At 38.8% G+C, this 144,179-nt stretch overlaps 4 protein-coding genes across 7 annotated transcripts; 1 reads left to right on the top strand and 3 right to left on the bottom strand.

The window, feature by feature from the left end:
* Positions 1-816: 816 nt before the first annotated feature.
* On the top strand, positions 817-33,979 carry LOC117298387. 2 transcript variants are annotated; one of them, XM_033781631.1, is made up of 22 exons: positions 817-971; positions 1,799-1,936; positions 2,928-2,995; positions 5,662-5,696; positions 6,248-6,308; positions 7,098-7,161; positions 8,393-8,473; positions 10,074-10,171; positions 12,830-12,855; positions 13,121-13,203; positions 13,787-13,901; positions 14,986-15,215; positions 16,487-22,627; positions 23,215-23,355; positions 24,205-24,345; positions 25,922-26,054; positions 27,012-27,127; positions 28,115-28,213; positions 29,156-29,288; positions 30,025-30,288; positions 31,482-31,577; positions 33,687-33,979. In XM_033781631.1, the coding sequence occupies exons 2-22, from the start codon at positions 1,826-1,828 to the stop codon at positions 33,872-33,874; spliced, it is 8,424 nt and encodes a 2,807-aa protein (XP_033637522.1). In that variant the 5' UTR covers positions 817-971; positions 1,799-1,825; the 3' UTR covers positions 33,875-33,979. The 2 variants fall into 2 exon arrangements, with proteins under 2 accessions (XP_033637522.1, XP_033637521.1); XM_033781630.1 differs by having other exon boundaries at positions 1,805-1,936.
* A 12,822-nt stretch (positions 33,980-46,801) lies between these two features.
* LOC117298932 (acetylcholinesterase-like) lies at positions 46,802-79,302 on the bottom strand. Of its 3 annotated transcripts, none has more exons than XM_033782315.1 (4): positions 78,722-79,302; positions 54,743-56,316; positions 53,416-53,606; positions 46,802-48,113 (listed from the first exon to the last, which is right to left on the bottom strand). In XM_033782315.1, exons 1-4 carry the CDS (start codon positions 78,740-78,742, stop codon positions 47,977-47,979), a joined length of 1,923 nt encoding a protein of 640 aa, XP_033638206.1. In that variant the 5' UTR covers positions 78,743-79,302; the 3' UTR covers positions 46,802-47,976. The 3 variants fall into 3 exon arrangements, with proteins under 3 accessions (XP_033638206.1, XP_033638207.1, XP_033638205.1); XM_033782316.1 differs by lacking the exon at positions 78,722-79,302 and adding an exon at positions 59,111-59,216; XM_033782314.1 differs by lacking the exon at positions 78,722-79,302 and adding an exon at positions 57,900-58,020.
* Positions 79,303-85,149: 5,847 nt separating this feature from the next.
* LOC117298833 (atrial natriuretic peptide receptor 1-like) lies at positions 85,150-93,758 on the bottom strand. Its single transcript, XM_033782175.1, has 12 exons — positions 93,589-93,758; positions 93,012-93,083; positions 92,100-92,265; positions 91,467-91,616; positions 90,980-91,154; positions 89,875-90,015; positions 89,243-89,366; positions 88,671-88,739; positions 87,560-87,734; positions 86,538-86,636; positions 86,058-86,149; positions 85,150-85,512 (listed from the first exon to the last, which is right to left on the bottom strand). Exons 1-12 carry the CDS (start codon positions 93,682-93,684, stop codon positions 85,360-85,362), a joined length of 1,512 nt encoding a protein of 503 aa, XP_033638066.1. The 5' UTR covers positions 93,685-93,758; the 3' UTR covers positions 85,150-85,359.
* Positions 93,759-98,690: 4,932 nt separating this feature from the next.
* Positions 98,691-104,990, bottom strand: LOC117298650 (atrial natriuretic peptide receptor 3-like). Its single transcript, XM_033781967.1, has 5 exons — positions 104,303-104,990; positions 102,987-103,288; positions 100,232-100,367; positions 99,535-99,762; positions 98,691-98,773 (listed from the first exon to the last, which is right to left on the bottom strand). The coding sequence occupies exons 1-5, from the start codon at positions 104,988-104,990 to the stop codon at positions 98,691-98,693; spliced, it is 1,437 nt and encodes a 478-aa protein (XP_033637858.1).
* Between the last annotated feature and the right edge of the window lie 39,189 nt (positions 104,991-144,179).

Raw genomic sequence — 144,179 nt, forward strand, 5'->3', positions numbered from 1 at the left:
GATCATTTTGGATAATAGTATTGTTTTGTAGTAAACTTACTTTCGTTACACATACACCCTGTCATTGAGGTATCGCCACACTCCAACAGGAAATTCTTTGTTCCAAGTATTTTAATTTTTGTATCAACTGCTGAAAATACATTTGCAAAGGCATGTGACATAATCTATAAATGTAAAAGTGTAGGAAAACCTAGACCATTATATCATGTTCCTGTGGCCAGCATTGTTCTCTGGACTGCAAGCCCATCCTTGTTTCTCTTGTTTTTAATTTTAACTATGCTTGTCTGGCACAGATTGAGAATGTTGAGATTGTGTATACCATATTTTCTTGTCTTGCTATCTCCGGGTGGAAAATTACTTTTAAAAATGGGTGCAATTTATTAAAAATGGGTGTCAAAGTTTCTTGAACTAAAAATAGTCTCCCAACTCTGCCAAAGAACGTATAGTGGGGATTTTATTCACAATAGAACAATACTACACCACAAGGATTGCTTTGCTCTAGAGGTACCGATCTTTCATAATATTAATAGAACAACACTTGGAGTAGGCCTATATGGGCGGGTGTGTTTACTTGTGTGCACAGATTTGTTTTCCTGTTAACTCGGGGGATTTATCGGCAAATAACTAGGCCTACAAAACTTTACGATATTTTAAATGCAAAAATTGTTCCCTTTTAAAAAGGTTTACCCCCAAAATGAACACAATAACTACTACACGCCCCCTTTTTGAGAAATGAATGGCTATTGCTAACGCTTGAGGGCGCCCTTGCTATTCTGTTGGGGATTTTTTTTCTCTCAACACGTAAACGTCCTATTTCGTTTGGTCAACAGTCAATCATAAAAATACAACAAACCACGTGCCCAAAACATAACGAAGAAATGACGTTCGGACTTCCGCACTGAAATTAAAAACCTAACGCCTCAAAACTAAATGTCGTCTTGGACTCCAAGTTGGAGTATTGCTGTTGTTTGGTGAGTGCATATTTATGTTGTTTTCTTTGTGAAACGTATTGACCATGATTGCAAGGGTTAGAAACGACATTTTTATTTTCCGTGATACAGAATTTAAGTTTAATTTTTTTAATTTAGATTAGGCGATAGGCCTAGATTCAGAGTTTAGAATAATATTAACATTGTGTTTATGACCATTGCCCACTGCTGCCAACCTATCTTCCAATGAATAAATACATCCCTTCACTCAGAGGAGTATACAGAGGAGTATTACAGTCGTACTTGGAGTCTCAAACATGTCAAACGTAATTTTTTAGAAATAGATTCTTCTTCATGGAAACATGGTTGGATTTGTACTTTGTAGTGTATTATAATTAATTATGAATGATTATGTATAGCCTAGGCTATAGGGCCAAATTTAATTACTTTTAGCTAGGTAGAAGTAGAACTATGCATAAAGTTGGTTCCGCTGTGGAGACAACAGCGTAACGAACCTCATAGTTCTGGGAGTAGGGCCTAATAAAATAATGGGAAAAGTTTCTGTACAAACCTGCCACCACTTTAGCCCTATTTTATTTGTTATGAAACAAAACGGTATTTAATTTAGGCCTACCTATAATTTACACAAATGAGATATTCCTTTTGGTAAAATGAGTGAAAAAGTGGTAGCATGACACGGAAAGGGTATAACTTACTGTACACTGGAGTGAAGGCTTGATGATGAGCGAGTGAGTGAGATTATTGCACTTATTTTGGTGTCTGGAAAATCTTACAGTCTGACTGGCCCCTAGCTGTGTTTTGCGCTACAATTTAACCTATTTCATGTGTAGTATTTGTTTTGTACCTAGCAACAGGTGAGACTCATATCTTTTGTGATGACGACTAACGGGGAGGAGGATGTCAGTGCGGCCAACAGTGACATTTCTGGTGAAGTAGAGGGCAGTGTTCCGGAGGTGTCATGTGACAGGTGCAGGGAGCTCTTCGAGGTAGGTACATGTGGAGCAGTACCTTTAGGATGATGGACAGAGTGACATTGCCCCTTAAAGGCAGTGGACACTATTGGTAATAAAATAATTATTAGCATAAAACCTTTCTTGGTTATGAGTAATAGGGAGAGGTTGGTGGTATAAAACTTTGTGAGAAACGGCTCCCTCTGATGTGCCATAGTTTTTGAGAAAGAAGTAATTTTCCACGAATTTGATTTTGAGACCTCTGATTTAGAACTTGAGGTCTCGAAATCAACCATCTAAACGCACACAACTTCGTGTGACAAGGGTGTTTTTTTCTTTCATTATTATCTCGCAACTTCGATGATCGATTGAGCTCAAATTTTCACAGGTTTGTATTTTATGCATATATGTTGAGATACACCAACTGTGAAGGCTAGTCTTTGACAATTACCAATAGTGTCCACTGCCTTTAAAACCCTCTTACCATACTGTCTTATCATCCAGTTTTGTTCTGAATGTCCAGCCTGCAATATATAATCATGTGGTTAGAATGCACAGGATCAATCCGCCTACTGGTTGACCATTCAATATCATCCACTGTGGTTATGAATGTCCAGCCTGCAATAATATACAATGTGGTAATATGCATCTACACAGTACACCCACAGTCAACCCTCCTACTGTTGTATCGCTGACCATTCAATATCATCCACTGTGGTTATAAATGTCTAACCTGCAATATGATACAATGTGGTATGCATCTACACAGTACATCCACAGTCAACCCTCCTACTGTTGTATCCCTGACCATTCAGTATCATTCACTTTGGTTTTGAATGTCCAGCCTGCAATAATGCATTGTACAGTACACAGTTGACCCTCCTACTGTCTGACCATTCAGTATCATCTACCATTGTCTAACTTTGGTTTTAGTGGGTAGACAAGTAAAGATCCAGTTCTGGGATGGATGTTGAAAAATCTTTCACAAGTGTATATTCATTTGTTTGGTGCACTGCTTTTCCCCCAGGAACTACAGAAACGGAAGAAGGAACAGACAATTTACACGGCTCTGAAAAAGAAGATTTCTCTAACAGAGTAAGTCCAATGCCAGGATTGTTAAGTTGTTTGTGGGGAATAAAAGATTTTCTCTTTTTTATTTGTTCTCTTTGTTATCAGTATTATTTTGTTGGTCCTTCAGCTTTTTCACCAGGGCCTGATTTCATCGAGCTCAAAAAGTAGCTAGAAGCACAACATTATTTTGTCGCAACTAACCTACACTGAAAGTCGCGACTACTGTTTGGTGAACCAATTGTGTTGCTGGTGACATTTCCTGACAGCATACTTTACTTACAAAACACAATCAGACATCAGTGACGCAATCCCTCAATCCTTTCAGCGTGCATTTTACTGTATTGCGCCTGCGGCAAACAGGGTGTTGTGGCCAAGTTGATAAGAGCATCGAACTCAAGCTCTGGTGTAACGTCCGTCGATGTCGGTTTTTTCCCATTATCGATATATCGAAAATTTAATATCGAGTATACTCGATATATCGAGTATTTCCCGCGCGCAAGATGGAAGCCTAAAAACAGCACTTGGTATACTCATGGAGGTAGAAATATTTATACCATAGACTGACAGTTTAATAGGGTTACGTTTCAACTTGTTTTTGTCTGATCCCCCGAACTTGTTTGTAGTCCAAACAATTTCAGATTGCGTAGTCCCGCCCCGATTATTTCTGGTTTTACAACAAAGTATGATCGCCGCTACCGCTGGCTTGGCCAATTGGTGAACGCTCACCACAATTCTCGATTCGTGATTGGCCATGATTGGCCGTCTCAAAATGACACAGAGCCTTTGTGAGTTGCGTGACTCGCCGACATTAAGGTGTCAGTTGCCGATGCATTGACGTAGAAGTGTCAATCAAGTTGTCCGACGGGCGCGCGGACTACCTTTATGGTTGAAAATGGTTGAGATAATCATCGAAAAAAAAATTACTAGAAAGTCCCGCAAAACACAGACCTACCACTCAGCGATCACAATATACAACGCACGCAGCATGCAGTCACATAGTCTCCAATAAAGGCTCGTAGTCTTTTTACTTTGCATTCTATAACCAAGGCAAGAAACATTGAATGCTAGAACGCCCTCTATTGTCGAAATAACGCAGTGCATCACGCGGTACCGCCTTGACCAAAGACTGCATGTGTCTGCGCATGCTTGGGCAAACGGGTTTTCCCCCCGAATTGCAATAACCATACACGCTGGTGTGCACGCTTAAACCGTACAACAGCATAGTCTTCGCTGGTACGCACGCAATAGCCGCCGACAGCGTGGTCTGCGAAGCATATAGTTCCTCGGAAATGTTAGCTTGTTTACCGAAAACAACACAACGTGTAGGCTTTATTTGACCAAAATGACGCCATTACGATACCTTGGATTGATAGAAAGATTATTGTAAGATTGTTTTCTTCCTTGTTTTGTTTTGTCTTGTTGATTCGGGGAAGTTTTTGCGGGGTATTTTTGCAAAGTCAATAATGCTGTGATGAAGACGCATTGATTTTGATCACATGCACGATGGGAAGTTGCATCCGTTTAAACAGCCGATAGGCTAGGGCAGCAGCGGCTGTTTCTTTTGAGGTTTTACCGTGCGCTCGCCGCGGGGTCGTGAACTTCTGCGGCGGGCCGGCGGCTGATGGCGAAAACACAAAGAACATGCAGACATACTTGCTTGTAAAACGTATTTTATTTAATAGGGCAACTCAAAATGATGAAACTACATAACGACGACGGCTTTTCTAATACTCAAACACAGATTTCTTTTAAATAATCGGACACTCTTTTGGTATTTTCGATATCATTTAGGAACATCGAAATTTTCAAAACATCGAAATTTTTCGATATATATCGAAAATCCGATATTACGATATGATTATAAAAGTGACATCGGCGATTTCGATGTCAAAAAAATATCGAGTTTTTGAGTATTTTCGATATATCGACGGACGTTACTCTGGTGCTTCCGTTCAGCAGAGTGTGGGTTCGAATCCCGGTCGTGACACTTGTGTTCCTGAGCAATACACTTAACTACAATTGGGTACCTGTGAGGGCAGAGATGGTTCTTGTGATTGGTTTAGCCGAGTAGCGCATATAATTGTCGCACAGACTGTATACCATGTATACTCCCAAGGGAGCTGAGATGGTTTAAGGAATGAATTAAGGCCCCATGACCAGGGGTAATAATTATGTAAGCGCTTTGAGACACCCTCCAGGAGTGAAAAGCGCTGTATAAAAACTGGTTCATGTTATTACTATTATTACCTGTGAGGGCAGAGATGGTTCTTGTGATTGGTTTAGCCCAGGAGCGTATAATTGTCGCACAGGCTGTATATGCAACTCCCAGGGAGCTGAGATGGTTTTAGGAATGAGTTAAGGCCCAGTGACCAGGGGTAATAATGTTGGAAGCGCTTTGAGACGCCCTCCAGGAGTGAAAAGCGCTATATAAAAATTGGTTATTATTATTATATGCCAGAATGCATCTAGTGTCGAAGTAATTATTTGAAGAGGGACTAGTCAAGTAGTAAATTTCACGAATCACCCAGGCCTAATATTGACCTTGGTAATGTTACTTCTTGTTTTGAAACCAGAACGTTTGCATAAGTGGAGTGTGTGATTAATATCTGACAAAACGACAGAACGTAAAAACAAAACATTGAACTATATTAATTTGTTTTCTTTTTCGTTATAATCTTTTGTTCTTGCAGCTCTCTCATCAAGAAGTACAACAGTAAATGTCAAGATATCCTTTTGCTTCTTAAAAACTTGCAGCAGTCTTCAGTTGTCACTGCATCACTTTGTAAAACTTCCCAAGTGGCTATACAAATGGGTCTCTCAATGTCCACGCCTCTGTGGTGTTGAGTTGTTCAGATAGTTTCTCAATAAATTTAGGGCGTTTTCTCCATTTTAAAGTTTCAAAAGCATATGTATGGATGTGATTATAGCATGTCATATCTCAGTCTCTTTTAACACCTTCATCCATGTTTGTTTCCTTAAAATGGCAAAACAGCTTATGTCTGTATTTGCTTTTCTCAAAATATAATTTCCATTCAAGGCCAACACAGCTATAATTTCTAAGCTGTTTTTCCATTCAAGGCCGACACAGCTAGAAACAACAATCTCTCTGGTTTAACTCACTGCACAGATTGAACTGTTCATTGTTTCTGTAATTTCCCCCAGTCTGTGTTTTTTTTTGCTGAACAAACTCTGTCATGTCTGTACTCTGCAGTTTCAGCAGAGAGTTTTCTGGGTTATTTTCTATTTTCAAAGCTTATTTCCTTGACTGGTAAACACAATTTGATCAACAGCAAAAGAAACTCCAAGATGTCACCATAAAATTGGCTTCCTCGAAAGGGTGAGGAAGCTTGTAAAAAGAGAAAGTACTTGTATTAGTTTCGAAACTGTTAAGTCATATTTAGAATATTACTCTGTGTAAAGTTTGAAACGAGTTCAGCTCAGCTAGCGAAACACTTTAAAGGCAGTGGACACTATTGGTAATTACTCACAATAATTATTAGCATAAAACGAGTAAAAGGGAGAGGTTGATAGTATATAACATTGTGAGAAACGCTCCCTCTGAAGTAACGTAGTTTTCGAGAAAAAAGTAATTTTCTACGAATTTGATTTTGTCACCTCAGAATTAGATTTTGAGGTCTCGAAACCAAGCATCTGAAAGCACAAAACTTCATGTGACAATGGTGTTTTTTCTTTCATTATTATCTCGCAACTTCGACGACCGATTGAGCTCAAATTTTGGCAGGTTTGTTATACGTATTTATTTGTTATGCATACACGTATGTTGAGATACACTGTTAGAAGACTGGTCTTTGACAATTACCAATAGTGTCTAGTGCCTTTAAAATTAATGACAATAAAAACATTTCAGAAGCAGGCAACGGCTTTTGATAGTATAAAGCATTTTGAGAAACATTTCTCTTTGAAGTAATGTGGTTATGAAACAAGATAGCAGTTCTTATGGCAGATTTGAATCTCAGATTGTGTATTCATATTGGGGGTTATTCTTCCTGCATGGACAGAGAAAACAAACAATGTTAGTTCAAACAAAAGCACTTCATACCTGTTTCCAGGTGTTGATAAAGCGCTTCATTAAAACGGTAATTTATTCTTATTTTGTTTTCTTTAGGGACTGCAAGGTGTTGGAAGAGCAGCTGACTGTCACACTGAAGGAGATTGTTCCCTGGAAATGTGTACGTAAATCAACTTATAACTTCTGAAATGTCAATTAGTTGGTGTTTAGTGGGTCTTATTCTTGTTATTACTTAGAATCATTTGTGCGCTGATAATGCGCATTGGGACGTCCTTATGGGCTATTGCCGTGACATTTGTGTCCTTAAACAAGACACTTAACCATTGCTTCGTCCTTCGGATGGGACATAAAGCTGTGGTCCTGTGTGCTGTGCAACGCATGTAAAAGAACCCAGTGCACTTATCGGAAAGAGAAGAGGTTCGCCCAGGTGTTCCTGGCTGTGGCTGCTGAATGCGCCATAGCACCTTGTAAACCATTATACGATGCTACATAATTGGGTCTCAGAATTCATAACTTTCAATAACCTCTCTTTCTGTATAACTATATCTAAGCACCTTGAGTACCTTGTTGGTAGATAATGTACATGCGCTATATCAGACTTTGACATTATTATGAATAGGGTAGATGGCCTTAGCTTTCGATCCAATCCGGACCTTCTTCAGAGGCATAAAACAAGTACAAACAAATACATATCCATTTATAGAAAAAGAGAGGGGGAAAGGGATTAAGGAAAGGATCCAGAAAGAAGCGGGAAAATAGCAGCCAATCAAAGTTCCTATTTCAGAAACAATATTGGTGGCTATGAACCAATAGGAGTGGAGTGGCGAGGACAAAGGATGTTTAGAATGAAAGGAAGGGTTACTGGACCATAAAAGTGGTAAAAGTATTGTTCGACAACAATGCAGGGAGACATGAAAGGGTAGGATTAGAGAGCAAGTTGCATCATGATGCAACTAACAATGGTCAATTAATAAGAATAGCAAGATCAAAGGTATGATGATTTTAAACTTTGACATTATTAATATTATTACTACTACTAATAATAATACAACGCTATACAATGAACAGAGCTCCTCATGACAATGATATTAGTCCAGTGTTAGGCTGTGTGGTTTTACAATGCCCAGTAATTTTAGAAAATGCTTGTTTCTGAGGGATACATGCGCTGTATAAGACTTTGATATTATTATTATAATTGTTACTGCAGAAATATTTCTCATACATACACGCAGTAATTTAAAAACAAAATTATTCCACTTGTTTGGCAATGATTCTAGTCCAATGTTAGGCTGTGGGAATTACCAATGCTCAGTAATTTGAGGAAAATACTTGTTACTGGAGGCAGTAATCACGCTTATTTTGATTTGGGAATTTTGTTTTCTCTTCCACAGGACAAAAACAAGTTTTTGAAGGAATATGAGGATTGCAAGAGGAGGCTGAGTGAGACAGAGGACAAGCTGAATGGAAGCGAGGTAAGAGTCGGTTAAAGTGGCATGTCGTGAAGAGTGGATAAGAACACCAGACTCAAGCTTTGGTGTTTTCTGTTCATCAGAGTGTAGGTTCGAGTCCTGGTCATGACACCTGTGTCTTTAACCAAGACATTGTATCATCATTGCTGCAGCCATCGGATGGGACATAAAGCCGTTGATCCTGTGTGTTGTGTAATGCTCGTCAAAAAACTGCACTCATAAAGAAAAAGGGTTCACCCCCAGTGTTCCTGGTTTGATAGCATTTTGCGCCACAGCATCTTGTCAACCAATTGCATTGTGCCATAAAGGATCAGGTCTCATACTTCAAATCGTAGCTCCACATACTTTGCAGGAAAAGATGTGATGTTAGGAAAAGGTGTTTCTGTTGTAATTGAATTTTTTTATGTCTTCTTGGGGGGACGGGAATAGCTGTAATTTTTTCAAGAAGTACAGATATTTTGCTTATTTTGTCTTCTCCTTCAATGAGAATACTGTTCACAAAAGTTCAAAGGGAACCCAGGATAAAGATCAGGGCCCAATTTCATAGAGCTGCTAAGCACAAAAATTTGCTTAGCACGAAATTTCTTCCTTGATAAAAACAGGATTACCAACAAAAATTCCATTTGTTGCATATTTCTTGTTACTGGTATTCAGCTGTTGTTCGCTTATCCTGAAAATCGCGTGGAAATTTGGTTGGTAATCCTGTTTTTATCATGCTAAGCAAATTGTTGTGCTTAGCAGCTCTATGAAATTGGGCCCTGGATAAGCCATTTGCAAGTTTGATTTGAATAATGACTGGTACAATGACGTGTGTGATCACAAGTAAACGAACAGTTGCTATGTCAAATGATTAGGGGCAAGCTTTTGCGTAGTTCCGTAAGAGACGGTGAACACCCATACACAATTCTGAATGGATGTGTATGGCACGATGGTACTAGAGTCTGCTCGTCTGGAGGTTGCTATACAAAAGCTTGCCCCGAATAATATTTTGAGTTTATATAGCACTTTTTCACTCCCGAATGGGTGTCTCAAAGCGTTTCAAATTATTACCCCTGGTCACTGGGCCTTAATTCACTCCTTAAACCATCTCAGCTCCCTGGGGAGTATACAGCCTCGTGCAACAAATGCGCTACTCGGCTAAATCAATCACAAGAACCATCTCTGCCCTCACAGGTCCCCATTTACCCCTGGGTGGAGAGAAGCAATAATAGTTAAGTGTCTTGCTCAGGGACACAAGTGTCATCACCGGAATTCGAACCCACACACTGCTGAACAGATTTAGCAGAGCTTGAATTCGGTGCTCTTAACCGCTCGGCCACGACACCTCATGTGACATTGTCTTTATAAGCTGAGGAATTCAAATTTAAGTGGTGACTTTGTCATTTAGCTAGTCATTGTACCAGACAGTATTCAAATCTAACTCGCAAACGTTTATTGGAGATGAGTTCTTCCCTCCTGACACCAAGCACCTGGCGTAGCATTCTGGGGTGTAGCAACCATTGAGTTTGTTTTTTTAGAGCAGATGTAGATTCTAGTGTCGGACCCCTTTTATTCAGCAATGACTCTCACCCGTATGTTTTATTTAAATTGTGTTTTTTTTCAGGCCCTTTGTGTTCAGTTTGAGAGTAGGTTAGAGGAGATGGAAATTGAGTTGGATACTGTTGTGAAGCAAAAGAAGACAGCGGAGAAATGCAAGCAAATGTAAGTTGTTTTGTTGTCATAAAACAGTATTTATATAGTGCAATATGAATAAAACATCCCTCAAAGCGCTTAGCAGCAAAATGAAAAGCATTAAAGGCAGTGGACACTATTTTCTTTAACACTTGACCAACATAGAGCCCTTCGCTTGGCAGGCATACTTGGAACCTAATGTGTGAAATCCTTTTTTATAAATAATCAACGTATTAAATTGTTAATTGATATATGTATTTGAGTTTAAGTGCTTTCAAAAATCTGGTAACCTGCGATGTCGGTTTAACCGAAGACGTGGAGGGTGCTGAAATGCTGCTAGCCGTAGCGGCTTTAGTGGTTTCTAGAGGCGGCTGTTCATCATGCTTTGCCTTCTATGCTTTAGGAATTGCTGTATAGAGAGGACCGGCATCAACTCTGAGCAGCATCATCTCCAGATTTCTTTTTTGACCCCCATTCGGAGCTAAGGCCAGCACATGGTTTCTCCATTCTGCCCGCATGTCTTGAAACGTTGCTAGACGTAGCGGCTTTAGTGCTTTCCGGAGGCGGCTGTTCATCATGCTTTGCCTTCTTAGCTTTAGGAATTGCTGTATAGAGAGGACCGGCATCAACTCTGAGCAGCATCATCTCCAGATTTCTTTTTTTACCCCCATTCGGAGCTAAGGCCAGCACATGGTTTCTCCATTCTGCCCTCATGTCTTGAAACGTTGCTAGCCGTAGCGGCTTTAGTGGTTTCTGGGAGCGGCTGTTCATCATACTTTACCTTCTTAGCTTTAGAAATTGCTGTGTCGAGGGGGCCGGCATCAACTCTAAGCAGCATCATTTCCAGATATCTTTCTTTTACCCTCATTCAGAGCTAAGGCCAGCACATGGTTTCTCCACTCTGCACTCATGTCTTGAAATCTTGCTAGCCGTAGCGGCTTAAGTGGTTTTCTGGGGGCGGCTGTTCATCATACTTTGCCTTCTTAGCTTTAGGAATTGCTGTTTCGAGAGGACCGGCATCAACTCTAAGCAGCATCATCTCCAGATTTCTTTTTTGACCCTCATATGGAGCTAAGGCCAGCACATGGTTTCTCCACTCTGCACTCATGTCTTGAAACTGCGCTGGATCATCCCATCCATCTTCTATCAAGCTTCCAAAGCATCTATTAGAAATCTTGTAGGAGGTGCAGAGGCCCCGGAAAAATCTTTGAAGACGATTCCCCGATGGCGCCGTAAGCCCCTTCATCTTCCTTTATGACTTCATGCATTTGGTCACTCATCATGGATGATTTTACTGCGTTTTAGCTAGGCTAAATATGCCGAAGGCGAGATCTGTACCAAGGACACATAAAGCTTTAAAAGCGATGCCTATACGGTTTCAAACAGGGTTGCGTTCTTCAAGAAAGCCAGGGTCCTATGGTTCTTTGTATGAAAGAGGGTACTTGAAAGCTGGGCTTTGTGGATTTTGAATGCGATCACTTGGGCATGACTAGTGTTGTTCACGCAACCGCGCCCTGGGGTTGCCACTGCAACATTACTAACAAATACATGCATGGAATATCGAGCCCTTAACCGAAAATCTAGACCACAAAACTGGAGTTTGTTCTAGGTATGCATCTGAAATAACTCGGCGAACCGGCCCGACGCAGTGAGTGATAACTGACAGACATACTGTGTATTCAGTGTGTCACACGTTTCTCAAATTCATGACTTTATTGCCAAATCTCAAAACTTAGTGCATTATAGCAGATATAAAGCACGAATACACCCTCTAAATACATAGATTGAGAGCTAAAAATACCAAAATGATATTCTTAGTAACTGTTGAATTCAGGGTAACCACACAACAATTTCCCGCGGTTCAAATTGTCTCACACTGCAACGGGTCTACAGGACGTCCAGCTGTGGACATGCCAGACTAGCTACTGATATTACGTCAGTCGCCCTCTACGCTGGCGCCGATGCAAATAGTGTATTAATAACAAAACTTGGTGATATTTAATATGTTGAATGTTCAGACAGTAGGAGGGTTGAGTTTGTTTTGATATACATGTACAATGTAGTATAATAAAGTAGGCTGGTATAGTATATCTATCATTCAAAACAACAGTCTGGCGATGAACTATGGGACCACCTCTTACTAGGACCGGGTTCGAATCCCACATGGGCACTGTGTGGATTGGGTTTTTTAGTGACTGAGTGGGTTTTCCCTGGAATAGTTCTTTGGGGGTTACCTCCAATATCTCAAACTGAAACTTCCTTCATTGTCTTCTCTCCATTGGGTTCTTGGCTAGTACAGGGATTGGGTTCACTTTTCCCAGAGTCCATGGATTCACAGCCAGAATAAATTAAAATGAAATGGAATATTCAGACATTGTGAAAAGGATCGGGTTTATTGGGAAAAGCACCTCATTGGATGTTGGAAACAATAGCTACAATTCTGCTAGTTAATGTTTTTTTTGTCTTTAAATTTTTGTGTATTTATGTATAGATTTTGCCTGTTTATTGTTAATTCCATTTTTCTTAATTCTGTAAAAACTTTGTAAATTTGAATGTTGTCAACTTTTTGGTTGTTTTTTATTCAGATTAAAATAAACCATTAATAATAATACAGTATATACTGTAACTCATAATCCTTAGTGTTATTATACAATATTTGTTTATTTTTCTCTCTCCATGTTGTTGCAGGGAAAAGAAAGCCTCTGCTTACAAAGGTAAGATTATCCTTTAACTCTTCTTTACTGTAGGCGACTTTAGTTGACTGTACCCCACCCCCTCCCCCACTGCTCCCTCCTTACCAATTGTGATATTTGTCGACCAAGCTTTCACATGAAAAAAAACCACTTAAGAGCTGAGCACAAAGGCCATTTGTACAAAGCTCTAATATTTCCATGTTCACCCATTTAAAATAAAGTAAAAAGGAGAACTTGTTACTGAGGATTTTTTAATTTTTATATTTTGTATTTGTTTTCCACTCAGAGGATTTGGCCAAATGCAGAAAGGAGTTAACAGCAACCAAGAACCGAGAATCATCTTTAGTGACAATAAATCAAAAGGCAAAGGTAAGAGGTCAAAGTTCATTGTTAGAAAGAAATATATACAAGTGGTAATCACTCATAAAATTAATGCCAATCAAAACTTACTTGGTCAGAAGTTCAGCAGCTTTCGTTAGTATAAAGCATTTTGAGAAAGCATTTGACTTTAAAGATATCAGTGTTTATGCCCTAAAATTTGAATTTTGGGAAGCGCTACTGTCAGTATCATTTCTCAGATTGTGTGGTCCTATCAGGGATTATTCTTCCTGCGTGGCCATATTTGTTCCGGATTTTTCGCAGATATCTAAAAAATGCCACCACCTTTTGAATGGTTAGGCAGTAGGAGGGTTGACTGTGTACTGTGTAGATGCATTCACTACGTAATATTTTATTGCATTCTGACAAAGTTTATCATTCAAACCTCCGTGAATGATATTGATTGGTCACTGAAAAAGGGTAAAGGACAAGAAATGTACAGACATAGCAGTGTAAAAAATTACTCATCACATGTGGTATAAAATTACAGAGAGATGAAGTTATACAAATAGATGTAAGTTACTCTGACACTTTGTCTTCCTTTCTCTAAATATGTAATTTTTCTTTTGAATAGAACAAGATATCTGAACTCGTCCAAATCCTCCGTGATGCTGGTTTCTCTATTCCGAGAATTCCTAAATCTCTGCTAGGTGGAAATGCAGACAGGCATGAAGGAACATCAAATGAAGGTAGGTCAAAAGTATTGGACTTTTGTCAATTTTGATGTTAGATTAGTCATTTAGATTTGTGGTGTGTCAGGGCTTATCAGTAAAGAGCACCGGATTCAAACTATTGTGTTTCTGAGAGTGTGGGTTCGAGTCCCAGTTGTGAACCTTTGTCCTAAAGCAAGACACCTAACCATGATGCTCCATCCTTTGGACGTGACATAAAGCTGTTGGTCCTGTGTGTCTTGTAACGCACGTAAAAGAACCCAGTGCACTATCGAAAAAGAGAAGGGGTTTGCCCCGGTTTTCCTGGTTTTCCTGAGCAGTATGTCATGTATGTGAACTTACACTATTTGGTACCAAATAAATGTACTTCTACCTCTCATTTGATACTTTAAAAAAAAAAAAAAAATTTCACGAGAGAACAAAATCGGAAGACACCGATTTTTTCCTAATTGAACTGTGAAAAGGTATTATTTGTCTATTCCAATATCAAATAATCAGTATTATGTGGAAGTGTCGTGGCCGAGCGGTTAAGAGCATCAAATTCAAACTGTGGTGGTACTACAGTAATCAGCAGAATGTGGGTCCAAATCCCTAGTCGTGACACTTCTGTCCTTGAGAAAGACACTTAACCATTGCTTCGTCCTTTGGATGGGACGTAAAAGCACTGGTCCCATGGGTTGTGTAACGCAGAACCGAGTGCACTTATCGCCCCGGTGTTCCTGGCCGAGGCTGCTATTAAATGCGCTGTAGCACCTTGTAAACCCTTACACGGTGCTACATAATTGGGTCTCAGAATCCATCACTGCGATAACCTATCTTTCTGTATAAATGTATATAAGCGCCTTGAGTACCTTGTTGGTGGATATGTGCGCTACGTAAGACTCCGATATTATTATTATTCATAATATAAATGTTGTGATTAGAATATACTACATCAGTGATGTTTATGTACGCGTCATGGGAGCTCAGGGCTGTTTACTCACCTTTGAGCTGAGAAAGTTTCAAGGAATGTTATTGGTCCAATGGCCGTTGTTGACGTTATTATCAAATGCACTATAAAAGAGCTATAATAGTTCTAATAATTTTGGTCCTCTTGTTCCAGAAACCGATTTTGAGACAGTTGATGAGGTCTTCTCCCAACCTCAAAATACCTCCTCGTCTCCGCAAAAACAAGATTCGCCACCAGAGGAGGCAGAGCATACTGAAGAGAGAAGAAGACCTCCACTACAGGAGGATGCATGCCACAAGATATTTGAGAGGTTCTCAACGAGTGAGATGGTGAACTGTATGTCTCCTCTTCCACCCTCGCCCCAGCCATCTCTACAAGATGAGGTACATTAAGTTTTAGATGCTGTAAAGTTATTTTTGTTAAGGGAGTAAAAGAGTGGTTTGAGGTCCCAAGCATTCGTTTAAAACCAGCAGGGTCTTGGTCGTGCGATAAAGGATCGAGCCAAACCTTTTCGAAAGGATCAAGCTAAACCTTTCCACGATCACGATGTAGCGAGGTTTTAAACAAATTTACAAGACCGAGTCACTACTCTTTTTATCCCATTCATAAATGCCCTTTTTGTTAAAATATAAAAATGCTGGAAAAGCTCTCAATTTTTATGTTGTCAATTTTTTAGTTCTTGTCACAATATAATGCTTTGGTTTGCGAAGCAACAAAATGCACGCGACGCTCAACCGCTTTTGTATTTATTGCATTGTGTGTAAATTAGCGTTTAAACACATTTAGCCATGTTTATATCGCACGTTTAAACAACCCCACAAGTCGTGCTCCCCCAAAAAGGAATAGCGAAGCTGTCTGGGCTATTTATGAATGATTCATTGCAAAATTAAGTACCCATTGTCCTACTCTTAAACTAACGGTGCCCAGTAAAAGACTTTTAAATGGTCTGTATATATTTGGTAATAACTCAAAAAAGTGAATGTCAATAAAAACTTTTAGAAACGTACATCAGGTTTGGATAGTGTAATGATTTTCAAGGAATTTTTCATTTCAAAGTACCGCAGTTATGGAAAAAAATATCACTTTTTATCCCCAAAACTTTGAATCTGAGAATGCTTCTCAGATTGTGTATCCCAACTACAAGGACATAATCGCTCCAGATTTTCTGGCAATATTCGGTTATTTTTATTTTATCTACAACCATATAGGGTTAAAGCAAACAGTGGAATGATGACTTGCCGAAAGGGCCTAATTTTAACGGCTCTGCTTACTGTAAGCAAAGAATCTGCGCTTACGTAAGCAAGGAATTCTGTTGTTATGTCAAGCATACTTCATGGGTTACCATGGAATGTTTGCTTGTGCACGTGCATACTCTACGTTACTAAGCATTACACAACTAGTGCAGAAATTCAGCGCTTGCACAGTAAGCGGAGAATGGAGATCAAAAGCGCATAATTCAATGGTAAGCAGAACCATTAAATTGGGACCTGGTTAAATTTAAAGTCTGATGCACTGAATTGTCCGAAGTCACTTCTAAGTTAATAAAAACTCCAGTTTATTTTTGTCTAAGGTAGATCGAAAATCTTGCGAAGATAAAAGCAGCTCAGGAGTTTTTGTTGTCTTTTAACAATCGTCTCTTAATTCTCTTTAAAAGGTACTAAGCGACTTGAGTAGTAACATGAGTGAGGATGACACAAGAGATGACGATGCCTTCTCAGATGTTGCTGATGAAATCAACAACCTGATGGAGGTGAATTGTCAACGGGAGGAAAGCCAAGAAGGAGGTGAGAAGACTCAGGATGAGGGGAGAAGTCGAGCAGTCGAAGAGCCTCAGCAAGCGACTCTTGAAAGATCCAAATTGTTATCTCAGGTTTATGATGACCTTTGTGAGGATTCTGAAGGAGAGACTACCGACAAACCGAACCCTGATGAGATAGTTCAGACAAAACCAAACACGACGCCAAAGAAAGAGTCCCTGATAGAGGCTAAGCTAGAATCAGAGGAGCTGCTTACTGATGATGAGGAGGAAGAGCTTAGGGATCGCAACTCTACCTCTAGCCAAAATGCCAAGGATTGTGACTTGGAAGGGGTTGAATGTGCAACACAAAAGAAACACAGCGAAAGAGAACTTACTGATGTTGACAAGTCTAGGAGCGATACTTCTTCAAATGTCAGTGGCAAGGCTTCTGAAAAGAGAAATCAGGACGATGAAGTTTTCACAATGGGGAGTTCATTATCCGATGAGTCTGATGATGAGGACGGTAAAGCCAGTCCAGGAAAGAAACCCTTGGAAAATCCAGAACAGGAGAGCTTATCGGCTGGTAGTTTGAAAATCTCGCCAGTGATTCAAGGAAAATTGTTATCACCAATTAAGAACGACCATGACAAACTTGGAGACGCTAGCCTTAAAGCCCAGAAAAAGCTTCTCTTGTCTCCAGATCAAAGAATGACTCGATCCCAACTCAAGATGCTTGCTTCGCTCGGTAACGTGGAACTTACTGTTTCCTCTGATTCAACACTAGTATCTGATCATACGAGAGAGAAGTCGCATCTTGACAAGATCTCATCGCCTGCTCAACGAGAGAGTAGTGTACTTCCAGACAGAACAGAATCCAAGAGTGATGAAATAAAACTTTCAGCACATGATCCAGAGAAACTTCAAACATCTTCCGAACTGTCCAAGTCACATCCACAACAACCTTGCAGAAGGCCTGTCACTAGGAGCTTATCTCATTCTGAAACTGAATCGTGCTCAGAGACAGCTCCTCCATCCCCAGCCAAATCTCGTAAAAAGAGAGCTTTGAGATTCAATTCAATTTCAGACCCTGACCTTAGCTGTCAAACTCCTTTGATGAAATCAGACGTCATAAAAGCAGAGAATGAGCTATCAACATGCCTGGATGCAAGTTCCCTGAACAGGCACTCTCCACGACAACTCCTACGTTCTGTTTCTCTCACAGATGATGCTTCTGTGAATAAAACTGTCACAAACGAAATACCTGAAGAAGACTCTCTGCTATCAAAAGTTCATCCACGTGTGTCCCAAAAAATTTCTCCAAAAACATTCCTGCGATCGTCGTCTGTTCCAGGTGACACATTATCTGGAAAACAGGCTGAGGATATGCCTAGACGAATCACAAGATCTCAGAAGCAGCACCTTGGAAGCCCTCCTAGAAAGGAAATAGTGTTAAAACGATTGACCAGATCCTCTGTCAGAAAATCAGCCTTCAAAACTAAGTCTGAAAGTCCTGAAATCTTATCAAAAAAAGACAACTTACGCTTGAGAAGAAATAGCGAAACAGTTTCTACGAAAGAATCCAAAGTGGCGAAGAGCCTTTTTGGTAAACAGGAAAATGTTACTGCAGATGATTGTACTCTTCTTAAATCCGATAACACTTTAGGAGATGTGGGCCCCAAATCAGACAACTCTTGGGGAGAGTCTGTCCAAGCTCCATCACAGAGAAGAACAAGAGCTGCTTCAGATGCTGTTAATTCAGACGATAAGAGTACAGAAATACAGGAAGAGCCTTGTGGTAGTCAACAAATTGACAGACAGGGTGAATCCTTGAAAAATGAAACTACTTTGAAAGTTGCAGAGACAGAGGTAAACCAAGTGGAGTCAGGGGCTAAACCTGAAACCATAGACGGCTTGAAATTACCAGAGGGGTCAACTTTGAAAGCAAGCCACAAAATTCAAGAACTTTGTAAAAGTGGAGATGAGTCATTGTTGGACAGCTTGTCCAAACAGATTCTGCAGGACAACTCTCACATGCATCAACCATCACAAGCTAAATCATCTCTTGAGAGAATCGACCCTCTGGAGTCTGACGTCAGAAATAAAGTTGTTCATGCTGAGGCATCCTCATATGACTCTGATTTGCCACTTGGAGATGTCTCTATTACTAAAAAATCACCCCAAGGAGAAGGGAGTTATCTTGAAGATTTAAAACCAAGAACTGATGGTGATCATAAAGGTTCTATCGAAGAGAGGAGCCCGACATGTAGTGAAGAGACCAATACTAGAAGCTTGACTCCTGAGCTAAAACCAAGTTCATCTAAGAGGACCATTTTGGATGTTGAGGAACGAATTCTCAAGAAGCCTAAACTTTCATTCCATACCACAGAAAATGACAAACAAGACTCAAAATGCTTTGGTACCATGACTTCTGAATCCACATCTGAGGTGGATGCTCTCACTGAAAATACCCTTAACGTAGAAGGTGAAGGTAATGAAGAGGAAGCTGTGCCAGATGGATCTGAACTAAACCAAAATCGTTGCCAAGTTTCTGAAGATTACCCCGAAGATGAGCAAGTGCAACAAAGCATTGGGGAAGAAGCTGAAACAGGGTTGAGTGAAGAGGCTCAAGTTACAGAGACAAACAAAAGGAGGACTTCTATTGAGCTGAGCCCAAATGCTAGCAGAGAAGAGCTTACCCTGGAAGAAGTTGATAGTGCTGATGCACGATCAGAGCACAACCTTCAGGGAGGTAATGCGGCATTGACAGAAGAAGAAAGTGAGGGAAAAGATGAGATGATGGAAGGTGTTGAGACCAATCAAATAGGTTGTCAAGGGAATTCTGACCTTGAGGCTGTCTTCACAACTGAAGAGGGTGCCACTGCATCAGTCGAACCAAGTCTTGCTGTCTCTGAACAGACATCATCATGTGGAACCAAGTCAAACTCTATTACCGGAGGTGAGGATGCTGATCTAGACGATAAACAGCAACAAACAGCTGATAAAAATGAGATAAAAGGCAGCAGGAGTGGCATTGTTGAAGGTTCAGTAAACAAGGAAGGAGAAAGTGACATCAGCTTTGATGAAGTAGAGCAAGATGTCGCCCATCAGGCTCCAGAAGACTCAAGAGATACTTCAGATAAAGCAAGCAGCATCACTTCTTTGCTGCCGAGAGCTGTTTGTCAATTAGAAAGATTCTTATTGGATTCTTCTTCCTCCACACAAGAAGGAATACCTTGTAACAGCAATGCTTCCCAGGTTGTTTGTGTAGAGGCAGAATCGTCTAGAGCTAGCACACCGACCACAGACATCCTGAGCATTAACTCTATGTCTGGTCACATTTCCCCAGTCTCTCCTCTTTCTTTCCAGGAGTCGGACAGGACAAGTCCCCTCTCACCCCTGGCGTCCGCTCCTCAAAGCCCTCTTGTCTCACCACTCAGTCCATCTCCAAATATATTTGATTCCCTTGTTGCTCTTCCAAGAATACTATCTCCCTTGCCACCCTCGCCAGGATCCCCAGAATTAGACTTAGATGAAGATACTGTTGAGCAATCGGCACCGAGAGGTGTCGTATCAGTTGATGTGGTCAATCGACCAAGGATGATTTCTCCACTCTTCCCAACTCCAGTCCCGCCGGTTGTTTCCCCACTCTTGGAGCCTCCTATTCCCCATGTCCTGTCCCCACTCAGTGATACCTCTCCTCAGAGACTTAGTGATTTTGCTCTCCGTGACCGCAGTCCAATGATCTCCCCCTTGAGGAATCCCCTCATCCCTTCACCCTGCAATTTTCATGCAGAAGCTCCTAGAGATGCCTTATCTGTGAGACCCCAGCACCTCCCAACTCCTAGGAGGCAGCCAGCGTCTCGTTGCCTTGCAGCATCTTTCACTATTGCAACCAGTCCTCCTGGCATGAGCCTAGCTCCTGAGATCATTAGTCCGAGACTCCACTCCCTGGCTTCAGAGCTGGTGTTTGAATTTGGAGAGTCTCAACCAAGTACATCCGGGTTTCAGAGGCAGCGACTCTCAAACATCGCACCAAGTGTTACATATGATGAGGCTGGAACTAATACATCGGATAAAGTCGGCAATGAAGAAAAATCAAAGGAGGATGAAGAACAGATACCAACTTCTGTGAAACGCGGTTTTAAGAAAATTCATGCAAAACCAAGTGCCAAGAATGAGGCTGCGGTAGAGAAAATGCCTGAAACATCAATAAAAGTAGATTTGAGTGGACAAAATGAACCAGAGAGCCATAATGTACCTGAGCAAAAACGAGAGAAATCTTCAGTCACTAGTTTGAAAACGTTAAAAACACCCAAAAGGACAGAGACTAATAATGATGATCCTCCCAAAACGAGAAGGCGAATTAAGCAGAATTCAGCTGATGAAGTGGTTGATGATAAGTCAGTTGGAAAGTTTAGTAGGAGGAAGAAGGCCAAACATTCATCAGAGTCTAACAACTTGGTGCAATCTCAAACTTCTGAAGACTCGGAAAATAACAAGTCCAAAAGATGTACAAGAAGTCGATCTTGTGTACCAACGGATCCCAATCTTTCGGGATCTAGTTTGTCAACTCCGTCATCTTTGCTTCAACGAAAAAGTGATGTTGAAAAGAACTCTGAGACCACTCTTAAGTCTTCCAAGAGAAGGAAGAATTCCAGAAATAGATCTGGAGAATCGCAAGTTAACGAGAGGAGCATTGATCCAGGAGTAGATGGATGCAGCGACCCTTCTTTCATGGAAACATCTAGAGACTTTGCATCTACTCAACATGGTTCTCTAAATCAACCAGTGGGACCAAGTACCATGTCAGAAAGAAGACAGGCACTTCTCATACAAGCATGTGAAATTAAAAAGGTTTCTGGCTTCAAGAAATCCGGCTCTTTGCGAAAGACGAAAGACTCAATGCATGAGCCAGAAGCTTTAGCGAGGGCAAGGGACTCTGATCATTTGACTAATGCAGATTCAGAGAAAGCAAAAGCAACACAAGAGAACCAAGGCACTGGTGAGGGAAAACCTCATTCCAGGGAGCCAAAGGCGGTTGAGAAAAATCCTTTATCCGAGAACTTTAGAATTGAAAAGAATCTTTGTGAAAACGGCTCAATTTATCGGAATCAACCTCAAGAAGACGTTGCACCAGCTCCTGGTGATAATACCAACTCGTATAAAGATTTAGCTGAAGAGCAATGCAACAGCAACAAGAGAACCAACCAAACGCCGAGACCAACTGGTGGTAGCCTACAGATACCAACAACTTTCACGACCATGTCTCGGATCGATTCCCAAGACCAGCAGGCAACTCTACCCAAGGCCATCCAGGTAAAATCCAACATCGGCAGTGTCTGGGGAAATATCGCCTCTCGTAAAGATCCTAGACATGACCTTTTCAATCGCGGTAAGAAAAATAAAGTCAGGGATCCAAAAACAGGCCATGGTGATCAAAGCCTTACACTTAGGGGTACAGTAAAGACTGACCCAGAAGGAAATCCAAACCCCAGGCTGACTGATCATCAAGAAGCCATGAGAGGCAAGTCTCAGTTTCAATTGGACAACAGTGATGCCTTCTCCTCAGATGCAGCGTCCATTTTCTCACCGAGAAATCCTCCGCCTCATCAGAGGATGGAGAAACAAACTGCCCAGAGACCCTGGTCATCAAAACCAACCAAAACCAACTTATCAGACTGCAAGATCGATAAAACCAAGACCTCAGATACAGGTACCTTCACTCAAAGTACCAATCCAACAAAGACACTTCTGCCAAGTGTAGCCGAAGACTTGAGAAGTGGATCTGATAAACAAAAGGTTGATTCTGTTGAAGACTTACACAGTGCGAGCGTGAGAGCTGCTGCATCCAAGAAGTCAGGCTCTTCTTCTTTGATCCATGGGAGGCAAACTGGGCCAGGAGGAGTCAAAGAGTGGACTGCGGGAGAATCCCCAATGCAGACCAGTCATATTCCAGATCCTGCTAGGTCCAAAGGGGACATTAAGGGCAGGAAGAGACCTGTTGTCGGAAATTCAGGACAGTACATCAAAGAGCAGCCCTCCGCTAAGATGGCAAAGGTAAGGGTAGACATTTTGTTTTTGTGCATCGAGCTGTCGACATAATCAAATTCAATTCAAATATTTGATTGAGAAATTACTTCTTTCTCAAAAACTACGCTTCTTCAGAGGGACCCGTTTCTCCCAATGTTGTTTACTATCAACACCCCTCCATCGCTCATTACAAAGTAAGTTTTACCAATTACCAACAGTGTCCAGTGCCTTTAAAAAGCTTTTGTTATGAAGTGAAGAAGGTTGAACAGATTTTTTTAAATGTAGGATGTAATGATTCAAATAAGTAGTCCTCGAAAACCTTTTTTCATAAAAGAACAACAGTTTTATAGAAACCAAATGTTTGACTCCACAAAATAGTGCACCATATGTTTCAGACTGGCTCATTCACTCACTGAGAGGCAAATTTCTGAATTGTTTAGTCACTATTCACAAATTACAGCACAGTGTAGGTCTTTTTGTGCGAGGGACAACTCTTAGAAAAGTATAAGCAGTAATACCCGACAGCAAAATTTGGAGAGATAAGAAGGCAGTGTGCCCCTCTAACACTGTAAATTGACTACTGTTTAATGAGATGCTTCCTCAACCTTTTGCAGATTATGACCCCTGGACAACCCTTGACCCTTTCAAGGTCAGGGTTCACACAGCCTGTCTCAGATGTGGAAGCTTTAATTCATCATATTAAAGAGCTGAAATCAGACTCTGACGTCACACCTGTAATTGCTGAGGTTGTAAACGTAAGTACAACATCGTTTAAAAGTAATTGAATTGTTATGCAATAGTTTATGGTTGAGAATATTCACAAATGTGCGTTTCCACACTTTGACTAGGGCTCCATTTTACAAAGCAGTAAGATTCATCTTAAGATGAGTTGACAGTAATACCATAGTGATTTCTATTGTGACACACACTTTGCTTAGCAAGTAGGATTTAAACAAATCGTAACTCTTTGTGAAATGGAGCGCTGGGCACAATTTCAAAGAGCTGCTTATTAAGCAGAAAAGAGTACTCAAAACATTTTTTGCTAAGCAAAATAAAGCAGGAAACCAGTCGCAAATTGTACATGTACAATACAATTTGCGACTGGTTTGCGACATGTGTGTGGCATGTTTGTGGCATGCTATTTTGGCTGGTAGCCTTATTATGGCAAGCATAGTTTTGTCATGCTTAGCTACTTTTTGTGCTAAATCAGCTCTGTGAAAATGGGCCCTGGAAGCCAATGCATGGAGGCCACAAGTATTATATACATTTATCCCCAATGCAAATTTAACATCTATTAAACCGTTGCAGTACCCGCTGCTGTAACATAGGATTCGAACTGCCTCTAGCTACCAGGTAATCTCAATGGCCTAGTTGGTAAGACACTGCTCTAGAATTGCAAAAGTCGTGGGTCCAAATCCCACCCGAGTAATATGGCTGTGATTTGTTTACACAGAACTTGCGAAAGTACCGAGTGTCACCCTAACACACATCATTGTATTTGGGTAAAATGCATATTGCACTTGATTCAATATTGTAGGTGACAAATCAAAGTTAATGACTAAAGAAAAACTATCACTTGTCGTTTTGTTTGTTTCTGTCTACAGTTTTTAGGCAGCAGTGCCATCAGTCTGATGCCATCCATTCGCGCCAAGTGTTGGACCAAGAACACCAGCAGCAAGGCAATGCTTCTACCCCATGAACAGGAGCTTGTTACAGGCATTATGGAGTCAGTCTTTGCAACCACGGTCAGTGTTAAGAAATAATATTTCACTGAACCTTCAGTGCCTTCAAGTGATTGTCTTAATATTAATAAATAGTTCTTATAAAGAACATTTTACAATCACTGTATCAATGAGCTTTGCATTAGTGCCTTGGGTATTAGGCCAATAACATTCATGTAATCTTTCTCAGGGTGGATTTCACAAAGAGTTAAGACTAGTCTTATTTCGAGTTAAGACCAGGGGTCGATTTCACTAACGTCTATGTTTGCGATCATCGCTAACACACTTGCGATAAGATCGCTAACCTCAAATCCATCGCAATTGCGATGTCACTAACTCTGCGTTTCACTAAAGTCATCGCAATTGCGATGACGTTAAAAGGGAAATAAAGTTTTTGTACGAGGCTAAAAGTAGTGACCTTTGACATCCCACAACAAAATCGTCGGTCGTCGCTCGAAATGAAATGGCATTGTGCAGTTTATATGTAAATCGTTGTCATGTTGGTGCACACATACGAACTATTGTGGACGATGATTAGGCATTCATTTACAAAGGGTTAAAGCATTTATAGGCCTATGGCCTCTATTATAATTTTAGATTTTACTAAACAGTTTTCGTAAATCTGTTGTAACGGTGGGATTGATGAAAATTCTGACATATCTGTCTAATAATACTAAGCTTCACACTGTCAATTTGCCAATACATTACACATTTTTTCTAAAAATGATGGTTAAAATAATCGAATCCATATAGTATCTCCTTTTTACCGATATTAAGGGGCTCTTTGTTACAGTTGCGTCGCTGATAGTTGTCATCGGCAATCTGAGTCTACCAGGTAAAAGACCGCAAGACTAAAATAATGTAGCGCCACTCATTTTACTCTAAATCACGGGCAATTTATACGTCAAAACGTACACCGCTATAACTATAAGCACATAATGGCGCAATGTATCATAAGTTTGCGATGAACTTTTATTTTGCGACCACTAACATGTCATCGCAAGATTGTCATCGCTACATAAAACTTTGCGACGAGTATATTCATCGTTAAGTTTTAGTGAAATCGTCGGCTAAAAATCCATCGCTAAGTTGCGATGGATTTTAGATTTAGCGATCGATTTCGGCGTTTGTGAAGACCAAAACGCGTTAGTGAAATCGACCCCAGTTACTTGTCTTAAGGACTACCCTTAAGTTTTAAATATCTCAGAGGTCTAGTCCTAACTTTTTGTGAAATCGACCCCTGGGCTGCTGTGGCACTCCTTGCTATTTCGTACACAATATCAACCTCTAACCTCGCAGGTACCCATTTATACCCCTGGGTGAAGAGAAGCAATTATAGTAAAGCATCTTGCTCAAGGGACACAAAGGTCATGACCAGGATTCGAACCCACACTCCGACGACTTAACTACCGAACTTGAGTTTGATGCTCTTTACCACTCAGCCATGACACCCTATGAACAATCTAATTCTTAAAAAAAAAACTTTTACTATCAAACTTGGCAAAACTGAGTGATGCATCTTTAATCTTTGCAAAGCTGTGCATTGTTTAAACCAAGAAGCTTTCATCTTGTAAATATATTGTGCCCTTTTTTTAAATAGAAATCCCACATGAGCCAGCTTATGATGTGCCTGTCCAGAAAAGTTCAACAAGCTGTTCCCACTGAGTCGAATCCTAGGGTCGTCGTTGGCGCTGCATGCTGTAGGATGATAGCCGCACTTGCCAGGCAAATAGGTAGGGTAAAAAAACTCGAGGTTTGTCAATTGTAAGAATTTTGTTTTTCCAATATAAGTAGGGGGTGTGATGTTTCCTCTCCCTTCTACTTCTGGCAGCCTGGTTGGAATCCCACATGGGCACTACATGGATTGGGTTATCAGTCCCTACCAGGGCCCAACTTCCTAAAGCCTGTAAGGCACAAAAGCTTGCTCAGAACAGAAAGGTATTGCTTAAACAGAAACAGGTTACCAGCCAAAATTACATTACATTTAGATTGGTTGGAATGGTGCCCCACTCAATTTTTCGCTTAGCAACTTGGCAAATAAATTGGTACTTTCTGCTTCAAAGCTTTTTGAAATTGGGCCCTGACTGCATGGGTTTTCCCTGGAACAATCCCAAGGGTCTTCTTCCTACGTATAAAACTGGAACTTTGTCTTTTTCTTTTCTCCTCTGTGTTCTTGGGTAGTAGTAGGGTACAGTGATTAAGTTTGCTTTTTAGGTTAATCTTGCTGTCATGCCCAATCCTCAAGACTAACATTCATTTACCCATTTGTTGACGCATGTTGGCGCTTTTAGTGACAAATTTCCTTGTGTTACAATTACAGGTTTCTCTTAATTTGAATGCCTTATTTCTTTTCTTTTTCATCAATGGCCAAACAGAGACTGGTAATTATAATTTCAACGAAGTAGAAACAGTTGTTTTTTATTTTTGGGTATCGCATGAAATTGGTTCTCGCAGGCTCTCCTGGCGCTTCGAAACAACTGCCAATTCAACACCATCTTGGCTATCTTGGGAGTTTGCAGCCCATTTTGCCAAGTATGTAAACATGGAAGACAAAGACACAATGAATGGGGAACATTTCACCCAGTAAAATATATTTACATGTAATTAGGCTCATCTCAAACTCAGCACAGAAGACCACTCTGTGCTTAACCCTTCTTTCCACTAAAACTATTTCATTCTATAATCACCAGGAGCCATCAATAGAATACGAGTCTTGTGTTTTGACCTCGTACGGGAAGAGATTCCAGATGCTGCAGAGCTTCTGTTGAATGTGGCCGTCACATGGACAACTGTCTTGAAAAGAAAGGTACGGAAACGGTTTAATTCCTGCAACTTATTCTGATACTGATTACCTAGCATCAGCAGTTGCTCTGAACATTCCTAAACCATTTCACAGTGCTCACCCGCAAGTAATGATTTTCCAGATTTTTCAAATTATTATTTTGAGTCGTTCTTTTTCATTGAAAATATCTTTGCCACAATGAAACCATCCCTTGACAAAAATATTTTAAGTTTCACCATTACACATGTTACCGTCACCGTATACCGTCACCGTATACATGTACTCTGTACATTCCTAAGTTCTCTTATCCAAAAGTGTTAACTCCACACAATTTTAAAACATAGGATTCGAACTGCCTCTAGCTGCCGGGCAACCTCGTTAGTCTAGTTGGTAAGACACTGCTCTAGAATTGCAAGGGTCGTGGGTTCGAATCCCACCCGAGTAACATGCCTGTGATATTTTTTCACAGGACTCGGGGAAAGTATTGAGTATACAGTGCTAACACACATAGGTGTATGGGTGAAAACCAAAGTTAATATTCTTTATCCCTGATGCAAATTTATTATCTCTTATTATCGTTGCGGTACCCGCTGCCAAAACATAGGATTCAAACTGCCTCTAGCTACCGGCAACCTCGTTAGTCTAGTTTGTAAGACACTGCTCTAGAATTGCAAGGGTCGTAGGTTCGAATCCCACCCGAGTAACATGCCTGTGATATTTTTTCACAGGACTCGGGAAAGTATTGAGTATACACAGTGCTAACACACATCGGTGTATGGGTAAAAACCAAAATTAATATTCTTTATTCCTGATGCAAATTTAACATCTCTTACATATTAATTATAACAAGAGCTTTTGTAGCCCAAAGTGCCCAATCCGATGGCAACATATCCCTTCAAGATTGTACAATGATATATTTTCAAAGAGTAAATGCACGTTGACAACAAGTAAATTTTCCAACTAGTAAATGTTGACAAGATTTGTTTGTGGTTTTACGTCTCCCTGTTGCAGGTCGGAGCTAGAGCTCTCCCTCTTTGTGATGCGTTGGAGATGATTGTAATGCAACGTCTTGCAAATGCTGCAGCCGCTAAGGATCAACACGCCCAACAGGTACTTCTTTGTTTGAAATTGACTTAATTTGGGGTTGAATGAAGAAAAGTTTACTGTAGCATGACTTGACTTTAGGGAATGAAACTTTTTATTTTTAAATATTAAGTAATGAAACACAAGGGAAATTGAGTGGGTAAGTTTCAACAAAGAAAGAACAAATTGACCAAGGACTCGAACCAATGTACTCCAGGTTAGCGTACCGGCGCTCTATCAACGGATCTATCCGGTCGAACCAATGTACTCCAGGTTAGCGTACCGGCGCTCTATCAACGGATCTATCCGGTCGAACCAATGTACTCCAGGTTAGCGTACCGGCGCTCTATCAATGGATCTATCCGGTCGAACCAATGTACTCCAGGTTAGCGTACCGGCGCTCTATCAACGGATCTATCCGGTCGAACCAATGTACTCCAGGTTAGCGTACCGGCGCTCTATCAACGGATCTATCCGGTCGAACCAATGTACTCCAGGTTAGCGTACCGGCGCTCTATCAACGGATCTATCCGGTCGAACCAATGTACTCCAGGTTAGCGTACCGGCGCTCTATCAACGGATCTATCCGGTCGAACCAATGTACTCCAGGTTAGCGTACCGGCGCTGTATCAACGGATCTATCCGGTCGAACCAATGTACTCCAGGTTAGCGTACCGGCGCTGTATCAACGGATCTATCCGGTCTCATTTCTTTTAGTCAATATCTTTGATTGGGGTACCAGTCAGATGTTATATAACCGTTAGCTCAAATCGTTATCAAATAACCAACCACAATGAATTAAAACTGACTACACGTAGGTAAGTTTTTGAAAAAAAAAAAAAAGTACATTTCACTTGGCATATTAATTTGAATACCAATTTATCTCCTGCAGATTGGAAATTAGTATTTCATAAATGTGATTTTTTATTGTCGTTGTTAATTGTTGTTTTCTTTATTTATTTCCTGTAGATGATGGACTGTTTCCAATCTATCTGTGGATGGAATGTCCCAATTGAGAATGCCATCGTTGAAAGCTGTTGTCAAGTTCTTGTTTCCCTTCAAGATGTTACCATAACCAAGTTCTACCTATCAGTGATTTCAGGTAAAATACACAACATGGAAGTGTCGTGGCCGAGCAGTTAAGAGCACCGAATACACAACTGTACACAGATCTAAAGTGTGTGTACATGTATGTTCGACCGTGTATGCGCTCATGCCTGTTGGACTGCAGGCTGGCATAGCTTATCTATCATGCAAAACCAAAGAGGGTTGACTGTGTATTTTATTGATGTACCCACGGCATTATATCATATTGCAGGCTGGCATAGTATGTCTGTCATTCAAAACCACAGTGGATGATATTGAATGGTCAGACAGTAGGAGGGTTGACCTTTTTCTGTGTGGATGCATTCATCATGTGATATCATATTGCAGGCTGGCATGGTTTATCTATCTTTTAAAACCACAGTGGATGATATTTACTGGTCAGACAGTAGGAGGGTCGACTGTGTACTTTGTGGATGCATTTCCGTAATACCATATTGCAGGCACGCAGCATCACATTTGTCCAAAACCTGTTTCTATGTAAGAGCTCTACCGATATTTTAGAAACGTGGATGACAAAGAAAAGGCGCATCGGCGACTTTCACAAAGTAAAAGCTATTGACTTGTCGTCACAATTACAACATTCAGTTTACAAATTTCCAGTTTTTGAAAAGCCTTTTTAAGATTAATAATAGCAACAAGCAAATAGTATCTTGCCAATACGTGAGGACTCCAGCTAGCTGTAGAAAGTTTCAACGCCTTAATTTTTTTTGAATGAATTTTTTTTCCAACAGAACCTAGGGTTGCAAGTTTAACATCCAAGTCGTACGAGCTTGTGAAGACCGTTGAAGTGTATGCTCAACACCTCGGTTGGGAATGGACCAATGACTTCCTCATCAGGGAGAAGCTTTGGCCTGTACTGAAGATCTGGAGTCAAGGCTTACTACAGGCTACCAGTCCAGCAGGAACCGGTCCAGACCGGTTGAAACCGGATGGCACTGGTATAGGTGTGGAAACACCGGCTGATGCATCGGCGTGTGCTGTCATGAAGATAATCGGTGAGTTATTTTTTCTTTTCGATGTTTTGTCTCTCCAGAGGAATGTATTTTTCATCACTTCCTGTGGACCATAACTCAGCTAAACATGAACAATCAGTGAAAAAGCTTGGCGTTATATTTTAAAGCAATATCCAGACAATAATAGGGAAGGTACATGTTTGGTAATCACTCTTAAAATTAATGACAATACCAATTATTGGTAAGAAGCGTATTGCAGCTTTTGATACTATCAAGCATTTTGAGAAACATGACACTACAAAGTAATGTGGTGATGTAAAAACATATCAGCCTGTATGGGCACGAATTTGAATATGAGGAGTGTTACCTCGGTTATGCTTCTCAGATTCTATTAAAGGGATGCTGCAGTGAATTAAAATAAAACAGTAAATTTTACTGTCATTTATTTCTGATATATGTATTGAACATCAATAAAATGTGTTTTGTTTATTCCCGACATATCTGACTTGCGTAATTAGCGAATAAGTCATGCCCCCCCCCTTTTATGGATTGTTACCGCCCCCTACCATCGACGTAACGTCGGGAATTCAAACATATCGTCGGCAAAAAAGAGTCTGGTCCCTAACTACATGCGCCAAGGTACCAGGCCACACAGTGCACACGTCTCTATATGCACACAAGCAAGGGGCCCGACGGCTCGGGTGACCGACATGACGTCACGTTTATGCAAATGAAGGCTCCCTTTTAGGGGAGGAGTGACTTCCCCTAACCTCTTGAAAACCATTTTTAAAATACTTGCGCATTTAATAAAAAATATGAAAAAATATTTCAGGTTTAAAAAGTCATGTTTAATCGTTCAAATGAATAAAAAAAAACACTGCAGCCACCCATTGAGGATTATAATTATGCGCTCAAGTTTTTTGCCAGTCTCAAAAACTTGACCACCTTTAGAAATTAATTTTTGTACATGTTTTTGTTTTGATTGTTTACATCAACATTTATGTAGGATTAAAACAATTGAACGGTGCCAAAAACCCAAAGAATACTTTGGATTGGATTTAACACAGTCATTGCAACACTCTTACAAAACGATGGTTTGAATCCCAAAAAAAAAGCATGGCAGACGGCAGCTGACTGTGGTGTTGGTGCAAGGTGTCTATTGGATTTGTACTGTTCTGTAACCTCTCTGAATGCATGACTTTTACTGAATGCATGACTTTTATTTGTACATCCAGGGAACGTTGCATCACTGGGACTGAAACGAAACAGACAGTCAGTGTATGAGATTCTTAAGATGCTAGCAGGAGTCCTCCAACAACCAACGGAATCGGGTAAGTTTCTTCGATTGTGATAGACCCTTCCCATGGTATATGTAAACTGCGCACTTACAATATCGCGCTGGTTTGTATGAGGCTTATAGCTGAGGGCACAGATGTGATTGTGCTATGGTGTTTGCCAACCGATAGGGTCTGTCTGCATGCCTTAGTGTAATAAGCATATGCATGTATTATGGTAAGGGTCTATTGGGTGATAGGAGGACTCTATGGCCGTGTAGTGGAGAGGTGGTTCAGGGGAAACTCTCCTTGTTTGGGTGGCGTGGGTGGCTAGTGCCTAAAGCGCTCGCCTCTCTCCAATGTGGCCTTGGTTTGATTACCGGCTAGGGCCATATGTGAGTAGAGTTATGGGTTGGTTCCTTTCCTAATAACAAGGGTTTTTCTTGGGCCCTCCTCATCTTAAGATGAGTTGTCAATATTACGGTAGTGATTTGTATTGTAACATCACTCTAACATTCTTTCAGCTCCGATGGCGACTTAGGTTGACTATACAATAATATTAATAGTAATAATAATAGTGATAATAATAAGCAGTTCTTGTAATAATAATAGTGATAATAATAAGCAGTTCTTGTAATAATAATAGTGATAATAATAAGCAGTTCTTGTAATAATAATAGTGATAATAATAAGCAGTTCTTGTAATAATAATAGTGATAATAATAAGCAGTTCTTGTAATAATAATAGTGATAATAATAAGCAGTTCTTGTAATAATAATAGTGATAATAATAAGCAGTTCTTGTAATAATAATAGTGATAATAATAAGCAGTTCTTGTAATAATAATAGTGATATTAATAAGCAGTTCTTGTAATAATAATAGTGATAATAATAAGCAGTTTTTGTAATAATAATAGTGATAATAATAAGCAGTTCTTGTAATAATAATAGTGATAATAATAAGCAGTTCTTGTAATAATAATAGTGATAATAATAAGCAGTTCTTGTAATAATAATAGTGATAATAATAAGCAGTTCTTGTAATAATAATAGTGATAATAATAAGCAGTTCTTGTAATAATAATAGTGATAATAATAAGCAGTTCTTGTAATAATAATAGTGATAATAATAAGCAGTTCTTGTAATAATAAGCAGTGATAATAATAAGCAGTTCTTGTATAGCGCATGTAATACAATAGAATCTCTATGTGCTTCTGTAATTAAACAGATGGGTTTTAAATCTTAATTGTTCTAGTGTGGTCCAGTCCTTGACTTTGTCGGGAAGAGAGTTCCATTGTTTGGGTGATACATATTGGTAGGATTGTTGACTGTAGAACTTCAGGTGTACTGGATAGGCTGTGAGAAGACCTTTCAAATTGGAACAAAGTTTTTTGGAGCACAAAGGCCATTGGTTAAAAAGCTGTAGTTTTGTCCATGTTTACCCTCCATTTCTATTAAAGTTTACCACCATTGGAAAGAGAAAGATTGGATCTGTCCAATGATGGTAAATAAAATAGGGTTGCTATTTTACAATCCCTTCAAATTGAAGTAGCCTACAGAGCGTCATACGGTTCTGTACCCAAAAAGTGTTTGGGTTTACAGATCACACTGAGGAAACAAAGACCAAGAACTTGAACATTTATTGTCAGATCATAATGATTTTTGGATTATGTGAAAGAAAATTCATCAAGAAAGACAATTTGTATTGCTTATTAAAGGCACTGGACACTGTTGGTAATTACTCAAAATAATTGTTTGCATAACAACTAACTTGGTGAAATGAATTTGAGACCTCATTTGAGGTTTCAAATTCAAGACATCTGAAAGCACACAACTTGTGCGACAAGGGTGTTTTTTCTTCCATTATTCTCTCGCAACTTTTTTGACCAATTGAGTCCAAAATATGCACAGGTTGGTTATTTTATACATATGTTGAGATACACCAAGTGAGAATACTGGTCTTTGACAATGAACAATAGTTCGCAGTGTCTTTAAGATGTAAAAGAGAATCTTCAGGGTAATAATAGAGTTTGTAAAATCAAACTTTGAGCACAAGCTCCTTGAGGTGTGAAAATAGGTTCTTCATTCTTGAGTGGTCAAACAATGTGGAATCGAGCTTCGGAACACTCCAAATATTTTAGTTCTTTTTTTATTTCTCTCATAGTTCCGTTGACCGTCCAGTTCTGCACGGCAGACGCAGTCCTAAGTCTCTCTCCTAGTAACCCGACATTTGCCCTCGCTGTTCTACAACTGTGGAAGAAGAAACAGCTGGCATTGCTCCCCTCCAGAATCAAAGACAAGATGGCCGTCCTAACAAAGGTCGCTTGTGCTGCTTCAGGCGTAACTAATTAGTGACTTGTGGCAGGGGTTCGACTTCACTCGTTTCAGACAGGCGCGCCGAACCAAATAGATTAGGAGCGACTCTAGGTCGACCCAAATAAGTTTTGGTTTCAGACAGGTGCATTTAACAAAACATTTTCATTGGCTCGGCTCATGACAAGATCGACGTCTAACCAAGGCGCTCCAGAGTCGTTATGAACGGCTGTAACAATCCATCTTTCGACCTATAGTGCGTCCAGTTGCTCCTAACTGTTTCAGATGTCAAACTTTTCATGTACTTAATTCAGAATTTGGTTCTGCGCGACTCTGCCTGTCTGAAACGGTGTTTAGTAAACTTGTTGTTGGTGTGGTTAGAGTTTGGAAGTCAGAGACTGATAGTGGTGTCTGAAAGTCTTTGACCCAACCTTGTTCCCAAGGGTGGTGGGCAGTATCAACCCCGCTTGGAAGGGAGCCACTGACAAAGCAACTTTTTTATTTGCATCAAGCATTTGTTTGGTGCTTAGTAAGCATGTAGCATTTCAAATTGACGTACATGTTTATCACGTTAAATGTGTGTACAACATTGGTAAGATTGAAAACAGTAACGTGCACAGATTTGCAAAAAAATCAAGTGGTATTATAAAGATTGTCATGGTGGAAAAGTTCCCTTGACAGTTTTGTTTTTCTATAAATGCTATATTTTTGGAGAAATTAGTAAAACAACTAGTTTTGATCTCCCAAATCCCAATAAATGAAAAGAGTGAAAGTTTGTTGTTACTATTTTCTTGTGACGCTATTTTCTTGCTGATTTATTGACCTGTAAGCTTGCACAGATCTTTTGTTTCATGTTGACAGTTACAATAGTTGTTTGCATGTTTTAACCACCGCCCCCCCCCCCCACATTGGTACATACTTTGAACTATGAATTAAAGCAATGACATGAAGAAAGGCGCCAACGGATTTTTAAAGAAGAATACTGAACAAATTATTGACCAAATACCTTTACCTTGTGAGACGCACTGCAGCTTTTGAAAATACAAACTATGTTGTGAAAGGGTTCCCCCTTATGTTTACCCTTAAAGGCAGTGCACTGCTGCACTGCATTCTGCAGTGGACACTATTGGTAATTACTCAATTAATTACTTGGTAGCGAGTAATGGGGAGAGAGGTTGATAGCAAATCATTGTGAGAAGCGGCTCCCTTTGAAGTAACATAGTTTTAGAGAAAGAAGTAATTTTCCACGAATTTGATTTCGAGATCTCAGAATTAGAATTTGAGGTCTCAAAAATCAAGCATCTGAAAGCACACAACTTCGTGTGACAAGGGTGTATTTTTATTTCATTCATAACTCGCAACTTCGACGACCAATTGAGCTCCAATTTTCACAGGTTTGTTATTTTATGCTGTTGAGATACACCAAGTGGGAAGACTGGTCTTTGACAATTACCAATAGTGTCCACTGTCTTTAAAGTAAGATAATTTTGTATGAAAAACACCAATGCTGTACCATCTCTTTATGATATATTTACTGAAAACTACAAGATTGGTAATGAATGTTCTATTCCACAAACCAATGTAGTTCCATCCCTTTTATGTGTCCTGTATTTAACCAGAGGGAAAAATGTTCTAGCAACATTAAAGGAACACGTTGCCTTGGATCGGTCGAGTTGGTCTTTGAAAAATCGTCTGTAACTGTTTGTTATAAAATGCATATGGTTGGAAAAATATTTTAAAAGTAGAATACAATGATCCACACAAATATGCCTCAGAATTGCGTGGTTTTCATTTTACCTCGTCGACTAACACGGTCTCGGCCATTTATGGGAGTCAAATTTTTTATTTCCATAAATGGCCGACCGTGTTAGTCTACAAAGCAAAAGGAAAACCACGCAATTTCGAGGCAAATTTGAGTGGATCATTGTGTTCTACTTTTAAAACATCCTTCCAACCATATGCATTTTATAGCAAAAGGTTACAAACGCTTTTTATATACCAACTCGTCGGATCGAAGGCAACGTGTTCCTTTAACATGGATTCACATAAGCATGTGGATAAAATATGCAATATTTAATTGACTTGCTTTTACTGGTACACTGATGTGTGAAAGCACTGTATAATTGGTGCTTTCCATGTGCCATGCAGAAACAATCCTTTGCTACTCTTGCTGATCAGTGGGATTTTAAAATTTGCATGGTGGAAGTATTACTAAGAGAGTTTTGCAGTCACACCACTTGAACATCTCTTTATTAAGACAGTGAACACTATTGGTAATTGTCAAAGACTAGTCTTCACAGTTGGTGTATCTCAACATATGCATAAAATAACAAACCTGTAAAATTTGAGCTCAATCGGTCTTCGAACTTGCGAGATATTAATGAAAGAAAAAAAAACACCCTTGTCGTACCATGGTCACACGAAGTTGTGTGCTTTCAGATGCTTGATTTCGAGACCTCAACTTCTAAAATATCAAATAAATCAAATTCGTGGAAAATTACTTCTTTCTCGAAAACTACGTCACTTCAGAGGGAGCCGTTTCTCACAATGTTTTATACCATCAACCTCTCCCCATTACTCGTAATCAAGACAGGGTTTTATGATAATCATTTTGAGTAATTACCAATAGTGTCCACTGCCTTTAAAAGCATCTGAAAGCACACAACTTCGTGTGACAAGGGTGTTTTATCTTTCATTATTATCTCGCAACTTTGTTAACCAATTGAGCTCAAATTTTCGCAGGTTTGTTATCTTATGCATATTATGTTGAGATAAACCAACTGTGAAGGCTAGTCTTTGACAATTACCAATAGTGTCCACTGGCTTTAATATGCATTGGTGTTAAAACTAAGAAAAATATATTGATATGTATTATGCAAGCTAGCAAAGCTACTTTGTTTATGACTATGAATTATTAATATAAAAAAGAAGAAATGAAACAAAAAAATCAACTGATTTTGCGTGTGTCTGTTTGTTTTCGATGTGAAGGTGGTGTGTCAGTGTTGTGTAGGTTTCTTCAAAACAAACATTCGAGTGTGCCAGACGTTACCTTTGTGTGAGTAGGGTTCAATTGGAGCGATTCAGGCGTGTGAGAGCTGGGAAGAGATGGTAACAAAGAAAGATTTAATCATCTTGCATTTGTTTGCGAGTTTGGCCCAAATTGTTTCCCTTCCAAATCACCTGATATTTGACAGAGAGCTTAAAGATGCTATGTCAGATTTTTGGCCCCAAACATTAAAACAATTTTTTTTTTGAGTGAATGGTATTTCAAAGAGTATCACCCGCTCTAACGAAAACAAGTTTAACTTTTACTTTTAATGGTCGGGAACCATGACCAAAATTTAAAACATAAGAATTGGTCACGTGATATATTGTCGGGATCCCGACAAAAACTAATTTTGAGCACTTTATTTCACTGCTACTACTGTTGAGTCAGCTATGTTTGCTACTTGTGAAGATGTCTATCGATCATAGAGCTGCTTAAGCATAACATTTTATTTTGCTTAGCTGCTTTTTGTGCTTAAGCAATTCAGGATGCTCAACTTGGTCGATTTGCACCGTCAAAACGCGAGTTCCAGAGTTGACTATTACATCCAAGATGGCCGCTCTTACCTTTTCACTGCCCGGGGAATAAACTTTTTAATTTTCGAGCCACCCCGAAAAGCCGAATAAGCGCAATTACTTTTTGCGGATACCCCACCCCGCCTAACTTTCTGCACAAATTTATTATTAAACTTTGTATTATAATTTCATTTCCCCTTGTAGTTGTTAAAAACCTGGCCAAAGTTGGATACAAATTCTGGACTAACCCCTTGTGATTTTTTCCAATTTTTGGTTCAAATTGGATACAATGTTCGACTCATGCTACCCCTTGTGATTGTTTTTAAATTCGGGGTTCAAATTGGATTTAAATGCTGGATTCACCTCTACTTGTGTTTTTTCTTAATTTTGGCAAAATTTGACAAAAATGCTTGACTTGTTTTCAAAATTGTGCAAAAATTTGTTAAAAATGCTGGACTTTCCCACTTGTGAATTGTTTTAATATTGGCAAACAAATAAGGAAAAAAGTTGGACTTGTGATTTTTCAATATATCATTTTTAAATGCTAGACTTGCTTGCCCCTTGTTTTTTTGTTCAACCATAAACCCATTGTCCCAAACACATTTAACTTACAAATTAAGGAATTTATGTCAGTCTGTTTCGAGGCAAATCGGAGAGAAAAGTTCGAGGCTGAAATAGAAATACCTACCCCTTGCAGTTTTTCCCAAATTGAGAATAAAAAATAATAAAAACACAATAATATTTTCTCAACGACCAAAATAACTTGTTTAATTACCTTTATTTATTTTATTCGTATTCATTTGATAGTTTTATATATGGACACCATAGTTAAATTTGTTTAATTTACAATATACACACGAATACATAATACATACACATGTGCATACATTTTACAAGGAATCTACACGTAGATCAATAATTTGAGATAAATGTTGTATAAAAGTTCTAAGTAAAGTTGGTTTGACATTCTATCTATTATCCCCACTTATGGGCAAAGCGCCCATATTCGTATAAAAGTGAAAAAATGTAACTCTACTAATAGACGGGAAAAATCAATGTAACGTTGTAAGTTTACTATTGCTTATAAACACTATAGGTAATTAACACACTTACGGAAACAGGGGGAATATTTTAAATTTTGTGAAAAAAAAAACACTTAGTTTTAGGGCCGGGGCAGGATAACCACAAGCCTTCTGTGTAGGCTATATCTTTATTGGTAGGTTTTTAGTTTGTTTAACACGAAAATTTAACACTTAATACACATTGGACCTGTCCTCTGGAACAAACTAAAATGATTCCATCCGAAACAATGTTTCTCTGGAAACTATCAAAACTGAAAACACTGCCTCTTATAAAAGTATATGGTGTCTAGTTTCTAACCATGTTTTCAGTTTCTAAGCATGTTTTCAGTTTCTAAGCATGTTTTCAGTTTTCGCCATGATTAACCATTGTACAACCCATCCATTTCATATGCTACTGTAACGCCATGAGTAATGTATTTCACTCAGTGTGCGTTTTTAGTTATCTTGGTTTTTATTATATAAGCGCAGTTGTCTGCACGCCTTTTCTGTGGAAATTCATACTGCCGCCATTTTAGATATGGCAAATTTGGGCTTTCCTATGTAGACCTATATCATGGTGCAGCCATCTTGAGTTTTTCCCATTGATATCAATGTAACCAAACCGAGGCTGGAAGAACAAAATAGTCTGGTTTCTATTTGCAAAATGGTAACTGGCATTCATTATTGTTGTTCAATACAAGGAACATAACCAAGATAGAGACAGCGGTCTAGATCTGGTTCATTTTGCCATACTGGCATGTCACATGGTGTTGATTACGTCATAACTCATATAGCAGGGCCAATTTCACATAGCTGCTTAAGCACAACACATTGCGTAACAATTTGCCGCTATTTAAGAAGGATGCCCGACACAGGTTTTACTTGTGACAGTAGTTTGACTGGTAACTTTATTCTGGCAAGCATATCTTGTTGTGCTTATCTTCTTTTCGTACTTAAGCAGCTCTTTGACATTGGCCCCTGGCAGGCGAAATCCCCCTGTTCGATCAATGTCTATGGTTGCATACAGTTGTATTAAGCTACTTTTATTTTTTTGTTTACAATACAAGGAATGTCTTTTTTGAATATTTACTTGTTAGCTTTGGTTCCTATCGTGTGCCTATTATTTTTTAGTGTGGTGCATCCCAGGCCGGTCGTTTTGTTTCTGCACTACAAAATTGCCACGGCCGTAGTGCTTTTCGATTATCTATTTTTTTTCTTCTAAATCAATTTAAAAAAAGAACAGGAATCCTTAAAAAAGAATCTTTGAGGATGGCAATAATATTATAAAGTGCTGAAAAATCACACAAATTGCCCCTGGCCGTGTATTGGAAGGGCGCCCTCAGTAGACCTTGTACGTTATGAATAATGCTATCTACAAAAATACCCTTTTTAAAGGTTTGAGGAAAAACAAACAAGTTGGTCTATTATGTATATATAATTATCTACGTACATATCATTATTGCTTTGAAACAGTGTTTGTGTATTTAAATTTATGATATTTACATAAATTTTAAAAATATTTTTACTTTCTACCGTAGACATTCACACACTGTGATATAAGTATCTATCCTCTGCATCATCTGTCTCAACTATGAATAAATAAGTATATTTTGCACTTATAATTGATTAGACTGTGTGCAGTGTATATTTGTTTACCATAAAGTCTTATGAATTTGTCATACTATTAAAAACTGAATCAAGATTTATTTTTAATCACAGTAACAATTCAAGTATTAAAACAATTGAAAATGTAAAATTATTTTTTTAAGTATTAGTTATAATGCATAGGGTACACAGTAAGACAGCACAAGTTTTCAACGGGGTGGGGGTATTTACAGAGGTGTGTGAAGCGCACAAATTTGCTTAGCGCGGACATATTTGCTTAGCAGCAATCGGTTCAGTGGTAAACCTATTTAACAAGAAAATTGATGCTAACCAGCTATTAAGGGATTAGGGAAACACAACATTAACGAAGATGTGTATGTACGTCGTCAGTAGGTCAACAGTATAGCAGAAAAACCTGCTTAAGCCTTAGCGTATTTCACTGGTTAGCAGAAAAATTGGGCGGCCGTATTGCGTGTTTACCGTGGATTTGCATTGTGACGTCATTTATTTTTGTGCGGTAAGCACCGGAAGGTTAGCTTCCTTGTTCGTGTGCTTACGGTTAGCAGCGTTATGAAATAGAAATTGCACAGTAAGCACAAAATCGGCCGCTAAGCAGCGCTATGAAATTGGGTCCAGTTGTAAAAATTGTGCTGATGACGATGATAATATTTAGATTCTGGTTGTGAAGAAAAAAGTGGTGATGAAGATGATTTTGATGATGGAGACAATTAAAATTAAAATGATGGTGAAGAAAATGGTGACAAAGACTAACATGATGAGAATTAATTTCGTGGTGAAGATTCTAGTGACGAAGGTGGTGGTGGTGAAGATAATGGTGATGAAGGTAATGGTGATGAATGTGGTGGTGATGACGATGATGGTGATTAGGAAGATGTGGTGATGACGATGATGGTGATGTTGATTAGGAAGATGTGGTGATGACGATTAAGTGACGAAAATGTGGTATTGATGAAGATTAAAGTGCTGACAATTAAGCTGATGTGGTGAAGATTGTGGTGATGAAATGATGTGGTGAAAAAGGTGGTGATAATTATTATAGTGACAAAGATGATGGTGGTGAAGATTAAATGAATGGGAATAGGTGTTTGTGGTGAATGTTCTAGAGACGAAGAACATGGTGATTGGGATGATGCGGTGAAGATGAGGGAGATGAAATGATGTGGTGAAGATGATGGTGGTGAAAATGATTTTGGTGAAGATGTGGTGAAAAGGATGGTGGTGAAATATATTGTGGGGATGGAGATGATGGTGATTACTTATAATGACGAAGATGATGGCGATATGAAGATGACATGTGAAGATGATACTGATTGATGTTGTGGTGACAGTGCTTCGTGAGGAGTCACCTCGTCACCACACCTGGTGATAGTGGTGGTGTTTCTGCCAATGCTGATCGTGGTGAGGGTGATTATAACAACGGTGATATTGACGGTATAAAAAAACGAACAATTTTCAGCTTCGCGTGACACCAAGCAATCAACCTCTCTTGAAATGTCTCCAGACAAAATACAAAACAAGAAACCCTTCAAGCATCTACTGAGCTTTGCTTCTCAAGGAAGAACCCTTCATCAAATAATTTGCCATCAGTAACAAAATACATCACCACGAAGATGGGAGTCTAAGATGCAAGCAAGGTGCTAGACAGTACAGAGAGGGGTAAACCCATAAGTGACTCAGTGATTTTAATGACATTACACGAGGACTTGATAAAAAAACTTCATCCAGCCTTTTATAACGCCTAAGGGGTACACCTCGGTTGCTGTCGACACTTCCTCATTTATCCTAGCATTGGCTTGGGCTCTTCATTATGGCAAGTTGATTGCCAGGTTTTACGTTCTAATCAACTCAGAGAGAGGAGTCCAGATACCTCGTTCCCAGGGAGAGGAGAGAGGCTCACGATTGACGACCCTGGACCCTGGCAGTTTGTTCTCATTTTAAAACGACGTGTGCCGTATTTTCTGATCGCAAGTAAACATTTTTGGTGTATGATTGGGCTCTTGAAAACAACCGTCAAGTAGCGAAGCTGACAACTTGTGTATACTTGATTTAAAGTACGAACCGTAGAACCCCCCCCCCCCTTTTTTTATAAAAAATTACTTTGACATTACCAAAAGGTAGTGCATCATTCGTTTTTGAAGAAAAGTACATTCATCCCAACTGCAAATCGTGAAATTAGTGACCGCAATTTCTGGAGGCGCGAAGCCGCTGTTGTACATGTTGGTCTATAGTACACTTTGGTTTGCTTATTCAAATGTGACTAATCTTCAATGACCACCATCAATTTTATACTGAATAAGCTTATAGTATAAAAGTATTAAACTGCTTATGTGACGTCACTCTATTGATGAAAGTGTAGATATTTTTTTATGAATCTACACTTAAATGTAGATTCGTACTAAACTGTAGATTCGCAACTACAATGTACTCGCCTTCGGCTCATACATTCTTTCCACGAATCTACACTTTCTCGTCCATTCTCCTATAGTTGTCCATGTCCTCCGGGAACCCGTAAATTAAAAAATAGGAGGGTCAAAACTGACGACAAAGTGCGTCAAGGAACGATCTTAACCGGATTCCAGTACAATTATCCCCAAAACGGAGATCTGACCCAGAAACAGGTATGGTACCCTTCTCAGCGTCTCTCACACCGTTCAAGCTTAACGTAAAACACACATTTCTCCATTGACTGTTTGCACTTTACGCCCTCATCGATTGTTTCAGAATTATTCAGTTTTTGGATGAGTTGTTTGTCTGCATGCTGGCGAAGAATGAGATTGGTGTACACTGTGTGCCAAGTTTGCGGGTGAACAAGTTGTGCTTACTGTAGCAGAAAACATTGCCAAGGTGTAAGTGTATTTCACAGGTTAGCAAGAAAATTAGGCGGCCTGGGCCCAATTTCATAGAGCTGCTAAGCACACAAAAATTGCTTAGCATGAAGATTCTTCCTTGATAAAAATAAGATTACCAACAAAATTTCCATTTTGTGCATATTGCTTGTTACTGGTATTCAGCTGATGTTTGCTGAATCCTGAAAATCATCTGGAAATTTGGTTGGTAATCCTGTTTTATCGAGGCAGAAATGTTATGCTAAGCAAATTTTGGTGCTTAGCAGCTCTATGAAATTGGGCCCAGCTTGTGTTCACCAAGAATGTGCATTGTGACGTCATTGATTTTCGTGCAGCAAGCACCGATAAGGTTAACTTGCCGTTTCATGTGCTTACGGTTAGCAGCGCTATGAAATGGAAATCGCACAGTAAACACAAACCAACCGCTAAGCAGCTCTATGAAATTGGTCCCTGCATTGATAGACTAAAAAGGTCACCCTTTAATAGTATCGGTTCTTCACCGGTCACATCTGTCAATAGCCACGGTAGGGCTACGCACCCTAAACGCTGATTGAAAAGGGACTTCATTCACCCAATTTGTCTGAAAGCTTTCGCTCGGGTTCAGGTGTTGCCCCGCATAGTTAGCTGCCCGTTATATAGAATGCGGATGTAAGAAAAACAGCAATAGTAACTTCGCAAATAATGCTTTTACTTTATCACAATTAAATGATTTTAATACGGTATAACCCGAGTATCATCACGTGTGCTAACATTGTCAATATAAGAGAGCTTTAGCTGAACGTTTTCACGCGAGCAAATACGTGAACGTGAACGCAAGAAAATTGTGTTGTTTCTAGGTGACGTCACTACTTTGGGCTTATTGTAAGCTCACGATGGCGTCTGTACGTACGTAACCTGACGTGAAAAATGGTGACTTCACGTATGCTTAAAACGGGAGATTTTTTTAATTAAAGAGAGTAATTCTACCAATAACCTCAATTTGTAAAACACTGGAATCTTTAACGGCACTGGAAACGTTTAACATTGTCAAAGACCAGTTTTCTCACTAAGTGTATTCCAAACATTATGCATTAAACAAGATAGTCTGTGAACATTTGGACTTAATTGGTCTTCGAAGTTGTTCAAGAATATCGAAGGAAAAAACACCCTTACTGCACAAATTTGTGTGCTTCAGATGTATAATAAAATGCTTTAGGCCTAGAGAGATATTATGTCTTTCTCAAAAAAACTGTTTTACTTTAGAGTGGGCCGCTCCTCACAAGGTGTCATACTATATAAACCGCTCTCCATTGCTCATTACCAAGTAAGTTTTGTGCTGACAAAAATTTGAGTGATTACAAATAGTGTCCAGTGCCTTAAATTAGATGAATGAGATACCACTTATACGCGTCCCGTATGGCGTGATTGAACATCCGTAGAGCTCGCTTTCGTCATACGATAGCGTCAAACAGGTACTTTAGAAAAAACAAGTGTGTAACTGACGGCCGGTGCTCGTAACTCAATTCACTGTACCCTCATTATACAGAAGAGTTATACGATGGCAGAATTCCAAAGTTCTCTTCTTTGTGCTTAGCCTGTTTGACCACATAAACCCTTTTTTTCACAGTTTTGGCAATGCACAGAATTACTTCATAATAGTGGCTTGTAGCGCGTACGTCAATCAGTGACGCTCATACAGTATTCCCTGCAAGGTATGTGGCGCAATATGCCGCCAATCAAACCAGGAACACCGGGGTGAACCCCTTGTCTTTTCGAGAAGTGCACAAGGTTCTTTTACGTTCGTTTTTCACAAAACACAAGACCAACGGCTTTTCGATCCATCCGAAGGACGAAGCACCATGGTTAATTGTCTTGCTTGAGGACAGGTGTCACAACTTGGATTCGAACCCACACTCTACTTATCAGAAACACCAGAGCTCGAGTTCGGTGCTCTTAACCGCTCGGCCACGACACTTCCACTCTATGTGACAAAGATATTATACTATGATTCTCACGTGAAACTCACACGTGTATAACGGTCATGGTATAATACTAAATTAGAAACGGTGGTACTGTCGCAAAATTCAAATCAACTGGCTGGTAACCTTTCACTGGTAAGCATATTGTTTTGTGTTTTGCTAAATTGTGTGCTCAAAATAAACTGTACAAACATTGTATGTAGTGAACCCATATGTCAGGTTACTTTGTGCAATGACAAATATTGCGTGATGGAACACACAAACTGGGAAACAGCAACATAAACAAACAAACAACAACATGCAAGCGTCGTAACATGTTAGTAAACATTTAACAGGTTCCAACGTGCACTGATTGGTTTGCGAAGAAACCAACATTTCGCACTTAAACTGGGCCCAAACTCTCTCGAATGCTCGCTGGACTCATAAACTCCGAGAGGCCTAGGGCAAAAACGATAGCTTAAAAACTTGGCAATTTTTTTTTAGAGCTGCTAAGCGGCCAATTTTGTGCTTACTGCACGATTTTCCATTATACATAGTTAACCGTAAAACACACGAAAAAGCATGATCTTCTGGTGCTTACTGCACGAAATAATGAATGACGTCACAATGCAATCCATGGTAAAAGGCGCAAGCTGGCTGGCCGCCTAATTTCCTTGCTAACATTTGAAATAAGTTGACACTTAAGTATTTGCCTTTTCTACAGTAAGCACAAAAACAGTAAGCATTCAGGACCACCCTTGGCTGCAAGAATGTTAGCTTACCCCAGAGAGGTCAGCAGCTAGTATAAAAGGTTAATACCATTTGACATTATTCACTTATTGTCACTTTGAATCGACTTGTGCGGGCATAACATGTTGCACTGCTCTACATGTAACTAATCTTATCCCTCAGATTAAATCAAATTAAAGTCCATGTTTTTTTATATATGAATTTAACAAAAGATCATGATATATATTGGAACGTTTCCTCAGAATGAATTGACTTGGTACACATTTTGATTTTCCAAGTGAGTTTTCAAATATTCTCTGATAAAATTGATTTCTTAAAATAAACAAACTCTCAACGTCGATATTTTGTATGACAAGAATATCACAACTTTGCTTTGAGTGAAGGCGGCTTGAAGAGACTCAGAAACAGAATTAAACTTTGGATCACCATCCCTTTCAATGTGGGGCCATAGATTGTTTTTCGTCAACGTTATGCTGATGTATAAGCACCATTTACAAGAATAAGGAATACAAGTCACATGCGAAAGTAAATAAGAACGACGAATTCGTCTCCGTTTACAGCGAGTACCAACTGCATCTCTAGCCGCAGCATTTGCGAATAGACGCGAACCCTCTGAAATATAATAATAATAATAACTTTCGATTTATATAGCGCCTAATAAATATGAGAAACGATTCATGCATGAATCGCTTCTCAGATTCAAATAATTTGGGGTTGAAAATTCATCCCAACCGTTACTTCGAATTGAATACTTTCTCCAAACCATCAACAGCTGCAGTGCCATTCACTAAAGCAAGTTTTTCGGGTAATTCATTTTTTTAGTATTTACCGATCTATAATGACCCTGCCCTTTAAAGGCAGTGGACACTATTGGTAATAACTCAAAAAACTATTAGCATAAAACCTTTCTTGATTACAAGTAATGGGGAGAGGTTGATGGTATAAAACATTGTGAGAAACAGCTCCCTCTGAAGTGACGTAGTTTTCGAGAAAGAAGTAATTTTCCACGAATTTGATTTTGAGACCTCAAGTTTAGAATTTGAGGTCTAGAAATCAAGCATCAGACAGCACACAACTTCGTGTGACACGGGTGTTTTTTCTTTCATCATAATCTCTCAACTTCGACGACCGATTGAGCTCAAATTTTCAAAGGTTTGTTAAACACATATATTGAGATACAAACTGTGAAGACTAGTCTTTGACAATTACCAATAGTGTCCACTGTCTTTAAGGGTTTGATACTTTTGTTTTATATCAAGGTTTTGGCCATAACATGTTCTCATACTCACTGTGAATGAAGATGCATGTAATTATCTGTAGAAGTTTCAGCTTCATTAGAAAAAAAGGGTAAAACCTACAGATTGATATTTTCAGGAGAGTCGCATAATACCAGTACCGGTAAATATGACTTGCAAATAATGGTCGTCTCCAGATACAAACACTGTTTTCGTTAAACTCATTTCTCAAAAACTACATCAACTCAGCAGTTAATATTTTAAGGGGAGATTTTTACGATCATTATCTTGTAAGTTTTATGTAAATATGTGTAAGTTGTGTTGTGTGTCTTACGAGAAGTACCCAAACCCTTTAAGTCGACTATCCACAACCGCGTAATCGGGCACTGTATTCTACGTCCCTGGTCCATTATTCCATTAAGGACTCCCTACCGATGGAATTTAGACTAATGGTGGACAAATCAACAGGTTGTCCATTACCTGTTTATTTGCACGGCTTGATGACGACTCTGCAAGGCCGGTAGGACCTTGGGTCTCGAGGTCCCCGTCACAGCCGTGGCTTCGGAGACAAATAAAGCATCGCACTCCAAGGAAAATTCCTCTCACAACAAATTTCAAAGTCGGTTTTAGAATTTCTTCTAGTCTGGTCCACTGATTCGTTAATACTGTGAAGTGCATCATACAATTTACACAACCGCCAATCCTCACATTTAACAGAGCAATGTGAAATAATATTTTGTTTCTGTTTCAAGAATCTTTCAAAGACATTTTTTGAAGGAAAAACAATAATAATATAAAGGAAATGCCAGCTCGATATAATTGTTAGGCCTAACAATTTTTTTTAACATTGTTTTCACCCAGCAACGAAGTCTTGTCATTATCAAGTCTGATGAAAAATTTGTAAAATTTTAAATAATTGTTTGCTACTTTAACAGTATTTATTTGTTATTTTGACACAAAAACATGAAAAATGCTTATAAAAATGCAAAACATGAAAAATATCAGTTGGTCCCTAGATAAAAGGGGATAAAATAGGGAATTAAGGGATGTTAAAATTGAGAGTTCTCCACCTACGGGCGACAGAATTTCCTTGATGTAGAAAATGCTGACACGATCTACCTGGTTTTAGGTGTTTGGTCGTGAACACTCTTGGTCCTTGTTATAGATGTAGTTGTCGAACTCGGCTTTCCAATCCACCATGTATTTGGTGCTCCACTGGTGAAATTCCTCCTTCCATTTCATCTCGGCCTCATTAATATCAGCTGTACAAAAAGAAAAGAAGTTGCCAAATAACAGATTAGACCTACGATTGTTGGGCATCTCTATACGCATTTAAACCAAGGACCTTAACAAAAAGTCAGACCGGGGACGTCCTCAATCCAATTTCGTGTACAAAACCAATAAGGACGTCCCAAAAAAGAAGAAGTTATGTCCAGAAGTTATGTTAAAGAAAAAAATGACCCTTTTTCCAAGACGGAGTCTCCCAAAACAGACGAGAAACAAGAGGTTATATGCAGACAGAAAATGTTCTCGAGACTTCCAGCTGAATATTAGTTATAGCATTGAAGAACGGGAACTTTATTTATTGTGGTGCACCTGTGACGATGGTATAACGATGGTCCAGTTATTTCAATCACAAGAGCCCATCTCTGCCCTCACATGTATGCATTTAACCCTTGGGTGAAGAGAAGCAATCAGAGTATGCATATCTAGCGCAAAGACACAAGTGTCATGAACAGGATTCTAACCCAGACCCACATATATGTGAGTAAACGATCTTTTGGGCACCAGCTAGTCTCGTGTCTTTAGAGGAAGCTTGGTGCTTTGGAGCAAATAAAGACATGTGCATTAAAAGGCAAAGCATGACAAGCCGAAACGTCAAGACAAAAGAATCCTGTACACAAAACTAATTAAAGTTTTTTTTTAGTGTATCATAAACAAAGCAATAATGGTGACACAATAGCTTGGGACATGGTTGAACGCAGGCAATAAAAGTCGAGCTTACTATACGGCCAATAATAGACCAGTCAGAATGAAGTAATATAGGGCGAGTTGGCAGGCGATGTACAGTTACGAGCATCTCATCCGTTAAATTAGTCCGCCAAACAGCTTTTATAGTTACTGAACTCTAGAGCGTCTTTTGTCGTAAACGTATAGCCCTCATTATTTGTCGCGATTGTGCACTGACTTTTTTTTAAACGGTGATGCTATTTAGATTTACGTTTTGTGATATTTTTTTTAACTTAATTGTGATCAGACGACACCCCAAAATATAAAAGCAAAAACGTTACTGGACTTTTGGCATCGATCAAAATGTTTTTGCTCAACCTCAAGAAAAAACACTATTGTTGCACAAATTTGTGTGCATGCATATGCCCATTAAAAGGCTTCAGCTGAAGTCTTTCCTATTTGATTGATTTTCGAACTTAACAAAAAAGCCTACGTTACTTCAGAGGGAGCGGTTTCTCACAATGTTTCATACTATCAACATATACTCCCTTGCTCGCTACCAAGTAAGTTTTTATGCTAACAATCAACATTTCAGTAATAACCAGTAGTGTCCAGTGCCTTTAATTGGCCCGTCACCGAGGGTAATAATGGTCGAGTGAGACACCTCGACTTACCGGGGCAAGAGGAGGACAAGCCCCGTCATCGGATCGGATATCTGTGTCAAGTGGACGGGGAAAGGAAAAACAAACGTCGTCTCTCCCCCGTCAACATTGAATATATACATTTTGCCCTTGCCGCAGTGTTCTTAGACTTGCCACTCGTTATTTGCATAAATTACCGCACTGTGGAGTATGATAATATGAGTGCAGGGTGCTGGATGTGATTTGTATGGTGGCTTTAGAGGGACATCGCAAATATATATATTGACGCCACTATTGACGCTAATATTCACGACTCGTAACCAAAGTCGCAAATATTGACGACATTAATGTCACCGATGTTCACGACTTGGGCCAAGTCGTGAACCCACTCAGGCGCGTAAATTAGGTTTACAGCAACTTGGGCCTATCTAGGTTGCTGTGAAACAAAACATAATTATTCACGCATGACTGGGTTCACGACTTGACCCAGTCGTGAATATTGAAGTCAATATTTGGGTGCGTTCGTTTAGCTTCCCCTGGTCGACCCCGGTGTGTGGCGTTTTCTTTTTCCAGGACGAACGTGTGCAGATAATTACCCACGTTCGTCCTGGGAAAAAAAACGGCCACACACCGGGGTCGACCCAGGGAAGCTAAACGAACGCACCCATAGTAACTTGGGTTACAAGTCGTGAATACTGGCGTCATGCGTTATCCTTTCACATATTTTGGATCTGCATGTGGATGTATGCAGTTTCCGAGGGGCCACTTAGTTTCTGCTATACATTCCGGAGGTTGTTTGGGGTCACGGTTTGGATAGGCCAATTATTACTGACCCGGGATTATACAAATGCACCCTTTTGCAGATCCTCGTTTTAATAGATGTTAAATTTGCATCGGGGATAAAGAATTTTTAATTTTGTTTTTTACCCATACACCGATGTGTGTTAGCACTGAAAACTCAGTACTTTCCCGAGTCCTGTGAAAAAAATATCACAGGCATGTTACTCGGGTGGGATTCGAACCCACGACCCTTGCAATTCTAGAGCAGTGTCTTACCAACTAGACTACCGAGGTTGCCCGGCAGCTATAGTAGAGGCAGTTCGAATCCTATGTTTTGGCAGCGGGTACCGCAACGATATAATAGATGTTAAATTTGCGTCGGGGATAAAGAATATTAATTTTGTTTTTTACCCATACACCAATTGTTCAGTGGAGCTGCCTTAAAACACTGTACACTGTCAAAGACCAGTTTGGTAATTGTCAAAGACCAGTATTAACACTTGGTGTATCCAAATATGCATAAAATAACACATCTGTAAATAAATTTGGCTCAGTTGGTCAGTGAAGCTGCAAGAAAATAATGAAAGAAAAGGACCCTTGTTGTACAATGTGTGTGTGCTTTCAGATGCCTGAAAAGGTTTCAGGCCTGAAGTATTTTAATATTTGAGTGAGAAAGTACCTCTTTCTCATAACCTACGTTACTTCAGAGGGAGCCGTTTCTCACAATGTTCTATACTATCAACAGCTCTCCGTTGCTCGTTACCAAGTAAGTTTGTAAGTTAATAATATATATATTTTGAGTAATTACCAAAAGTGCTCGCTGCATTTACACAAGATTATCTCCATACATAGTGTGGACAAATGCTTTAGAACGAAGATGTTGAAAAAGTTTACCGGTTCTAAATTCGATGTGGTTTCGCCAATAAATAAAGCTTGTCTAGTTAACGGTCTGTCATTGACAAACAAAATGGATTACTCCACAAATCAATCAATTTTGATAACACAAAAAGTGCTCCTCATTTTATTGATTATGCAAACTAATAAAAGTCAGTCATCCTTATAATTGAAGTTGATTAGCAATGGAGTATTGCTATAGCAGCTATGTGTGGCAATTATCCCGTCTACACAGGCTGGTTGAATATTGCCTGCTGTATAGTAGTAGTATAACGATGCACTATGTTTGTAATTTAGCCTGGCCGCCTATTCGCACGTGATGTTTTAGAAAGGTTTGCGGTAACACCATGAAATGACTATCTCTAATGAGTTGGGGGTGGTTCTGAAAAGACTCGTTGGTTTCAACTTGACGTTCAGAACCACCCCAACTCATTAGAGATAGCCATTACATGGTGTTACCGCAAACCTTTCTATATCGTATTTCCACCATGCAAAGTTTCAAATCCTACGTACATGATGTTATTTGGGGCCACATTTAATATAACTCAATAAAGAGAGTAAAGTCTGTTCTGAGCCAATATGGTGTTTGATCAAGCTTCATTTGTATTTTAAACAATAATGAGAATATTCCTACTCCCCTGGACCAAGAGTGCCGGTCCAACGCGGAGTCACTCATCCCCAGCTATCGGTGGTACACAATGTTGTACTCCTGAGTGTAGAGAAGCAATTAATGAAAGGTATCTTGCTCAAGGAGAGATGTGTCACGACTTGACTTGAATCGCAATTATATTCTTTATTGCCCGTGCAAAAATAACATATACAAATCTTAAAGATTTATCTCCTCCAGTTTCTCTAATACTCGATCACTGACCATTTTTTTCAACCACAATCCCCATGTGACTTTGTGCTAACAAGATAGTGATTTTTAGGTAGGAACTGTACTTGTTGGGTATTTTCACATTTCGGGTTGCAGCCGACAATATTTTTAACAGGAACCCCACAACGTCGGATCACAGACAACACCTGGGGAAAGCCCACAATGTCGCTCTACTAATTATGTCAGAATATACACAGACACAATGCACGACAGCATACTTCACTTTTTATAGATGTTGAAATTGAATCGGGGATAAAGAATGTTAACTTTGTTTAACACATATACACCGATGTGTGATCACCGGGCAATCTCGGTGGTCTGGTTGGTAAGACACTGCTCTAAAATTGCAAGGTCATAGGTTCGAACCCCATCCGAGTAATATGCCTGTGATTTTATCACATAACTCGGGGGAAGTACAGAGTATACCGTGCTAACACACGTCGGTTTAAGGGTAGCACCAAATTTGTTATAATACTTCATTTTGTTATTACTATCCTATCTTCCCGTCCCATGCCACACCTTTTGCCAATCAGTGTGGTATTGTCCACGTACAGTCGTCAGTGTGACACCAAACCATATTAGAAGTAAAAGCGAAAATCGAATCGAATTAGGAGGATCGAGAGTCATCTTAGAGCTGCCACTCAAAATGATTGCATAACAAGAATTGATTTCTTATCATCACCAAAGCCGCTAAAATGCATGCTAGAGTGTTTCCTAATGTCCATGTAATTAGGAAAGTCTATACAAGGGATGTGTTTAATAGGTTTGAGGTGTGGACCTAATGACAAAGAGGTGTATAATAGTTATAAGAAGGATGCTTTTAAAATATTTGTGAAAAGAGAAGGAATGTTAATTCGCAGGCTGGAAAAAAAGAAAACCGATTTAAAGCACGCGACCAACATTAAAATGTATCAAATTAAAAGTCGCAGGATAACGCAGACGGCAACTTAGAATATTTCCGAAACCGTGGTTTAGGCTTGGGCTCCGGTTCAGGTTATTTTCAATAACGCGTGCTTTTGGTACATGGTTTGAAACAGGCAGGGGAGAGCCTAACAGTCGGAAACCCAGTCCCAAGCCGTAGTTTCGAAAAGGACAATAGATTCAAATAAGAAGACCTTTCTTTTGCAACGTCACAGCCCGAGTTTTTGCCAACCCAGGTTGGAAAACTATGGAAAGCCATCAAATCAAAAATAGATCACTACTGTTTGTAACAATGTTCAAACAAAACAACTAATTATGGCAGGCATTTTATTTCATTGAAAGTTTCCGGAAAATTTTGAATTTGGTTAAACCATCTGTTCATACGATTGAGTGTTTTACTAACATTCGGTGTCCACGCCAACAAAGGCGGTTTGTTTATCAGCAAAAGAAATGTCTATTATGTTTGTGTAGAAGCTTTTGGCTGGTGACCAATAGGCTTACCTGTTTGTGCGTTGAGCTTTGGTAGGTACTCCCTCCAGAATGCACACTGGCTGGCCTTATCGTAGTCAGCATACAAAGGAGTATCCACTGTAGAGGAATCCAATATGTAATGCTCCGGAGCATCTAACCGGAACGGAGGCCATCCTTCAGCAAGCTCGTCCGGATCGTTCGGATGTTCCGTGTTGGGGTTTCTGTAATAGACGTTTTTAAGAGATTTTGGGTAAACTTACAAAATAACATTATAATTGATCAGATATGCTGAACGGGTTAAATTCTATTCGGATTGTTGGAATACAAATTTTTACAAATAAAGTTTGAAGTTCATCAAGTGAGGTCTGCGGAGACACAATGTAAGATGATTTGACTCCTCAAAATGGCGTGCCGTATTACTTCACAACGTATAAGGAAAACCCTGCAATGTCGAGGCATATTTGTGTGGATCATTATGTTATTTTACTTTTAAAACATCTTTCCACCATTTGCATTTCATGACAAACTGTTTCAAACGCTTTTCATGGACCAACTAGCCCGATCCAAGGCATCGTGTCCCTTTAAGGAACTATTGTTTCGGATAGCCAGTCATAGCCACTTGCAAGTTTTCAATCTAAAATGTTTGGATTAGTTCATGGACAATGTGTAATATTTTTGTTATGCAGTCATGATTTATAGGGGATCTTTAGCAGGATAAATCACCGAAACCTTAAGAGAGAATAATAATACTTTACAATCAAAGCATTCGGCAATGCAATAGAATTGTGAATTGCAACATTTGTGAGAAGATATTTTAAAGAAACTTTACTTCGAAGACAAAATCTGCACAACAGCCCAGTTTTACGCCACCCTTGAAACAGATAATTCGGAAGAGTTGACCATAGTTGAAATATTCGTAGCGAAAACAGAGCTGTGACGTGAAAATTCGTATCATTAGTTAGTCTTCCCAGACTCAAACTTCTTGAGTTATCAACTTTAAATTATAGTCCAGCTTCTCTTTATACCCCGAAGGAACGTATGGGACAGTGGGACAGACCAATATCTGCGCCAGTTTGACAGGACACTGTGTTATAGCATGGAGAACTCCATGGTTATAGTGACCCAGAAAAGGGTCAATATGACGCAGAATCCGTGTTTAATTCCACATTACACAAACATCCGGGTCTGCCTGACCAGAAATGGGTCAGTCTTCCTGGGACCGGAATCTGGGTGTCAGTTTTGACAAACCTTCCGCACCGAACCATGCAATGGTTGAAGTTTTACTAGTTTCTTCTTAAAAGAAGAAACTGGAGTACCATTGAAAGAGATACCATAACGAAAGAGAGAATGTCCTTACCCGGTTTTCGCAAAGTTACTCCATAACCGCATCATCTTTCTGCTGAGAGCAATGTCGTCTTCTGAGAATCCATTACTCGGATGCAAGGGCTGACCGAAGGCGAAGGCGATCTCGTCGCCGTGTAGAACCCCCATCCACTCGGCCCAGGGGTTGTTCGACGCCCGCTGCTGGAAGCGGTAAAGGTATGCGTTGTTGTGGGCCGCCGTATGTGCCCTGGCAGTCTCAAAAATGGGACACGCGATTTTATAGTCCGTCACGAACGCCTCGGCGGCGTCCCGTAGTTTGCGAGGGTCCCGTGGGTCCAGCCAGTCCGTGTATTGAAATTTGATTGCGCTCATGGCGAACTTGTTCATGGATTCAAAAATCGTCCCGACTGTTTCGTTAAATTTAGTGTTGTTGATCAAACTTTCCGTGTCTTTGTTGAATGCCGGTAGGTAGTAGATCATGAAGAAAGAGCCTTCGTTTTTATTGGAGCCGAGCATGATGTCTGTTGATTTGACTGCGTACCGCTCGAAGGCAGACTTCGGGGTCTCAGTGATGAAGACACCGTCCACGACAGGGACGAACGGGAAGATGTAAACGTTGCTCTCTACAAACTCAAAATTCAGCGTCTCGTTTGGGTCCTTGGTGCGAAGGCACGCCAGTATCTGAGCGTCGGTGAACTGGGTCCCGTCGGAGTACTCCACGCAGTTGAGACCGCGTGCGAATTTCATGGCTCGCTCCCTTGCCTCTTCATTTGTGATCAGGCCCCAGTGACACAGGGATGTCCCACTCTGCATGATCGCTCGGTTGAACAACGGTTGACTCAGCCGGGACTGCAGGTGATACCCAATGCTCACCGCTCCGGCGCTCTCCCCGAACAGCGTCACTTTATCTGGGTCCCCGTTGAAGTATTCAATGTTATCCTGTACCCACTGCAACGCCATGGCCTGATCAAGAAGACCCATATTTCCAGGAACCTCTGAGTTTCCAAAAGATAAGAATCCATAGGAGCCGACTCTATAGTTCATCGAGACCACGATGACACCTTGTGTGGCTGCTAGTGTGCTGCCGTCGTACACGGGTAGCGTGGCCACCCCACCGTAGAAACCCCCGCCGAATATCCATACCATGACAGGTAGTCTATCCCTGCTGGGCCGTGGAGAAGGTACCCACACATTCAGGTATAGGCAATCCTCATCCAGGGGTAACTGTGTGTTCCACATTTCAGAACCTGTAAAGTTTGGGTACGCTATGTCCAGCACTTGCACGCACGACGAGCCAAAGGCCGACGCGTTCTTCACTTCGGGCCTCCACGAGCCCATGGTCTCAGGTGGCTTGTACCGCCTGCTGCCCACCGGTGGCTTTGCGTATGGTATCCCCAAATACGCTACAACGTGGTCTCCATCGATGACGTGTTTCCGAAATCCTACAATTTGTCCGTAAATTGTGTCGACCAGCTCCTCTGAACTTACAGCTGCATGTGATGAAATGACTGCGATTAAAAGAACCAAAGTGGCCAGGAATGGGTTTGAGAGGTAATCCCTGCTTGCACGCAGCGTCATGATGACACACCTCGGTAGGAATCTGCGTAACTGAATGAAAAGATAAAACACACCATGAAGGGCATTTCTTGTATTGTCTCAAAACACCATTGATATCGCAATAGTCTTCTGCGGCATTGTTGACAATGATTAAGCACACGATTATCTAAAATGATCGATGGTTCTGCATATTATACAAACACCTGGCTAAAATCCTGACAAAATACAGCAATAGTCCCTTGTGTGATTTATACGGTTCGACAGTTTTTCTACAATCAATAGACCAGTCCCCATAAGCCAGGGCTTGGGTCTACACAAGACATCTGACTGCTGCACCGGTTATGAGTCTAGTGCATACCAAAGAGCAAACCCACCCACATCAGGTAATACTTCACTGCCCAACCCGGCCAATCCGTTAGTGACTTAGCTGTTGTCATAAGAGACGAGCGCTACATTGTTGCAATTAGCACATTGTATGAGGTAACAAGACAAAAAAAAAGGCGCGAATCGTTTTCAAGATCGCGCTTAACATGCTAGTCGGTAATACAAGCGTCTAGGTAGAGATTGTATAACGATAGGGCGCCAGTGTATGATTACGTCCCGTTAAAGATAGGAGGGTTAGGGTTTAGACAGATTTATACATCCCGGACTACCCTTTGCTTCTTTCTTTTTTTGGAAATGAATAAAATACTAGTACAGGTAAATAGCAATCCATCATTGTCGACAATGGGTTTTATGTTGTCAACGCAGCACACAGCTCAAGTACTATTTCGTCACTACAACTCCTGGCATCACGAGACACTTCATTAGTCACTTGCTACATCCAAGACCTCTTATTAGAGCTCGCCCAACTCTTGCAGCTGAAGTAATGGGCATTTTAATCAACCAAAACCTTGTATGGATTTATTTGATTGTTTGGTCTGGTATATTAATTAAGACTCAGACAGTGCTTTTTTCCGGATATGCCCAGCTTCAGATTAAACTTTGTTCACAAATTTGTGTGAAAAATTTGTTCACAAATTTGTTCGGCCTCACCACACCAAATACAAGGTTTGCAATGAATGATACAACGTTGCTCTGTCATAACATGCTGACAATGTTGTACCAAGTTAGTTCAGAATAGGCTACTTATAAAAGCAGTCAATACTGTTTATTTCCATGAGGCTTTTGTTAAATTATTTCCGGCCTATATACAAGGCGTCATACACGCTGAGTAACATGGAACCAACCGCTTCCAAAGACGACTATTTAAAAACACAAACATACATGTGTTTACATAACATTGCATCTGCAAAAAAAAAAAAATGAAAAGATACTACAAAATAATACGGCGTGGTAATACACAGTACACGTACAACCCATTATAGAGTCACTTTATCGTTTAATGTATCAGTGACCTCGACTTAAAACACAAACACACGTGTTTATGCCTGTTATACTTAACGTCTGAACAAAATAATGAAAAGTAACTACAATAATACACGGTGTCGGGGTAAACACAATGCACGTACAACCCATAGCGTCACTACTAACACAGTGTAATGCATCATGTACACTATGCAATATGAACAGACTTTACTAATTGCACCAGCACAGTACTAATAACAGCAAAACAGATCGATTGATTACAATACCAGTATCATAAAACCCATCACGACTGATGTTCCGGGATGTGCCATCACAATAACGAGCACAGACCAGCCTGCCGCACGCCGTAGTACAGACAGAGTCTACGGTACCCGGAAGACGTGAACGTACACGCTCCGCCGCCATCTTGTTCGCGTTGACAACGGAAGACAAATTGCCAATGAATTATTCATGCGCAGTTCAGGTGTCATCCAGTTGAGTTTTTAATTAAATGCTACGACGGTGTGTGTCATCAGCTAGCGCGACAGCACGAAGTGGTGAAGTATACCAAATCTGGGTAGCCATTATTTTATAAAATATAGTATAAATAAAAAATAATAAAGCACAAAGGAAACTGACTGGGTACAATTTTAGTAGTGTTGTTCAACCCAGATTTAAATGAATACAATTATGTTATTTAACATAACATAAAACAGAATACAAAATAAGTAAAAACAGAATAAAAGAAGTTAATAAACAAATAGATCAATCCAAATTGAAATTAACAAATAAATAAAATAAGTAAAAACAAGATCAGTAAATAAGTAAAGATTAAAGTTACCCAAAATGAAACCGGGGTAAAATATAATGAATTGTATCGTGGTTTACTTTCCCGTTCTTTGGGGACATTTTTTTTTCTTCTTCTTTTTTTTTGAAGAAAATAATTTATTTCGTTTCTGCCATCTTTGTCGTACCCCTACTTCTATTACATTGAGCATGATGTTCATTATTGAAAAAAGGATCAGACCATTACTTCGTTGTAACTTTGGGTGCTGTGAATCTGGACAAAGCCGTAACATTGGATTAAATGGAACAAGAACAACTCCTTAAATTGACTAACGTGATGTTCGAAGCTTTGCATGATGTTGATCATGAAAAAAAAGAAAAAACAGAAGTAAAATCGTGGGTACAACCATGTACAAAAGAGCAAAACCAAAAATCATATTTGTTAGCCCCGATGCAAATTTAACATCGAGATGGGGACCCGCTGCTAAAATAAAGGATTTAAACTGCCTCTACCCTACCGGGTAATCTCGGTGGTCTAAATTTGCAAAGGTCTTGGGTTCGAGTCCCATCCAGAGTAATATGCCTGTGATTACACACATCGGTGTAAGGGTTAAACCAAAATTAACGTAGACAATTATTTTTGGAGAAGTGTTCAACTTGGTTTGAGAACAGCCATTTTGGTATCTGACTAATGTACGTTTACAACACTTACTGGTTACCCATATGTGTATCAGGGTACTTGACGTGTAGTTTCCACCAGACACGTGCACCGCACGTGCGAAGTACAAACTGCCGAAATAAGTCACGCCTTACAAGGCGCGAACTTTCCTCGCCATTTCTTCAACTCCCCATAAACATCCACGCTGTTTTACACCCGTGCTAATATACACAGCTCATCAATCTGTGCATTGCGCCGTTATGATGTGTCGTCATCTGGTAAAATGCTCACGCCTGGTTCTTAAAGGCACTGGCAGTTTTCAGTAATTGTCAAAGACCAGTCTTCCCACTTGGTGTATCTCAACATATGCATACAATAACAAAACCTGTGCAAATTTGAACTCAATTGGTTGTCGAAGTTGCGAGAGAATTATGGAAGTAAAGAACACCCTTGTCGCTTTCAGATGCTTGATTTCGAGACCTCACCTGAGTTCTCGAGATCACATCAAATATTTTAGTGAGAAACTACGTTACTTCAGAGGGAGCCGTTACTCACAATGTTTAATACTATTGCTCGTTACCAAGTACGTTTTTTATGCAAAAAACTATTTTGAGTAATTACCAATAATGTCCATGCCTTTAATGTTGTCTTCCCTCATGGTTTATGCCGAATGGAGTTTTATGCGGTCGTTTGTGTTCATAAGATTTGACGTGACATTTAGCAAATTGAGGTGACGGGACAGCGGTTGAAAAGTGCAGGATAAAATTGGATCGTAAATTACATGGTTTATTGATAAGGTTAGATACCGTGGCTGTGGGACGGTATGGGATATACAGTGATGAGATTGGCTAATAGATGGAGAGGGTTTAGATTGGACTGAGACGCCTTGAGAAGTTGACGATCGCTAAGGGGCTGAATGAACGGAGGTGGGGGTATATGGGAGGTGGTAGATAAGGTGGGTATATAGTGGATGGTACCAGAACGGATGGGTGTCCACAATGGACAACTTTCTCGTTGCAGAAATCTAACATTTCTTCCATTCAACCAAAAGTACATTAATGACTATTCTTAATGATGGCTCTTTAAAATGAAATGGTGCTAAATAATATGTGACTGCGGTGCTGTTTTTGTAAAGAACTGTGTACATGAGACTAGGTTCTAAGAGCGTAAGTAAGTTTTGTTAGTATTTTTATTTATTTTTTTTGAACATGCAAAACCAGAATGAATTTTGCTGTAAATAACTGTGTAGGGCTTTGTGACAATAAAACAAGTATTATACTAAACAACCTAATTAAGACTTGACTTGAAGGGACACACCGGCTCACCGTTTACGCAATTTAGGGTGTAGAATCATAATGTTTTTATAGATGGTTGTTGTAACAAACAATTAGAAAATTGGGTTTAGTAATTATTTATAATTTATTTTTATACGGCTGGAAGTAAAACTATCTCCGAAGGTCACGTGGGTTATCCGAACCAAAAAAATGGTTCCGATAACCCACGTGACCTTCGTTTTTTGAAAAAAGCGTTAAAACGGCCAAATTTGATGGTTTCTTTTAGCAAATATTCTTCTCCATTCCTGGAAGACCTTTAGCATCATGTTTTAGTGTATTTTGTAGCTTAAATGAAGCCGGTGTGTCCCTTTAATAGTCGGACCCCCTCGTGTACAAATGAAACACTGGTCAGTCACTGCCATTGCTTTAAGAGGACACGCGACAAAGACGAGAAAATGGACGTCATTTACAGTTAAATGAAAAGTTTAGGTACTCCCATTCAGTTTGGTATAAAACGGAAGTCTGTCATCATATAACTTATAGAGTTGACCTTTGCTATGATTATGCGTGTATTTATGAAAACGAGGCTGCATGGTGTCATGGCCGACTGGTTTAGAGCATCAGATTCAAGTTCTGGTGGTTAAGTTACTGAGCGTGGGTTCGGGTCCCAGTCATGACACGTGTGTCCTTGAGCAAGATTCGTTACTATAATTGCTTCTCTTCAGTCATGGGTATAAATGGGCACCTGCAAGGGTAGAGGGTGATTGACTAGAATGCCACGGCAGCCTAGGGCTGTATACATTCCCAGGAAGCTGAGAAGGTAAAAGGAATGATATTTGCCCAAAGTGCATTAAAGACACTGGACACCATTGTTAATTGTCAAAGACCAGTCTTCTCACTTGGTGTATCTAAGCGCATTAAAGACACTGGACACTATTGTTAATTGTCAAAGACCAGTCTTCTCACTTGGTGTATCTCAACATATGCATAAAATAACAAACCTGTGAAAATTTGAGCTCGATTGGTTGTCGGAGTTGCGAGATAACTATGAAAGAAAAAAAAAACACACCCTTGTCACACGAAGTTGTGTGCTTTCAGATGCTTGATTTCGAGACCTCAAATTCTAAACTTGAGGTCTCGAAATGAAATTCTAGGAAAATTACTTCTTTCTCGAAAACTACGTCACTTCAGAGGGAGCCGTTTCTCACAATGTTTTATACTAGCAACCTCTTCCCATTACTCGTTACCAAGTGAGGTTTTATGCTGATAATTATTTTGAGTAATTACCAATAGTGTCCACTGCCTTTAAGACGGTTATTGCAAAATGCGCTATATAAGAATTATCTATTAGATGGCAAAAATAGTCTGTCACCATAACGAGAGGCGGTATTCAGTATTACTGTTGCAAATATTGAACAAGACCAGGACGGAAGCAGTTTTCCTGCTAGTTTGTATAAGGTGACTTTGGCAGAACGATTTGATATGATTGGATCAATAATAACAGGCTTACATACGAAGATGTGTTCTGTTACGATGTGGTCGAAGTACGACTCCGGACCAGACTCGGGGTGACTGTCCCTCAAACTCGGCCGTCATCCGAGTCGTCTTGACGGCACCCGTCTCATCCAATTACGGTAAATGTCTGGATTCCTGATACACAGCTGTCGAGGTGGCAGTTGTTTATACATGATTACAATCAGGGTAGACATATCATATTGACTGGAGTATTTGGATACTTAAGAAAGCTTCTGTTGCGGGTCACAATCACTTCCTGCTCGGTCAATGTCTTTAAGACGTTTCAGTACTCGGCTTCTTTGGTTGTAGTAACTTAAAAAGCAAAGATGGAAAGATAACACTGGAACCATATAGTTTCCCGTGAAACCTTTTTTTCTGATATGCCATACCTTTTAAATTGAAAACACTATGGTATTTGTTATTTCCGCGCTCCGAAATTTATATAAAGAAGAAGAAGAAGAAGAAGAAGAAGAAGGAGAAGGAGAAGGAGAAGGAGAAGGAGAAGGAGAAGGAGAAGGAGAAGGAGAAGGAGAAGGAGAAGGGGAAGGGGAAGGAGAAGGAGAAGGAGAAGGAGAAGGAGAAGGAGAAGGAGAAGGAGAAGGAGAAGGAGAAGGAGAAGGAGCAGGAGCAGGAGAAGGAGATGGAGAAGGAGAAGGAGAAGGAGAAGGAGAAGGAGAAGGAGAAGGAGAAGGAGAAGGAGAAGGAGAAGGAGAAGGAGCAGGAGAAGGAGAAGGAGAAGGAGAAGGAGAAGAAGAAGAAGAAGAACGCAACCATACAGATTACGACCGTATTACCAACATTACATATCCTATACCTTATCTTCATTCAAAGAGCGTAAACTTCTTGTATAAGAACAGTCTTTGACCATCATTGAGGTCAATGCCAAAACGATACCTTTCTTGATTGAGTACAGCAAAGAACAGCTCCACCAATGTCGTCAATGTTATACCTTATCTTGGTTCGTAGAATTATCATAAAAAAAACCGTTTTATCAATGTACCTTATCTTGTACCATAGATAGGCTAATCATACAGTCAATAATCGTTTTCCAATGTTACCAATGTTGTACCTTATCTCGATCTATAAAGTAGTCGTACGGCAAAGAACCGTTCACCACTTGTACAATTATATTACCTCATCTTGATTCACAGACAACAGTTAAGGAAACATTTACCAAGATAACAAATATCGTACCATATATTGATTCATAGAGAGAAGTCATAAAGTTAGGAGCCGTTTTACCAATATCTCAATGAAACATATTGCAGTTGAGAACTGTCTTACCAATATCACAATGATATACCTTATCTTGATTCAAGAGTAGGCTTAACCATTCAGCTATGAACCGTTTTAGTAACGTCACAAATGCTATTGATCTAGTTTACGATTGAAAGAGAGTAATCATAGTTAGGAGCCGTTTTATCACCATCACAAAATGTTATATACCATACCTTGATTCAAGAGGCTAGACACACCAAACATACTACCGACCTAGGCCCTACCTTATCTTGATTCAACGAGTGTAATTAAACAAGCAAACAATCTTACCAATGATCACCCATGGACGTACGCGTAAATTCCAGCCGCAAAAAGTTAGTAATTGATGGTAATTGCTAAAAATTCATGTACCATTAAAATATGTTGCTAACTGGACCGAAAGAATTCCACAATCTAAAAAAAAAAATGGAAGGTCGCAAGCACCTTTAACTTATAATAAGGAAGCCGGAAATCTCCTTTACACAAATAGCCCCAAACCACGCGGGAAAAAGAAGCAAATCACACTCAGATTAATGAGGTCACGTGAGGTCACGACGCCTGCGGGGTACCAACACATTTTTTCATCAGACGGAATTTCCAATAACCATTTTACCCTAATTGCCCCTGGTGGGCCTGTTCGTCCGGAACAATTTAATAATCAACGCAGGCCACTTGGACCGCAAGTGGCAATTCTGCAAAAACATTATTTTTTTTTGCCAGAAGTTCCAAGTGCTTTGTGTAATACCTGTTGACAATCTTTGCAGATATTGTTTTGTAATTTTGGAGCTTACAAGTCAGGAATATACTCTTGTTGCTGTGTTGCTGTGCCTGAGTGGTAGATTAAGAGAACAATTGAATGACCGAGTTTACAAGTCGACCCTTATAAAATGCGGGAAATAATATGTTTATTTTTCATTCGGTTTAATGGGTAAGAAACTGAGATTAAATAAACAAATCCTTGAAAAAATCATGCAATTCGCTGTAGGTTTTGAATTTAGTTACTTTTTAAGAGCCCGTTGGTATTTTGAAAGACCGTCTTCGAATCTTGGAGTTAGAGTCCAGATTAAAAAAACGCCAATACGTTCACGAACATTGATTCATTTTTGTTGTGTGTAATTTGAATTTTATTTGCACCACGCTTTTTCCTGTTGGCAAGAGTATAATCCTGAATATAAATTCCTTGAGCCTGTGACGTCATAGGCAGGGTAAAAAGGGAGGGGGGGGGGGTCAGGGCTTTGTAACATTTTTGATGTACCATCGCATTTCATATCTGCTGAATCGCAACGACTACAGTGCTTAAGTTAACTAAGAACAATTCTCCTGTTGATACAATAGGCAAGTTTCCATTAATTAACAAAAGTGTACAAAGGTTTTCCTTGTATTCAGAATTGTGTTGGTTCAATTTAAATAAAACGCATACAAATTCACGCGGACAATATTGTTTACCATAACTGACGTTCTGAGAGAAAAGCTACCTGCCAGGTAGCTGTTCGTGGTAGGACTGTCTCAAGTCTATTTATAAGCGGGAACATGCATTTGTTTAAACTAAAACCACGCCGCGTTGTAATAATGCTTGTTAATTATTGATTTGTCTTTGTGTTGCTATGAAGCAATGCACATTATGTTTGTATTACTATTGAGAAGGCCCCTGTTTGTCTAGTCATTACCCAGTAAACTGGCTCACCCATCTGGTGCATAGGAGAAGTTTCCATTAAAGGCACTGGACACCTTTAGTAATTGTTAAAGACCAGTATTCTCACTTTGTCCAACATAGGCTATGCATAAAATAACAAATCTGTGGAACTTTGGGCTCAATTGGTCATCGAAGTTGCAAGAGAATAATGAAAGAAAAATACCCTTAATGCATTACTTTGTGTGCTTTCAGATGCATAAAAGCTTCAGGTCTGAAGTCTTTTATTATTTGAGTGAGAATTTACCCCTTTCTCAAAAACTACGTCACTTCAGAGGGAGCAGTTTCTCACAATATTTTATCAACAGCTCTCCATTGCTCGTTACCAAGTAAGATTTTATGCAAAAAAATTGTTTGAGTAATTACCAATGGTGTTCGGTGCCTTTAGTTATAATATTATTAGCAAAACTATAATAATTACCGGACAAAACATCACACATTCGTGATTAAGTTAAAGAAAATTACTTAACAAGTTGAAACTGTTTCTACCCATATATCAGCTGTAACCAGTTACATATTGTTTTCAGGTTAAGACTTTGATGTTGGTATCGCTAAGCAGCAACTTATGTGCTAAGCTAATCTTTGTGATAACTGGGTCAACCAAACTGGGCCAACTTATACCCAGTCATTCAAAATATGCCTTTTTGGTTGAGTACTGCATGTTATGGTTGTGTGCCGTGTACGGGCTGTATTTGCAGTTTATACAAAAATGAAAAATAGGAATTGAAAAATAGACAATTAGTGTCAATGGAACTGCAATACCAATGACTTCAGCTGACTGTTTATGGATGCGATGTCATGGCAACGGAGGTGACACAAGAAAGGGAAGCTTCCCGTTTCAAATCAGATTAGACCCCAAGACGGAAGAACACAATTAGATTGCATGTGTCAAGACGATGAAGGGGGTACCAGGAGTAGAGCGTAACCACATGGGAAGGTATGGTATAGGTCAGGGTGTAAAACTGATAGAATACCCACACAGGTACAAACAGAAGAGGGTTTGTTAAAAAGCTTCTTGCTATCTCGCCACTATACAGTTATTGCTTTTAAAGGCACTAGACACTATTGGTTATACTGTTAGCATAACAACTTACTTGTTAACGATCAACGGAGAGCTGTTGAGAAACGGCTCCCTCTGAAGTATCTAAATTTTTGAGAAAGAAGTAATTTTCCACTAAAATATTTGAATTTGATTTCGAGACCCCAGAATTTGATTTGGAGGTCTCGAAATCAAGCTTCTGAAATCACACAACATCGTGTGACAAGGGTATTTTTCTTCCCCAACTTATCTTGCAACTTTGATAACCAGTTGAGTCAAAATTTTAACAGAGTTTTTATACGACAAGTGAGAATACTGGTCTTTGACAATTACCACGGTGTCCAGTGCCTTTAAGGGAAATCTTGCAGGCACTGTATTCGAAGATGCATCCTCTGGAATGTGTAATGACCAGTATTGGCGGAGATACCTTGGTGATTCAGTGTCTTGTCTAGACCCTTTTTGCCAGATCTTCCGGTGCCCTTGACTACAGAAATGACCGACAAAAACAGTCACCTTTTTTACCCTAAAGGCTGTCCCGAAGTGTCACTTCTTTATTACATTGGCCCAAATCGAAATGGTCAGTACCACGCATAGCGCGCAGCGCACAGGATCAGCCATTGACCTACCTTCTTTTTATCCTGAACATCTGACGTCAGACTACGAGGCTCGTGAATTACGCCAGCGATTTGCCTTTTAGCTCACGTCCATAATCACATTTGAACTCCCATTATTTTTACATGACCGTCATGGTCCTGGTGATTCGCGGTTGAAAACTAGTTATGTGTATATTTAAAATTCATATACCTGTCTTTATCCGGAAACAGACAGGGGGCCAGTCTACCTTCTTTAGACCTAATCGAGGGCACCCTATTTTAATGACGTCATCTGTACGAGGTCTAGATCTGTGCATGCCGCCGCCATATTTTGTTTATTTCTTTGTACAAGTATGACAGGGATGAATACTGTTCAAAGTATTTACTAAAAATGGGGCACAGACTATTTTTCCTTCGGTCGCATTTCTATTACCGTCACTTGTCATGTAATCCTATAACCAATAAGCCCCGATAGGTTTAGGAAAGAATTTTTTTTACCCAATATTGGGCGGAGTGAAATCACATTTCCGGAAAAGAAGATTACGATGTGCGTTTATAAGCAAACATATCAATCATTCAAACCTTATGAAAGTCAGTGACGATGTACTGAATGAAAGAAACACCGGTCTTACAGACAGACGCCTTCATTCATCGCCAATCTCATATTATACAACAATCACTAAACTGAAGGGTGTATAATGCTAGAAAAGAAGGCTGTATTAGAATAAGCCGAGATACATTAGGGAATTGCCCGGACCACCTAGCTCAGAGAGGCTTTACTTTTAATAAAGGGATATTTATTAGACTGGTTGGGACGACAGACCTTTCGATAAGGGTCAACATTTCCAGAGCTGTTATTTTGCAGGTATATACTTGACGAGTCTAGCTTTTTTGGAAGTACTTGCGATGGCATTAATAGGCTTTCGTATAAAAGGAAGATTTCTCGACAAACTCATTTTGAAATCACAAGACATCAATACACACAATTTGTTACGTAAAATATAAGTTTTGGCTTTATAACTCAACAAAAACATGTTGAATTATTTGCATGTAGGGCCACGTTAGTAAATCATTCGGGATTATACCATTTCTCGTAATCAAATTCTGTTGTGGCATTATTTTGAAAACGATTTTATAGAATAAACGTTGTTGTAAACGTTGTTGTTCTTTCGTTGTATTATCACGTTCTTATACGCTCTCACGTATAGGGAATTGGCACAGATTATTTGCTACAACGTTAAACTACGTTATCACAACAAAACAACCACGCCCAGGCAACGTTTTTGTAACGTTGCATATAAGTTGCCGTAATATCACAGTGTCTTGAACGTTTGGTAGACGCAAGGGAGTCGACACAGTTTTTTTGTTACAACGTGAGGTTTTCTTCACAATATTGTATTGTTGTAATTTGATATAAGCCTATATGAAAACAGGCATCAGTAATTTGATATTGACTGACAGGGCTCTAATAATTGGACCTCGCCTGGGGCACTATTCATGGCCGAGGCTCTCTTCAAGAACCACATGGATGAATTGTAAATGAGGGGCGAAATACCACCCAGATCCCTGCAGGGTGAACCCACTTGATATTGACTGGATCAATGCGCTGAACCCCAAGGATTCTGTTTTTGGAGGCCCTCGAAAAATTGATGCAAATGAAAGATTTCAGGGTCATTTTCTTTCAGGGATTGCTGAAATATGTGCCAATGTTGCATCTAGGCTCGTAACAAATTAGTAATTTTATGTTCATAAGTGAAATGATCCCAAAATGCATTATATTATCCTAAGCTCCTGTACTTCTTACCAAGTAAGTATTGATTGCCATCAACTTTCCGAGTAATTACCAAACAAACAGACCCTTGAATGTTCCATTACATTGTTCATGTTTATTTACAATTCCCCTGTCTGCCAATTTCCGTTCGTTCGTTTCAAAGGGTTATGATAAAAATTCTCCCAAGGCAATTTCTCAAGACAATTATTGGTATCTCGTGGCGCCATTACACCCAGTCAGCTTTGTGCAATTTACTGTCAGTTTATGCTTTTTCTCTGTGTGGTATATCTGCTTTAATTCTGCAAACGCTCAGTTACAGTCTCGACAGTTTAATATCGTAATTCAATTTGACAATATTACATGACATAGCTGCAGTAGCCTCAGTCACTCATTGATCACACGGAGGCAATTTCTTAATTTCACGGGCTGGCACGACGGCTGTTTGTTAATTCTCAATCGATAGCGGGAAACAAGGCCTCTCTATTTATTGACCTAAAAGGCGCAAAAGCAGAATGGAAAGAAGAAAAAGTCCACAGGAGTCGCTTAAAGGTAGGGTACGGTTACAGAAAACGTTGGATGATAATAATTTACTTTACCGTGTATGAATCAGTATGTCAATGTACAACATTGATAATGAGGTAAGACTGACTGATAATATTAAACATCACTGTATATCAAGATAAGGTACAGTGTTAGTATTTGGAAAAACTTGTTTAAAGACACTGGACACTTTTGGTTATTGTCAAAGACCAGTCTTTTCACTTTTCAACATATGCATAAAATAACAAACCTGTGAAAATCTGATCTCGATTGGTCGTCTGAGTTGCGAGATAACCATGAAAGAAAAAAACACCCTTGTCACACAAAGTTGTGTGCTTTCAGATACTTGATCTCGAGACCTCAATTTCTAAACTTGAGGTCTCGAAATCAAATTCGTAGAAATTTCTTCTTTCTAGAAAACTATGTTACTTCAGAGGGAGCCGTTTCTCCTAATGTTTTATACTATCAACATCTCCCCGTTACTCATAACCAAGTGAGGTTTTATGCTGATAATTATTTTGAGTAATTACCAATAGTGTCCACTGCCTTTAATTATGTACATAAAACTCTCTCTGTGTTGTGTCCTAGTTGTGAAAAAAAGAGTTGTTAATCAAAGATTCTCTTCAGAACAACTCATAAAGAAAATTTCATGTGTCTCCGCAAACCTTACGATGCACAGTTTCAAATCTCACATACTTGTACTCGCATACTGATTCAAGATAATCTACAACATTGAAAGTGCCGGCAAAACTACAAAACACGTGACCCTCTTGTGTAAAGTTGACTGAATTTGTTTCCCACCATGCACAGTCTCAAATCTTAGTTTTTTTGTAAATCAGTGAATCAAGATAATGTACATTATAAATATTGCCGTTAAAACTATAGTACTATTATGATACTGCAACATGGTACCCTCTTGCGTACCATATTAAACAAAATTAAACTCGGGGAGTCTATGGCTGTTTTTAAACCCACGGCTAAGATATCGCTTATAGGCTTAGGCTTCCCGTTTGAAGTTCCGCATCAAGAGTGCACGTTTGCATATGCTGACGAAGCGTAAGCCGTAGCCTTTAAACCAAAGACGTAGTTTCGAAAAGGGGCAAACAATCTTGTGTCATTCTTCACTAACGGCTTTGTCACAAGAAAAATATATATACTTAAATATACACGCGCCTAAAGAAATCTTCTTTGTTGGTTTGCATGAACAGGACCTTCAATTCATATTTACTTTCCGGTCGAGGTCGCCAAATAATTGCTGTGGGCACCAAATCATCACGTGCCCAACTGCGGATTACAAAATGTCTTAACAAAGATGTACACAAGCATCCTTTTGGGGCATTTTCTTTTCAAAGATTTGGATTCTTTGTCGAAGTACCTCTTTAATCTAATGAGATATTTTCCCGTTATTTTTACATCAACATATACCGGAATGTCGTGTATAGGCAGCTGTACTTTTCGAACGTTATTTTTGACGACTTTGACTGGGAGAGAAAATCCAGCAGCTTTTAAAAATCATTGAGAAATTTACCTTCCAGCAGTTCCAATTACTTTTATATTTTAACGATAACACCAGGTGTGTTGCGAAGTTTTCAGTGGGGCCCAGCGGCTCGCAGCCCTGGCCGCCAATCCCCGCAGCGACGCCACTTTAAACGGTGCTAATGCGTATTCTCCGCAGGGAACCTAAACCGTTTAAAGCATTGAGTGTGTGTGTATGTGGTTTATTTTTTAACTAGTAGGGTACCAGACTTATTATTAACTTTCCCGGAAAGATTTCCAGATAATTACATTGACAGTAAATTTAATGTGTTTAAAACATTTCTGGGTTTTCTTGTGCTAGTCTTAGCACATTTCGCCCGGGTTGCTCCAGACGAGCTAATGTTACAAAAGGAGACCGCCACAACTGCTGTTTGCGAATTACGTCATGAAGTGTATTTGGGTTCAATTTGTTTTAATTCACTTACCCAACTATGACGGAAATATGTAAAGCAAGAACAAGTTTAAAAAGCAAGAACGTCCAAGGAGACACGTCAAAATTGAAGTACCACAAGTAATAAGCCTTTGAATTGTTTTAACATAGCTCAGGAAAGAAGGCTGACTGAGTATATTGTGCTAACACACATCGGCGTAAGGGTTACACCAAAATTAGCATACAAAATAATTACTTCAAACTACCAACAGCATCAGAATGACATAGAACATCGTCAGAATGACTTCAGAACAGCGTCAGAATTACAAACGTCATCAGAATAATACTATAGAACAGCGTCAGAATGACTATAGAACAGCATCTGAATGACTATAGAAAAGCGTCAGAATGACTATAGGAAAGCGTCAGAATGACTATAGAAAAGCGTCAGAATGACTGTAGAACAGCGTCAGAATGACTAGAGAACAGCATCAGAATTACTTCAGAAAAGCATCAGAATTACTATATAACATCGTCCGAATAATTATAGAACAGCGCCAGAATGATTATTGAACAGCAACAGAATGACTTAAGAGCAGCATCAGAATGACTATAGAAAAGCGTCAGAATGACTATAGAACAGCATCAGAATAACTCAGAAGCATCTTTCTGCCAGGGCCCAATTTCATAGAGCTGCTTAAGCACAACATTTTGCTAAAGCAAAAACATCCTTGCTTAGTAAATTCAGATTACCGGCCAAGACTGCACTCAATTGTTATGCTAAGTAAACAACAACTAAATACATGTACCAGTCACAAGCAATGTATATGGCATGACATTTTTGCCAGTAACATGTGAAAAATAAGCGAGCTATTTTCGTGCTTAAGCAAATTGCTTAGGCAGCTCTATGAAATTGGCCCCAGACCTCAAGAATTCGGTTCACGCTAAATAGTTGAGATGTCCGACACTAAAAGCACTACTGGAAATAACTGAATCGAAGATTTGAATATATCAATTCATTCAAATCATTAAGCACTTCAAATAAAACTACCTCACCCCTTTACTTCCATAGTGACACAAATTCCGTCACCTTACTTTATGAAAATTGCCAACTTTAAATTCCAGACGAACACAGTTTGACACCATGCACCTTTTGAAGAGCACACCCCGTAGTCAACAAACAGCCGTTGCTATTTTGGGCGCGCAAACTTGACTGTGTTTGGACCCTGGGGCGCATTTATGTACATGGTTATTCGGATGAGCGCAATCTCTAGTGCATTAGCTGTCGCAATGCTCTGCTCACGGAGAAGAAAAACAGGGCAAGTCAATCCACATGGGGAGTGTCTGCCTAGGATCTCCAAAACCACTGTTTTGGTCGTGGCTCTGCGGCTATGGCTCCATCAGCTATTCAGGTTCGGGGTGTCAAACAGGCGGACGGAGCCTTAGCAAAAGCCCAAGCCCAATAGATTCGTGGTTTCGAAAATGGTATTAAGCCTCTATCTAAAAAAAATACCTTCACCATGACCACCTGATCTTGGTCACGTTCCCTGTCCTTGTCAACAATAGTACTTTATATTTGGTTTGCGGTAAAACCATTGTGTACATCTGCTTGCCAAGTAGATGTTGACATATCTGTCTTGCTTTATATTCCACTACCGTGGAGTAGATTTTCGAAATTCGGGAGACTAGTCTCACATCTGAAAAAACTGTCGTGCTTTTGTTAACTATACCTATTATTTCATATGCCTTTTTGAGATGGAGACAATACTATGACACTGGTTTGGGTGAATTTGCATAATATTTACACCCAAATCAAACGGTGCACTCCTGTAAGGGTCCACCTTACCTCAAAAAAGGCTAATAGAACTGTTCTCTACTCCGAGACTGCGGTTTGGTTTACATTGATTTCAAAAGAGAAAAACAAAACCCTACGGGTTCCACATGATGAAGGTCTATATCGAAAAAACATCCGACACAATATAACATTATGCAAATGATCAATAAAAACAAATTTGGACAAAGCATTCGAAACAATAGTATCAACAATTGCCCGAACATCTGACGTCACATTTCGAGTCTACACTAAAAATTATAGTATACATGTAGCTACGGCTATACGTCGAACGGGCGACATCAGCAGAAATACAATACTCTAAAAAAAACCGCAAGTCATTAATTGACCCGGATTCCAGACCCAACTGGGGGCCTGACCCATTTTGAATCAAACAGACACAGAATATGGTTAGAAAGCAGGATTTTAATTCAGATCCTGCTTATTTTTGACCCATTTTAACACAGATTCCGGGTCATAATATGACTCAGAAATGGCGCAAGTTCCGCGATCCGGATTACTTCTTACCCGCAGGTTTGGGGCCAGAACCACCAGCCACAACAACAAGGCCAAGGAGCATCACCAACAAAACACCAAAAATACCAAGAGCAAAAGAAATGAATGAGAAGACAACAACGGGATCATTGATGCAAAAGGTACTTTCTTGAAGAAGAGATCGCGGCTGAAATTCAGCCCAGCCGTCTTGGTTCGGATACTTGGAGTGTGTCCTTACCGGCATCTCCGTCTGAAATTGATACCGTGTAGAAGATCGATGAGCAGGCGGGCCTCTTGTCTCCCGAACCGCGTTTTCCAGGAAACAAAAGGTCCCAACCTTGCGATGATGACAAGAGAATATATATAATACACGGGCGACTGAGCCAGTCAAAAAAATAATAAAGAAGTTTCATCAATATCATCCCCGCCTTGAATAAAAGATATTTGATGCGTCTAAGAAAACTTATTATGACAGTAATATGAATCCATACCTGATACATGGGCTATACAATTGAAATTGAGCTCAAAAGCTACCAAGAAGTGTAATTGTGTATGGGGGCATTACTGTTTATTTAGCAATATTGGCATGCTGGTAGGGCATTCTCGGTATACAAGTTGAAGAAAAGTAACATATTTGGTTGGTTTATTATAAGCTCATCAGAAACAGGGTTTAGCCATCAAAAGAGAAGCATGCAAGCGCTACCCATTTTATAAACGCACAATATCAGTATTTTTGTACCCACATTTTCAATCTATGACGCGTTACCAACAGTAACGTTTCTCAGATTGTGTATTCCTATTATAAGGATTATTCTTCCTGCGTGAACATAACCGCTCCGGATGTTCGCTGTCATCTAAAAAACGCAACAACCTTTTAAAATGAAATTTTAACATAGTTGTATTGCATCAACCACTTTATAAAGGATCAAAACAATCGAACGGTTAACAAAACAGAAGGTTTACCTTGCCTTATAATTGGCACTGTGTTTCGATCCAGAGGAACGTTCCTTCGCGCCTATATAGAACTCGGTGCCTGACGTTTGAGCCGTTCTTTAACTTTTATACAGGAAGTATATATAACAGTAATGGCCCTTCCGTACTTTGCTTTCACTGATACTATGCACACTGCCCCTTTAAGCTTAAGGAAAACGCAAGCACCTTCTATTTAATTAACAAGTAATGAACACCGCTCCTCTAAACACAAGGGAAGCGCAATTACTGTCCCTTTAAACTAACAAAAAGTGCAACCACTGCACCTTTAACTCACTTAACAAGTCCCTTTAACGGGCTAGAAGTGCCGAACATAGATCTTCGATTTTCTTTGGAGTGGATAGGCGTGCAGTGATATCCATGGCCCTCCAGCAAGCTGAGTATGAAACGTAAGTCCCGTAAAATGCAAATGTAAATAAAGTCCCTGGGCGCTAAAACATCACATTCTGGATCTGAATAAAGTACAGTAGGCCTACTTCCCTGGCGGATATTCCATTAACATTTATTTCATTCCAATAAAAATTAATTTCAAGAGGGGAAGTTTGTACAAGCTCAAAGTGTTGTACTTCTATTTTTATTTTTCATGACAGTGCACTCAAGTAAACAAATTTTCGTCAGTATTGTGACCTTATATATAGAGGTGAAGCCTTCACTTCCGGTTTAAACAGGAATTTCAAGGTCAGATAAACGTAAGTTAATTAAGACACACTTTCTTCGTCGTGATTTCTAAAAGGAAATACTATTTGTGAACCACTCTGTGAAAATGAGCCACATGTCGCCCAATTCAATAAGTTATGGACAGTTTAAGGTGGAAAATGTATTTAAAAAAAAAAGATCATACTTATGTCTAATTTGTATCCTTTTGCACACAATGGTAGTTTAAAATATCATTTTACTTGTAATTCGTTTTTCACAAAAAAATGGTGTAGTGGCTAATTTCAAACGGGATTAACTCAGCAACGCGATACACCCCAAAGTTTAGACACATACCAAATTACTGCTGCTGATGTGTTCTTTCCAGCCATGCATATAACTCAATTCCTGAAATTGCCTACATCTGACTCATTTTCACAGAGCGGGTCATATTTTTACAAACATAAACGAAAATACCGCTACGCAATACGAAACCCGACCCAATGTTCAGATTTTGCGAATCTCGTACACCAAATCAGGGGATTCGACAGTCAACTCAAAACCGCTTACGAGAGCTATAAAAACTAAACGTTTATGACGTGCCTATTATTTCAAGGCTATGTTATACATTCCCAACAATAATTATAATATAATTGTTATAGACATAAACTATACGCACAATGAAAGTATTTGAAGAAAAAGAATCGCATGCACGATAAAGGCAGTGGACACTATTGGTAATTGTTAAAGACTAGCCTTCACACTTGGTGTATCTCAACATATGCATAAAATAACAAACCTGTGAAAATTTGAGCTCAATCGGTCATCGAACTTGCGAGATACGAATGAAAGAACAAAATACCCTTTTCACACGAAGTTGTGTGCGTTTAGATGGTTGATTTCGAGACCTCAAGTTCTAAATCTGAGGTCTCGAAATCAAATTCGTGGAAAATTACTTCTTTCTCAAAAACTATGGCACTTCAGAGGGAGCTGTTTCTCACAATGTTTTATACCATCAACCTCTCCCTATTGCTCATCACCAAGAAAGGTTTTATGCTAATAATTATTTTGAGTAATTACCAATAGTGTCCATTGCCTTTAAGCAAAAAATTCGCTTAAGCACGAAAATAGCTGGAAAAAAGTCATGCCACATACATTGCTTGTGACTGGTATTTAGCTGTTGTTTACTTAGCATAACAATTGAGTGGAGTTTTAGCTGGTAATCTGATTTTATAAGCAAAGATTTGTTTGCTTAAGCACAATTTTGTGCTTAAGCAGCTCTATGAAATTGGGCCCAGGGGGGACAGAGGCAATGGCCTGCGGCAGTGGCCTGCGTTGCCTTCATGTATATCCAGACATGGGTTCTGTATCCAACCCAACTTGCATTATTCCTATCGCCTCAGTGTATATAAACCTATACTCAACGACAGATGTTTACCCACAGTATTAAAACTACATAACATAATTGCCCGGCCTACGATATTAAGTTAATATTCTAATTTTGGTCCATCGAGTCCCAAATTCAATTAGTTTGTTAAAGCTGCGTCAATTTAGCATTGTGTAATTTTTATCATCTCTGACTTATTTTTGTCTGAGCTTGGCACTCGAAAATATGCAATTTGTACATTAAACGGAGGCAGTTAAGGTTTACCGATAACTCACCAATTTGTATAGCTTATGGTAAAGGGATGTTTTTTGTCATAGTCCAGTCACTAACTTATCCAAAAAGCCAATAATAAAAAATTAATCAAATCATTTTAAATACGTTTCTGATTAACGTAGTTAGTCGTAAGTACCGAAAGGCCATACCTCTTCATAATTTGAAACTATTGAGGAAGTAATGATTAATCATGACGATTGATGTTTGTCATGACGACTCTATAGGCCTATATAAACAAATACTTAGATCAGACAATTATTGAATTCGTACTCAAGTCTACAACCTGCTTCTTGTCCGACTCAGAATTTACACGCGAGCTTTCTAAGTCTCCGGATTTGTGAACCGAACCATAAGGTAAATTTTTTTTTTTAAAATTCAGTATTCGTCAAAACATGTCAATGAAACGTATGAACGATTGAAGGAGCGAGGAGACCGAGGACCAGACCAACCTTGAGCTAAAATTTACACCGTAATTTGTTCAGTTCGCTCGGCGTGATTCTCAGGCGCCCCGTGGGCCAACGCAGCCACCGTGAGGGTCAAAATACAGTCAGTTAACAACACACGAATACATCATTTGACAGTTTTGAGGTTATAAAAACATAGAGGTGGATACTTTGTAATATTTTCCCAGTAAACATTGGGTTGACAAACATTCCATATGCTTCAAAGCAGTTTATAACAAGAGCAGACTGTGAATATGTCCAAAGTTTCGTCTATATGTTTCAATGGTCGTCAGTAAAAATGCCATCTGAAGTCATCAAGTCGAAACAAAACACTTGGACCATCAAAATTAAATTGACGAAATTTCAATTTCATTTGTAACATTCGTACATACTCAAGCATCCACTTTAAACAGCAATGGCTCACTCATCGAAATGCTAGACAATGTTGACGTGCCCTCCCTTTACCAGAGGGGACACGTTCGCAACGCAGCCGACTTGAGGGCAAGACTGTTTGTTAAAACAAATATTGGCATTTCTGATCGGGTATCTCTTACATTTCAATAATTCATTTTGTTTGATCACGGCTCAACCGTAGGGTCTTTAGCTGACAGTGAAACTGCTCAGATGTTCGTATAAACTGAAATCAAACCCAGCCTGATATGATTTAATGTATTGCTGTATATACAAGATCAATTGATAAAATGCAATGTATAGGACCTTGTGAAAAGTCGATATAGGCCTAACTGTACAAAATATTTTTCTAAATAAATATCAACTATAGCCTGATTTAAAAAACAAAACAAACAAACAATCAAACAAACAACAAATAACAATACCCACGGGTGTAAATTTTAACAGCAAGTTTAGAATCTGTGTCAGTTCATGGCGGAATAATGGTAAAGTTTGGAATCCCTTTGATACCACATATCCAACCAATGTACACGTCTTTTTTTTTACAGTCTCGTTTGAATTGCTTTGCCATTTAACTGTCACAGCATTGTTGAACTTCAACTCCCTCCTCTAAAACACACCAACTACATTTATTTGTATAAACTTCAGACACCCTTTACCCATCTGTCAAGTATAATAAAATAGAGAACGGAAATATTTCCTGCTCTGTAATCGATTAAATCGGAGGACAGTATACACACGTTTGAAGTTCCGCTCTGTAATGCCAAGGGACATTATTATGGGCTGAAAATAGCGCTCCAGACATCAACTGTTTAAGTTAGATTGAAATTATAGTACTACGGGTGATAGGCCTAATGTGTGGGTGGTCATCACATCCGCCTAATGAGATTTGATGTCTTATGGTGACTTACTCGATGATCCGTCTGACTGAAAGTAAATTCCTCAGCTTACGTTCAACTTGAAAACTACGGGAGCGTATTGCCGCCCATGAATAAAATACATCCATCTTATTGTGTACGTACACGGTAGTTTGGATTTAGCGCGTATGTACACGATTAGTTACATACGTTCCCGATAAGTTACGTACGTATAAGATAAGTTACGTATGTACACGATAAGTTACGTACGTACACAATACGTAACGTACGTGCACTCACGATAAGTTATGTACGTACACGATGAGTTACGTACATACACGATACATTACGACGTACACGATAAGATACGCATGAACAATGAGGTACGTACAAGATAGTTTAGGCTAATCGTGTACGTGCACAATTAGTTTCGTCGTGTACGTACACGATAAGATGGTAAATTTTTGTTATTTGTGCGACGGCAATACGTTTCCGTAGTAAACACTAACTTTTACACAATTTAAAGTTCACTAAGTACAGTATAGAACAGTTCGGCAGTACTAGTTTACACAGTAGGCCTACATAATTTTTGGGGGCTTTGTTTCAATAGAAGTTCTCATTGACGAGATGGACACCCTTAGCGTAATACAAACCAAGCACTGGTCTTAAGATCTTATGCTGTCACATCTTAATCTAAAACACGCGGAGTCCAAATGGAGTTTGAAAAAAACTGATTTTGTTAGTGTCTGTTGAAACTCACCTGGTTTCTCTTGCCTGCCATCTTGATCAACTCCCTTGGCTGGGTGCCAACAGCAAAGAAATACCCCGAGCTGCGAAGCAACTTCCAAACCCAACGAAGCCAAGAGAATTCCCAAAATGGTATACTTCAGGAATTTCTGTCGATGTGTATTGTCCTCAAGTGGTATTGCTTTCTTTTCACTGCGCCTCTGCCTTGAATATCTTTGTCAAGAGTGTATACTTTTGTACAGAAAGGCAAACAATGATGGTGCTTTTTTCTAAGCGGTTTGCTGAAGTAATTTCATTCTATACAAAAGTGTGATACAATGTTGCAGGTGAACATCTGCGTTGGAAACAATAGGTCATTCTGCAGACGGTAGAGAGCGCCTTGCTTATTGGCTGAACCGCTTTTAGTGGCAGATGGTGAGTCTTTGTATCGTCACTTGCGGCAGGTGGATAGAGTCTGCCAACCAACCAGACGTCCGGTCCATTCACAATGATACACACACCTGATACGACCAGCCAATATGATAATTTATATGCTATATAGATTGGATGGGAGGCTGTATAGCTGATTGTCGTGGTATGAGCTGGCTGCCAAACTTGATTAGCGCCGAATGGGCTCGGATCGTTTTGCGCTCGCTCAGACCCCTTCGATTGCTACCGACTCCAGGGCTGCGAAACTAACGGAACGGCACATCCGGGCTGAATGAACTAAACGGAACGGCGCACCAGGGCTGAATGAACTAACGGAACGGCGCATCCGGGGCAGTACAAACGGTACGGTGTATATAAAGGGCTACTTACGCTTGCTTGGTTCCGGAATTCAAAACCATATGATTTCAAATCTATTAAATTTCAACATATATTTGGTTGAATACAATAACATTATTTACCATAGGTGTAAACTACTGCTGTCATCTTTGAAGGTAAAGGTTTTGGAAACTGAATTGACAAAAAGTACAATCGTATGTCACAGACATGATTAACTGTAGGCATGGCCTAACCATAAGGCACACGCTTAAGGTAATTACAGAAATGGTTTGCGTTGTTGTTGGTCGTTTGTTTTTACAATTTCCATTCGTGATATTGAAACAAAGTTTGTTCTGAACGTATCATGACAAACACGATTGCACTTACATTTTTCTTCTCTTGTATTAACCTTAAGGACCCTGGACACTATTGGTAATTGTTAAAGACCAGTAATCCCACTTAGTGTATCTCAACATATGCACAAAATAACAAACCTGTGAAAATTTGAGCTCAATTGGTCTTCGTAGTTGCGAGTTAATAATGAAAGAAAAAACACAATTTTCACACGAAGTTGTGTGCTTTCAGATGCTTGATTTCGAGACCTCAAAATCTAATTCTGAGGTCTCAAAAGCAAATTCGTGGAAAAGTACTCCTTCTCGAAAACTACGTTACTTCAGAGGGAGCCGCTTCTCACAATGTTTACACTATCAACCTCTCCCCATTACTCGTTACCAAGTAAAGTTTTATGCTTATAATTAATTAATTAACAATAGTGTCCATTCAGTGCGAGGACCAACTTGGGATACAGACCCCAGACCTTGTGTAGAATTCATAACTGCTGCAGTTAATTAATTGAAGTCATACAATTCAAGAACTACAGCCCGGCAATATTAATTTATGGTTTGTATTCAAGTTTGGTCAATATCTGCTGAAGGCATAATCCCATGAAGGTCGTACTTCACGGAGGCAATCAATTTGACAGCGCTGTGTGTTTCATTTGGCACACTGAGCGCATCTGGGCTAAATTTCATAGAGCTGCTAAAAGGCACTGTACACGTTTTGTAATTGTCAAATACCAGTGTTCTAACTTGGTGTATCCCATCATAAGCATAAAATAACAAGCCTGTGAAAATTTGGGCTCCAATCGGTCATCAAAGTTGCGAGAAATTGATGAAAGAAAAAACACCCTTGTTGGACGAATCTGTGTGCATTCAGATAGGGATAAAAGACTTCTAGCTAGAAGTCTTTTATTATTTTAGTGATAAATTAGCTCTTTCTCAAAAACAAAGTTACATCAGAGGGAGTCGTTTCTCACAATGTGTTATACTATCAACAGCTCTCCAATGCTCGTTGCCAAGTCAGTTTTTAAGTTAATATTTGTTTTGAGTAATTACCAAACGTGTACATTCCCTTTAAAGGACCAGGGGCCGATTTCACAAAGGTCTCAAATCGATCGTAACTTCAAATCAGTCGTAGTTGCTAAGTAAAGTGTGATGTCACAATACAAATCTCTATGGTGATACTGAAAATTTGTCTTGCGATGAATTTTATTGCTTTGTGAAATCGGCCCCTGGACACGTTTGGTGTTTACTCTAGACCAGTATGCTCTTGGTGTATCCCAAAATATGCATACATCACCAAATCTGTGAAACTGTGAATCAATTGGCCATTGAAGTTGCAAGAGAATAATAAAAGACCCCCCCCCCCCCGTTGTAAAATTTTGTGTGTTCTCATATGCCCAATTAAAGGCTTCAGTTTTTCATTATTCTAGTGGGAAACTACCTCTTTCTCAAAAACTACGTTGCTCATTACCAAGTAATTTTTTATGCTAACAATTTTTTTGAGTAATTTCAAGTGTCAAGGGCCTTTAAGGGTAAAAATGGTTGGGCAGAAAACACATGTGATTTAACTGGAACAAGGTCACTAGCCAAAACTACCATATCACTCATCTATTAAAGACTGGTTTTCTGCTTATTGATGGTGCTAAGCAGGAAATTGGGTGCTGAGTTGGTTTGAATGTTTGCATTTTATACATTGCTTTATAAAAAAAAATTAAACGAAAAGAAAAATACATACAAACTTAAGCAAAACAGAGCAAGAATACAACAATTTGCGTTCTTAGCCATACAATTGCTTTTGGTGTCAAACAAAGTCTGTATGCAAGTTGTCGAAAAGGAGACGAAAAAAGCAGAGCATATCCTTAATATTTAACCACTCACCTAAGAAAACGCAAAGTTAGTTTTTCGGCCGATTTGCCCTAAAAATTTAGGTTCAAATTCTTAAAAGCTTTTTAACAAAATCCTCTCAAATAAACGGTTTTATTAAAAGCAAAAACATAAATAATGTCGGAGGTTACATTTTTTTGCATTGTCCATGGGATATTAATCAAACAAAATTACGTGTTTTGTTTTGACACATGTCTGGCGAAAATCCTTTTTGCAAAATTGGACATTTAAAACAAATTTAATTGTCATCTTCGATGCAACAACAAGAGTGCAAACGACCCTGTTGTTACTAATTCACAATTATCTTGATATCAATTAGACACACAAATATATTAATAAAATGAAGCATATTTTTTGGACACACAATATTTTTCGCACAGTGTAAGGTTCTTAATTCACGAACAAACTAATTAAAATAAGAGTTCAACACACTTGTTTAATGACTCGGCAAGTAATAACCCTTTTAATTAATTAACACACTTTATCGATTACAGTACCAAGTTATTTCAATAGTTATTATTTCATGACGGCATTCGGATACCATGCCAGTGAAGACTTATTAGAGCTCTTCAGCACGAATGAAGTTCGCTTAGCAGAACTGGGTTTCCATAAGAGTCAAAATACCATCAGAGTTGTGTTATTGGTGATTGATTCTCTGATTGCTTAGCAATAATTGCTTGGTCTCTGCTTAAGACAGCTCTACGGAGCCTATCCCGAGCCTAAACAAATGTTGGTTTATAAGTACAAAGTGACTCCTGTGTTAGAGTTTATTCGAATTCCGCGTTCTAGGGGACCTGACCCTTTTCGAGTCAGACTGACCAGGAAAAGGGTTAATATATATATTTAACTCGGATTCTGCGTCATGTAGATCCCTTTCTGTGTCATTTTGACACAGATTCAGGTCATACGTGATCTAAAAACTGGTCAGACACCATGTGACCCGGAAACGGGTCAACACTGACAGAGTTTTTAGAGTGTATCAAAATATACTCTCAAGACTATCGTGTTTTCTTTTGGTATGCACTCCCTCACACAAGCTGTGCTACTTGGCTGTGCCCCCAAATTTCCTGGTTTATTTTCACTTTGCTGACATTGTATTTATACTGAGTGAGGAATTGGAAATAAATGTTGTACTGAACTGAAAAAAGGGTCGAAGTGCCATTAAGTTAGGCCTTTTCCTAAGTCAGCGGCTGCGGCTGCAAAGGCAGCTGGATCACGATGCGAACGCATATGCTGCCCTTGGCAACTCTCTTACTAACAGCAGTAGCCGCAGCCACTAGCCCGGGCAAAGCCTTAAAGGCACGGGACACTATCGACAATCACTCGAAACAATTGTTAGCTTCAAACTTACTTGTTAACGATCAATGCATAACTGTTGGTAGTATAAAACATTGTGAGAAACGGCTCCCTTAACAGTAACGTAGTTTTTGAGAAAGAACGAATTCCTCGCTAAAACTTATTATTTAAATTTGATTTCGAGACCTCACAATTAGATTTTGAGGTCTCGAAATCAAGCATCTGGAAGCACAGAACTTCGACCAGGGCGTTTTCTACCATTATTATCTCGCGACTTCGATGACCAATTGTGAGCTCAAATTTGTACAGAATTGTTATTTTATGCATATGGTGAGATACACACAATTACCAATATGTCCAGCGTCTTTAACAATCGCCAAAACAGTCGTCAAAATCATAAAACAAAAATGCGGCAACATCTATTACAAATTTCATCTTACAGCTTTTTGTTTTCGTTGAAAAAAGGACAGAAATAAGTAATTGTTTTTAAGTGTATTATTACATCAAACCTATTGCACAAGCCTGAGTGTAACTTCAAGTTACAATAACTACCAGGCTCACTATCTTAATTAATGAGTGACAAACTATAATAATGAAAATAATAATACTAACTAGCGCTTAAAATAAAGCGTCTCAAGTCGCGTTTTATCATTCATATCCAGATATTTTTTAGTTTTTGAATTATGAGACCCCTTTATGTAAATACTTTATTTTATTTTATTAAAACTAGAAATTCAATTTCAATTTAACATAGAAACGTTTCTGAACACAGAAAACCGTTGCCATATCAACTGTAGACTATGCAATTTATTGCATGGTTATTACACCAAGTTGGAAAAAGTTACAAAAGTTGGCAAGAAGTTATCAACTAAATGTCGCCATAGTTCGAGTACATTATTGTTTTTGACAAAGTAAATTAGTTCTCATCTCATTTATGTGGTCGTCTCACTTGTTGATGTAATTTTTATTCAAAAAAATACAGTACGGAAATTAATATATTCTTGTCTAAACCATTGATGTTTATGTATTGCACGCTCATGGTGGAATGATGGCAAAAAATGTGCTTGGCTTGTGCGTTACGATGTATACCTTTTTAGGGTTTGGGTACTTTTTGTAGGACACAAAAACACAATGTCCACAGATATACACGGTTTAAAGATAATGATGGAAGAAAGCTTCCCTTGAAAATATTACTCACTGAGGTGCTGTAGTTTTGTGAAATGAGTAAAATAAGTCACGAAAATAATTTGTGCATGTAAAACGTATTTTCGTGACATTGATATAATCAATAGTTTAAGGGAAATTGTCTAATATCGGTATCTTCAAGCTGTGTGAGGTTAATGTAAATCTGTGGACATTGTGTTTTATGTTACAAAAAGAACCAAAAATAAAATCCTTTTGAAAACACGTTCGTCTCTATTGAAAACTGTATTACATTTTAAACATAGCGTATTGCACAACTCTATAAAAAAGTGATCGTTACGAAAAATCCTGAGGGCAGGTGCTTAAAATTTTACACATTAAATATATATACTCTGAATTATTGTACATACTTTATACATATTGGTTTGTAGGTCAGAAGAAATCAATTCATCGAAGATTTTTAAGCCTATATATAGTCTTCTTGCAGGACTTATAAGTATAGCAATGACGTCATGCTTATGTTTTTCTGACATTTAATCAAGATTTTGCAGATTAATTTCTTCAATCACATTCAAACTAATTGTTACATGTAAACTTAAGAAGAAGTAGGCCTACATCGCCTCGGGCAAAAACATTCAAGCAGCACAAATAAAAAGTTAACACTTATATTCTAGAACGATTCGGCTAAAATTAATGAAAAGCTAAAAAAAAAAACACGACTTCAATGGTCTAAAGGTCCAGTTTAAGTTTTCGACTGTAAAACAAAATGTTTTGAAAGACAGTGGCAACAGAGGGCGCAGGTTAACTTAGCGATACACAAAATAATAAGCGCTGGACAACTTGCCAATTGAAGCCATCTTCGGACCAAAACACGCATGTGCTGCATTTGGACCAAAGCGTCCGGCCAGCATCCACGTGCAGTGTGTAACATTCGATATCAAGCGCTGTAAAATATTGCAGTATTCTGAGTACGGTTGTATAAATAAAACACACACTTTTTATAGACTACGAGTGGCAGCCATTTTGAATTTGAAAGTTTATAATGTTAACAATCTAATAAAACACATTAGTTCACAAAATGGCTCACGCATGATTTTAAAAAATAGTTTCCTTTGCATCAAGTTAGTCCCTTGTTTCAGAGTCGAGTAAAAACTGGAGAGAGTTACGTAACGACGTCTGCTTCTATGTATCTACGGCTGATGAAGCGATTCCCCGGAAGTTCGGAATGACCCGTGACCTGGTGTCATCCATTGGGTGAGTCTGAGGTCACAATACCCGGAAGTTCATCTATTTGAAACGTGTCATCGATTGGACTCCTGGCCAGGCAGAGGTCCGGTAGATCAAAGTCGGATTTGTCTTTGCCAGTCAGCCAGTAGGTGATCATTGGATCTTTACCCTGTTAAAAGATTCAGACGGTTGTTTAGGGCAGTCTACACCTGATGTGGACAAAACTCTCGAACTGACTCTAGCTACAAGGAAATCTCAGTGGTCTCTAGTTGGTAAAGATCGTGGGTTCGAATCCCACCGCGTATAAATGCCTGTGATTTTCCACCGAGCTCGGGAAAGTGTACAGTGCTTAATATACACATCGTTGTTTGGGTAAAATCAAACAATAGTTTAATTGAGTCTGGGCGGCGTTAATAAAATCATTGTGCAGCTATGAATCGAATTCCTTCCAACTTGTGCTCGCCGTTCAAAGGGAAGTATTCATTTCAAAAAGTGGGCGCGTTTTTGAGAAATTATCGCCAAAAATCCACAGAAGAATAATCCGTAATTGGAACAATCTGAGAAACGTTTCACGCAAAAACGTTTTTCAAAATTTAAATTGATTTAATTGTCTTCTAAGCTGAAAAGTGAACAATGAGCAACGACGAATTCGGCAAAACAACTGCAAATGAAAATAATCAAACAATCAAGTAAGAATAAATGAGGGCGCCCTACCTTGACTTTGATCTCCCCGCGTAGCTCCAGTTTGAAACCTCCCATTTTGTTCAAGACAGCGTACGTGGATGAGCTGGTGTGTACCCGAAGAGCTATAAGAAACAATATAAGACAACTTTATATATTTGTTGTCCTGGCAAATGCATAATGAAATAACTGGTAGAACATTCACCCTCTCACGAACAATGTTCTGTTTGAAAGAAATTATATATATCATTGCGGACAGTATTATTGTCTACATACCCAAACCCAAAAGCGACCCCAAATCCCAAACTGAAAAACCCCCAAAACGAACCTGATATACAAACTAACCCAAATGTTGTTTTTTTCCCGAAAGCAATCACATGCTTTTGAATTTATTAAAAGGTCGTGGACAAGTGGAAACGTTCAGTGGGATTACATCAGCAAAAGTGTACCGTGGTGAATGACCTTTTTTTACACAAAGTTTTGCTTTAAATTCTCAGACTTAACTATTCTTACCTAATCCGTTTGACTCCATGCGGGATGCAGTATTTACGGTGTCCCCGAAGAGACAAAATCGAGGCATCTTTTGTCCTACAACACCAGCGACCACCGGACCTTTAAAAACAACATCAAACAATATTTTATCATTTGGACGCCAAATTATTAAAATACAAACTCATTAGCAAGAAGGGGTGTTGGTATTATAAGTTGTGGAATTACACTTCCCAAAGTTAAAATTTTGCAAATTAAAACCGACCCAAATGCATGTTACAACGTAGATTTAAATGAACATTCGGTGCTTTCTTTTTATAACTAATTGGATTTAAAACAAAAATGTATTTCAATCCTCGTCGAAGTACTAAACCCCAACAAATAACAAATGAACGAGTCTTCTGTTTGAATGCGTTTTACTTGGACAGCGCGTATCACGCAGCAAGTTCATAATATTCATAAGTGAACACATTTACATATCAGGTGACTGCGACATCGTAAAGTCCCTGTCCCGCGTGCAGAACAGGTTGGGGATATGCAGAGCATCACAAAGCAATAGTTTTCTGGCGATGGCACGGGATTTGGACTTGAGACAAGTATACTGTCCCGCGTGCGGAACAGGTTGGGGGAATGCAGAGCATCACAAAACAATAGTTTTCTGGCAATGGCCCGGGATTGGGACTTGAGTCAAGTCTATCTGTCCCCCAGTGAACTGTGTATCGTCTATCGCGCTCTTTTGAATAATCTTGCACCATGTAAATTTCCCAAAACATTTTTGGGGGGACGGAATCTCCTGGGGGACAGATTTCGCCCAAGAGACACCAGCAACCCCCATGATTTTGAAGCAGTGCGGTACACAACTGTGAAACCTGACGTAGTTAGAACCTACATGTAAACTACCTAGATCAAGGCGTTCACCCTAAACAGTTTTATTCATTGTTTAACCGTGTTCGGTTTCCCAAGATGCATTGCGGTATATTTTTTAAGATGGCGCTTGTACACCATTCAGACATCTTTGTGTATGAATTGATGCAATATAAACCTACCTGTGTGCATACCGGAGCGTAGTTGCAGCTGCTCACTCGGACGATGTCTCATTCTGAAGCTTTTAACTGAGCTGAGGAGGTCTAAGGCCATACTGCCAATCTCTGCAGCATGTCTGCTACCGTTGCGTTCAGGCACGCCAGACGCAACCATGTATGCATCACCAATGGTTTCCACCTAAACAATGACGCAGAGATAAATACAAACTCTGGCTTTCTGATCAGGGCCCAATTTCAGAGCGCTGCTAAGCAAACAAATTTGCTTAGCATGAAATTTCTCCCTTGATAAAAACAGGGTTACCAACCAATTTTCCTTGTGATATTTAGGATAAGCAAACAACAGCTCAATACCAGTAACAAGCAACATACACAATTTGAAATTTTGTTGGTAATCCTGTTTTTAACAAGGATGAAATTTCATGCTAAGCAAATTTTAGTGCTTAGCAGCTCTATGAAATTGGGCCCAGCAGAGTTTGGGTTCGAGTCCCGGTGTGGCAGGAGATTTTGTCCACAGGAGAGCCCGGTGTCCCTGGAGACTCTGTCCCGCCATACAACGTACTCTGTAAAAACGTTTTCTGATAGCGCCCTCTTTTGAATCATCCTAGTCCAACCCATGTAAATTTTCAACATGGGGACAAAATCTGTCGTTGCTCTCGTTTCCCTTGAGCATGAGACTTTATCATTATTTATTTTTTCTCCGTATGGGACATTAAGTCTTGGGTCCTGTGTAGGATTTGTAGGGGTGTGCCCGTCAAAGAACACCTCAGTGTTTTTGGTTCACACAACAAGCACACTTGGTTTGTTTCCTCATGCTTGCGTTCTACAGTGATTAGTTATAGGAGACACCCTTGGTTTCATTACCAGAAATATATAAAGCCTAGTCATAGTAGTTTATTGAAAAGTAGCTTCCCACACCGATGTATGGTTATCAACACCTATTAGAAGTTTAACAGATTTAGTAATTACAAATACGATTTGGGATTCTAACCCACATCCCACCATTGCTATAGAGCAAATTCTTTAAAAATGTTGAGATGGCTTTACTAAAGCTTGTAGTATCAAATCAGGGTTTCGACGTTTCGATCTGCATGCCTTCATTATACAAATATCTTACCTTGTAAACATCGTAGTTGTCAATCGTATCATCAAACAAAGTGTACAAGTCACTAAGTAGTTCCACAACCTAGTAATAGACAGGAATTGCGTACGTCATCAATCTGTATCATCCAGACACTGTTATTCCTCATACAATTTTTCCAATAAGCAATAGTAAGCAAGATACCAGTCACAGATGGTACACATGACATGGTATTTTGGTTGGTAACCATATTCTGGTAAGCATAATTTGTTTGCGCTCGTCGGCTACTTCTTCTACTTAAGCAGCTCTATATGAAACTGGGCCAAGGCCTACCCATAACGCACGTACTATGCTGCAATGCGGCGTGGGTAAAAACATGTTATAAAGTCAATTTATGATTTCGCTTCTAGTACGGTGAAGCACCCAGTTTGCCCCGGTTAGTTCTGGCTGTTTCTTCTGCGCCGCAGCACATTGTAAACCCGTGTTTTACATAAATAAGTCTGATATTTAAAGATTTGTCAAATTTTTTTCGAGAAATATTTTTTTTAAAGCACTTTGAGACTTTCTTATAAAGAAAATGTCCTATATAAAAAATAGTTTATTAATACCTGAAATGGTGTACTCTCAGAGGCTAATCTGGTGAAGCCAACGATATCGCTGAAGTACACGGTAACTTGTTCATACTGTTCTGCGGTGACCACATCACCACGTTTCAACTGAGCGGCTACCGTCCTGAATCAGGCCGAAAGAGAACAGTCATGAATGCAAAAGAAAAACTAAAGGGGTGAGGTTACAAAACAAATCACTACATGTAACTCATCTTATTCCGTAGTGCGTTACACAGCCAGTAAACAACTGGCCAATAATACTTTAAAGTTTGAGTGGCCATGGCAAGGTCGTTTACCCGCTGTTTTTTAACATCATAAGCAGGTCCTCTGTCCCTTGGGAATTCCTCATTGAATTGTACACAAACGATTCTTAGTCTGTCGTGTAGATGTTCGACACACCTGACCCCGCCCGTGCAACCATTCACGGGTCCGCCCCTGAAATAGTGAAATACAATTTCTGAACCATTTGGAAGACTGTGGGATTGATACCAGCTAGTTTATCCCTCGGTGTATGACTAGTATGAGATACTAAGCATTGTCAGTTGTCAAATAAGTGAAACATTCTTTCAAGGTCTTTAAAGTGAAGTATTGTTTAAGTGAACACATTTTGAAATAAACACAACGAGGCTTACCTTGGCAACATCTGATGAAGTAATTGGTCTGTTTTCTTCTTTTCTTCTTCCAGCTGAGTCGTTCTTTCATTTACGAGCTCCTCTAAATGGTCAGCATATTTCTCCATCATCCCAATCATGTTGTCAACAAGATTCTGCGTTCTATTCATTTGCATTTTTAAATTAAAAAGAGAACGAAAACGTTGTGTTAAAATATTTGGTAAAATCAACGCGCAACTTCTTAGTAAAAAACCCATGTATGATGTCTGATTTGATACCTTGTCCTTTGGGAACTAGTCTTTCTGGATCTAGCCCTTCAGGATCCAGCCCTTCGGGATCTAGTCCTTCGGGTTCTAGTCCTTCCGGATCTAGACCTTCAGGATATTGTCCTTTAGGATTAAGTCCTTCGGGATATATGTAGTCATTTGGGTTCTAGTCCTATGGAATATAGTCCTTCGAGATCTAGTCTTTCAAGATCGTGTCCTTCATCATGACCTAGTCCTTTTGGGTATTGTCCTTCAGGATCTAGTTTTTCAAGATTAAATCTTTTGGGATCATGTAGTCCTTCGGGTTCTAGTCCTTATGGACATAGTCCTTCGAGATCTAGTCCTTCAAGATCGAGTCCTTCATCAGGATCGAGTTCTTTGGGACCTATATTTTTTGGGATATAGTCTTTTGGGATCTAGTCTTTCAGGATCTAGCTCCTCAGAATCCAGCACTTCAGGATCTAGTCCTACGGGGTATAGTCCTTAAGGATCTAGTCTTTCAGCATCTTGTCCTTCAGGATCAAGTCATAAGATCGCTCAAGTCCTAAGGATATAGTCCTTTAGGATACAGTCCTTTAGGATTAAGTCATTCGGGATCTAATGTAGTCCTTCGGGTTCTAGTCCTTTGGGATCTCGTCCTTCAGGATCCAGTCCTTCCGGATTAAGTCTTTCCTTTCAGGATCTAGTCATTTGGGTTTAGACTTTCGGGATTCTTCGGGATCTTGTTCTTCGAGATCTAGTCCTTCCGGATCGTGTATTTCTGTATCAAAGTGTTTGTGTGTGGAGGAGCTTATTACATTTAAATGTTTAAAAAAAAAGTGACTGGGAAGAATATAAATAACATACTGCAGGAAACTCACTTGCCACCGGACAGTTTAGTAACTGCTGATTTAATCTGCGACAAAGATGGTCTATCGTCGGGTTTCTCCCGCCAGCACATCTCCATTAAATCCAACATTTTTGGCGTGCAGGCATCTCTGGGGACAACGGGGCGGAATAGTGGTCTGGCACCCATCTTGACGGCAGTCACAATTTCTAAAGATTCAAGAGCGGTTCTTTAATTGGCGGTTTGTGAAAAGACCAATTCATACGCAAACAAAAAAAATGAGATTTTATAGGCTCTTCAAATTTTGCGGTTGCTGCTACGAATAGAGCGCCGTGTCATTAAGCGAGCAAAGTCACAGCCCGAGATTTTACCCGATTGTCTATGGCCAAATCAAAGTGTCAACTGCGGCACTCCACCATAAGTAAAACATATAGACCTTGTTAATAATGAAAAAGAAAGAAAGGCCACTTGTTTTAAATAAAGTTAACGGTAATATAACCCTTTGGTTAAGAAATACAAACCTTTTGCTTCCAAGTTTTGTGTACAAAAAGGCCCCCCACGTATTACTATCTCCTGAAGTATGATCCCGTATGAGTAAATATCGCCCTCTATCGATCCGTATGGACTTGATGGCGGGCATCTGAGGTGCTCCGGTGCCGTCCATAACGAGGCTGCATAAAAAATATTGTGATATTCTCAAACCAACCGGGCGTGGATTTCACAAAAAGCACACTTGAACAACAATGCATAAATTTAGCAAGGGAACCTTGCTAAAAATTTCTCTTGTGTGAAACGGGTTTGAGGATGCAGGCAAATTAAACAAGAGAATTAAAGCAACATTTTGACAATGCTAAAGTTAGCAAGGGGCCTTGCGAAATCGCTCTAGTGTGTTGGAACTACATGACCAACCATAGGCTGTCAGCAAGACGAGATCGGGATCCTGCTTCATAAAATAGGTGGTTCCCTCTATCGGTGGGTTCAGATTTGGCTAGGTCCGTATGTCTGTACAATTTTGTGCACAAGGTATAGGAGTGAATAATGTTTCAGTCTCTAAAACAAAATAATTGTGTACACGCTCTTTGTTCTTTCTGGAATAAGTCAATAGAGGGCGACACAAGGACCAAATAAAGTATCATAGACTACTTTTGACGCACCTTTATATATGTCGTGATCCAAGTCACCGGTCTCGTCTTGGTCTTGTTTAAAGAGTGCAAATCCGTAGTCAGTCAATTTACACACCCATCTCTTATCGATGACGCAGTTTGATGATTTTAACCTGCCGTGTGATTTCAGTGAGGTACTACTGAGGTACTGTAGACCCTGGGAAAGGTCAAGGTGTTAAAAGGTATTATACAGGATTGGTGGATATGACATAATAACCATGTTCATGTTTTGTGTGATCAAAAGAATACAAGAAATAACAAAACATGCAAACATTTTGGCCAAATCCGTTGTGTATATAGTCAGGAGACATTAGTCCAAAACCATGCAAAATTGTATTCATGTAAACTCATTATCCCTAATAACTTTAATTGTAACAAACGAATTTCCTTCAGCTGATGCATTTTCAGTTACAGTTGGCTGGAATTGTTTTGACTTTATTTCAAGGGGAATAATATACCTCATATGAAAATGAGCATGAACTTCACATCAGTATCAGTATTGGCTTTCAGTTTTTTTTTTCCCTTACCGATCCTGAAAAAAAACTTGAAAGACACTGGACACTATCGGTAATTGGTCAAAGACCAGTCTTCTCACTTGTGTATTTCAACAAAATATGCACAAAATAACAAACCAGTGAAAAATTGAGCTCAATCGGTCGTCGAAAAAACACCATTGTCACACGAAGTTGTGTGCTTTCATAATATGCTTGATTTCGAGACCTTAAAGTAGAATTGTGAGGTCTCGAAAGAAAGTTCCATTCGAAAACTTCGTTAAAAAGTAATGTTTTATGCTGATAATTATATTCAGTAACTACCAATAGTGTCCACCGCCTATAAGTTAAAGATAGAACAGATTATTGATGACATTGTTTAATGACAAATCCAACACCAGCTTAACAGTACCTTACAAATATCCATGGCAAAAGACAGCTTGAAATTGTCGTCAAGTTTGATGTCATCATTTTCAAGAACATCCTTTGATGAAAATAAAAACAGTGTATTAAAATCCAAGGGTTTTGATACCTTTTACAGGTCAAGTTTTTGCCCATGATGTGAAATTCTACTACTGTGAATGAAGAATTAAGTAATATAATCACAGAGACGAAAAATAACACTGTCCATCGTCACTGTGCGTACTGGTGTAGAGTGATTATGATTGACCTAATATGCGTCGTGAGATTTCATTGCACAGAAGTTCAAAAAACGATCATCAAATAACAATCCAAGAAAGTGGTTGTTGGGGAAAAGAGTATTAAGCGCAAATATTTTTAGGGGATGAGGTCGTTCCAAAAGAAAACTCTGTGAACTTCACGTTTCGTTGTTGCCTTTTTAGTTGTTTTATTTGACGCTTCGATGTTTATGTAGGCCTACGTCGATACTTGTGAGCTAGTGAAAAACTGGCGACCCAAACTTTTGGTTGACTCGCTCGGCGGGCGTGAACAAGAAAGTTAAAAGTAAACCACTGACTTGATCGACATACCTGTAAACTTCCTTTATTGCTGTATTCCATCAGGATGCAGATATTGGGCTGATCGATGCAGGCGCCAATAAACGAGTTTATATTCTCATGTTTCATGTTCCTTGCCTATGTAAAACAAAAACATAATATGCAATCTCTCAATTTCTAGACTAAGCAAATATGACCCAAGGTATAAATTCAACAACTTGTAAACCTATCATTTTATACGACTTGAAGCTTTGCATGGTGGAAGAGGTATAGTTTTTTGGAGACATCATAAGACACTGATCAAAACGTCAGTAACAAACACTTTACATTAGAATGACACCTTCACTGCAAAGGCCTATTAATCCGTTTACTTGTATCTGTGTGATCAGCTGTCATTTATTTAGTCTTGAGAAAGACTGCAGGTTCAAAACGTCAGAACATATATTGTAATGCTATGGGAGCGTTCGTTTAGCTTCCCTGGGTCGACCCCAGTGTGTGGCGGTTTTTTTTTCTCCAGGACGAACGTGTGCAGATAATTACCCACATTCGTCCTGGACAAAAACCCCGCCACACACCGGGGTCGACCCAGGGAAGCTAAACGAACGCACCCAATATTATTGTTGGCTGGGGCCATCTTATTTGTTTCAGTTGAAACTAATACTTTTTGGAGTCTTCCTATGACTGGAATGTAGAATACAGTCCAATCCCTCTAAGGGTACCCTTAAAAGGATGCAGACGTAACATGTTTTGTAACACATGCAGCTTCTTTAGAAATTATAGCAATATAGTATGAACTTACAGCTGGATTGCACAATGACGTCATTGACCACCATCTTTGATAAAAAACAATTGAAACGTGCACGGGTGTACACACTGCACACGACTGCTAAGATATCGTTACCCTAACGCTATAACCCTGACAGATGTTTAAATTTTAACTAGAGAAGTATAATGCTACTATTTACCGTTGTAATTTCGATCAAAAGGTCTCTTTCCAGGGTAATGGCCTTCTTGTTCACCTGTTTGATCGCTACAAAAATACTCTGATGAAACAAACAAAAACAACGAAACATCAACAAGATGAAAGTAAACAAATTATACACAAATGAACCAATTTTCGAAGCATTGCTTTAACAAGTAAAGAAAACAAACTCGCCCACTTTCGGGTATCAGTGTTCGAAAACATGCGAGACTTGCACAACCCATTAAATGTTTGCTTTCTGAGGATCCAAAGCACACGGGAAAGGATTAACGTTAATTGGTGCACTCTAAAAAGAATAATTCCTGGATCAGAATTTTTTCGGTTCCGGGTCCCAGTTGTCTTGACCCAATTATGGGTCTGTGTATAACCCAGATTCTCTGTCAAAATCCAGATAAAGTTCCCTTTTACCAATTTATGAGCTTTTTGTTCTTCAAAATAATGGATAATGCCCACCGGGACCCGGAATTAGGCACATACTGGTACAAAGGCAAGTGATATTCAGAAAAAACAGGAAAACCCACCCTTGTTTCCGCACGTTTCGCCGTATCATGACATGTGTTTAAAATAAATCCGTAATTCTCGATATCGAGAATTGGTAATTGTTTTAATGTTTTCTCAAAAAGTAAAGCATTTCATGGAATAATATTTCAATGGAAGTCTTTCACCACTACCTTCTGTAAACCCTGTAAGTTGTTTGTAAATCTGTGAACTTACGCAAGACTTATTTTAGCCTTTTGCTTTCTGATTCTTGGGGATCAAACAGTGTGCAAACTTGTGAGCTGGAGATGACGGGGGTTGATTCTTAACTATTTACCCACTAGACCCTAGCCGCCTAGCGATACACTGTATGCGGTAGGAGGAAACCTCGCTAGCTTGTGTTTGTAGAAAAAAAAGAACATCAAAAGAAAACTCGATATTCATTAGTAGGTCTACGCATTTGTTAATCCATCCAGTTGTTTGGAAATCATTATTAATTCTCCTTTCACAGTCGACTTGTCGAAGCTAATGACGATGAAATAATTTAGCTCATACCAATTAGTAAACACAAAGGAAACTGTATTTATTCATCATTAATGATGATAATGTCGAAAACTAACGCCTTCGCATTTAATTAGTTTGAGCATTGAGTCAGATAAAAGCCTTGACAAGCTATTGTGTCCATTTTATCCTTACAAACAAATATTCGAGAGCCGATTATTGTTCCCAATGGGAGCTTGTACTTTTATACAAACATTACCGAAAGGGTAAAAAATTGTGCATAAATATTAAGCTATCTTTTAAAAATTGAACTACGATTCCAGTTGTTTACTGCAAGAATCTTGAAAAATTGGTTTTCAGAAACTTGGGCGGTGCAGGGACTAGAGGGTTAACCGGGTGATGAGACGAGCCGCAGAGTTTTGAATGAGTTGGAGTTTTCTGAGCTGTGAGTCGGGCAATCCATAGATGAGACTATTGCAGTAATCGAGATGATAAATCACAAAAGCATGGTTGAGCTTTTCTGCTGTTGTTTTATTTATGAACTGGCGAATTTGGCCGATCTTGTGTAGGGCAAACGAGGCGGAACGGCATTTTGAATTGACAAACTTATCCATGGCAAAAGATTTGTCAAATGTCACACCAAGGTTTCTTGCTTTGTCGGCGGAATGAACTGGTATACCATCAATTTCAGTAGAAGATATGATGACAATAAATATTTTTAATCTTTAATCTTCAATCTTCTCACAATGTTGTTTACTATCAACAGCTCTCCGTTGCTCGTCACAAACTTAATTTTTATGCTAACAATTATTTTTAGTCATTACCCATAATTATCCAGTGTCTTTGTGCAGCTATTTAAAAATTGGTTTAGATCCCGACTGCGATCAATGCTTACCTTGTACAAACCGTAGTTGCAAAATCGCTGTATCTCTGTGCAGTTTGATGACGCAGTTTGACGCCCTCCCGAGAAAGTGCCGCTTCTGATCGAGAGATGGTCTTTAAACGACTGTGACTTAAATTTTTCAACGGAAAGGGGACACGTTAAACGACACTATAATCACAAGAAAATATTACTTTATTTTGGGTTGAACACAAACAATACAATACAAACTGGGCGGAACGGGCAGCCATGGGATCACCTTAATGGGATGCGACTACTTATTTCTTGATATTTGAAACTAAAAATACTTACCGAGACCGGTAAAATAACGAAACTTAAAAATCTTACAAAAGTAGCCGTTTCCAATCAAGTAGAGCTGTTTTGCTTTTTAAAGGGAGAAAAAGCTGTTAAAATGGAAGAAGTTGACACGCTTTTGGAAGCAAGATATGGATACTAAATTAAAGAAATTTTGAAAGTAAGTTTAAACTGGAGAAAAAGTAAGTTTAAACTGGAGAAAAAGTAAGTTTAAATTGGAGAAAAAGTAAGTTTAAACTGGAGAAAGCAACTTACCCCAATGTTTGGCGAATGAAATGACGATGATTTTTTGGTGTCAAATACGATATCGTAGTAGTTGACTCGCCAAAGGTTTATCGCTTGTAATCTGGCCTCATTTTTCAATCGCCTGAAGAAGAACCAAACAGTTCCATTCTAAGCAAAATTACTTTTACTAGGAAGAACTGAATAATAACCGCTCCGGATTTTCGGCGATATCGCTAAAACGCGGACATCTTTTGGAATGAAATTTCAATCAAACGGTTCCAAAATCAAAAGGTACTTCTTTACCGTTAACCCTTTAGTCCCTGCACCGCCCGAGTTTGCTGAAATCCAATTTCTCAAGATTCTTGCAGTAAATTACTGGAATCGTAGTTCAAACTTTAAAAGATAGCCATGGCTTAATGTGTATGCACAATTTTTTACCCTTTCGGTAATATTTGTACAAGTTCTCATGGGAACAATAAATGCCTCTCGTTAAACGGCTACGGTAATTTTTATGGCGAATATTTTTGTGCACGGATAAAATGAACACAATAGCTTTTCAAGGCTTTTGTCTGGCTCAATGCTCATACTGATTAAATGCGAAGGCGTTAATTTTCGACAATATCATCATAAATGATGAACAGTTTCCTGTTTACCAATGAGCGTTTTATTTTTCGTAAGAGCTAAATTATTTCATCATCATTAGCTTTGACAAGTCAACTGTGAAGGGAGAATTAATAACGATCTATAACAACTATATATTAACAAATGCGTAGACCTACTAATGACTATCGAGTTTTCTTTTGGTGTTCCTTTTTTCTACAAACACAAGCTAGCGAGGTTTCCTCGTACCGCATACAGTGTATCGCTATATGCGGCTGGGCGGTACAGTGGCTAAATGGTTAAAGGATCTATGTACTTTTTGTAGGACAAAAAAAAGAATGTCTACAGATTTACACTCAACTTACACAGCTTGAAGATAATGATAGTAGAAAGCTTCCCTGAAAATAATACTTGCTGAGGTGCTGAAGTTTTTGAGAGATTACTTAAACAATGTCTTGCAAATAATTTTCGTATCAGTGATCATGAGACGAAAATTCATTTAAGCATAAACGTATTTTCATGACTGTAATATTGCTTTACCCATTTCTAAAAAAACTACAGCACCTCAGCAACTAATATTTTAAGGTACGCTTTCTACTATCATTATCTTCAAACATTGTGTTTTGTGTAACAAAAAGTACACATATCATTTAAGAGAATCGGACACCTTTGGTAATTGTCAAACACATTTTTTATTTATTGTATCCCAAAATATGCATAATAACATATTTGTGAACACTTGGACGCTAGTCGTTAAAGTTGCATGAGATTATTGAAAGAAAACCACCCATTTTGCCTCTTTCTCAAAAACTACGTTACCTCAGACTCAGAGAGAGCCGTTTCGCACTTTGCTTTATACTACCAACAGCTCTCCGTTGCTTGTTACCAAGTAAGCTTTCATGCTTACAATTATTTTGATTAGTTACCAATTGTGCCTTTAATTAGAGTTGCAGTAATTTGCATAATATAACATAATAACACTATTTATGAAATCTGCTCCTGGGTTATGTATTTTTTCAAATAGTGTTTTCATTCATGTCTTCTTCTATGACACTGCGTAAAATAAAAGATGATTTGTGTTAAAACTTGTTATAGTATTGTACCATGATGTAATCTTTTCTACTAACTAACATTTCAGCAAATAAAACAAAAGTCTTACCGATAAAAAAACACCACGACAGATGAGCCGGCCACAGCCAGTGTAAAGACACAGCAGGATATAATAATAATGATGGTTTCTGGCAAAACAAATGTATCAAAAATTAAGTATGGCATAAGTCGATAAAAAAAAATGGCGTTTCGGCGTGCCAGAAGATTCTGTCCCCGGAGGTGTCCCCCCATAAATGGCGGACTGTGTAAAACCTTCTAATCTGTAGCAACCTCTTTTGAATTCTCCTCCTCCACTAGACCATCTTAACTTTACATATTGGGGACAGAATCTCAGGGGGTCTGACTTCCCTGTAACACTGGCCACAGCCACTGCCGAAATCGGAAACCGTATCACTTTCAACAAGCTGAAAGGTAGCCGGATATTGCCAAAATGACCTTTGACCTTGTATTATTTAACACGGAGATTTGCAGTCAAATCACACGTACATATACTCATACTACATATGGTGATTAAAATAACACTGCAATATGTACACAACATAATATGCACACGCTGCATGCAGAGATCAAGAGTAACAGCTGACAAACATCGGACCAATCATAAGACATGGAAAGCTTACGTCACTGCACGTTTATCCAATGAAATCATTGTATCCAATAGGAGACTTATAGGTGGCAGAAGACTTACCAGGTAAATTGTCATTGTTAACGTAGTTCTGAGCATGCGCACATTACCGAGAACAATGAATTTTACCTGGTTATCTGCTGCCACCAAGCGTCCCGGAAGTCCCCTATTGGATATGTGAGACCAGTTCCTGTCTTCCAGGGTATCAGTTTGGTTGAAAGGTTTACTCAATAGGGAATGCGTTTACTGAGATCAGCCTCCTACCTGTATTCGATTGACAATGCTCCTCATCCCAGCCACAGTCCGGTTCTCCTTTCGGTGGTGTGGTTTCCCCTCCAGGCCAAGTGGGGAGAAAGTTCGGTGTGAAAGTCAACTCCTTGGTTATGTGATCGTAATGTACAAAGTCCTCAAACCTCGAGTCGTGGAAGTCCTGCAGGGCGTAGTCTGGATCCCGGTCTCCAGAGTCATCGATCGTCACATAGTTATCGATACCTAAAAATAAATACGTATAAGCGTTTTCCAAACCTGGGCTTAAGATCCGCAGCTCTGCCTCCGTTCGAGGTGGAAACACCGGTTCTAACAGACGGAGTCCAATCTGGACCCGGGGCCTAAGCCCAGGTTTAGAAAAGGCCTTTGGGTCGTTGTGGAATAGTTAAGCGGTTGCGGCTGAATCATAACATTGAGACTAAGGCTGGATCCGAATTGGCGGCTACATGTACGGCTATGACTGTTGCTAAAGATGTTGCTATTAAGGACGTCATAGTACCTAACCGCATGGTGACGCAGAAATCTAGCCATAGCCGTAGCTTTAGCCGCCAATTCGGACTTGGCAAAACGTACAACCGCAGCCATTTTGTAGATCTTGGCAGAGAAGTCAGTAAGATTAAAGCAAAAAGGGATAACTGATCGAGCTAAAAATAAACAATGTGCATCAACAATTTAAGAAAACTTAAACACTCACCTACAAATTGTCGGTTTCTCATTTTAACTCCGATGGCTGCTCCATCATACTCATCACCTCCCTCTGATATGACGTCATGAAGACCCAAGGCATACAATACCACTGCGTCGTAAAGCGTACCCGCGTGGACATCAACCTAACAACCAAAGTTTCAAATCGTTTTAACGTAATCCAGCACAACCTGAAAACCATTTTCATTGAAATCAAATTCAGTCAAGAAATACTACAATGGTCAGTGGTTACTCCCCCCCCCTTTTTTATTTTTTTTTATTTTACTTTATTAGACTTGGCTCAAGTCCCAATCCCCAACCTGGACCACGTTTTGACGGCGAGCACGCACTGCTATACGGCTTGTTTGCTAGAAGTGCAGTTGGCGCGATGTAGGGACCTCTCACACGAGAACGGGACTTGATTCAAGTCTAGGGTTTATATAAAGAGTCAACCACTTTGAGCCACCGTAACGCTTTACATTTTCACAGCCTAACCAAAGCCCAACAAGCAAAACTCCAACTTTTAACGGCACTGGATACTATTGGTAATTGCTCAAAATAATTTTTAGCATAAAAAAATACTTGTTAGCGACCTATAGAGAGAGGTTGGTAGTATAAAACATTGTGATAAACGGCTCCCTGTGCAATAACGTCGTTTTCGAGAAAGAAGTTATTTCTCACAAAAAAATAATTGAATTTGATTTTGAGGTCTCGAATTCAAGAATCTGAAAGCACACAACTTCGTGTGACAAGGTTTTTTTCTCTTCCATTAATATCTCGCAACTTCAACGACCAATTAAGTTCCAATTTTCACAGGTTTGTTATTTTTGTGCATATGTTAAGGTACATCAAGTGAGAAGACTGGTCTATGACAATTACCGAAGGTGTCCAGTGTCTGTAAGCCTAAACGAGTCACAACCAGTACAACTAAACCCAACCAAACCGAACCGAGCCCAATATTGTTATAGGCCAAACAAGTACAACAAGCCCTATCTAAGCGCAGCCTAAACGCATCACAACAAGCCCAAGTAAGCGCAACAAAGCCTAACTATTGGCCCAACCAGTGTACAGTACAGCTATAAAAAAACCGAGCCCAACTTGTATAGCCCAAACAAGCACAACAATCTCTATCTAAGCCTAAAGCCCGGTTCATACTTACTTCCTGCGAATGCGATTGCGATACGAATGTTGACGTCACAAATTCGCAACGAAAAATTCGCAGCAAGGCCACTCCGCTCAACTCACTTGCGATTATCGCTGCGAAAGGAGGGTTGTGACGTCAAATTCACGTCAAATTCGCTTCGCATTCGCACTCGCATGAAGTATGAACCGGCCTTTACGAATCATAATAAGCCCACAAGTAAGCCCAAGTAAGACCGAACCAATCCCAGCCGAGCCCAACCAAGTGGGACGTCTCCCCATCTGAACTAATGAACCGAACACGGGGAAACGATTGAGCAGATGCTGGAACACGTTTCCGTTTGGGGTCGCCAAAACTCGGCTTTGGTTAAATACGAGCTTCCCCTAAATCGAATTTGGCTATTCTATACAAATATTAGATATGATGTCCCATCAATAAAATTAAACCGAGATGCTTTATCGACTATAAAATGCCACATTTCACCGAGTGCATTGTATTCTGCACGAACAACATACTTTCAATGTTTGTTTTATTTAACTCACACGTCTGTAGATCATTGTCATTCGAGGTTTTTTTCACGATAAACACAAAATATACGCTAATAATTCGTTCACCTCATAAAACTAAACTATTTCTTCAACGATGACGACTTCGTGTAACAAACGGGCGGGGAATGATTTTTTTGAGAACGATGCTGTGATGCCTCACATTTTTCAGTATTGGACGTGCGCCCTATCGAATATACACTTCAGTGGTTCGATGCAGTAAATACATGGCAAAATAATGGATGACACGCCCCAGGGCGCGTGCTCTCGTAAAGTTTTAGTTTGCAGTCCACTCTAATCGATTGTAAAGCAGTGACAACTGCAAATGATTTTATAGTAATAATAATAATATAGGTTTTCTCGGTCAAATTCGGCAAGTGAGCAGTCAATTTAATTTGCATGCGTTCGAATTAAAGCTGATTTACTTTTCCAGTTGTTACTGCGTTTCAAATTCAGAATTCGGCCATTCAATTTCGTTTTGGGTCGAGTCAAATTCCTTAAGCACTCTGTTCAATTTAGCGTAGCGTCATTCTTTTTCGTGACACACACGCCTCAAGAAGCGTCTGCGAATTTGAATGCTGCTTTGATGAACTGTTAAATTGAATGATTATTTTGTTAATTCGAATGACGCAACATTACATTTTGACTTATCCCACAACGAAATCGAACGACCCTTTTGAGTAGCATTCGATTTTGCGCGAAATAGAATGGCTTGGTGGTTAAATTGGCTGCTCTTTTGCCGAAATTGACCGAGAAAACAAAACACAACACAAAAAAAAACAGACACAACAAAATTAGTCAATGAAAACCTGTGACATAAGATAAGTTTTGAGAAGAGACTTGAATTTTGCGGTACAAAGACAAGATCGAAGATTAAGTGGTAGAGAGTTCCAGATGCGTGGCGCAACTGAAAAAAAAGACCTGTCACCCCATGAGTGTCGAGACTTGGGTTTAATGAATTTTGTCCTAGTTTCAATCGAAAAAGTTAATTTCAGTCTAAAACCGAGAGTGTTTCATCAATCAAATAACAAGGATGACTGTGTGGGTATAATATGACAACGTAAGTAAATTGCATTTACCTCTTCATCTTTTAACATTGGTCGGTTGAACGGCTCCATCCCCGTCTGCTCACGCACCCGCTCTGCGAAGGCATCATACCGATCGCCCTCTGGCGTCTTAATGTGGACATTCAATATACCATTGAACGCCCGTATAGCTTCTTCGTCTCTCCCATCTCCTTCCATCCATGTATTAGCACTCAGGTGGGCGTCCTCCAGTATGTCCACACAGATGAAAGCGTAACCTCCTTCTGTCATACCGATGTCGTACGCGTTCAGCATCAGGTCCCGGATGTCAGCTCCGTAGCCGAAGAGAAGCATTACTGCAACAAATATACATTAATATCAAGAGGGCACAGTATACGTTTAATATAGGTTTTCTCGGTCAAATTCGGCATAATGAGCAGTCAATTTCATTTTCATGCGTTCGAATTAAAGGTGTTTTGCCTCTCCAGTTGTTTCAAATTCAGAATTCGGCCATTCAATTTCGTTTTGAGTCAAGTCTAATTCCTTTATCACTCTGTTCAATTTAGCGTATCGTCTTTCTTTTTCGTGACACACATGCCTCAAGAAGCGTCTGCGAATTAGAATGCTGTTTTGATGTATTGAATTATTGTTTTGTTAAATCGAATGACGCAACGTAAAATTTTACTAATGATCAAACTAAATCGAATGACCCTTTTTAGTAGCATTCGATTTCGCGCGAAATAGAATAGCTTGATGGTTAAATTGGCTGCTCATTTTCCGAAATTGACCGAGAAAACCTATAACATAAACGTATTTATATGTAGCTTACACCCGAATATTGAACAAACTCGCTCCTCTAGCCTTGGTATTTACACTTAACTCAATCATTCCGTTTCAGTCTTAATTATAAAAAAGTTTGTACACAGTTCTCCATAATAATGGGGTGATATAGTCTCCGCCGGGGGACCAGGCGAATCTCATGCTTACTGGGCTATCTAGATAGCCCAACTGGGCTATCTAGATAGCCCTATCTTGTTGGTCTCCCTAGTCTTGTTAAAACTATGTTTTCCCAAAAAGTGATTGGTCAAGCCCCTGCCAAGCCTCTCGGTAACACGGTGAAAGCGGGGCTTGTTTTTTGTGGTTTTTTCTGTGTGGTTTTTTGTGGTTTTTATTATTATTATTATTATTATTATTATTATTATTATTTTTTTTGGGGGGGGGGGGTCGAAACCGTAGACTAAATAAAATAAACGTGGTGCCACCCCATAAAACTTCGTGCGCCAAGTGAGATCCCGGATTCGTATAACTTTCATTTTAAAAAAGCAAATCCCATTAACTTTGACTTTCAGACATTATTTCAAAATGCTTACTTCTTGACAAGTCTTTAGCCGCCTTCACGATCTCCAGTTTTGAAAAAGTTTCCCTTCCGTGGATGTTTTCGTTCCCCGGATTAAATGTCACAAAACCAGCTACGGAAATTCCGTTTGCCTCCAAGTTCAACTTCACAGAAAAGGAAGCGGTCTGCCACACGCTCTCACTGGATGTGAAAATATACGCTCGTGTCCAGCCATAATGCTGCATGACTTTGGAGAACAATGGCGCCATTTTATTATACGGACCAACAGTCCTGGCCAGGGTGTTGTACGTGTCTTTGCTTGAGAGGTGTATACTAGAGCAACCCCATGATACCATAGGGAGGTTCCACGCCGAAGCAAGTAATCCTGATGGTTCACAAACTTCATCGCAACCGCCACCGATGAACCCGTGGAGTTTCCGAACCGTCAGGAACAGGTCCACCGTCTCGTGGAGTCCGACTTTCCCAACGCATTCCGTGTCGTTCCAAACGAAGGACAGATTGCGTCCGGGTAGGAGCGTATCGTTGTTATTGATGACCTCTACAGCTATGGTCATCGCACCGGCGATGTACCTACCGATAGGTCGTTCCCCACTGAAGGGTAACAGAAGTCCGAGGACTATATCCTCGTCCCCGTTGGACTTCAAGACACTCACGAGTATTGTTATTGCCAATGATAAAAGTGCTGCGGTTTTGAGATTCATTTTTACTACTGTAAAGTATGTTCGAAAAATGTAAAGATCTAATCGCAAGTTTGATTTGAAGTCGATATTCACATTCGCAATTTATAGTGCTCTCACAATTAGCTATCATACAATAAGACTACCATGTTAGACGTTGAAAGTATCTCGTCGCAAATGCGTTTAGATCGTGCATAAATTACCGTGTGTATTGTGTTGAGTACAATTGCTCAAACTGAGTTATACCCAATGTGGACTGGCGTCCTGTCAATGGGAATTAACGTGAGTATAATTCATGTTCACTTGAGTATAATGTATGTTGCTCCATGGTATGACGTTGTTGGTACCACCACTCCAAAAGCAACCTCAGATGCCGTTGAACGGCAGCCATTATAAAAAAAGAAACCATCCATCACAACTTCTTAGAAACAATCCACACAGATATACTGGCAATTAGGCGACACTAAAACCAAAGTCTCGCTTCGCAAACACAGTCGCTCTTTGCTCATTCAAAGCTACAATGTAGTATTCCGCTAGACTCTTGATATTGATGTAGTATGCAGCTTTGCGTGTGCTGTACTGTTGTTCATCCTAAAACTATCACTTCTTTCCTTGAAACTTCAGATATACATCTCCTTCAGATTTAAGTTTTCCGTTCTTGTCTTTTCCATGTCAAACACAACGTGAGTATCCTGCACCATGGAAATAAACAAAACAAACATTTTAGTGTATATGCATATTATATTTTTTAACATTTGTTCTGCATTCTTTCTATATGAAACTGCGAGAGATTGAGGGCAAAATCTTTTTTTTTAATAGAATAAAAGCTTGAAATGTTCGGCAAACCATGGTAGGGCCCTGATAATGTTTGAAACAATTAATGCAATACACAATGTTCGGGTATAAAATAACTAAAAGAGTGCCCCAAAATCTATACGAGTGCACCACTATCAACATTAATGTTTGAAAGACTAAACATTTCATTTTGTTTCCATCGAGGGTAACAATATTATTTCTTTAAAGGAACATGTTGCATTGGATCGGACGAGTTGGTCTATAAAAAGCGTTTGTAACCGTTTTTTTTATAAATTGCATATGGTTGGAAAGATGTTTTAAAAGTAGAAAACAATGATCCACACCAGTTTGCCTCGAAATTGCGTGGTTTTCCGGTTACTGTGCGAACTAACACGGTCGGTCATTTATGGGACTCCTATAAATGGCCGACCGTGTTAATAATAATAATAATAATAATAATAATAATAATAATAAGACTTGTAATGCGCACATATCCACCCTGCTGGGTGTTCAAGGCGCAGTAAAACCAAAAACAAAACAAAAACAAAACACAACACAAAGAAAAACAGACACAACAAAATTAGTCATTGAAAACCTGTGACATAAGATAAGTTTTGAGAAGAGACTTGAATTTTGCGGTACAAAGACAAGATCGAAGATTAAGTGGTAGAGAGTTCCAGATGCGTGGCGCGGCTGAAGAAAAAGACCTGTCACCCGTGAGTGTCGAGACTTGGGTTCAATGAGGAGAAGCATGGAACTTGATCGAAGATTCCTTGACGGAGTGTAAACTTGAAGCAGTTCAGAAATATAGTGGGGAGCCTTGCCATTTAGAGCTTTGTGGACAATGAGCATCAGCTTGAAGATGATTCGTTGAGAGATAGGGAGCCAGTGTAGTTGTTTCAGAATGGGGGTGATAGAACAGGATGAGTCGGCTCCTTGATATGCTGGCTAAGACCAAAAGCTTGAAGTAGATGCTTAAACTGGTTTGCGTTGGTGTTGTGGACGTCATCAACATGAATGTTAAAGTCGCCGGTGATGATGATTTCTGATGGATGAAGCAGATATTCCAAAATCAAATTCTCAAACTCCCTTGAGAAAGTCACATGTTGGCCGTTTGAATCCCTTTCAGGTCTGTATACAATGACAAGGCGAACAGATTTAGAGTTTCCGGAAACTTCAGCATGAAGAGATTCAAAAGTTGTGTACTGGACGTCATTACTTTTCACAGAGACAGATAAAGTAGATCTGTACAGTATTGCAACTCCTCCACCAGTCTTGTAAGGTCTTGGGATGTGATGAAAGTAGTAGCCAGCAGGGGTACACTGACGACATGTTAAGTTGTCGTCTGGTCTCAGCCAGGTTTCTGAAACGGCAACAAGGTCCAGATCTTTTTGCAGAACAAAATCAGCAAAATCGTCACACTTGTTACAGATGGACTGTGTGTTTAGAACACAAGGGCTGAGTTGAGATTTGGCTGTAGTCACTGGTACTGGAACAGAAGGGAGTGTAACTTCGGGTACAGGGGGTTTATGAACAGTTCTACGGCGACCAGCTTTTTTACCACGATGTGTAGGTCGGTAAACAGTGCTGGGATTTACAAAAAGGCCAAGGTTCTGTAATAGGAAGGCAGCAGAGTTGTAGCACGTGTGGATGGAGCATAACGGAGACTGAGAAGCTTGTTTCGTGAGTAGGAATTTGCAGAGTCGACGAGGTAAAAGGAAAACCGTGCAATTTCGAGGCATGTTTGTGTGGATCATTGTATTCTACTTTTACAACATCTGTCTACCCATATGCATTTTATAAAAAACGGTTACAAACGCTTTTCAAAGACCAACTCGTCCGATCCAAGGCAACGTGTTTCTTTAACCCGTACACCGATATGCGTCAAAGGTGTCTTCCAAATTTCTCGAAATGTTGATGTTTCATTGTTTGGTTTCGGTTTTTTTTCTTTTCCCCCTTTCTTGTCGGGTCAGAGTCCTTGTCTGTCTCAGGGAAACGCACAAAATCATATACGCCTAACTTTTTTCCTAGCACGTAAATTTCACTAGATATTATCTTTGAAATGTCTATATATTGTGTTGCTGTTAAAGCCATTGGACCCTTTCGGTACAGAAAAAAAAAGTTCACAGATTTACAAATAATTTACAGGGTTTACAGAAGGTCATGGTGAAAGACATTAAAATATTAGTCCATGAAATGCTTTACTTTTTGAGAAAACGGTAAAACAATATAAATTCTCGTTAGCGAGAATTACGGATTTATTTTAAACACATGTCATGACTTCGTGTATCTCAACATATGCATAAAATAGCAAAATTTGAGCTCGATTGGTCGTCGGAGTTAAGAAATAACTATGAAAGAAAAAAACACCCTTGTCACACGAAGTTATGTGCTTTCAGATACTTGATTTCGAGACCTCAAATTCTAAACTTGAGGTCTCGAAATCAAATTCGTGGAAAATTACTTCCTTCTCGAAAACTACGTCACTTCAGAGGGAGCCGTTTCTCACAATGTTTTATATCAACCTCTCCCCATTACTTGTTACCAAGTAAGGTTTTATGGTAATAATTATTTTGAGTAATTACCAATAGTATCCAGTGCCTTTAAAATAATGTGGCATCCCTCTTTCATTAATACACTCATTGTTATTTGTTTTAAACTGTACGCTTAATAATCATTATCGACATGGAAAATAAATAACTATTAAATGAATGAATGAATGAATGATGATGAATGACGGGATGAGGGATGGATGAATGAAGGGATGTTTGAAATTGATTCCCTCCCTTTTAATGATGCACAAAACACCTACTGTGTGCTGTAATAAGTGAGTAAAATCAACAAAAACATAAACTACCATCTTTTGACATACAACCAGCGGAAAATACAACCTGCCCCTTTTTCGATTCAAAAAATTGTTTCTACAAGATAGCGGACACTGTCAAAAAACACAAAACAATATCAATGAATTGGCACATTCATATTGTGTGATCTTGTTGTTTTTTTTGCGACAGGAGTGTCATCATTGACAGACATTGCCCACTAGAAATGATCAACATTACTTATTATTTCAGGTGAATCATTATATTCTACTTTATAATGTCTATCAAAAGCACACAATACGAAGGCAACAAGTCCCTTTAAAGCCATTATACACTTTCGGTACAGAAAAAAAAGTTCACAGATTTACATACAATTTACAGGGTTTACAGAAGGTAATGGTGAAAGACTTCTCTTGAAATATTAGTCCATGAAATGCTTTTCTTAACAATATTAAAACAATATCAATTCTCGATAGCGAGAATTACGGATTTATTTTAAACACATGTCATGACACGGCGTAACGTGCGGAAACAAGAGTGGGTTTTCCCGTTATTTTCTTCCGACTCCGATGACCGATTGAGCCTAAACTTTCACAGGTTTGTTATTTTATATATAATTTGTGATACACGAAGTGTGGGACTTGGACAACACTGTTTACCTAAAGTGTATAATGGCTTTAAGCACCATATAGGCCCTACGGGTTGTTTACCTTTATCATGCATGCATGTTGCCGATCGTAATTTTAATTATGTTTTTACGGGGGGGGGGGGGGTTGATTTAACTTATGAATTTCTTGTAGGTTCTCACATGTTTGACAATAATAACTAAATGAACGAGTTATTTCAATGTTTTAATCAAAACGAACATTATGTTGGTGATGATTAGTTCCCCAGTTGAAATTATAACAGTACATGAACAGGCTATGGACAATTCTATAAGTATAATAGATTCGCATTTGGTTTCTATGTGACCAACTAAATGCTATATTTTTAATCCGGTTTTGCTCAGTAACAATGTAAACATCATACTTATACGACAGAAATACAAACAAAAACTGATAAGGTTTTCATCAAGACACGTGGCATTGCACAACTACCTCTTTCGACGTAATTTTTATACAGTTCATCTGTTTATTCGTATTTCTTTAGTCGTACTTATTTGAATCCTCGCGAAATTGATTGCCTCTTAACGAAATTGAAAATGATTAAATCAACAAAATCTCTAGTCGAACCAGCTTTGCTAAATTGAATGATGATTGTTTGCCATGAAAAAGAATGAGTTTGTTAGGAACTTGAATGCCTCAAAACGAAATTGAATGACCGAATTCTTAATTTGAAACGCAGTATTCTTTTAATTTTTACCAAATCAATCATCAGATGTGCCGCATGAGTGAACAATATAGCTAATTACTTTTGTTTTTCAGATTTTAATTGGCTTGCGCACAAAAGTGAAAGGGTTTCAACCGAGTCAAACACCGTATAGTGGGGAAGGTGGGGTATGTGCTTTGCTGCTCGCGAATTTGTCATGATGTGACATGACAGAATGTCAAGCTTTAAAATAAAACTGATAGTCATCTCTGTACATTTCAACATTATGCACTGAATTGAGTACAACATGGTTCGTCCACAGTACACACAACAACAGAGATCCTTTTTTGGTATCAGAGTACCATTGTAATAACAGTGTCTCTGCGGTGCTTCCAGGACACCCAAACGTGCCACGAGTAACGGTTTACAAAAATGTTAGGAAGTACCAGGCTACTGGGACAAGTTTGAATCTGAACAAGGAAAGATCTAGCCGACCCAGAACTGGTCGATCTGCTGCAAACATCCAATGTTGCATTCCTCATGATGATTTCCATTTGGCCTGCGTCCGAACTTGGTAGACCCATGGAGGACTGAGGGTTCGTCCAATTTCCTATAGCAATTTTGTGAGCAACAAAGCAAACCCCTCACCTTCCATACTACGGTGTTTGATTATGTTGGACTCCTTATCAGTGGCGCTGGCACTGACGTCCTACCAGGGCTAGGTCTAAACATGACAACGCCATGTGCAAGTGACAGGCGAAATGGCACAATTAAAAAGCCCTAACTTCGGATTGTGAACCTTCCCAAACCCATGTGAGGAAATTATCCGTTTGTTATTGGGTGCGTTCGTTTAGCTTCCCTGGGTCGACCCCGGTATGTGGCGGGTTTTTGTTCCACACACCGGGGCCGACCCAGGGAAGCTAAATGAACGCACCCACAGTTTGTGTGAGCAGGTATACGCATTCAAACCGGGAAACAATAACAAAGAAAGACATTCAATTATAAGAGTCCAAGGTTCGGAAAGAGGGACAACAGGAGGTCCACGGTTGCAGGCTTCCTGGGTGTGTGCGTGCTCCTATTAAGTACCATTTGAAAACGAGAGAAAATAATACACCAACCATTATACGAACGCCAAGTCCAATTACATCTCACCGGAGTACGAGTACGTAGGGCTTTACTAATAGTCAACTTAGTATTGAAATTCTATCTGATCATCCTTTATATAGGATCTATAGGGACATAGGATGTGCATTTAACCGAAAGGAAGTACTGGCAATTAAACTGCATCTGGACAGGTTTGCATAGTAAACAAAGCTAGCTTTACTTTTCGCGCTGACAATTTAAACACGGTGTGCAGGTTTTTGGTTTTTTTGCAAAAAACGAAGGCTATGACATTTTTGTTTGTTGGTTTGTTCGTTTGTGACCCCCCCCCCCCCCGTTTCGTACCTTCACTTTTAAATCGAGCGAAGCTTATTTTCTTTATTTTATGTTTCCAGTAGACTTTACCTTGGGCCCCATAAGGGTTGTTTTCTTCTTTATTTTTTCGGGAGACCTTTGAATGTTTTATTTTTTTATTGTTTGTTTTATTTAATTTTGTTGTGTTTTTCCAGTTGTTGTTTTTTGTGAATATTCACCAACCATCTGTTGGCGTGCCAGACATATCGGCATATTATGTTCAAGAGTGCCAACAAATTAACCGCATGCATTTAACATTCATGTACAGAAACAACAAGTTAATCTAGCGTTTTTAAGACTGCACAAATATCAGAATTGACTGCCTCAAAATGAAATTAAATGACTAAACACACGCATAAAAATAACTCCTGCGAATTTGTCTGCAGCTTCGATGAATTGTTAAATTGAATGGTTATTTTGTTAAATCGAATGACGTAAAAGTAAATTTTACTAGTCTTAAAATGAAATTGAATGACCCTTTTTTAGTAGCATTCGATTTCGTGCGAAATAGAATAGGCTGGTGGTTAAATTGGCTGCTCATTTTCCGAAATTTACCGAGAAAACCTATATAATGAAAAGTACATGGAAACACCTCTTTCAAAGGACAGCATGTGTGTTTGTAAATGAGCTTTAACTTCCAGTTTACTCGTAAAGCCATGACTCATCTTTAATTTGAATGCAAAGAAGTTGAAATTCGTTGGACATAAAGGAAAAAGAAAACTCAAACTAGCAGCAAAATCATGTTCGCTTCGGTAAGTCCTAATTGGAATGCATCAATTGTTAATAGGTAGTAGAAATTCAACTTATGAATGGTCAGAGTGTAGTCTTGAATACTTGTATAAATGAAATTGAATGACTGAAGCGAATCTGAACGAGAAAAATGCATTCATGTGTGCACGAAAAACAAAATTGAATGCTTTAAGAGCTAAAAAGACACCCTAGTTTAAGAGGATTATGAGAAAATGCGTGAATTTGATTGCATGTTAATGAATTTGAATGATTTTTTTGCTGAAATTGGCCGGGAAAACCTAGATTTTACAAATTATGTTTCCTGGTATTATTTTAAAATGTGGAGTGTGTTCGTTTTTTTTCATGCGAGAGAACATTTAACAAACACCGACAGTCGGTAAAACGAGCCTGTTTGCTTGTTGTAGTGTATTGATGTTAGGACTTGCACGAGTCTATTTTGGCTGTTACTGACCACTGCAGGTGACGTCAAGTAGCCGGAAATGGGCGCCGCCATGTTTTTTTAAGCCCATATTTATATGTCAGTAAAACGGAATGTTTTTCAGCTCCCAACAATTGCTTCGAATTTCAGAATTAAAAGTACAATTGAGTGTTCTAAGTAATAATAACAATAATATCAACATTGATATTGCGCAGTCATAGTAGTTATACATACTAGGAGACGTCTACTACATGTTAAAAAGTGTTCATACCTTTTGTAGATCAAGTTGTCAATGACATGAACCCCTACCCGCTGTGAATGAAGATGTAATGTAATATAATTTATTTGTAGAAGTTTCAGCTTCATTAGCCGTCGAGTTTTTAAGAAGAAAAAAGGTGAACATCACAGAGCAATGTTTTCTGGGAAGTCGCGTAAAAACACTGATCGAATTTTCTTTTGGTGACGTTGTTTTACCCATTTTTCAAGAAAACTATAAAACGTAAAACGAAAAATTTGGGCTCAATTGGTTGTCGAAGTTGCAAGAGAATAAGTGAAGCAAACAAATTACCTCTTTCACCAAAAACTACTTTACTTAAAAGTGAGCCATTTCGTTCAATGTGTTATACTTTCATCAGCTCTCCATTGCTTTGTACCAAGTAAGTTTTTTATGTTAATAATTACTTTGAGTTGTTACCAATAGTGTCAAAGTGCCTTTAAAAAACGGATGAAAAGTTCCATTCAGGCATCTTTGATTTGTTTCACAAGAACATGTTTACCAGCAATGTTGTTGTTGTTATGTTCACCCGTACGTCTCTTTTTCGTCTCCAGTATTGCTTGTCAAAAGCAGAGAGACCAACTGTTACCATACGAAGATGACGAAATTTGCAACGACGAACGGTACACCAAAAGGAAGCCTGTTAATGTTCCAAAAATGTACATCCTCATTTCTAAAAAACCTTAAATATACCACGCCATTATATTCAAAGCTGTACTTCCTATACCGGCCCAACAGCTGTTAATTCCAAAGCCACAAGTGAAGCTCAGTGCAACTTTGACATAGCTCTGATAAATGGGTATCCGTTCAAAGCCGTTGACGAGGTTTATTTCTTTGTTTGTCCTCTTTTCTAACGATTGTTATAATATAACGCCCAAGGCTCTTTTTAATGCATTTTTGCCCCAGATTCAGCAGACTTCGAAGGTCACGTAGCTTAGCAGCAGTCAACAAACAGCTACAACATATTCAATCGGCTGTATCCGAGCGGAGTTAAATAAATCTCCATTTGAATTGCCATGTTTCAGATAAAGGATAATCTTGTATTGTTGTGGTACAAATTTGTTGGCTTTGAAATTGTGTTTGAACTATATGTCCTTTTAGAACATTAAATTGAAGTGCCTTACACTTTAGAACATCATTCCCGGGTCATAAAATCGACCTAGATTCTAGGTCCCATACAAACATCCTTAATACAACAATGTTTTAAAAACCGCCACTTCATGAATACTTCCCGAAGACATGAAAACAGACGGGCAACAGGAATAATGGACTGGGAACCAATGACAGGGAAAAGGAAAAGAGGTAGACATAGAAGAAGATTGAGAGATGGCATAATGCAGGAACACCATGGACTAGAACTGCAAGATATAGACACGAATGGCGTCGACATGAGGGGTAGGGTGGGGGTGCTACATTCTACACTGAATGGACATAGCCTAAATGACGATGTTGATGACGATTTTATCGAGATCACAGCGCGTTTTGTGATGATATACAGCAAAGAAACATGGCAACGTTAGTATGAAATGGCCCTAAATGGGCCTCAGAAAGGCTTGTGTCGTGAAGTACGAGAAACTACCCTTTTCAAAAAAAGATATATACAAAATATAAAAAAAAAAAAAAAAAAAAAAAAAATAGTTACCAAACGTGTCCAGTGCCTTAATAAATAATTCAAAATGCAAAACCCCAATTGTGGCGATTGTGCACATTGACTTGCCGTCATTCAATGGTATATTCATGCTGTCCAATTAGTAACGTAATTACGAATGGCTCACATGTCAAATTTGACCGAAAGAAGCGAGTTTCGTCTTCAATAGATAAGACGTTCTCAAACAACCTTGTCTGACAGGAGTTGATGAGCTGTATTAATTACTAAAACGAGCGAGACCGAAACCTAATCACACAACAGTCCACTCTCTATCAAGCAAACTAAAGAACCTTAATCACTGCTAAATTTACGTCACAGGCCTTGGCGGTTTTCTTGCAATCGTAATGAGGAAGCAATCCGTGCTATGGGCTTGACAATGACTTTGTTAATACTACGATATTGTTTTGTTTCTTTGTATGAATGCCATTTGTAGATGTGACTTCGAGTTGCTACTTTTTCTGCATCAGACATTTACACAATAAGAGCACAGCGCATTTATATTATTTGCCTGATCGAGTGAAGAAAGCAATATTCTCTTCCCAATTAAGAAAATGAAAAAATCGAGCAGCAATCTTCTCTGGGGGATTATTACATAGTAACTAAGGATGTCATTTTGTGACGTATTAAGCATTCAACTTTAGCTTCAGTTACTGTCCCTCCCCCCAGATACCCTTTTTCTATAGCTTGAACCATCGGTCTATATATATTATTGTGTAATTTCAAGGATTTCTGATTGCATTACTGTACTAATTCATAACAAAATCCCACCATACAAAACCGTTAAAAATGAAGCATGAACAAATTGCAATTTCCCCCACTTCTTCACCAAAACCAATTCAAATGAATGAAGGCGAGTGTGGCGCTGTTCGTACAATACACTTACAGATTATATGGAATATCATTTCGAAAAGTTATTAATAGCTATGAGATTGCGTTTTTCTATTCGACTCTCTGACTAATTTGTAGTAGTATAATAGTCGGAACTGGCTTTGACTTTTCCCCCAAAAACAAATCTCATCAAGTAGTTTGAATGAAGAAAAGAACAATGAACAAAAAGTCGAGCCGGTTACGGTATAGGGTCATGGATTTGGTTTTGTAAGATTAAGTTCATAGTTCGTAGTTTAGTTTATTTTCACTCAATCATTATAAAATAACCAAATTATTATATCATTACATGAGCTTTAAAAACTTAGGAACTTAATAATTCAATGTCAAGTCACGTGTGATTTTTTCAGGTGAATAAAGTGCCTTCTTCCCGTACAGTACAAAGTGCCTTCTTCCCGTACAGCAAAGATTTGTGATCGATTAAATAAACAAAGTATGAAAATGAAAAATTACCATAATTTTTTTTCCAAAAACCTCGTGGGAGGTAAAACATTAGATGTAAATGTAGTGTTTATGAGAAGTAAACATTCCTAGTCGTTTTCATCCATAACCTGAACACAATATGCAAGTTTCTCAAAGAGGGTAGAGTTAAAGGCACTGTACACCTAAGGTAATTGTCAAAGACCAGTCTTTTCACTATCTCATCATTATGCGTATAGCAACACAAACCTGTGAATGTTTGAACTCAATTGGTCGTTGAAGTTGCGAGAGAAGAATAATGGCAGAAAAACACCCTTGTCGTCCAAGTTGTGTGCTTTCTGATGCTTGATTTCGGTTTGATTTGATTTTGACTTCAGATGAGGTGTCGAATTCAATTCAACTATTTTAATAAAAAATTACTACGTTACTTCAGAGGGAGCCACTTCTCACAATGTTTTATACTACCAAAAGCTCTCCATTGCTCACTACCAAGTCATTGTTTTTGCTAACACCTATTTTGAGTAAGTTGCAATAGTGTCCATAGTGCTTATACCAAATCATACATTTCATAAATCATACATTGACATACATTTAAAAAAATTAAATTTAAAATTTTAAATTTGAAGTTAATTTGTAGATGAGCGGTATGATCCCCTTTTGCATGTCGAGATGGCAGCGCCTTAACTATAAGACAACGTTTTAGGGGCTACAAGGGGAACAGTTTCTTTATTGGGGCACCCCTGGCCAAGTTTTCGTCACTCCCCCTTCAACGCCCTTTTAGTGTAATTTACTGCTTTTTATAAGATATCCTGGCGTGAGTGTCAAACAATTACACAAAAGCATGTATACGCCTTCACCAGTAACCTCATGTTTGCCCCTAGCTGTTTTGTATAATTTTATACTAACATTTTTTTGCAACAGCTTCCGTTGGTTTTATCCACGTTTTCCAGCTGTGGACCTCCGTGGACTCTACTGTCCTATTTTGTTATAGGTCCCCGGTTTGAATGTGTATACCTACCCATGCGTAAATGAAGAAAACAAATAGTTTTTAAAAACATTTAATTATTACATTAAAGCGATAAACTGCAACCGTTTTACTCTTGGAAACTTGGAAGTCAAGATCCAGATTTCAATTGGGAGGAGGGGGCGGGGGCACCCAGGGGGCACGGCCATCAATTTGGCATATGCCCCCCACCACTTAGTACACGCCACTGAGAGGTGGTGGCATTGTATTTGTAATTCCTCAATGATGTTTTACTAAGCCTACATCTCCAAGAAGTTAAAGTAGTTGCGGTCCTCATGAATTCTTATGTACATCTTCAGACCTTCATCTATAATGGGTTGTCATTCTAAGACAATGAGGTCGTACGCCAGTAAGTGCCACTTAAACGTCTCCCAAATGGACTTAAAGATCCTACCCTTGGAAGCAACATCACCAATGATGAATAAACAACCTTCTACAATATAAACAATTCCATTCGAATGAATGTGGTTTTAGAGAGAAGGGTTCAACAACATTTCAATCTCAGATTGAATTATCTAATTCCGAATTGATAATCCATTTTTTGTTACGAATGAAATTCTTGCTGCACGAACATAAGCACTCCAGATTTTTGGCGACATTAAAAAAACATGCTATCATCTTTTAAGACGGAATGTTAACGTTAACTTTTATATAGGCTTTGTACAAATCGGTTCATATATTGCCTCTAATAAGACGAAACGACTCATACAATAACATAGTAATGGCCAAAACCCATGTTGATTTTTTTAACACCTGCCCTCGATTTCACCAAACTCTCAAAACTTGGGTGGGATACATATCTTAGGACGAAGTACAAGTTAAGTTCCGTAGCCATAGACGTTAGGACGCATTGAACCTATGCTAGAACGTTAGTTTTAATAATCGTCCTAACTCGAGGTAGGATTTTCCAGAAAATATAGGAAGGTTTCCACCCGAGTGCAGTTATGTCCCACTTACATGTTTCTATGTTGAGAACTTGCGCACATGTTGAGGACTTGCACACACTATATTATTTTGTAGAATTTATTTTTTTGCATAAAGTGGGTAAATATTTTTGCAATGACCTAATTTTTGACCTGCATTCAGCGGATTGACTTGACAAACCCACACTTAAAATGAGAAATCGGGTCGAGGTTTTCACTTATAAACTCCCCCGGACCTTCTATATTTGTCTTCCTTTTTACTGTAATGTCTCTAATTGCGTCCATAAAAACGCACTGAGTAAACGGGTCATGGTAAATATTTTGGCATACTTTTTGGCCCCAATTTTATAGAGTTGCTTATAAAGGCAGTGGACACTATTGGTAATTACTCAAAATAATTATTAGCATAAAACCTAACCTGGTAACGAGTAGATGGGAGCTGTTGATAGTATGAACAAATTGTGAGAAACGGCTCCCTCTGAATTATCGTAGTTTTTTAGAAGAAGTCATTTTCCACGAATGTGATTTCGAGACCTCAGAGCTGCTGAAAGCACACAACTTCGTGTGACAAGGGTGTTTTTTCTTTCATTATTATCTCGCAACTTCGACGACCGATTGAGCTCAAATTTTCACAGGTTAGTTATTTTATGCATATGTTGAGATACACCAACTGAGCAGACTAGTCTTTGACACATACCAATTGTGTCCAGTGTCTTTAAGCAGAAAATATTGCTTAGAAACGTTCAAAGTGGGATTTGAAACTTTGCATGGTGGGAGTTCAATCGGGTGAGGTTTGCAGTGACACCATGTGCATAAGTCTGTTTGAGTGGGTCTGAGTAAAACTGGTGGTTGATAACTGGACGTTTCGATCAGTATTTTAGGACCTCTTGAAGACGAACAGAGCATACTGATCGAGACGTCAAGTTGTCAAACCACTGGTTCTTCTTAGAACCAACACTATGCTCAAAGAGATTAGACACCCTGCTTAGCAAAAAATAAGCAGAATTTCAGTCACATATAGTACATGTGACAAGGCACTTCGGCTGGTACCCTTTTCCGGTATTATGCGAAATTGTGTAGTGCTCAGCTACTTTTTTTGTGCATGGAAGGTATACGTTTGGTAATCACTCTTTAAGGCAGTGGCCACTATTGGTAGCTACTCAAAATAATTATTAGCATAAAATGTTACTTGGTAACGAGTAGTGGTAAGAGGTTGATGGAATAAAACATTGTGAGAAACGGTTCCCTCTGAAGTGAGGTCGTTTTCGAGAAAGAAGTAATTTTCCACGAATTTGATTTCGAGACATCAGGTTTAGAATTTGAGGTCTCGAAATCAAGCATCGGAAAGCACACAACTTCGTGTGACAAGGGTGTTTTTTCTTTCATTATTATCTCGCAACTTCGACGACCAATTGAGCTCAAATTTTCACAGGTTTGTTATTTTATGCATATGTTGAGATACACCAACTGTGAAGGCTAGTCTTTGAAGATTACCAATAGTGTCCACGGCCTTTAAATTAATGGCAATACAAACTTACTTGGTTACAAGTATAACAGGAGCAAGTTTGAATCTGAAAAACGTTACTCACAGTAACGCCTCTCAGGTTAGGTGTTTCAACTACGGATTATTCGCCCCGAATTGTTGGCGTTATCTAAGAAAAAATACCTTTTGATACGAATTTTCACAATAGTTGTATCTATTTTGGTAAAGGATTACGCCAACGAATTGTTGTAAAAATCAATGGTTTACTTTTATTTAACCAGCCCAATAAGATTGTTCAAAAATACATCAAACTCCGACTAATCCGTTGCGGTTCAACACCCAACCAGCCCCTTGATCATGTTGTCTCTGCCTAACGATTCTTCTGCACTGAAGACATTGTCAAATACATGATACACATAGGGCCTGACTTTTGTCTTTGATCTAACCGCATATTAACTCAAGGTGAAGAAGTTCGCGCTAAATGTACATTGATTGTGGCAATAGGAGAGGTCATGAAACAGGTGCACAACTTGACTGTGTTAATCCATTTAATAAACTTGCATCAAATCCCAGTTAAGCGTGTTTAAGTTTAAACTGAAACATATTCACCGTTCGCAAGAAATGTGCCGTCTGTCCACTAAAAGCAAGATTAAATACTGCACCAAAATTTACTTGTTGTTGCCCTTAAGCTATTTTATATATTTTTCAAGATGTGACCAATGTAGTGACCAATCGAGCATACATCCCTTTAAATCAGTTCCATTTCAATTGACGTTACACACATCTAAATATAGCACCGTTTTGGGATTATAAATTTTGAAGAAAACCTGGAGGCAGCGAGCACGTGTTTTCAATAGATGGATTGTACATGACGTCATTGACGACCATCTTTGATGAATTGTGAACGCATTCAAGGATAACAGTGGCTGAGAGCTAAGTGTGAGCTTCTTTTCCCATTGTTTATTGGTGTCGATGACGCTTTGTGCAATCCATTTATTGGAAACTGATGATTGCTGAAGACATGCTCGTAAGAAGCATCAAAGCTCGTTTAAGGCTCTGGCCACGTTTGGTAATTACTCAAAATATATTTATTATCATAAACAAAATACTTTGGTTACGAGCAACGGAGAGCTGTTGATAGTATAAAACATAGTATAAAACATTATGAGAAAGGACTCACTCTGAAGTAACGTAGCTTTCGGGAAAGGGGTAACTTCGTACTACATTAATTTTCGGCGGGCATCTGAAAGCCTTTGTTGTGCAACAAAAGTGTTTTTGCTTTCATCATTTTCTCGCAACTTCGATGACCAATTGAGCCAAAATGATCACAGCTTTGATGTTGTATGCACCTGTTGGGATATACCAAGTGGTAATACTGGTCTTTGACACTTAAAAAGGTTTCTAATCATGAGGTGATTACCCGCGCGTACGGAGGCCAACCAGCTTGCATAGAAATGGCAATCTCTCGTGCACGTCTTGACTTTACAGATTACCATCTGCTCCAAATCGTCACCGTTTTCACGAAGATGCAATCGTTAAGAGAGTTCCGGTCCACAGCTTGTCTTGAATATTCAGCATCACAAGGAAATGTTCTTCCAAAGGTAGTGTACCATCCGTTTAAGCGTCAAGTTTTTAGATTACAATTTGGCAACCATAACCTCACATTTACAGGTGAACACCGAAGCCGATTGTTATCTTCAGTTATGTGTAAAACTAGACTTCCTTAATCAAGAGAAAATTCACAGCTTGTCATTAAACATTAATACTTGGCACTATAAGGCCTCCAGTCATCCGATTCACTGCACATTCACGCCTACGTGTATTTATGATGGAACATTTTATTAATTCCTGGCCATGAGGACTCAACGATGAAGTCCTTCGACCTGTCGAACCTGAGACACTTCCACTTTCAGTGACGTGTTCTTGAGAAAATGAGGAATCACCATAGGTCTATATTCCTATAGCAGATGATGCTTATGAACCTATTCTTGCTATTCACAGGAATTTACAGATAGAGTAATTTTTAATTTGAATGTTTTTAAATAATGTGCCATGTCTTTCCATCAAGGCTGTGTTGTTTTTTAAACTACGATGTTTCTCCTTGCAATTTTATCAAACTTGTCAGTGCCTTCTTGTATTTTTTTTATCGTATTTTGTACCATTTTAACAGTTTCTTGATGCCTTTTTAAGAATGGCCAAATTAAAAATCTTCATTTTAGGGATGACCATCGGTTAATAAGACTTAATATTAATATTATCAATAATAATTATTATAAACTGTTGTTTCAAGCGTTCATTTATGAATCAAGATAAATTACATAATAAGATTAAACAATAGTAATATTATCACACCACCTGCAGTTGAGAAAATGAGTAATATTGAGGTCAGATCTATATTACAAGCAGCTGATGTTGTGAATCTTCAGATAGTAAACAGTTGGTGACACATTGATGGATTTTGTTACCAGTTCGTGATTCAAGATAAAGTACTTTATAAAGATTAATCATAAGTAGTATTATCTAATAGTGCCCGCTTTGCCACCATTTCCAGTGCACAGTTGTTAACATTACAGACTCGTTAGATAGTATGTTCACACCAGTAGTGGCTAATTTGCCAACACTTTAAGTACAGTATATTTTCTTCAAATGGATATTACTCGCGCAAGGAGCAGCAATCGTCCAGGATCACCAATGTCGTACATCCATTCCGAATGAAGAAACTGTGCACCTTTAAGCATTGTGCACCTACAAAGTGAATAAGCACGTGCCAGATACATTAGACTTAAAACGCAAGGGCCTGACCCCCCCACTTACCAATTAGTTCCCCTCACACGTGAATCTACATCTAAAACTTGGAGTTATCAAGGCCAGAAAACTGATAAAATCGGATGTCGACTTATTTTACCTGGACGATTCTTTCCGCAATATTCCCGATTGAATGTAAGTCAGGCCTTGACCTTCGATACGCATATAATTGGATTGGACAATGTTTCGGTCTTTAGACAATGGTGAGTTTCGAATGTAGATCTGATCTGAAGTAGGCCTATACCATTTTAACAGTCGTTTCTGGTATTTTTTTCAAATTTAAGTTGGCATGCAATAAAGATGAACACGTATTGGGAGTACACTATCCGGTATTCTGTATTCCCAAGTGAAATGCATTTTGACTCTGAGTAGGTAGGCCTACTTGCTTTTCACGTCTGTTTTTTAACATCTTAATTCTGCTTTTGTGATTTCCTTTTTGGCTGTGCAAACCAAGGCGTTACGGTAAGAAAATCGAACAAAAGAAATGATATAGAAGTAGAGCACGAATGGGATAGGCCTATTTATATAACTACATTATGTGCACTTGGCGAATCGACAGACACGACAACAAATTATAGTTTCATATAGTCACTCCAAAAAAATGTTAGCATAAAAACTTGGGAATGGAGCGCTGTTGATAGTATAAACAATTGTGAGAAACGGCTCCCTCTGAAGTATAGTTTTTGAGAAAGAAGTTATTTCTCACTAAAATATTTGAATTTGATTTCGAGACCTCGGAATCAGATTTTGAGGTCCCGAAATCAAGCACCTGAAAGCACACAACATCGTGTGACAAGGGTGTTTTTTCTTCCATTATTATCTCGCAACTTCGACGACCAATTGAGTCAAATTTTAACAGGTTTGTTATTTTGTGCATATGTTGAGTTATACCAAGTGAGAAGACTGGTCTTTGACAATTACCAAATGTGCCCTGGGGTAGATTTCACAAAGAGTTAGGACTAGTCCTAACTTAGGACTAGTCCTACGAGATATACAAATTGCATGGATAGTCCTAAGTCAGGACGAGTAACTGGTCCTAACTCGAGATAAGACTAGTCCTAACTCTTTGTGAAATCCACCCCTTAAAAGTTTAGTATCGTTGGCGTACGATTAGCGCAGCGACGAGTTTTAGTGTCTGTGACGTCATCACTCTTTGCGCATTTGTGACGTTTTCACAATCTGGTTAAGTGTTATTCAAAGGTTTCCTCGTTATTCGCGGCACTACATGTAAGTGTTTGAAAAACAAAATAGTAACACTTACTCAAATAGTGCAATAATATGTCCTGTATTTATTTTTTTGAAGAAGAAAAAAAACAAATTTACCAATGGACAGATACTGATGGTCCTTTATTAACTCATTATAGGTTTGAGTTCTTTTGAGATAATTATGCTAGTTTCGGTAGGCTGTTTTGTCATTTTGCGCTCTCTGTAGCTTTTTTAAAACGTATAACCGGGTCTTCAACGAAAACTGCACACGGCCGCATCGGAACGGTTACGCGTACGGATAGCTATAGTATAGGGAGGATAGCTGCACGTAACGCGATCAAATCTTGAACGTGAACGTTAAACAAAATGTGTTGTTTCTAGGTGACGTCACCATTTTGAGCTTGTTACATACTATGACGTCTGCACGTGCGTACCTAACGTGAAAAATTGTAACATCACACATGCTGAAAACGTGTGAGATTTTGACAAAACAATTTCCTGATATAGTAGTACACTCTAACCGTGCACCAACGAAACCTCGCTGATGTGTTTTTGTTTACACTACAGCGGTTCATCAGTATCGTAGTTCATTAATAATCTAACTAAAGCTGAGATTGCTCAAGTTTCAAATAAAAACAAAAGGAAGATAACACTGCCAATTATTTGATGAATCTTCCAAACGAACACTTGATTGCTTATTAATAATTGAGTCGACCTCATCAATAATTTATCAACCCTCACAACGTGTACTCCCGTGAACTTAAAGGCAGTGGACACTATTGATAATTACTAAAACAATTGTTTGAATAAAAACTTACCTGGTAACAAGCAATCGGAGGCTGTTGATTAGTATAAAACATTGAGAGAAGTGGCTCCCTCTAAAGTGAAGTAGTCTTTGAGAAAGAAATCATTTCCCATTGAAATAATATTTGAATTGAATTCGAGACCTCAAAGCTGAGGTCTCGATATCAAGCATCAGCTGAAAGCACACAACTTGTGCTACAAGGGTGTTTTTCCGTCCATTTCTCCTCGCAACTTTGAAGACTCAAAATTTTCAAAAGTTTCTTATTTTGTGCATGTACACCAAGTGAGAAGACTCACCAAAGGTGTCGGACACCCTTAAATGTAGAGCAAAGTCCAGTGCCTTTAAAGGCAGTGGACACTATTGGTAATTACCCAAAATATTTATTAGCATAACTACTTTATTGGTGACGAGTAATGGGGAGAGGTTGATGGTATAAAACATTGTGAGAAACGGCTCCCTCTGAAGTGCCATAGTTTGCGAGAAAGAAGTAATGTTCCACGAATTTGATTTCGAGACCTCAGGTTTAGAACTTGAGGTCTCGAAATCAACCATCTAAACGCACACAACTTCGTGTGACAAGGGTGTTTTTTCTTTCATTATTATCTCGCAACTTCGATGACCGATTGAGCTCAAATTTTCACAGGTTTGTTATTTTATGCATATGTTGAGATACACCAACTGTGAAGGCTAGTCTTTGACAATTACCAATAGTGTCCACTGCCTTTAAGAGATGAAGTTGGATGATTATTAACGCAATTTATGAACAATCACAACGTGCCAAAGCAATCGCTCACAAGAAGTACTTTTAACCTTTAAAGGCACTTGGGCACGTTTGGTAGTTGTCAGTGTTCTCACTTGGTGTATACCTGCATAACATAACAAATCTGAAAAGTTATCAAAGTTGCAAGGAAACAATGCAAGTAAAACACCCTTGATGAACAAATCCTTTATCAGATCATCCCTCTGAAATAGTTTTAGAAAAAGAGATAGTTTTTTACTAAAATTTGAGTATGAGAAAAGGCCTAAAGCCTTTCTCGTGCATCTGAAAGCACACAAGTTTATTCAATGAGGTTGTTTTTTTCGTTCATTGTTTCCTACAACTTCGACGTCCAATTGAGTTTAAATTTTCACAGACTACATATGTTATTCATTATGTTGAGATACACTAAGTGAGAATACTGGTCTTTGACATTTACCAAAGGTGTCCAGTGCCTTTAAAAGTTAAAAGTACTTCCTCCTTTGCACTTCGCAAGGTAAGTTTTAATTGTGGTTTATATTTGAAGTATTAATTACCAAATTAATCACAAGAGAAAGAAGTTCAGTGTATAAAACATTTGGGGGAAAACAGAATCTCACTCCAAGCCGTGTCCTTTGAACAAACAACACTACAAGACATAATATGTGCTTCACGGTCAACCGTTTTCAACGCCAATGGCTTCGTCAACAAGAACAAACGTGTTCGATTGTAGAATAATTCAATCACGTGCAAGATAACGGGCAATCAATGTAAAAAATGGCGCTGCTTGAAAATATAAAATTGATAATTTGCATTCAGGTGAGTAGTTCATTGGCGCCTTGCCACCTTTCAGAGAATGTTTGCTCCTTTTTGCCATGGTTTGCTGATCACGCACCCTTTGGTTGCCAAGTTGAACTTAATTAAATACTATGCAATAGTCTGCAAGTGTCCTTAGGCCTGTTCGAGTGCGCGATTTGTTTCCCTTCCATATTCAACTGGCACGAGAAAAGTGAAGTTCGCGCCTATTTAGTTGTCGTGTTGCGAGTTACCTTTTAAAACAATACGATGTATGCCTAGTGTTAGTTATTGGCAATACCACTCCATGATTGCTTCATGAAACTTTAATTTGATGATGGCTTTAAAGGCACTGGAAAATATTGGTCAAAATAACTTTTAGCATAAAAACTTACTTGGTTATTAGCTATGGAACACTGTTGATAGTATAAACATTGTGAGAAACGGCTCCCTCTGCATTAATGTAGTTTTCGGGAACACATTTTTTTCCAATAAAATATTTGTAATTGATTTCGAGGCCTCAGAACGAGATTGTGAGGTCCCTAAATCAAGCATCTGAAAGCACACAACTTCGTGTGACAAGGGTGTTTTTTCTTGCATTATTATCTCGCACATTCGACGACCAATTGTGTTCAAATTTTCACAGATTTGTATTTTATGCATAATGTTAAGATACACCAAGTGAGAAAACTGGTCTTTGACAATTACCAAAGGGTGTCTATAAAACAACTAAGAAGAAGCTTTTACGTCAAACAATTTTCGATTTAATTGACCTATCGTGTCGTCATCACAGAAGTCTCGGGGTGCCGATAACTGTTTCGATTTAACTTTCCATTTGGTTGATCACTGACCGTTGACTTAAACGGTTATTGGTAACAGCCGCGAAAATGCAGCCCTGGTTTGTCCATTTTATGGGTCAGTGTCTACTTGTTTAATACAGGGAGGCGCTCAATACACATGACAGGAATTTTTAAGAACACTTTCCGCTCCCAAATAATGTCGAGTGTAGCTGCGTAATGTGCAGTGCCCAATTTCACAGTACGGTGAGCAAATTTTCGTGCTTGTATATAGCAAACAAATCTGCTCAGTTGTAAGTGTATTTCACAGATTAGCAAGAAAATAATGTGTCCAGCAGCCGATTTCATAAAACTCTAGGATTGTTTCTAACTCGAGGTAGGACGAGTAACCCGTCCCAACTTTTTAGGATGAGTTCAATGCGTCCTCGTATTTTGATACGGAACTGAACCCGTCCAAAGTCCTAAGATTAAGGCCATTATACACTTTCGGTACAGAAAAAAAAAAGTTCACAGATTTACAAATAATGTACAGGGTTTACCGAAGGTAATGGTAAAAGACTTCTCTTGAAATATTTTCCATGAACAAACGCTTTACTTTTTGAGAAAACATAAAACAATATCAATTCCCGATAGCGAGAATTACGGATTTATTTTAAACACATGTCATGACACGGCGAAACGTGCGGAAACAAGCGTGAGTTTTCCCGTTATTTTCTCCCGACTCCGATGACCGATTGAGCCTAAACTTTCACAGGTTTCTTAATTTATTTATAAGTTGTGATACACGAAGTGTGGGACTTGGACAATACTGTTTACCGAAAGTGTATAATCCTAAGTTAGGAAGAGTTTTGTGAAATCGACGGCTGGACTCATTCCTAAAGCTGTTAAGCAGAAACTACTCTCTAAGCAACTTCTTTGCTAAGCAAAAATTGAGCCGGGAACCAGCCACAACAATGCAAACTAATTTGGAGTGGTAGCCTGATTTTGCTAAAGCAATACTTTTATCTGTTAAGCGATTTGTTGTGCTTACAGGCTTTATGAGTTTGAGCCCAGCTTGCACATTCGCCATGGATTTGCACTGTGACGTCATTCGTTTACGGTTAGCAGCACTATTTGAAATATGATTGTACAGTAAGTACAAAATCGGCCGTAAGCAGCGCTGTGAAAATGGACCCTGAAGAGCTCATTATATGATGTTGAATCGACATAATATTCAATATTTCTGAGGGGTTATAAGTTTTGTAGTTTCTTGAGATGCGTTGGGGACTAAGCTTGACCGCCTTTTATTTAAAATAACATTTTCGAAAGGTTTTAATTGAAATATAAAATATCAGGGGATTATAGGGGTGGGGACTTAATTGCCCCCTGGAGGAACATGGCTAATGGCAGCTTGTTTATTTTCCAGCTGTACCTGAACAAATATAAATGGCGGTTTTAATGAAAACGGAGTTGGAAGTTAACACTTGATTACATCTTAATTTTAAACCTCACATTCTGTATTATGAATGTAAATAAGAATATTGTTTAAATACATAATTGACCGCCTTTTATTTAAAATAACATTTTCGAAAGGTTTTAATTGAAATATAAAATATCAGGGGATTATAGGGGCAATGGGGGGTTGTTTAATTCAGTTCATTAATTCAATTCAAGTTGACGTTTATTTCCTTATTGCAAAATGTACTTGTTTACAAGTAAATACAAAGAATGTCTACTGAACAATCGTTTATAAAGAACTACATAGGAGACACAATGAAATAGAGACATCGAGACATCGTCAAAAGACCAAGGCCCATTTTCATAGAGCTGCTAAGCACAAAGATTTGCTCAGCATGAAATTTCTTCCTTGATGAAAACAGGATTACCAACCAAATTTCCACGTGATTTTTTTTTTATTAAGCAAACAACAGCTGAATACCAGTAACAAGCAATATGCAAAAAAATGGAAATTTGGTTGGTAATCCTGTTTTTATCAAGGAGGAAATTTCATGCTAAGCAAATTTGTTGTGCTTAGCAGCTCTATGATATTGGGCCAAATTCTTGTATCAACTGAACAGAACAATATAACGTACATACTGGGACGGAAGAACAGCAAACAAAGCAAACGTCACCTATTCGAGCCAGGACGGCACAATACGGCTAATCAGAACTAGAAAAACTCATATGTGAAGAATGTCTACTGAACAAAGATATGTAATTAACTACTAGAATAATACCTACAAGAGAAACAATGGAATAGGTGCAGTTATGGAGGCATATTCAAAAGACGAAATCTTGTAAACAATGCTACAACAAAGTGGACTTCTGAACAGAATAACAGAACAACAGACAGAGACGAAACTGGACAGAAAAACAAAGTAATCGCTACTTTAGACACATGGACACTATTGGTAATTGTCAAAGACTAGTCTTCACAGTTGGTGTATCTCAACATATGCATAAAATAACAAACCTGTTAAATTTGAGCTCAATCGTTCGTCGAAGTTGCCAGATAATATAGGTTTTTTTCGGTCAATTTCGGAAAATGAGCATTCAATTTAACCATCAAGCTATTCTATTTCGCGTGAAATCGAATGCTACTGAAGAGGGCCAATCGATTTCGTTTTATAACTAGTCAATTGTAATGTTGCGTCATTCGATTTAACAAAATAATCATTCAATTTAGCAATTCATCAAGTAGCATTCAAATTCGCAGACGCTTCTTGAGGCGTGTGTGTCACGAAAAAGAATGACGATACGCTAAATTGAACAGAGTGCTAAAGGAATTTGTCTCGACTCAAAACGAAATTGAATGGCCGAATTCTGAATTTGAAACGCAGTAACAACTGGAGAGGCAAAACAGCTTGAATGCGAACGCATGGAAATGAAATTGACTGCTTATTTGCCGAATTTGACCGAGAAAACCTATAAAGAAAGAAAACAACACCCTCGTCGCACCATGGTCACACGTTGATTTCGATACCTCAAATTCTAAATCTGAGGTCTCGAAATCAAATTCGTGGAAAATTACTTCTTTCTCGAAAACTATTTAACTTCAGAGGGAGCCGTTTCTCACTATGTTTTATACTACCAACCTCTCCCCTTTACTCGTTACCAAGTAAGGTTTTATGCTAATAATTATTTTGAGTAATTACCAATAGTGTCCACTGCCTTTAACAAGCTAGGACGGAACAAGAAGGTAACATTGGAACTAGAAACTTAGATGTGGGTTATATGACAAATATATAGCAAAGTTCTCAGTGATTCAATAATACCTTTACAGTTTTGAAAAGAGAGAGAGAGAGAGAAGTCGCCTATTCATTTGCATATGAATAATATAAATATAATGCGTATCGCAAGCCGATCTTCTCCCGTCTATCTTTTTACTTTCTGTTTTACAAATTTATCCCCATTCGTGTTTTTATTGTTAGAAAGATGCACACTGAAAAACAGTGTTCATGTTTTTAACGCGATGTTTATAATAAATTGAATTGAATTGAATTGAATTGATTATTAAAATCAGCCAGACCTACGGAGCAGGCATTGTTGTCAATTCACACAAAGCGTTGTTCCTGAAATGGCTGTATTGCAGTCATCCGGCCAAGTAGCACAACGGATCAAAATCAGGAAGTTACGTTACTATCCGGCGTAGGCAGATAATATATTTATTAAGTAATTCGTCAAATTTTTGACTCCCATAAATGGCCGACCGTGTTAGTTTGCGACGTAAAAGGAAAACCGTGCAATTATGAGTCATACTTGTGTGGGTCATTATATTCTACTTTTACATCTTTTTAACCATATGAATTTCATAACAAACGGTTTCAAACGCTTTTTATAGACCAACTCGTCCGATCCAAGGCAACGTGTTTCTTTAAAGAATTGGGGTAATTCTTGAAACCCTAAACACAATGTCCTGCTAGATTTACATTATACTAACACAGTTTGAAGATAATGGTAGTAAAAGGCTTCCCTTAAACTATTACTAGCGGAGGTGCTTTAGTTTTTGAAAAGTGGTTAAAACAACGTCTACAAACGGTACCCAGACCCTTTAACTGTGACCTGTGCCGATTTCACAACGAACTAATTAGATTGATCTTATCATCGTTACTAAGTAAAGTGTGACGTTACAATACAAATCATTGACAATTTGTCATTCGATGAATTTGATTGCTTTGCAAAATCGGCCCCTGACCGACTGATGGTGTTTTCGACCGTTTTCACTGTGTTGCCCATACCAACCGAAGGCAAACACTGCATTATAATTATTTGTTTGGAAAAACAAAAGTAATAACATTAACACTCATAACGGGAAGCGTTCATTAAGTAATAACATTAACACTCATAACGGGAAGCGTTCATTAAGTAATAACATTAACACTCATAACGGGAAGCGTTCATTAAGTAATAACATTAACACTCATAACGGGAAGCGTTCATTAAGTAATAACATTAACACTCATAACGGGAAGCGTTCATTAAGTAATAACATTAACACTCATAACGGGAAGCGTTCATTAAGTAATAACATTAACACTCATAACGGGAAGCGTTCATTAAGTAATAACATTAACACTCATAACGGGAAGCGTTCATTAAGTAATAACATTAACACTCATAACGGGAAGCGTTCATTAAGTAATAACATTAACACTCATAACGGGAAGCGTTCATTAAGTAATAACATTAACACTCATAACGGGAAGCGTTCATTAAGTAATAACATTAACACTCATAACGGGAAGCGTTCATTAAGTAATAACATTAACACTCATAACGGGAAGCGTTCATTAAGTAATAACATTAACACTCATAACGGGAAGCGTTCATTAAGTAATAACATTAACACTCATAACGGGAAGCGTTCATTAGCTTCATAGTTTCTGTTTCAGACCTGTTAAAACTAATACACTATTTGGAACTAACACGGTCGGCCATTTTATGGAGTTAAAAACTTTCGAACGCTTTTAATACCAACTCGCCCTATCCAGAGCAACGTGTCCCTTTAAGGCCGGTTTATTGTCACAACTATATGGCGTTCGCCAACCAATAGTGTATGTTGCCTGCGAACTAGCATAATCTCCTGAGAACTGACTATTCGATCTCTTAAGCCCGGTTCATACTTCCTGCAAATGCGAATGCGAATCTCGACGTCACAAATTCGCAACGAACAATTCGCAGCAGTTGCCCTCTGCTCTATCCCTTGCGAATAATCGCTGCGAAAGGAGGGTGTGACGTCAAATTCACGTCAAGTTCGCTTCGCATTCGCATTCGCAGGAAGTATGAACCGGGTTTTATGGGCTACACCTTTTCTGAATATAAAATAAGCTGCTTTTAACTGGTAGCATTAATGAAATAGAAGACTATTGTATGGCACTGACAACCCTTAGTGGTATTTTGAATAGCATTATACTAACTTATACAAAGTGTCTGGATCGGTGCTTTACACCCCCATTTTCAGCAGCTTCGGGCAGAATAGGGACTGCTACAGAAGGTTATACAAACGAACGAAGAGAGAAACAACCTAATGGATTGTGTTTGTACAAGAAGATTAAAACGTTCAGTCCAATTCAATTATCTGTTTACATTTTTTGTGAAATTGCTACAGTGCCTTCTTTTCTGGCTTTGTCAAAACAGCATGTACAAAGCGCATAGGTAAAAAGCGCTGAAAAATGAAAAAAAGGAAAAACACAAACAGAACGGGGAAGGGATCAGTTAGGTATAGGAGAAACTCAGATTACATTCGAGTATAGAAAACGTGGGCCTTGATCTGAGTGCCTCAAGGAATACAAAGTAGTTCAATGTTGACAGGGGACCTTCTTATAACAAAAAGATGCCCTTTAAAGGTAGTTTCAATCCACAATGAAAACAACGATCATTTGAAACAGTTGAGGACAATGAAGATTACGAAGATGTTTGTTTTTAGACGAAATATGAGCAAAGTTTTTAAAAATCTCTAGGGTAAGGCATATTAAGCTTGTTTTATGCAGTAGTTTTCTTATAGCGTTCTCATGGAAAGGGACAGGAAGTCTCTAACCTCACGTTAAAGAGCCAATAAAGGATGCTCTCAATATTTCAACTATTACCTTTTTATAGCCAAATAGACATCGCAGATACCGGTTAATAACCATTTTACTCTCAAAACGTGCCATTAGTAATAAATAACTCGAGTGAAAAATGCTTTTTCAGCCGAGAGTAAAAACCGTTTTTTTTTTTATTATAATGACCCTGGACGCCAGTGACGATTATCCCCTATTGGTTTTGAACACAGTTCTCCAGCTTTGGTATTTCCATACCAAATAGCCGCCACTGACGTCACGATTCCTTTGTCGCGCGGGCTTGTTTGACCCCATGTTTTTCAGAAATTTTGCTTGGAGCGTTCTGGAGAAAAACCCATTTTTACCATGCTTAACGTGAGGTAAGAGACTCGTTATATTTTTTATGTTTCCTGGATGGACTGCAGCTGATAGAAAACTGTAATATCTATATATTTGAGATAATCCTTTATTGGCTGTTTAAAAACATAATGGTATAAACAGTCTCTACTGTCGATGATTAGAGCGAGCTAGTCGAAACGTGACCAATCTAAGAACCTAATCCGCGTACCAGTAGTATATAGAAGTCCCAGCCAGTTTGATATACCTTTCGCCCAGGAAGCATTAAGAAGCAGGACAGTTCTTTTCGGGACTGAGAAGTCTCCTGAACAATCCGATTATCTACTCCGCGGTAGTAGAACAGCAAGACAGTTCTCTGAGGAACACACTGTGCCTAGCAAGTAGATATACATACCGCAAACCAAAATATATCACTTTTTGTTATACCTTTTCACAGCGAAACTTGAGGCATGTACATTACGATACTGAAGTTTTGCGCCAGTCAAAAGGCAAATTGATTGAATGTCATCATTTGTAGTTTACGAATGCACTGAGATTTCATTGTAAACAACAATGTGCATATGGCATATTGTTTAAATTATGAAGTCATCGAACGTTTTTGAATTTTTTCCTAAGAAAACAAACTGCATCTGAAGAGTATTAAACACAATGACATTTTTGCATCATTTTAATAGCAATGGACACCTTTGGTTAATGTCAAATACCAGTGTTCCCACTTGGTGTATCCGAACAATGCATATCATATTAAACCTGTAAAGTTCATTACCAAACGTATACAAATTTTTATGTTAATATCGTCGGAAGTTTTCGTCAATGATAAAGCACTTTGCCAAACGATAAAACAGAAATGCTTATAAAACATTGCGGCAGACTTGTGTAAAGATACCTTTAGTGTGTCTAGTCTGAATAGTGATTTATTTAGCCACCTTCGACCTAGACTCCGTTGTGGGGACAAAGTTGGTTGTTTCGGTACTTGCCAAGTATGTCACCTTAGACCCGGACACAATTGCTTTATTTATATGTCAATAAAAAGTTCAACATTAACAACTTTCAACACCAGATGCGCTGACAAAATAATTGGAAAAAAAAAGAACAAAATGTCGCGAGATAACACATTCCATATATTACGAAGAGAAAACAACGCATGTTGTCAAAGACAAAGTATTAGGTTGTATCAACACAAAGCGTGTATTGATATTAACCATCTTATTGTTGAGAAACGTGTTGTAAGGACACTCTGTGAACAAAACATAATCAAAAACGTATCCCTTGAGAAAACATTGAAAATTTAAAGGGTTTCAATTAATCTTTGCTTGTATTGTGTTGAATTTGAAAGACATCCCCCACCCACACTCGCGCATTCAATCATTTGTTTAAAGGCGCTGTACACGTTTGGTTAAAGATCACTACGCTCACTTTAGTGTATCCCAACATGTATGCATTAAATAACAAACCTATGAAAATTTGGGCTCAATTGGTCATCAACCACGCAAGAGAATAATGAAAGAAAAAACACCCTAGTTGCATTACTCTTTGTGCATTCAGATGCATAATACAAGGCTTCAGCTGAAGTCGTTTATTACTTGAGTGGGAAATTACACCTTTTTCACAAAAGTTACTTCAGAGGGAGCCGTTTCTCACAATGTTTCATAATATCAACGGCTCCTCATTGCTCGTAAGTAAAATGTTATGCTAACAATTATCTTGATTACAGAGTCCGGTGCCTCCAAGACGAGATGTCCCTGGGTAGCCAGCACAAACCACAAATTCTGAGTACAACTAATTGGTTGCAGTTACTGCAAATATAAGGCAGCACTTTTTACTGCAAAATGCTATAACATGATGACACCCAACTGCCGTCGTGTTATTTCAGGCTGACCTGCTAATATTACGGGTATGCTCTTCAAACAAATTGATTTTGAATTTTGGTATGGTACGTTGGATATATGAAATAAAATTAGTTTTATTTGAGTGTTATAATTTTGTTTCTGAGAAAGGTTTCTGGCAGAAACGTTTCAAAGATTAACTATTCCAATTACGGATCATTGTTCCATAACAATTTGAATTTGAGTAACGTTTCTGTCAGACACGTTTTTTATTATTCCCGTTTGACATCACCTCCCATGGCTTTCGACGATATTTCAAAAACGGCACATCTATTTTAAATTGTTGTTTTTCATGAGTTAGTTTTAATGTATCCGTCTACATTTACAATTAAAGACACTGAACACCTTCGGTAATTGTGAACTGTATTATTCAAATACACCATTGAAGTTATTTTCCTTAACTAAGTTTACTATTCAGAATTAAGTCAAACAAGAAAGGTAATTGTAGCACTTTTTTAAAGCCCACCTAATTACATAAAAAGTTGCATGAGCTTTCGTAGCCACATCAGATCCAACAAAAGGGGACAAGAAAAACGCACAATGCAAAAAGAAATTAATGGTTGAATGAATTTAATAACAAAAGGCATTTATTCCCGGTAGTAGGACAGGAATGTCCCTATTAAGTGCGGTCATAAAAGTTCCGGTTCGTGGTGATCTTTTGTTCAGCAGTGTTCCTTTTAAATTCGTCTCTAAACGCTCTAGTGCTCAAAGACATTGCCACTATTGGTAATAACTCAAAATAATTGAAAGCATGAAAACTTACTTAGTAACAAACAATGGGGCGATGTTGATAGTTTAACACATTGTGATAAACGGCTCCCTCTGAAGTAACGTAGTTTTTGAGAAAGAAGTAGTTTCTCAGTAAAATATTTGAATTCATTTCGAGACCTCACGTGTGAGGTTTCGAAATCAAGCATCTGAAATTACGAAGAGGGTGTTTTTTCTTCCAATATTATCTCGCAACTTCGACGACCAATTGAGCTCAAAATTAACGTTCACGGGTTTGCTATTTAATACATATTATGATGAGATACACCAAGTGAGAAGACTGGTCTATGACAACTACCAAAGGTGTCCAGTGTCTTTAAATGTTCAGCAACCCGGCTTCTGTATTATATTTTTGAACACTAACATGTACTTTGCTTGTCCCCTTCATCGAATCTGATGGAGTAGTTGTTGCTACGAAAGCTCATGCAGTTTTCTATGAAGTTAGTTGGTTTTAAGTGCTACTTCCTTGTGTTATCTTTCAGACTAACAACGTTATTTTTTTTACTCCGCGGTAGTTGTTAAAAAAAAAGACAGTTGTCTAAGAACAAACTCTACCTGGCAAGTAAATACACACATATATATTGATACCTCACCATGCCATGCCTCAAATCCTATATATATTTTTTAGTTTTATGTATTTAGTGAACTGTAACTTCCTTAAACTCAAACATAGTCGTTGTCGTTTACCTTAAAGGAACATTACAAAATTGGTAAGAAAAAACTCGTCTAAGACATAATTTACATAAAACAACTTACAAGGTATAATGATAACGATAGTAAAACACATCCCTTGAAATATTTATGTCTGAAATGTCATATTTGATGAGAAATCGGCGTTTTATTCATTTTCTTAAAGATAGTTGTCATTCAAATTGTAAAATCGGGTTTTCACTATTTTCTCGTGACCCATATGACCGATCAATCTCTAACGTCTACCAGGGTTGTCAGTTTATGGTGGATATGGTGAATTACTTAAAGTGATTACACCGACAGCAACTGTTTTGTTAACAAAAACAAATTATGTAGATGTACTTGTTCCATTTAAAATGTGTACTACACTCAGAATATTTATTTAGTGAGCTGTTTATACTTCTTATTGAAAACGTAATCGTTAAACTAAAAATCAGGGAGGCAAAGTGGAGATGGATTGGTTGGCACGCGTCAAAGACAACAGATGAAACAAACATAATTTCAGATTGGCAACCAAGACTAGGGAAGTGGAAACGAGGCAGAAAGAACACGAGTTGGAGAGACGATATTCATCCTATGGGTACCTCAAGACAGAGGAAAACGGCAAACACATGAAGGGGGCCACATGATTGGAACATCCGACACTAAATGAACTCAGCCTAGGCAAGGCATGGGGAAATTTAAACGCAAAACAAATATTTATTTCCAGACATTATTGAAACAAGATTTTTTGTATTTCGTTGTGGGTGGTCGTACGGCCACTGTGCATCCAACCTTCTTTAAGCCCATCCATGTACAAGCAACATTCGACAATTGATCTTCCACTTGATCTTCCACTTAAAATCACCCAAGACAATTGATTGAATCAAAACTAACCTTGAACAAGATAGCGTGCGTCTTCAGTGTTCACTCCACATGAGTTGCCAGTAACTTCTACTGTTCAGAGTCTGTCAGACGATCCCACTAGTAATCGAAATTCCATTGAACTGCATGTCAAGGTAGTTGCATAGTGTTCCACATGTTAATACCACAGCAACGTGCAACGTGCCAAGAATGTTTCGAACTTTGAAGTAAAAATCTGCCAAAATAAACGGTCAACCTTCACCTTGTGAGTCACTCTGCTTCTGTAAGCATTTCCAACGCGGGCAATATTGATAAATACTGTGATCCGTCACGGTAGTGGTAAATTTAATGACAGTTGTTCGCACGTTGTGTTGACAACTTGAGAGAGGCGGTCTTTTGCAAGTGATGAGCAGACGTTTTTGTGCACCTGGTGACCAGTACTGTGTACATACGAACAATGCAACGCAAAGGCGGTGCCCAGACCTGAAATGTTTTGATTGGTTGGTTCGGTGTGGCCAAAAAGCATCACTGCAGGCAGGATGCTTTTCTTCTGTCACATGTATTGCTATAATTACTATAATTACACACTTCGTAGCCATAGAGTTCGCAGTTAGAATTTCTCAAAATTATCACGTGGATATTTAAAGGGTTTGGGTACTCTTTCTAACACAAAACACAAAGTCCACAGATTTACATAACACTTACACAGTTTAAAGATAATGATATATGTAGAAAGCTGCCCTTAGTTACTTACTAACTTACTGTTAGTTTTTGAGAAATGAGTAAAACATTGTCACGAAAATAATGTTCGTCTCAGTTTTAGCATAAATACCAGTTATTGTATTTTACAACAACTTGGTTGTTTTTGCATGCTAAAATACTTCTCTTCTCACTGAGACGAACTAGTTTTTTGGACTTGTATCGCTCATATTAAAAAACTACAGCACCCCAGCAGGACAATTATTTTAAGGAAAGCTTTCTACCAACATTATCTCTAAACCGTGTAAGTTAAATGTAAATCTGTACACATTGTGTTATAATTAGTCCTATAAAAAGTACCCAACGTTTAAAGAGAAGGTACTGGTTTGATAAATACTCTTAAAATGTGCATCGACGTTTGGTTAGAAGCATATGGCAGCTTTCGATAGTATAAAGCATTTTGAGAAACATTTTACTTCGAAGAAATGTGGTTTTGTAACTGCTTTTTTATGCTATACACTTTGAATCTGAGAAGCGTTACTATTAGTAGGCCTTAATAGACATTAATAGACAAGATAAAATCATTTGAAAAATCAGCAAGGCGGGAAATGAAGCGTATACTAGTCAATAGGCCAGAGAAGATAATGGTACTACCCGAGGTGGCAAACATTAAGGGTGCCAAATCCTTTGTAGCCTACGGTCAGCCTAAGTACAAGAAACTATGGACAGCATCTCCAAATGAGCAGCTTATAGTCTGTGTTTTTCGTAGTTTTGCGTTTTGCCATTAAAGCCATTATAGACTTTCGGTACAGAAAGAAAAAAAAAGTTCACAGATTTACAAATAATTTACAGGGTTTACAGAAGGTAATGGTGAAAGACTTCTCTTGAAATATTGTTCCATGAAATGCTTTACGTATTGAGAAACATTAAAACAATATCAATTCTCAATAGCGAGAATTGTGGATTTATTCTAAACACACGTCATGACACGGCGAAACGCGCGAAAAACAAGAGTGGATTTTCCCGTTATTTTCTCCCGACTCCGATGACCGATTGAGCCTAAATTTTCACAGGTTTGTTATTTTATATATAAGTTGTGATACACGAAGTGTGGGGCTTGGACTATACTGTGTACCGAAAGTATATAATGGCTTTAAGTTACCTGATAATTGCATTATATGTTCCCGACGTTTGACGCTTGTGTGTGTGGTATTATTTCCTAATGAAGTGAACTTTACAACCAAAATGGCTGCCATTTTTGGCAGGAGAAGTCAGCTCTCCAGGATGACTACAATGCTGTGGTTTTGGTGAACATTTCAGTCTTTGTATGGAGAAGTTCAATTTGTATGAACTGCTGGTTTCTGATAACTAAAGGATTGATATTCAATTTATTTTGGAAACGGTTGGCAATGAAAACCAAGGATATCCCGAAAGCGCATCTTGTTTCCGCGGGTAGAATTAATACCTATAGTCTTAAAAAATACATTATAATGAAACTATCAAACATTATGTTGTAGGGGGGCTCGGTCCGGCTTATATACATATTAGAAGTAAGAAGTGAAGGGAAATAACATTCAGTCAAACAAATTTACAGCTTTGTTCCAGTATGTGCTCAATGTTGAGTTTGTTTAAAGGCACTGATGGACACTATTGGTAATTACTTAAAATAAATGTTAAGATAAAAACTTATAATGGTAACGATAAATTGAGAGCTGTTGATAGTATAAAACATTGTGATAAACGGCTTCCTCTGAAGTAACATAGTTTTTGAGAAAGAAGTAATTTCTCACTAAAGTATTTTAATTGAATTAAATCATCTAAAGGCACACAATTTGTTCGACAAGGGTGTTTTTTCTTCCATTATGGTTCGCAACTTTGACGACCAGTTGAGCTCAAGTTTCACAGGTTTGATAGTTTATGCTTATGTTGAGATACACCAAAGACTGGTCTTTGTTTGTTACCAAATGTGTCCAGTGTCTGTAAGTGTTCAAGCAATATGAGCAAGAACACCTTTTGTTTCTTCCGTTTTTTCCCCTAAATTCATAATACAACAATTTTTGATTCCATAATAAGTGTTTTGCTGTAATAATTTCACAACCAAAATTTTCGGAATCTGCCCACAAAGAATGAAACCTCATACATGACTGGCTTATTGCTGTTAATATAACAGTTTTCCTGGCAATTAGGATACCTGTGTTTCCAAGATTCAGATTCCGTTTTCCTGCCTACGGAAGAAAAATTCCTCGTGAACGGCTCAAAGAAAGCGCCGCTTCGACTGACACTCCAACGGCACGCATGATCGTGATATCATTTCATTTGGCCGTTTTGTATAAAATACATAAACACATAATTGTGGAAAATTATTCCAAGACGCTCAATTTGTGTATAATTGACGTTGTTGGGTTGATGTTGACTGACAAGAAGACAAATTATGTTTCAAGACAATAATTATTAGAGGTGGAATACACTGTAATATTTAAACCTCACTCGCTATTTGCAGACAACGTAGGCAACACGATCGGTAATTGTCGGGATGGGGAACAAGATTATTATAATCTGAAAGTTAAATGATAACACAACCTGTACTAGCGCCTCTCTAAATTGACCAGCTCCAGACGATGGCTAGAGCAGGCTATTCGAAACGTTTATATTAATTAAGAACTAATTAAGAGTTAATAGCGGGAAGATCCCTCGATCGATTAGGCAAAAATAATTCCTTTGAATTACCTTGGGTTACATTTGAATTACCTTTGTGAATTACCTTGAGATTACCTTTGATTTCCTTTGAATTACCGCTAGATTACCTTGGGTTACATTTTAACTACCTTTGTGTACCTTGCAGGATTACCTTGGGTTACATTTAAATTACCTTTGTGAATTACCTTGAGATTACCTTGGATTTCCTTTGAATTACCTTTGGATTACCTTGGGTTACATTTGAATTACCTTTGGATTACCTTCCAGGTTACATTTGAATTACCTTTGTGTACCTTGTGGGATTACCTTTGATTTCCTTTAAATTACCATTGGATTACCTTGGGTTACATTTTAATTACCTTTGTGAATTACCTGAGGATTACCTTGGTTTACATTTGAACTACCTTGGGATTACCTTGGATTTCCTTTAAATAACCATTGGATTACCTTAGGTTACTTTGAATGGACTTTGTGAATAACCTTGGGATTACCTTGGGTTACATTTGAACTACCTTTGGATTACCTTAGGTTACAATAGAATGAACTTGGGATTACCTTAGGTTTGTTTTGAATGTCCTTGGGATTACCTTTGGATTACCTTGGGTTACCTTTGATTTACCTTTGGATTACCTTAGGTTACAATAGAATGGACTTGGGATTACCTTAGGTTTCCTTTGAATGTCCTTGGGATTACCTTGGGATTACCTTGGGTTACCTTTGATTTACCTTTGGATTACCTTAGGTTACATTTGAATGGACTTAGGATTCCTTTGAATAACCTTTGGATTACCCTAGGATTACCTTTGGGTTACCCTGTAATTACTTTTCTGCCCCTCCTTGATTCTCGTCTGTAGTTTACCGTAGTTGAGTAAATCCGATGGAAATTTTGCCGAACTGCTCGGTTTAGACAAATTTTCCAACTTCTACTGTACAGTATAGGTTTAACTGCGGCTCCCCTTCCAGCAAAATAAATTACAACATAGAATCAATGTGGAATGATCCGGAAATGGATAATCATTACCCCATTGTAATGCATCAAAGTCAGGCTATACAATGAAGCCCGGGTGTACAAAAGATTGCGTGATTGAGTAGAGCAAATATTTCTGAATTGACACACACTAAGTAAAAGGGTTTACATCAATTAACATCGGTTTGCTGGAATTGGACGCCATCAATCTTTCTGGCTGAAATAAAAACCTATACTTTTAAAGCGGTTTAATCTACTATACAGTCAAAAGACGTTTCAAATTGTGTATTGGAAAGTATACTTTAAAAACTCACAGGTTAGAGTTGACCCAGATTCCAGGTAATAAGTAATACAGCAATTAATTCAATTCATTTCAATTCAATTCAAAAAAATGTAATCATCCTTTGCAGGCAATTACAATAGCAGACCAGCTCCATATACAAATATTAAGAGAAATATACAATTATACAATAATTTAAAAATATAAAGATTACTTGACAAAATGACAAGGCAGATTATGTACAAAATGGTTGAAACCACAGCAATTTAAACAAGTGAACTATGATTTTTTTTATTATTATGATTTTTTTAAAATATAGTATCCTCTTAATAATTTTAGACGTTCCCCAAAGCAGTAGGAGAGAGATTCACCAGGCCATCAAGTACCATATGCAAGATGGGCACATCTGTGGATGATCGACTGTAACCAGTGTCATTAGACTGTTTTGGGTAATGATAAAAAAAAGTCTTAATGCCTCGAATGGCAATCAGTTTAAATTGTCTTTATTTTTGACGACATAAATGGGTTCTAAAGTTACTAATACTTTGACCTTGATGAAGGAAGGAATATGGTAGACTAAGGGTTTGAGAAAACTATCAACAAACTCAGGAATGAAATGCGCTCTGTGGGGCTACCACTCCCAGATACAATGGGTCTCTCCGGGTTAATGGTGTATCTTGGGTAGAAGGTACCTTGCTGTACGGGCGTCATGTGGGAGGAGAAAGTTAAGTGTATCTTTCTCGATTGCCATTATAAATTCTAACCAGGGTGTCACTGATATTTTGGGAGAAAGATTGAGTGGGATCAGTGGCACATTCAATGTAATGATCAGTGATGCTGAGCTGTCTAAGGCCCTCAGCAATTTATTATAGTCATGTGTGTTCATGACACATCTGTGGACCCTTTGTTTTGTCAGCCCGTTTAATCATTATGTCTGGTGATTGGCGGAAAGGGCGTGTCGCTCATCTTGGGGAAGGTTATTGGGAGTCGGGGGGTATTAGGGACCTTAAAGACAGTGGACACTATTGGTAATTGTCAAAGAGCAGTCTTTTCATTTCGTGTATCTCAACATATGCATAAAATAATAAAACCTGTGAAAAATTGAGCTCGATTGGTCGTCGGAGTGGCGAGATAACTATGAAAGAAAAAACATCATTGTCACACAAAGTTGTGTGCTTTAAGATGATTGATTTTGAGACCTCAAATTCTAAACTTGAGTTCTCGAAATCAAATTCGTGGAAAATTACTTCTTTCTCGAAAACTACTTAAAGTCACCTGGAAGTGGTATTTTTTCAAAATAAAGCTTTTGTCACTAATATATGTGTTTTGATGAGTGGAATGTGAATAAACAGTTAACTAAGGTTTTAAGAAATCAGTTCTTATGTTATTTACAAATTTAAGAGTAGACCCCGACCCGAGAGGGCGCTGTTCGTGACGTCAATCGAGGCAGACTTTGCCTGTAATGCGTAGAGTAAACACAATTGCAAAGTACATGTACGGACCAAGTCGTGAGTTTGTACGTTTCAAAAAAAAAAAAAAAGTTTTTTTTCCGGCAATGCCGACCAGGTGTATTGCTGCTGAATGCAGAAAAACACTTTTTGAAATGTACCAACTCACGACTTGGACGTACATGTACTTTGCACGTGTGTTTACGATACGCATTGCAGGCAAAGTCTGCCTCGATTGACGTCACAAAAGGGGTAGGCGGAGTCAGCCCCCCAAACAACTTTATATATTTTTTAAACATAACAATCGGACAAACAATTACTAAAAAAATTGTTTTATTGTTCGTAAGCATATACTCATATGTTTGAAAGAGAAAAAAAAATCGATTTCCAGGTGACTTTAACTTTAGAGGGAGCCATTTCTCACAATGTTTTATATTATAGGTTTTCTCGGTCAATTTCGGAAAAAGAGCAGCCAATTTAACCACCAAGCTATTCTATTTCGCGCAAAATCGAATGCTACTCAAAAGGGTCATTCGATTTCGTTTTGGGATTAGTCAAATATAATGTTGCGTCATTCGAATTAACAAAATAATCATTCAATTTAACAATTCATCAAAGCAGCATTCAAATTCGCAGACGCTTCTTGAGGCGTGTGTGTCACGAAAAAGAATGACGCTACGCTAAATTGAACAGAGTGCTTAAGGAATTTGACTCGACCCAAAACGAAATTGAATGGCCGAATTCTGAATTTGAAACGCAGTAACAACTGGAAAAGCAAAACAGCTTAAATTCGAACGCATGAAAATTAAATTGACTGCTCATTTGCCGAATTTGACCGAGAAAACCTATATCAACCTCTCCCCCTTACTTGTTACCAAGTGAGGTTTTATGCTGATAATTATTTTTAGTAATTACCAATAGTGTCCAGGGCCTTTTAGAACCTCTGAGTTAACCGAATTGACAGTATCTAGAGACCCATCTTGGTTCTTAGTGGGTACCCAAGTACTCTATACCTTGAAGCGGTTGCGGGTAATTGGTTGGGTCTCCACAGATGACTCGTCATCCATGGAGGGCTCTACATGGAAGTATTCACGTAGGCGTAACCTACGATAGAATTGGGCCATGTCCTCATGGAGTTTAACATGTGGGTCAGTTTAATAGGACCATGTCAGACGTAATGTATATATTATGTTGTGTACTTACTAGTTATAT

The sequence above is a fragment of the Asterias rubens genome, chromosome 13 (assembly GCF_902459465.1).
Source record: "Asterias rubens chromosome 13, eAstRub1.3, whole genome shotgun sequence".
Taxonomy (NCBI): domain Eukaryota; kingdom Metazoa; phylum Echinodermata; class Asteroidea; order Forcipulatida; family Asteriidae; genus Asterias; species Asterias rubens.

What these genes read in the sequence shown, in the direction of transcription:
- LOC117298650 (XM_033781967.1), bottom strand. Translation starts at nt 104,990, where the DNA reads ATGAATCTCAAAACCGCAGCACTTTTATCATTGGCAATAACAATACTC. An exon ending in GGCTAAAGACTTGTCAAGAA is followed by an intron (nt 103,289 to 104,302) that starts GTAAGCATTTTG and finishes TATTTGTTGCAG; the next exon opens with TAATGCTTCTCTTCGGCTAC. An exon ending in CAATGTTAAAAGATGAAGAG is followed by an intron (nt 100,368 to 102,986) that starts GTAAATGCAATT and finishes TTTGGTTGTTAG; the next exon opens with GTTGATGTCCACGCGGGTAC.
- LOC117298387 (XM_033781631.1), top strand. Translation starts at nt 1,826, where the DNA reads ATGACGACTAACGGGGAGGAGGATGTCAGTGCGGCCAACAGTGACATT. An exon ending in GCGGAGAAATGCAAGCAAAT is followed by an intron (nt 10,172 to 12,829) that starts GTAAGTTGTTTT and finishes ATGTTGTTGCAG; the next exon opens with GGAAAAGAAAGCCTCTGCTT. An exon ending in AGTCAGTCTTTGCAACCACG is followed by an intron (nt 24,346 to 25,921) that starts GTCAGTGTTAAG and finishes TTTTTTAAATAG; the next exon opens with AAATCCCACATGAGCCAGCT.
- LOC117298932 (XM_033782314.1), bottom strand. Translation starts at nt 57,944, where the DNA reads ATGGCACATCCCGGAACATCAGTCGTGATGGGTTTTATGATACTG. An exon ending in AGTAACTTTGCGAAAACCGG is followed by an intron (nt 53,607 to 54,742) that starts GTAAGGACATTC and finishes CGTCTATTACAG; the next exon opens with AAACCCCAACACGGAACATC. An exon ending in AAAGCTCAACGCACAAACAG is followed by an intron (nt 48,114 to 53,415) that starts GTAAGCCTATTG and finishes CTTTTTGTACAG; the next exon opens with CTGATATTAATGAGGCCGAG.
- LOC117298833 (XM_033782175.1), bottom strand. Translation starts at nt 93,684, where the DNA reads ATGAAACATGAGAATATAAACTCGTTTATTGGCGCCTGCATCGATCAG. An exon ending in GGATCACGACATATATAAAG is followed by an intron (nt 91,617 to 92,099) that starts GTGCGTCAAAAG and finishes TTTTTTATGCAG; the next exon opens with CCTCGTTATGGACGGCACCG. An exon ending in CATGGAGTCAAACGGATTAG is followed by an intron (nt 86,150 to 86,537) that starts GTAAGAATAGTT and finishes TGTTTCTTATAG; the next exon opens with CTCTTCGGGTACACACCAGC.